At 47.0% G+C, this 131,100-nt stretch overlaps 2 protein-coding genes across 2 annotated transcripts in view; both read right to left on the bottom strand.

Annotated features, from left to right (window-relative positions):
- LOC121272264 (phosphatidylinositol 4,5-bisphosphate 3-kinase catalytic subunit alpha isoform) overlaps positions 1-5,276 on the bottom strand; it is a 134,277-nt gene extending 129,001 nt beyond the window's left edge. The window contains exon 1 of the mRNA XM_041178807.1: positions 4,934-5,276. The gene's annotated coding sequence lies outside the window, so the exon portion shown is untranslated. The remainder of the gene's footprint in view (positions 1-4,933) is intronic.
- A 13,466-nt stretch (positions 5,277-18,742) lies between these two features.
- On the bottom strand, positions 18,743-69,585 carry LOC121272256 (zinc finger CW-type PWWP domain protein 1-like). The gene is made up of 11 exons (XM_041178785.1): positions 69,567-69,585; positions 65,657-65,773; positions 61,447-61,567; positions 58,342-58,417; positions 56,958-57,062; positions 54,615-54,686; positions 49,038-49,128; positions 46,674-46,741; positions 40,340-40,403; positions 38,106-38,249; positions 18,743-21,788 (listed from the first exon to the last, which is right to left on the bottom strand). Exons 1-11 carry the CDS (start codon positions 69,583-69,585, stop codon positions 21,406-21,408), a joined length of 1,260 nt encoding a protein of 419 aa, XP_041034719.1. The 3' UTR covers positions 18,743-21,405.
- Between the last annotated feature and the right edge of the window lie 61,515 nt (positions 69,586-131,100).

Below are 131,100 nucleotides of genomic sequence, written 5' to 3'. Positions count from 1 at the left end.
AGCGAGAGACGCCCACACACAGAGAGCGAGCGAGAGACGCCCACACACAGAGAGCGAGCGAGACGACGCCCACACACAGAGAGCGAGCGAGAGACGCCCACACACAGAGAGCGAGCGAGAGACGCCCACACACAGAGAGCGAGCGAGAGACGCCCACACACAGAGAGCGAGCGAGAGACGCCCACACACAGAGAGCGAGCGAGAGACGCCCACACACAGAGAGCGAGCGAGAGACGCCCACACACAGAGAGCGAGCGAGAGACGCCCACACACAGAGAGCGAGCGAGAGACGCCCACACACAGAGAGCGAGCGAGAGACGCCCACACACAGAGAGCGAGCGAGAGACGCCCACACACAGAGAGCGAGCGAGAGACACCCACACACAGAGAGAGCGAGCGAGAGACACCCACACACAGAGAGAGCGAGCGAGAGACACCCACACACAGAGAGAGCGAGAGACACCCACACACAGAGAGAGTGAGAGACACCCACACAGAGAGCGAGCGACACCCACACAGAGAGCGAGCGACACCCACACAGAGAGAGAGAGCGAGAGACACCCACACAGAGAGAAAGAGCGAGATACACCCACACAGAGAGAAAGAGCGAGATACACCCACACAGAGAGAGGGAGAGACAGAGAGAGGGAGAGACACCCACACAGAGGGAGGGAGAGAGACAGCCAGACAGAGAGAGGGAGAGAGACTCACACTCACACTCACTCACTCACACTCACTGAGTCCACACAAATGGCTGGTGTGATTGACCATCATGCCCCACAGGAAGAGGCCATTCAGTCCACCTGCCAAATTTCCTTTTGAAAGTTATTACTGAATGTTCTTCACCATTCCCCATTCCCCAACCACCCACCCCCACCCCTTTTCAGGCAGCAAATTCCAGATCACAACAAACTCGCCATGTTAACAACAAAAAACTCCTCCTCCCCCAACTCTGGTTTCTTTTCACATCCATGGGATGTGGACGTCACATTTGATGCCCATCCCTCATCACCCTCAAGTAGCTCGCTAGTCAAGAGTCAACCAGATCGCTGTGTGGGTCTGGCAGTCACGTGTAGGCCAGACCGGGTAAGGACGGGCAGATTTCCCTCCCCAAAGGGATGTTAGTGAACCAGATGGGGTTTTTAATGACAATCGATGATAGTTTTGTGGTCCAATGTCACTGAGACTAGCTTTCAATTCCAGATTTGTTAATTGAATTTAAATTCCACCAGCTGCCGTGGTGGGATTTGAACCCATGTCCCCAGAGCTTTACCCTGGGCCCCTGGATTTACTAGTCCAATTTCATTACCACTACGCCAGGGCTCCCCCAGTTATCATTAGTCTGTTGCCAGTTGTCATGAATCTGCGTCCTCCGGTTACTGGCCCTCCTGCCAACCGTTAACAGTTTATCATTATTTTAAATCATAATTTTTTTTTTGAATGCAATCCACCCTTAACCTTCTCTGCTCTGAGGGGCACAAGTCACAGCTTCTCCAAGGCTTTTTCCACATGAAATACGGTCCCTCCTCCCTCGCTCCCATCCTCATAAATCTCTCGGCACCCTCTCCAAGGCACTGACTTTCACCAAAAGATGGCCGGAATGAAAAATCAGGTGGTTCTATAATAGGCGCGCAATACGCTCAGTCACATGAAAATCTACTCCAAAAATGTGTCCAGTGTCCATCTCGATTTACATGACTAAATATAGTGCTAGGGTAAAGGATTAGGTCACTGGGTTCAACCACGCAATGATACCAACCAGCTTAAAATGGCTGCTGGTATATTTTGAGTGCATCGATCATTCAAACTGAATTCAAAATAGAACACAGAACTGGGTGTAAACTTGAATGGGGATGGGGGGGGGCGGTGGGGGTGAGGAGAATTACTATGGAGAAAGTATGAAAAAGGGATATGGAGAAAGAGCAGGGGTTGATTGGGGGGGGGGGGGGGGGGGGGGGGGGGTAGTTGGCTATGTGGATCACGGGCTAGTAATCCAGGGGCCCGGGCTAATGCTCTCGAGTCCCGGGTTCAAATCCCATCACGGCGGCTGGTGAAATTTAAATCCAACGAATAAAATCCGGAATATAGAGCCAGTCTCAGTGGCGGCCGTGAAACCGTCATTCATCGACGTTAAAAGCCATCTGACCTCGACAACCATCGTCGACTGTTGCACAAACCCGTCTGGTTCACCAATGCCCCCTTTGTAGGGAGGGAAATCTGCCCGTCCTTACCCGGTCTGGCCTACACGTGACTCCAGACCCACACAGTGACGTGGTTGACTCTTCACTGCCCCCCCCCCAACCTCTGAAATGGCCGAGCGAGTCCGCTCAGTTCGAGGGGCAATTAGGGACAGGGGCAACAAGTGCTGGCCTTGCCAGTGATGCCCACATCCCATGAAAGAATTTTAAAAATCTTGTTCAGTGAGCCAACACACACACACACACACACACACACACACACACACACACACACACAGAGGATGGGCTAAATGGCCTCCTTCTGTGCTGTCCGACTCTTGAAATTTCTCCGCTGCGATCAAAGAAAGAATTTATTTTCAATGAGGTAAAGGGGCCAAATGACTTCCTTTTGTGCTGAATCTTGTGTGTTCTCTCCCTCTCTCCAGACACAACCTAATTTTGAGGATTTGGGAGGAGTGGGGGGTGGGGGGTGGGGGGGGGTTGGTTAAGATGGAGAGGGGGGAAAACAAACAGGGCAGGTCTGAGATTCTCCAAATTCCAGCAGCCACAAAACAAAACACAGTGGTGCCTCTCCGCTGTCTCACAATTTCAGAAAAACAAACTCTAGCCACAGAAACCACCACACCGTTGAGTACAAAGGTCACAGGCACAACAAACACTGTTCTGGGAATGCGTCCTTCCCAAAAAAACATTAGGAACTCCTGACACCACTGACGCAATTATTTCGCAAAACGTACTGAAACAGAAGTGACGGAATCGCTCTGGAGAGACAGAGCGCAGAGAGGAGATTTACAAGAACATTGCCAGGGCTGGAAAACTGCAGCTACTGAGGAGAGACTGGGCAGGCTGGGGTTGTTTTCCTTAGAACAGAGGAGGCTGAGGTCAGGGCGGGGGGGGGGGTGGGGCGGGGGGGGGCTTAATTGAGGCGAACAAGATTACAAAAGATAGGGTAGGCAGGGCAGACCTGTTCCCCAGAGCCAAAGGGCCAACTGTCAGCTCACCACTACCTTCACAAGGGCAACTAGGGATGGGCAGTAAATGCTGGACCAGCCAGTGAAGCCCTCTTCCCATGAATGAATAAAGACAAAAAAAAAATATCGGGGTGCGTAGATTTAAGGATGAGAGGGGAACATGAGGGAAAACGTTTATCACCCAGAGGGTGGCGGGGGTCTGGAATTCACGGCCTAAGTTGGTGGTTGAGGCTGAAACGCTCAACTCATTCACAAGGTCCCTGGATCGGCACCTGTAGGGCTGTAACCGGCAAGGCTACGGACCAGGTGATGGAAAGTGGGATCAAAATGAGCGGCTGGCTTCTTTTTTCCTCTCTCTTTTTGGCCGGTGCAGACCCGACGGGCTGAACGGCCTCTTCCTGCGCTTTAACTCTTCTACGTTTCTGTCAGCTCACGCGCTTTTCAACAGAGGTACGTCTGCAGCATCAAACGACTAGCCAAGGAACGAGCGGTCAAGGCGGCACCATTGGAAATGGCACCTCAGCGAAATACTCTAATTCAATCATTCCTCCCTATTCTGACCTGCTGCCGCCCTAATCTACACCTCTTCTTCCCACCCCACCCCGCCCCGCCCCACCACCACCCACTATCGAAACTCAGAATCCCTTCTGCACGCAAAAGCCACATTGGTCCAAAACCTACCGTGACAGGAGAGGAGGGAAAAGGGCAGAGTCTGACGAATATTAGCGTGGAGGGATTCCCCGCCTTAATAGAAAGCAGCTACTGCCAAGCAGCCGGAGGCAGAGAGAGTGGCAGAGTGGTTACATCACTAGTGATCCAGCAGTGCCCAGGTTAAGGCTCGGCGGGGGCACAGCTTTAAATCCACCCCACACAGCCCAACAGCCCCAACCGACCCACCACCACGGCAGCTGGTGGGATTTAAATTCAATCGATAAAATCTGGAATATAAAGCCAGTCTCACCCATCTCCTGGAGGAAGGGAAATCCACCGGGTCTGGCCTACGCGTGACTCTCTCAACCAACCCCTCCGAAAGGGCCCTAGCAAGCCGACTCCGGTTCAAGGGGCCAACAAACGCTGGCCGGCCTTGCCAATGACGCCCACATCCTACTAAAGAATTTTTTTTTTCTCTCTCCTTTGAGAGAGAGAGAGAGAGAGAGAGAAATAAGAAACAGGCAACAAATCAAGTAAAAGCCGGATAAATCTCGGGACACAGCGCTTCTCAGCACACAGGGCTGACCAACACATTCACGTTAGATAAAGCTGATCAGTGCCACCCTTGCTTGCACTCTACCATAACAAGCACCCGCCGCCGACTGTGGTAAACATACAACACTTATATACATTTTAAACACGAGGTAGTGGCAGAGGGGAAAAAAAATCAAAATACAGGCGAAGAGATTCGGCACAGCTACAACCCAGGGAAAAAGTTTTTTTTTTTAAAAACGACAAGAGCATTGCAACACCAAACCAGCCTCTCTTCTCTGCTTATAATATGTTGCACGATTTACTGTGGAACAGTCCCAAGGATAAAAGAATTTGGCCTGGCTGCGCTGGGGGTGGAGGGGGGGGAAGAGAACAAATAAAAGGCTGGACCCTTTCAAGCTTTAATTTAAAATTCAGAATGCAGCAATTTGCTTTTTTTTTATATAAAAGGCTTATTTTGCCCCCACCGAGCCAGGCCAAGGGCAGAAAAGTACACAACAGGGCAACAGCAACAACCAAAAGAGAGAGAGAGAGAATATTCTGGCCTGTTTCTCTACTCACTTGACTTGCAGCCTTGAGCTGTCACTTGCAGCTTCTCCAGCAACCAAACAAAAACAGGAATAGTTTGCCTGGGATCTTCCTCTGCAGCAGTCCAAGGTAGGAAGGTAGATAATGGGGGACTGCTTTCTTCCCTCCCCTCCCCTCACCACCCTCAGGGGTGGTTGGAGGAAGGAGACGCACCTTCAGCCTCAGCTGGGGAGGGGTGGAGGGTGGAGTGAGGGGGGGTTAGAGGTGAATTAAAGCAGGAGGGTCAGGGGATGAGCACTGGAGCTTTCATCTGCTTCCTCGGCCGGAGATGCTGCTCCTCCTGCCCCTGGGAGACCCACTCACTCCCTCCCTCACCCTCCCCTCACTCACCCCCCCTCCCCTCACCCTCACGCCCCCACCCTCCCCTTCACTCACCCACACCCCCCTTCACTCACCCCCTCCCCCTCACACCCCCACCCTCCCCCTCACTCACCCCCACCCTCACTCACCCCTCCCCCTCACACCCTCACCCTCACCCCCCTCACTCACCCCCTCACCCTCACCCCCCCTCACTCACCCCCCCTCACCCTCACCCCCCTCACCCTCACCCCCCTCACTCTCAACACCCACCCTCCCCCTCACTCACCCTCCCCCTCACCTCACCCCCTCACCCTCCCTCACTCACTCACCCTCACACCCCCACCCTCCCCCTCACTCACCCACACCCACGCTCCCCTCCCTCTCACCCACCCTCCCCCTCACTCACCCTCCCCCTCACCTCACCCCCTCACCCTCCCTCACTCACTCACTCACTCTCCCCTCAGCCCCTCACTCCCTCAGCCCCTCCCCCTGGGCCGGCTGTCCTGTGTTTTCTCTCCCCCCCCCCCCCACCCCCCCCCACCCCGCCCCGCCCCGCCCCCCGCTCTGACAGTTTAATTTCCCTCCTCCCTCCCGCGATGGTGAAAGGGTTTTTCACACATGGATAAATAAACAGACCGCGGCCCTGAGGCGGCTTCTCCCCCCGGCCCCGGTACCCGGTACCCGGTACCCGCCCCGGCCCCGCACCCCCAGCCCCTCCTCCTCAACCCCCCCCCCCCCCCACACACAGAGACACAGACAGAGAGAGCGAGGGGCACAGCGACTGTATCCGGCGCCCAGGGGTCGGATTTCCGCCGAATTCCAGCCCTGGGAAGCCGGGAATGGCAGCGCAGGGACTCCTTAAAGGGGCAGGCCCGCTCTGCCGATCACCGAGCCCTTTAAAGGGGCAGGCCCGCGCTGTGCTCTTAAAGGGGCAGGGCCGCGCTGTGACGTTAAAGGGGAGGACCCAGACTGTCAATCGCCGAGCCCCCTTAAAGGGGCAGGCCTGTACTGTTCTCTTAAAGGGGCACACCTGTACTGTTCTCTTAAAGGGGCAGACCTGTACTGTTCGCTTAAAGGGGCACACCTGTACTGTTCTCTTAAGGGGGCACACCTGTAATGTTCTCTTAAAGGGGCACACCTGTACTGTTCTCTTAAAGGGGCAGACCTGTACTGTTCGCTTAAAGGGGCAGACCTGTACTGTTCTCTTAAAGGGGCACACCTGTACTGTTCTCTTAAGGGGGCACACCTGTAATGTTCTCTTAAAGGGGCACACCTGTACTGTTCTCTTAAAGGGGCAGACCTGTACTGTTCGCTTAAAGGGGCAGACCTGTACTGTTCGCTTAAAGGAGCAGACCTGCACTGTGCCCTTAAAGGGGCAGGCCCACGCTGCCAATCAGCGAGCTCCTTAAAGGGGCAGATCTGTACTGTTCTCTTAAAGGAGCAGACCTGCACTGTGCCCTTAAAGGGGCAGGCCTGCAATGTGCCCTCAATGGGTCAGGCCTGCACTGTGCCATTAAAGGGGCAGACCTATAATGTCAATCAGAGAGCTCCTTAAAGGGGCAGGCCTGCACTCATACTGCCAGTCACAGAATCCTCTGAAAGAAACAGGCACACACTGTCAGCCACAGAGTCCTTAAAGAGACAGGCACAGCTAACAAGATCTCTTAAAGATGCGGGTGCACCACAGTCAATCAGACCTCATAAAGGTGCAGCTGCACTGCGGTGCTGAAGACTTAAAGGGGCAGGCGCAGCACAACATTCTGATTAAAAGCTGATTATTAAAGCACTAGGCACAGTACAACTGTCAGTCAGTAAGAACACTTAAAGGCATATGCAGAGCCAGCCAGACAGTGAGAGACCTTGAAGGAATATACACAGCATCACAGCCCAGGCAGGCCCCTTAACGGGATAAGCGCAGCACAACAGGCTGTTGTAAACTTTAAAGGGATAGGCACAGCATAACAAACGGAGTCCTTAAAGGGACAGGCACCACACGTCATTCAGTCAGCAGCTCAATAGCACTGCAGTCAGCCAGACAGCCCATATGAACCTTCACAGAGACAAATATGGTACAGCAAGAACCCTTAAAAGGACATGCAACATGAAAATAAGACAAATAGTGAGGACCCTTAAAGGGACAACTAAACAGCAAGCAAGGAACAGGCAGCAGAGCAACAGCAAAGATAATGAACAAGCACTCTTAAAGCTATAGGCACAATTATTAATACTAAATCCGGCTGTAAGTCAGCACCTTTGGGGGAGGAGGAGAGACAATTATAAATTAAATAAAAGATGCTTGAAGACTCCAAGCAGATTGTTAAGCTAGTAAAAAAATTTGAGCTCCCTTTCATATCCTCAGGACCTCTAAAAGCATTATGCAACCAACGAAGTGAAGTTGTTCTTGTCTAGACAGATGACGCAACCAATTTGTGCACAGTAAGGTCTCACAAGTCAATGCACGGTCCAATAGCGGTAGTTTGGCAGTGTTGCTTGAGAGAGGAATGTTGGTCAAGACAGGGAGAAAGTCCATGCATTTCTTTAAAAAAAACGCTGTAGGATTTTCAACGTCTACCTGAGAAAGCCAGATACTGTTCTCTCATCCAGAACCCCGCCGCTCCACCTGTGCAGCATTCCTCATAAGGCCCTTGTTACAGAGTTGATTTTCCAGCCAACTTTTCTTGGTGGAATCATTGAACTTTATTTGCAAGACAGCAGCAGCCACATGGGTGCATCAAACTCTATCACTAAAGAAGAACTCCCTCCTAGAGGTTCCACGCGCTACTAACTCATTGGTTCTGTTGAAGGGTCATGAGGACTCGAAACGTCAACTGTGTTCTTCTCCGCCGATGCTGCCAGACCTGCTGAGTTTTTCCAGGTGTTTCTGTTTCTGTTTTTTGGTTTACACAGACCATGAGATCTTACAACACAAGGTTACTCTTAAAGCTGCAGTCCTACGTTTAACAGAAATATAAGTACTACATTCCTCCCCCTTTAACTTTTCCGGAGATTTTGTATTTACAAGGATATTTATCTCCTGACATTACAATATATTCGCAGGTCATGAAATTACAAGTTCAGTCTTTCAGGTGGTTTCCTGATCCGTGTGGAATGTCGTAGCTCCACGACTTCTGATTCTTTGGCAGGAACCACATTCTCTGCAGCCACGTTAACATCAGGTACCTCATTAGGCACAGGCAGCTCAGTGTCATCCACTCTGACAGAGACATCGGGCATGTCTGTCCTTGGCTGAGCAACTTCAACAGGAACCACAGGTTCGGTAATGGTTACAGGTGGAACATCATTTTGTTGTGTTATCTCCCTTCTTCTTAAATGAACCACATGCTTACTTACGGGTGATCCGGCCGCCCTCCACTTCCACGTGGTACGACAATGGTCCGCTCACAGAGCTTACTTTACCTGGTAACCACTTCGGTGCTCCACCGAAATTCCTTCCATATACTGCTTCTCCGACAGTAAATTGTCGCTCACGACTATGCAAATCATGAGTCGCTTTTTGGTTCCTTTGATTTTTCTCCACCTTCCCCTCCAAATTGGGAAGTATTAGGCTTAGTCTTGTTCGGAGACGGCGCCTTATCAAAAACTCTGCAGGTGTTGCTCCTGTTGTAGTGTGGGGGGGGTGCGGATTAGTGAGCAAATTTAGTTTCCAACGATTCACCTGTTAACTTTTTCAATCCCGCCCTAAACATATGTACTGCTCTCCCCACCAGTCCATTTGATGGTGTGGTGCAGTCTTCATGTGGTTGATATCACTTAGTCCGACAAATCTTTGAAATTCACTGCTTGTAAACATTATCTGAGACTTTTACTTCCGGCAATCCATAGTTAGATAAACTTTGGCCTAGTTTATTTTCTATAATAGCGCTTGATGTTGGTGACTTTACCTCACAAGTTTTAACCACTTGCAATGAGCCTCTATAATAAGTAGAAACGTGGTTCCAAGGAAAGGGCTGATATAATCAATGTGCAATCTCACCCAGGGTCTACCAAGCCACTCCCATGGGTGTAAGGGGGCTGCCACCAGCAACTTTTGTAGCTATTGACATTGCGCAGTGTTTTACCACCTTCTCAATATCACCGTTCATTTCCGGCCACGCTATCGTCTTCATTCCTGGGATTACCGGATGGGCACTGTGTAACTCTACCAACAGTGATTCCCTTCCTTGTGAAGGAACTACTACTTGTGCACCCCATAATAGAATACCATCTTGACTGTTCATTTCATGTCTCCGGTTGAAAAATGGCTTCAATTCATCGGAGACTGGTTCCTGGGACTATCCATGTAACATTCGGTCTCCCACTCGAGACAGGACTGGATCACGATTCATCCAGTTTTTTTTAACTGCCTGGCAAAGACTGGTGAGGAATCCAGGGAATTCATCACTAATAACAGCTGTTGGGGAATTGGGAGATGTTCTTTGTTCTCTTGCAAAGGAAGGCGTCTCAGGGCATCAGCCTTGGCTGTATGAATCCCTCGTCTATGCAAAAAGGTGTATTCATATTCCGCTAAAATTAGGGCCCATCTTTGAATTTGTGCAGAAGCTATGGGAGGGATGGACCTTTCATCACTAAACAGACTCAAAAGTGGTTTGTGGTCTAATACTATCATGAAGTGTTGCCCATGCACGTGCTGGTGGAATTTTTTTACGTAAAATATAATCGACAGACCTTCCTTTTCAATCTGAGAATATCCTTTCTCAGCTGTGGTAAGTGTCCTGGATACATAGCCTATCGGCCTCCCTGTACTGTCTCGTCCATCTTGTGAGATAATACAGCTCCCACTCCATAGGGAGATGCATCGCAGGTTAGCACCAATTCCTTTGTCGGGCCGTAGTGCACTAACAAGTGAAAGAGCTGTTTTACTCCCATGAAGGGCTTTTTCTTGGGGTGAATTCCAAACCCAACATTGGTTTTCCCTTAGCAGTGAATGTAGAGGGGATAAATTTGATGATAAATTTGGTAGAAATTGACCATAATAATTTATCATCCCTAAAAATGATTTTAAGTTCAGACACATTCTTAGGTGCAGGTGCCTCTCTGATTGCTGTAACCTTCTCTTCAACAGGGTGTAACCCTCAGATATCTACCCGGTGGCCCAAATAAATGACTTCATTTGCCTTTCACTTGCATTTTTTCCTTCCTTGGGCGCACTCCTGCTTCTAAACATTGTTTCAGGACTTCCTCTAGATTAGTCAAGTGTTCCATTTCTGTAAATCCAGTTATTAGTACATCGTCCAGGTAGGCCACAACTTGAGGTAGTCCTTGTAGCAAGCTCTCCAGAATCCTCTGAAAAATGGCACAGGCTGAAGAAACACCGAAGGGCAGGCAGGTGTATTGATATAACCCTTTGTGGGTGCTTATGGTCAGAAATTCTCGGGAGGCATCATTCAGTTCCAGTTGCTGATATGTGTGACTCATGTCAAGCTTTGCACACATTGTCCCTCCAGTTAGTTTGGCATATAGGTCTTCAATCTTGGGAATAGGGTACCTGTCCAGTTTGGCTGCTTTGTTGACCATTAGCTTATAGTCCCCACAGATCTGGACAGTCTGATCCGGTTTTAGGACAGGGACTATGGGTGCTGCCATAGTCTGAGAACTATGAGAACTGAACCGCTTTTATGACACCCGGCCTCTCTAGCCAGTTCAGCTCAGCGTCAACCTTCTCTCTCAGGGGGTATGGTACCGTCTTGCTTTCAGGAAGTGAGGAGTTGCATCTGGGTCCGTGTAAATCTTGGCCTGTAGGCCTTTGATCTTTCCCAGTTCAGTGTCGTATTTTTTAGCAGCTCTGGCAGTCCTCCCGCTCGAAACAAGAAGATTTTGGACCAGTTTAATTTAATTTCTTTCAACCAATCACAACCTAGAAGGCTTAGTCCTTCACCCCACCATCACTGGTAGTTGTGCTGATTGGTGTCTATAATAAACAAGTACACTGGTGATAATTTTTACCTGGATTTCTTCACCTGTGTAGGTTTTCAACTGGGCAGATGTCTATTCCTAATTTAATTGTTGATCTCCTTTATTTAAATATTTAAAAGTGTGTTCTCCTATTACATTGGTAGAAACACCTGTGTTTACTTCCATTTTTAAGGGTTTAACCATTGACTTGCCATCTGACAGTAATTGGCTCTGTCTTCCCAACCTTCATGTTGAATAAGGAATAAATGCTAGAATTGGTTGTTTTTGGCTCTTCCCCACTAGATACTTCATTGGACTTTGTTTGCTGCCTGGAAGCCTGATTTAATTTTTGCTTTGCAATATTTCAATATGTGCCCAATTTTGTGACAAAAATAACACTCCATTTCTTTACATCACCAGTCTTTAGAAGTATGATTATTTCCACGTCAATAAAAAGTAGTTTTCGAATTTGCTGCTAAACTGTTCCCTGTAAACTTTCCGGGGTTAGCGGGGGCTGTTTTCTGCTTCACGGTGGAAACCCGGCTTATCACGCCACTTTTGGCTGACTCTTCCTGCTCAGCTAGGAAAATGGCGCCATTTTGCTCACCTTGAATCGCTTGTACATCCCTTACAGCGCTTTTCATCGCAAGCACTATTTCTAACGCTTTCTTAAAATCAGGATCCACTTCAGCCAACAATCTTCGCTGAATAGCACGCCACAGACCAACATGTCATTCAGGGTTTCACCGAAATCAAAATATTCCATTAGTTGTTTTAATTTTGTCATGTAGGTAGCAATGGTCTCCCCCGGGGCTCTATTCCGTGAATTGAATCTGAGCCTCTGCGTTGTGACTGAGGGCTTGGGTTGGGAATGTCGCTTAATGAGGTCTACCAATTCACTGAAGGTCTTTGAATTAGGGACACGGGGGGCTGTCAAGCTTTGAATTAGTCTGTAGGTCTTGCTCCCACAAATACTCAGGAGAATCGCTCTCCTCTTTTCCTCCCCCCGTGATTCTGTTGGCTTGAAAGTAGAACGCAAGACGTTCTATATATTGAGACCAGTCATCCGTGACTGGTTCAAAGAGATCGATTCTGCGAAGCTGTGGCATCTCGAATGAGTATATCTTCTTTTCGTTTTGATTATCTTAGATACTCAAAGCGTTGGGCAAGGTTCAGTGCCAGATCTGATTTATCCTCTTTGTTATAGAATTGATTTTCCAGGCAACTTTTCTTGGTGGAAACATTGAACTTAATTTACAAGACAGCAGCAGCCACATATGTACATCAAACTCTATCACTAAAGTTCCCCATGCTGCTAATTCATTGGTTTACACAGATCTTGTGATCTTACAACACAGGATTATTCTGAAAGCTAAAGTCCTATGCTTATCAAAACTATAATTACTGCAGCACTTGTGTAATTGGCTGTCAGGTGGGATCCTGTGCATCCTAACAACAGAATCACAGCAAGAGGTGCCAGAAGAGGTCAATGTAAGTTGTAAAAAAATTACTTCTGTGAAAATTCTCAACCAGTTCATTCTCCACTGCTCTTCAGTCTCTACACCATTGCACACCAATCCCCTCCAGCCTCTACAGTAACCCCTGATCCCTAATTCCCTCTAGTCTCTACACCATTGCACCCCAATCCCCTCCAGCCTCTACATTAACCCGCGATCCCTAATTCCCTCCCGTCTCTACACCATTGCACCCCCTGATCCCCTCCAGCCTCTACACTAACCCCCGATCCCTAATTCCCTCCAGTCTCCACACCATTGCACCCCAATCCCCTCCAGCCTCTACACTAACCCGCAATCCCTAATTCCCTCCAGTCTCTACACCATTGCACACCCCCGATCCCCTCCAGCCTCTACAACACTAACCCTCGATCCCCAATTCCCTCCAATCATTACATTATTGCCCCCGATGCCCTCCAGCCTTTACAACACTACCCCCCCAATCCCCAATCCCCTCCAGCCTCTACATTATTGCCCACAATCCCCTCCAGCCTTGACAACACTAACCCCCAATCCCCTCTGGCCTCTACATCATTGCCCCCTGATACCCTCCAGCCTCAACAACACTGCCCCCTGATGATCCCTGATACCCTCCAGCCTCAACAACACTGCCCCCTGATGATCCCTGATACCCTCCAGCCTCGACACCACTGCCCTGATCCCCAATCCCCTCCAGCCTCCACAAAACTGTCCCCCACAATCCCCTCAAGCATCTACACCACTGCCCCCATCCCAGATCCCCTTCCAGCCTCTGCACCACTGCCCCTGATCGCCAATCCTCTCCAGTCTTTACACCAATGCCCCCGCTCCCAATCTCCTCCAGCATCTACAACACTGCCCGCGTCCCCATTCGCCTGAAAACACTGCACCCGGCCTTCCCACAAGGTTCTTACACAACATTTCCCCCCCCCGCCACCTCTTCATCTAAACCCCAGCTGCCCCCATGATGGACGCAGACCGCCGACCCCACTGACTAATTGGGGTCCCAGGCATCAAATTCCCATTCGCAATTGCCGGTCGGCAAGTAGATCTGGCCAGTTGATTGGTGGGTCTCCCTGAGCTAAGTTAGCGAAACCCCTGTCGTTAAGATCGGCAAGGCCTTCGTGCCCTTGGGCTCCTGGGGGTTGCCTACCACTCTGAGGCTCGCGCACACCCTTCCTGCCCCTCACCAGGAGGGATCGAGAAGTTCTGCACAAGCGTGCTTCAGCGGATTTTACAATGCATTGCGTTTCGAGGTGCATCACAAAGACGTGCATCGGTTAGGAGTCCAAGGGCGGGATTTTCCGCACCCACCCACCGGCGGAATCTTCCGGTGCTGCCGCAAGTCAATGGGCTTCTGGCTGGGGTGCCACCTCGCCCACAGTAGGTCCCACCCGCCTTGGGACCGGAAAAATCCAGGCCCCAAAACTCTTATCAATCTCAGTCTTGAATATGCTCAGCAACTGAGCATTCACAAGTGGGGAAGAGAATTCCAAATATTCATAACTTTTGGGTGAAAAGTATCCTCATCCGAGTCCTAAATAGCTGACCCCTCACCTTGTGATTATGAATCATAGTTCTAAACATTCTAGCCAGGGGGAAAACAATCTGTCAGCAACTATCCTGTCGAGCCACTGCAGAGTGTTATACATTTCAGTGAGTTCACCTCTCATTCTTCAAAACTCCAGTCAGTATAGGCCCTTTCTACTCAATCCTTCCTCGTAGGAGAACCCTATCTCATCACAGGAATTAATCTTAGTGAACTTAGATTCCAAAACCCAGTTTTCAACACCATTCCTTGAGTTTATATGTTCACCATTTATTCCTCCAGTGTAACACCTCTTCCATTTCCTCTCGTTTTTCTTGGCCCTCTTCGACGTAGTGTTTCTCCTCCATCAGACCTCACTATAACCCACAGCGTGGAGCATCCAGTAGTAATTTAGAATGACTCATCGGCCTCAGTTTTAACCCGTACTCCCCACAATGTCACCGCACCCCCCCAACACCCACCACCCGCCCCCCTGCCCCCCCTCGCCCCACCCCCCCCCTCACCAACCACATGCCGCAGAGAATCAGTGGGGCGGGGTTCAAATATTGGGACTGAGCAACCTCATCATCCATTCAAGTGTTTACAAACCCAAATCAGGACATCACTAATGCTCCCGCAAAAGGCAGGTGACAGGGGGTTGGTGGTTGGGTGGGTGGGGGCCTAACTCGCCTTCAAAACTCGTGCCCCGACAACATAATCAACGTCTCCACTTAAACTTTAGGTCAGGAGGAAGCCTCATCATCAGCTGCTCAATGGCAAATTCATCAATGGTCTATGGTAAATGCTGAGGACCAGCTCCATCTAGCACTTGTTGCAACCCTTCGCCCCACCGCTCCCAGCCCTATTGCCGTTTGCAGCCTTCCCCAACCCCCCAACCCCACCCCCCCCACCCCACCCTTACTGCCCGCCGGTGTCCGTCCCCATGGGTTTCCTTGGCTGTGGCCTCCGGCCGCTCCCGCCGGTGGCCCAGTGGCCAATCCAGTCGGGCAGCAGTACTCAAACAAGACCGGCAGGGCCTCCAAGTCCCCGGCCTTGACGGGGCATTTGTTCTCCACCTGGACTCCTTTAATATTCTTTCTGAATTCCCCCAACACCCTTCAATGCACCCCAGTAATCAGGCCAAGGTTTAGGATTCGCCACGCGGGGAACCCTGCTCAATCGCCCCATGGCACAGAATGTCAAAGGTTCACGAGAAGCAATCCGCTTAACCGCATCATTTCACACAATGAATCTCCAAGAATCAATTCACAACATATCCTAAACAAGAACAGAATCACCTGGAAAAACTCAGCAGGTCTGGCAGCATCGGCGGAGAAGAAAAGAGTTCACCTTTCGAGTCCTCATGACCCTTCGACAGAACTAGGTCTGGCAGCATCGGTGGAGAAGAAAAGAGTTGACGTTTCGAGTCCTCTTGACCCTTCGACAGAACTAGGTCTGGCAGCATCGGCGGAGAAGAAAAGAGTTGACGTTTCGAGTCCTCATGACCCTTCGACAGAACTAGTTCTGCCGAAGGGTCATGAGGACTCGAAACATCAACTCTTTTCTTCTCCGCCGATGCTGCCAGACCTGCTGAGTTTTTCCAGGTAATTCTGTTTTTGTTTTGGACTTCCAGCATCCGCAGTTTTTTTGTTTTTATCACAACATATCCTGTTCATATGCATTTTCAGTAACATCTTCCACAGGACTTTTTGTCCTACTTCACTGAATTATGCATTAATTGAGGTCTTACTGCTGGAGCACTATCTCAAGGGCAATTTGGGATGGGCATTAAACGCTGGCCTTGCCAGCAATACCCCCACCCCATGTACAAATGTAAAAACAAAGCAGTCTCAAGCACCTGGAATGTAAAACCACGAGGGGCACCACAAGTTCCATGCAAACTAAGGGTCCCTCCTGTTCTACCTCAACTGTGTAATCAGAGCAACTCAGAAGAACAGGTTCTGCAACAAGCAGTGCGAACGCCTCCATCTCCTACACCAGCCATCTTGTGACCTCTGTGAAGGGTGAGTGCCAATTTAAAGTTTTGGCCACAGACGAAAGAAACACAAGGACAACTTCCAATATTCTGACCACAAAAATCAATGGCCTTTTAATGTGAATCAATGTTTGAAATTCACTGTTAAGGGCAGTTCAAATACATTTTTTTCTCTCTCTGGCGATATATGAGAGAAATTATTCTTATGGTAACTTCATAAAGAGTTGTGGCCCTGATTTACAGGGAACATGACAAACGTGAATTTAGTCCATATAATCATCAAAAAGAAAAATAGCAACAATTGGCAAATCAAATGCTTTTTTTTCCATCTTAAAAACCAAACACACGCACTTCGATAATAAATTACAAGGACTGAAATGTTACGAACACTTTCGAAATTTCAAATGCTTTCACAATCGTGTGAAAAGAGAAGCCGTTAACATTAAACAGAAAGACTCCACATGGCACAATGGTGCAAGTGGTTCTGATGTTGTTGCAGCTCTCATTGTTAAAAACTACAAGCTGATCTCAAGCCAGAACTTAAAAAAGTTATAACTATCAGTGCATCTGTACATGAGGCCAGGTTCAAGCTAGGCTGGAAAGAAAAATGTTTGTTTCCATTCAACCTACTCCACACATTCCGATGGCTCTAACACAGGTATTTGCTGCTTCTATTCGATTTGTAGCACTGAACTATTTGGGCCTCCATTTTATAGAAAGGACATGGAGGCACAGGAGAAAATGAGAAAGGAAAAATTACCAGAATGATACCAGAACTGAGAAGTTATAACTATCAAAAAGACTGAACAGACTGGGGCACTTTTCTTTAGAAAAGAGAAGGCTGGGGGGGGGGCAGGGGGGGAATCTGCTAGAATTATGAAGGGTTTGACAGAGTAGACGTGGAGAAGATGCTTGCACTTGTGCAGCAAATCCAAAACTAAAGGTCATAAATTTAAGTTATTCACTAATAAATCTAATAGGGGAAATTCAGAGGAAACTTCTTTATCCAGAGAGTTGTGAGAATGTGGAACTTGTTATCAGAGGGAGTGGTTGAGGTGAATGGTATAGATAGATTTAAGGGAAAGCTGAATAAACATGAGGGATAAAGGAATAGGAGGATATGATGATAAGGGTGAGATGAAGAGGGTGGGAGAAGACTTGCGGAGAATAAATGAGGGCGCAAGTCTGTTTGGTCAAATAGCCTGTTTTGGTTCACATGAGTGACTGACAAAATGTGTGTGTGTGTGTGTGTGTGTATATATGTGTGTGTGTGTGCCTTTATCCTGGTGAAGTGGGCTTGACAGTAGATGGCTAAGAATTCTGTGCCCGTGAGTTGGTGGAAAACAGCAATGCATAAATAGGAAAAGTGGTGTATAAAATCTGTTCTTTGTGAGGATCAGGCATACACCTCCCCTGGGCTCAGAAACAGGCTCATATTTCCTAACACTTATTTCTAATACCTTCAATTCTGAGCCTCTCCTCCAACAATGAAAATCAGTATGAAATACTAGGACAGTAAAAAAGTACTGACACCGCCTCCATTATTGATTCCTGCATTTGCAGGGAACTCACCTTTGTTTCCTTTTCAGGCCAGGTGTAACTCCATTAATCATTTTTGTCAGAGGTGATGAAGCTGTGATCAGGAAGTACCATACCCTGACAATCTCTAAAATCAGTGTCTGGCTGAGCACTAAAGCAAAGCCCTCAAAAATAAAACAACATTAACTCTGGAATTATCCACTATTATAATAAATGCCGAACCATCTTGCAAACAAAAATAGTCGTTATCATCTCTATTACCAAATGCTACTGTGAAGGAAGAGCAGATGTTTGAGCCCCCAAGGCTGGTCTGAAGGTAATTATACTGAGAAACCTTCGCTGCAGGTGAAGGTGCGAGTGATTACTGAGAGGGATAAATTGTTTGGCGCTAGCTGTATGTGACATACAACAGCTTGCTGTACTTATACAGCAATGGATCAGCATCATACTGCAAAGCACTTATGCCACTTGCCTGTTTTTGAACCCAGTCGAAGTGTATTCCTGATACCCATACAGAGCAGGTTTTATACACTACCTTTCCTAGTTATACAATTCTGCTTTCCGACTAACAGGCACAGAGCTTCTAGCCATCTACTGTCAAGCCCATTTCACCAAGATAAAAGCGAGCGCACACACACACACACACAAATACATATGCCGGGACACACACACGCACATTCACACACACATAGGGACACACACACGCGCACATTTACACACACATAGGGAAACACACACACACATGCAGGGACACACACACATATGCAGGGACACACATACACACACACACATATTCACACACACACAAATTCACACACACACATATGCAGGGACACACATACACACACACAAATTCACACACACACATATGCAGGGACACACACACACACGCATATTCACACACACACACACACACAGGGACACACACACATGCAGGGACACACACACACACACACATGCAGGGACACACACACGCACATTCACACACACATAGGGACACACACACACACACATACACACACACATTCACACACACACAGGGACACACACACACACACACACACCTACATGCAGGTTCACACACACAAATTCACACACGCGCACACACACATACATATATTTTGTTAGTCAGTCAAGTAGCTTTTTAACCAAACACAAATCTACTGGGAATGTATTATTTTGTCAAACCTATCGTGTAGCCCTGAAGAATTTTAAGATGGAAAGGGAAGAGCAGTTAGTTAGTCGAGCCTGGAAGTCTGCCGAGTCTCATCGCAATGGCATACGGTTGCCATGGCAATGTTAAAATGTTACCGCAGTCTGGCAGCCCAACTGATAGACTTTCAAGTTAATCGGGTGAGTTCTTGGCAGTGAAGCTGTCTATCCCTGGTGGGAGAAGAGACTGTCAGGCACTCAACCCAGCAACAGTGGCAATGGGTGACCTGGAGAAACCCAGAGACCAGACCAGCTCACGAAGAAAACGGAGGGTTCGCCTTTTGAAATCAACTAGATGGTTTTCCCACTTTTCCTGATGATAAGCACGGGGCAAGAGCAACATACAACGGTACAGCACTGGCTGCTTCTCTAGCATTTCCTGCCCTGCACTTCAACTGAACATCCTCCACCCTTAAGTTGTAAACAGGTCATTAGTAACCGTCAAACCAAACTTGTGGTATCAAGAAGCATCTCAGTCCATTAACAGCTCCTGCTATTTAAGGTCAGACATTGGTAAGGAATTATTAAGCTGCTTTTGAAGGTGATGTCAGCCTGACAATTATTCTTGGTGGTTCCTTCCTCTGCTTCGCTCTAACGGAATTAATTAACAATGGCAAACTTTTTAAGAAAAAGTTTAATAGAACGAGCTTTTATAATGTTAAAATTCTGAACTGTTTTTCAATAAAGTAAGTGCCCCTTCTCACCCCATTCCCCCTGCCCTCTGGTAACTCATCCAAGGGGTTATACTTCGAGCAGGAGCCTCAGTAACCGTCCAAATCAATCCCCAGCTGACACTGAACACTCCCCAGCAGTGGTTACAATCATGAAGGGCTCAGATGGGGTCAAGAGAAGTTGTTTACAATGGCCTGAACGGCTGATAAGCAGAGGCTGCAGACTTAAAGCGGTTGGCAAAAGAATCAGAGACTGCATAACAAAAGCCTTCTTTGCAGTGAGTGGTTAGGATCTGCAATTCATTGCCCAATAGGGAGGAGGAAACACAGTTTTCAAAAAAGGAATTGGATAAATTCTCGAAGGAGAAAAGGATTGCAGGGACATGAGGAAACAGCAGGGGGAATGGGATTAACTGGGCTGCTCTCTGAAAGAGCCAGCTGCCACAGACCTGACAGACCAAAGGGCCTCCCTCTGTGTTTGACTGTTCTATAAGTGTCAGGGTCAGGGGCTGGTTTCCCCGCTTCCTAGGCCTGGGACGTTAAAGGGAACTGTAATACTCCAGTTGCTGGCCTTGGATGAGGGTGGATTGGACATGTGGCGAGAGGCTGACAGGCAGCAGACAGGAATTCAGAGCTGGTACTACAGCCCTCAGCATGGCTTGCACCAGACAACGCAGGCTGCTCACCCACTAAACCAGCAGGGGAAGTTGGGGGAAATACCCGCAGTCGAACGGATGAGCTGGATTCAGAATTTTAAACATTTCGACTCTAGATCTCAATAAAGCCGTTGAAATAATATAAAACACTTTAATCTAATCGGGGTTATTATTACAACTAGCTGCTGGCTACAACAATGGAATTGTTACAGAATTGTTACAGCACAGAAGGAGGCCATTTGGCCAGTTGTGTCAGTGCCAGCTCTCTGAATGAGAAATGTTGTGCCACTTCCCTGCCTTCTCCCCATAACCCTGCACATTTTTTCTTTTCAGTTAATAATCCAATTCCCTCTTGAAAGCCTTGATTGAACCTGCCTCCACTACACTGTCAAGCAGTATATTCCTGATCTTAACCATTAATTTGCTGGCAAGACAATCACAAGAAGCAGCCACATTAGCTATTTAGACGAAAGAATAAATTTACTTCAAAATGTAGAGAGCGGGTGACTAGGTCAAAGAGAAGGAACAAATGGAAACAAAAGGAGGAGACACAGAATTGCATCATTAGGAAACAGCATAGGTAAAATGAGCAATATTGCCTCAAGCACCCATTAAAAACCTATCCCGGTACCTAAATCAGGAGAGGTATTTAGCGGGTGGACACACCGATAACATGAATGTTACACTATCGTCTGAAGTCAGGAGAACCTCCACCGTGAGAATGAACCTCGATTCATATGATTACACGACCTGCACTTAAAGCCTTTGGACAAACTGCTGTAACCCTACATCCCACGCATGTACCCTATACCCCTGGATCACAGCCTGAATGTGTGGCAGCCCAATAATAAACCCTAGGATCACCATGCAAACGTGCAGTAGTCCTCCTGAATCACAGCTCGAACATCTGGTAGCCCCCCAATAAACCTCTGGAAACACAGCCCAAAAGGATGCCCTATAACAAACCCATAGTTCACAGAAAACTAATATGGTACTCTCATAACAAACCGTGGTACCGCTGACCACACATGCAATAAGATTTTCGGCATTAGATTATATTTTCTACAGTTGAGAATGAAATTAAGATTCTTGTGAAGTATGATAATAGGATGCAACATTCAACGACAGATACTTCAATTACTCCTCAAACATGAACTCAGCAAACTCTTCTTCCTCTTCTGATTTCTTCAACGTTAAAATTGCCATGTCATCATCTGAGAACGTATCAGCTTCCTGTTTATTTGACATGACTTCCTGAAGCAACTTGGTCACGTTTTCATTGTCTGGGCCATCTCTGCGGGGTGTGGTGGGATCTTTGCGGAGGACTTTCTGCTCCATCGGGGGTTCTCCTTCATTTGGATCAGATGAGATGGCCAACTCCATGTTGCAGAGGTCAGGATTTAGGCAAGAATTTCTCTTAACGTGACCATGCCTTGTGACTTTGTCCTCAGTCAACTTGGCTTTCAGGGGACCCATATCCAGCTCTTTAATCCCATTTGAGACTGCCGATTTCTCAGCAACTGTGAAAGACAGCAGTAACACATCAGTATTAACAGAGGCTAACAGCAGAAATGACAAGTACAAGGGTAAACTTAGTGCTTCCTGCAGGGAGGCATACTCGGAGAGATCGCTGGTTGGAGGATCAATGTTACAGTGTGATAGCTCCATCTCTAACCCATGCACCCTTCAATTGCAGCTACCTGCTGGGAGTGATTTTTTCACTATGGTCCACAAAGACAGCAGTTAACGGGTTATTCCTGTATTCATTGCACTCTGTGTTAGGCATAACTTCCTTTCAATTTTCCGTTTGTTTCTTTGCTTTGAGTACTGGGCCTCCACAGGGACTCACTTCCCCACCTGCCAAACATCATGGTCCGCTCCACATACAAGTGGTAATGCGTGTAGCTGCAGCTCTCGCTCTTGGGCTTATTCAAAACTCTGCTGCCCCGAAACCTAACTCACAGCAAGTCCCGTTCGCCCATCACAACCGCTCTCTGACCTACGTTGGCTTCTGGTCCAGCAGTGCCTCAATTTTAAAATTCTCATCCTTGGTTTTCAAACCCCCCTCAGCCCCCTCCCTCCTCCAACCCCTGCGAGGTCTCTGCTCTTCCAATTTTGGCCTCTTGCCCATCCCTAATTTCCTTCAACCCACCATTGACGGCCGCGCCTTCAGCTGCCTTGATCCTGAACTCTATAGAGTTTCCTCCCTAAACCTTTCCAATTTTCTACCTCCGTCTCCTCCTTTAAGGTGCTCCGTATAACCAAGCTTTTCTGCTCACCGGTCCTAATAGCTCCTAATGTGGCTTGGCATCAAAATTTTGTTTGATAATTGCTCCTGTGAAGTACCTTGGATGTTCTGCTATGTTATATAAATGCAAATTGTTATTGTTGAGGCATAGCAGAACCCCAGCACCTGTAAGGACTTTTGACCTGAACCCCTAATGGCCCGGTGGATGAAGGCTCAATCCAATGTACAACGTATAATGTCCCAAATTCAATCGACAGGACTCTATTTTCTGACCCAACAAAGACCCCTGCTCCAGACGTGTTAACCCGGAGCTGCCCTTGCAAACTGGGGCACATTAGAATATTTCTGATAGAGTTCCAACAGTATTTCAACTGTTGCTGGGTAGTCTGCCATGGATGGAAGGGCAGAAACGGCTGCAGTACCTCCAGCCATGTAGCACGGCCGATGCCTGGGTGCCTTTCCTCAAGAAAATTAACTGTCCTTTCATTCGGCAAAACAACCCTTCAATGACATTCCCTGCCGCCCTCCTCCCAACACTGGGAACATGAAAAATGTCAGCATTCCCGACACCCGGTGTTGCTAGTGCTTAATTATTAGGGAGTATGCTTTTTTTTATTGATTTACGGGGTGTGGGCATCACTGGCTGGGCCCAGCATTTATTGCCCATCCCTAGTAGCCCCTTGAGAAGGTGGTGGTGAGCTGCCTTCTTGAGCCGCTGCAGTCCCTGTGGTGTAGGTACACCCACCGTGCTGTTAGGGAGGGAGTTCCAGGATTTTGACCCAGCGACAGTGAAGGAACGGTCGATATATTCCCAACTCAGGATGGTGAGGGACTGGGAGGGGGGGAACTTCCAGGTGGTGGTGTCCCCATGTGTCTGGTGCCCTTGACCTTCTAGATGGTGGTGGTCGTGGGTCTGTGAGCTGCTGTCTAAAGAGGCTTGGTGAGTTGCTGCAGTGCATCTTGTAGATGGTACACACACTGCTGCTACTGAGTATCGGTGGTGGAGGGAGTGGATGTTTGTGGATGGGATGCCAATCAAGCGGGGCTGCTTTGTCCTGGATAGTGTCAAGCTTCGAGTGTTGTTGGAGCTGCACTCATCCAGGCAAGTGGAGAATATTCCATCACACTCCTGACTTGTGCCTTGTAGATAGTGGATAGACTGGGGAGTCAGGGAGCGAGTTACTCGCAGCAGGATTCCCAGCCTCTGACCTGCTCTTGTAGCCACAGTATTAATGTGGCTAATTCAGTTCAGTTTCTGGTCAATGGTAATCCCCAGGATAAAATATCCTTGCTATTAACGTATCATTTGATTACACATGTCAAAACATGGGCGGGTCTTTGCAATCTCTGGCACTTATAACAGAGCAGTAAGACTAAACCTGGAATGAGATGGTCTCAGTAATGGTGATCATGACGACTATAATCGATTAGCGTTAAAACCCACCTGGTTCACTAATGTCCTTTCAGGGAAGGAAATCTGCCATCCCTACCCGGTCTGACCTACATGTGACTCCAGATCCACGAAATGTGAATGACTCTTAACTGCCCTCTGAATAGACCGAGCCACTCAGTTCAAAATGCTGGCCTCGCCAGAGACACCCACATCCCATGAAAGAATAAAGAAAAAGATCAGAATGTGGCAAAGGACACTTGGCAGCAGTTTCATAAGATCTTAAGAAATAGGAGCGCTTAGCCATTGAGCCTTTTCTGCCATTCGATAAGATCACGGCTGATCTGATTGTGGCCTTAACTTCATTTTCCTGCCTGTCCCCCATAACCCTTGCTTCCTTTGTAGATTAAAAATTTGTCTAACACAGGGTTGAATTTATTCATTAACCCAGCCTCCACTGCTCTCTGGGGAAGAGAATTCCACAGACTAATGGCCCTCTGAAAGAAGAAATTCCTCCTCATCTCCATCTTAAATGGGAGAGGCCTTATTTTTAAAATGTACCACCTAGTTCTGCACCCCCCTCATGATCTACCCTGTCAAGCCCCCTCAGAATCTTATATGTTGCAATAAGATCACCTCACATTTCTCTAAACTCCAATAAGTATAAGCACAACCTGCTTACCCTTTCCTAAGACAACCCTTTCAACCCAGGGATCAGCCCAGTGAAACCTTCTCTGAACTGCCTTTGATGCAAGTAATGCAAATATATCCCCTCCTTAAGTATTGTGACCAAAATGCACACAGCACTCTAGGTGCAATCTCACCAATGTCCTGTATAGCTGTAGCAAGACTTCCCTGCTTCTATATTCCATCTGTTTTGCAACAAAGGCCAACATTCCATTTGCCTTCCTAATTACTTACTGCACCTGCGTGCTATATGATTCATGTGTAAGGATATCCAGATCCCTCTTTACTACCGCAATCTCCAGTCTCTTTCTGTTTGCTGCCCACTCACTTAACCTAGCTACATCCCCTTGCAGGCAACTTGGGTGGATGGAGGAATGAAAATGGTGGGTGGGGCCAGGTTCCAGAATTCCCATCCCCATCCCTGGCACCACCACTTCTCCCCCACCAATTTTTGCTGGGCGGAGAAAGGTACGGGTTTGGCATTCCCAACCTGGTCGGCTCCATTGTGGAGGGAAGGCATCTCCGAGCCGCGCCCCCACAATTTTTGTGCAGTCAGGCCAGATTTGCTACGTACCTCAAGAGTCATGAACCATAGTCTGGCTGTGGAAGTGCTTTGAAAGATAACTTCAAAAGACCTTACCTATGCCACCCCATGTCCCCATCCACCCCAATGGCCCATCATACCTCCATGCTAGCCATTGCCCTCCCTCCCACCACAATGGCCCCTCATATCCTTCATGCCCCCATCACTTCAATGGCTCCTCATACCCTAAATGCTAACCCATGGCCTCACCCACCCCAATAGCCCCTCATACCCTCCATGCCAGCCCATGCACACCACCCACCGAAATGGACCCCCATTCCCTTTATGTTAAACCATGCCCCACCCACCTCTAATAGCCCCTCATAGCCTCTGTGCCAACCCATGCCCTCCACCCACCCAAATGGCCACTCATACCCTCCATACTAACCCATCACTGCACCCACCACCAGTGGCTCCTCATACCCTCATTGCTAATCGATGACCCCCCCCCCACCCATCCCGAATGGCCCCTCTCACACTCTATGCCGACACATGCCCTCCCTACAAACTCCCCAATGGCCTCTCATACCCTCCATGCAAACCCACACCCCCCACCCACCCCCAATGGTTCCTCATTCCCTCCATGCTAACCCACGCCACTCTCCACCCCCTCAACCACCCCCAGAGGCTCCTCATACCTTCCATACTAACCCATGCCTCACCCCACCTACCCGCAATGGCTCCTCATACTATCAAAGCATGCATAATGAGGCTTGGCTGAGAGCCCAGACTTCAATAAAGGTTTTATTTGGTTGAAACAGGTGCAAAGAAGGGAAAATATTGCTTAATTGGTAGCTTTATAAACTTTCTTCTGTGATCTATTTTGTCACTGGCTCAATATTTATTTATACAAAATAAAGAGGTGTCAAGTCTTTATAGATTCTGTATGATAATTTAAAGGTCTGGTTGATTGACGCTTTTGTGCTTGTGCAGTTGTTAGAGAAGCTGTTTTTTCTAAAGAAATTTATGAATGGTTGTTTTGTGAAGCACTTTCACGCTATTTTTATTCATTAACGGGGTGTGGGCATCGCTGGCTGGGCCAGCATTTATTGCCCATCCCGAGTTGTCCTTGAGAAGGTAGTGGTGAGCTGCTTTCTTGAACCGCTGCAGTCCATGTGGTGTAAGTACACCCACCGTGCTGTTAGGGAGGGAGTTCCAGGATTTTGACCCAGCGACAGTGAAGGAACGGCCGCTATATTTCCAAGTCAGGATGGCGAGTGACTTGGAGGGGAACTTCCAAGTGGTGGTGTTCCCATGTGTCTGCTGCCCTTGTCTTTCTAGATGGTAGTGGTCATGGGTTTGGAAGGTGCTTTTGAAGGAGCCTTGGTAAATTCCCGCAGTGCATCTTGTAGAAGGTACACGCTGCTGCTACTGTGTGTTGGTGGTGGATGGAGTGAATGTTTGTGGATGTGGTGTCAATCAAGTGGGCGGTTTTGTCCTGGTGTCGAGCTTCTTGAGTGTTGTGGGAGCATCACTCATCCAGGCAAGTGGGGAGTATTCCATCACACTCCTGACTTGTGCCTTGTAGATGGTGGACAGGCTTTGGGGGGTCAGGGGATGAGTTACTCGTCGCAAGATTCCTAGCCTCTGACCTGCTCTTGTAGCCACAGTATTTATATGGCTGGTCCAGTTCAGTTTCTGGTCAATGGTAATTCCCAGGATGTTGATAGTGGGAGATTCAGTAATGGTAATGCCATTGAATGTCAAGGGATGATGGCTGGATTCTCTCTTATTGGAGATAGTCTTTGCCTGACACTTGTGTGGCATGAATGTTACTTGCCACTTGTCAGCCCAAGCCTGGATATTTTCCAGGTCTTGCTGCATTTGGACATGGACTGCTTCAGTGTCTGAGGAGTCGGGTGTGGTGCTGAACACTGTGCAATTATCAGCGAACATCCCCACTTCTGATCTTATGATGGAATTAAGGTCATTGATAAAGCAGCTGATGATGGTTGGGCCGAGGACACTACCCTGAGGAACTCCTGGCGTTGTTACTAAAGGGTTGATTGGTTCTGTACAGAGTGCATATTAGTGAATGGGCATAGAAGTGCTATGAGTTGGCATGGAGGGCGTGAGGGGCCATTGAGGGTGGGTGGGGGCATGGGTTGGCATGAATGGGGCATGGGGACTGGATGGGAGGGTGAGTGGATATGAGGGGTGAGGGCTAGAAAGCCTGATAATTAACAGAACAACTGGGACGACGTCCCAGTGAACTGAGCCTTTTAAGCAACCAGCTTCGCCACTTGGCAGCACCTGTGGCCGCCTCCGATCTGTGTCTGGATCGGCAGGCCCGATTCCCTCCTGCACCCACCCCCACCACCCCCATTGGATAGAAAATCGCACCGTCCGGGGCACTTTTCCAGAGGGAGGTGCCCCATGCCAGCAAATTTCCCAGCACGAGCTACCTGGCCTGATAGTGAAAATCCAGCCCTTTGTCACAATTTGTTTATCTGCCTATCTTTGTATTATCAGCAAATTTGGCTACGATATAGTTGGTCCGTTCATCCAACTCATGAATATAGGTGTAAGTAGTTGACGTCCCAGCATTGATCCCCGTGGCACGACAGTTTGTCAACCGAAAAATGATCTACTTATCCCGACTCTGTTTCCTGTTAGCTAGTCAATCCTCAATCCATGCTAATAGATCACCACAAACACTGTGGGCAGAATTTTTCGTGCTGCAGGTGGGCGCGTGCCTGACCCGATCAGACATAAAATCGCACGAGATAACAGCTGGCGGACGGGCGAATTGGCCAGGCAGCCTTTACATTTTTCGTCAAACCTCATCCAAGGGCGGGATGAAACCTCCATTATGAAATAAAATAAAAATAAATATCTGTGGACAACATTTTTATGAGGTACATTTTCAGGTGCTCGACTGCGATGCATGGACATTTTTTTTTTGCAGCTTCTTAAACCTTTATTTCATCATTTGAAGGTCTGCAGCTCCCTGAGGCAGCCTTCAGGGAGCTTTCTCGCAGCACCCACCCGCGCGCCAGGCTGGTCCTTTAGGGAAGGAAATCTGCCAATCTTGCCCGGTCTGGCCTGCAGGTGAATCCAGACCCTCTGAAATACCTGACCAAGCCACTCATTTCAAGGGCAATTACGGATGGGCAACAAATGCTGGCCTTGCCAGCAACACCCACATCCCATGAAAGAATAAAGAAAAAAAAAATCTTCTTATGTGGCCCGTGGTCAAATTTTGTTTGATAACACTGCTGGGAAGCACCTTATGAAGTTTTAGGAGCACAGGAACTGGAGAAGACCATTCTTCCCCTCAAGACTGTTCCGCCATTCAATAAGATCATGGCTGATCTGTGTGATCTAATCCCATATACCCATGTTTGACTAATATCGCTTAGTACCTTTAGTTAACAGATTTAAAATTAACAATTGATCTAGCAGCAAACGCCATTAGCAGAAGAGAGTTCCAAGCTTCTACCACCCTTTGCGTGTGGGAGTACTTCCTAACTTCATTCGCTAAAGGCCTGGCTCTAACTTTTATACCTTCCCTACCCCCCCACCCGAGTCTGAGACTTCCTAACCAGAAGAAACTGCTTCTCTCTCTCTTATGTCAAAGGAGCTATATGTGATGCTGCTATTCACAAACGTTTGAGCACTGCGATTTGGGGCAATTGATGACAATAGTGTCAGTTATGCTACTTGCAATGTTAAACGATAGCTAAATGATTGCTTTTGAGCACACTTGATGCCAAATAATGGCTAAATGATCGCTTTTTGAGTACAACTGATGTCAAACGAGTGCAAATGAACGCTGTTGAACGCAAAGGATGCAAACATTTTTGGACAGGAAATGCAAGATGTTGCTGATGTCAGGAAGCAGTCGTCATCCAAAAGGTAGTTGAGATCGGGAAATCTCTCTCAAAAGGCTGTAGTGGCTGGGGGGTCAATTGAACGTTTCAAAACTGAGATAAATGGATTTTGCTTTGTGAGCGTATGAAGGGATATGGAGCAAAGATTGGCACATGGAGCTGAAGTGCGGATCAGCCATGATCTAACTGAAGGGCTTGCGGGGTTGAATACTCTGCTCCTGTATGCTCCCATGTTCCTATCACCTAAAATTGGGCAGCAGCAGCAGGACAGAAACTCCAGCCCTTGGCAGATGCTGAAGCTGATTTCAGTTAGGGTGCCACAACTGTCTTTAACACCCTTGGGCAAGACGGGGGAGAAAAATCTGTAAAATGACATCCACGGCCAATCAATGTTATGTTGTAAACTGCCATTTAACGTTTCATGTTATAAAATGTTACTCCTGTTATAAACTGTGCACCTCCGGAATTTTCCATGCCCGCTAGCATCGGGCATGTTCGGCGGCGTGAGCGGACAATATGACGAGAAGGCCAGAAATCGGTTTCGCGACGTCGTGAAGCCAGTTTGCGATCGTCCGCTCAGTCTGTCGATGATAGTGGGAGGGGCCAGTCAATGTTTCTCTGTTATTTTCCATGCACCAGTGCGTGATATGTAGCGGATAAGGATCTGGCCCCTTCTACGACTCCCTCAATGACCAAATACGCTCTTTGCTCAGGTTCCCACACTTTTGAGTGAGTCACCGGAGCAACCACAGCCTTGCAAAACCATTTCCCAGAAATCATTCAGTTGCTGAGAGGACTGAGCTTGCCTGTGAACAACTTAAATTACACAACCGGTTCTGCCGAAGGGTCAAGACGACTCGAAACGTCAACTCTTTTCTTCTCCGCTGATGCTGCCAGACCTGCTGAGTTTTTCCAGGTAATTCTGTTGTTGTTCTCTGGATAACTAGTCCAGCAACATTACCACAATGCCACCATCTCCTTTAGGCTCTAGTTTAATATAGGTCATAACATGGTGAAAATGAATACATTAGCACCACTATTAAAATAGCAGATGGAGGAATTTGGTGGGAACCAGTTCAATATTTGTACGCTATCTCAAAGCTTAAATTCCCAGAGTTGTATAATTAGGGATGTTGGCTCAGATGGGAACAATGTACTATTTCAGGTAGTGAGGTGAGTTAATAGATGCGTTACACTCCGTTACAAGGGTCACTGGAAGAAGATAGGAGGAGAAACTGTGGCTGTTTCTCCTTTCCTTAGCCTTCAAATACCTCCATATAGCCTCACCTGGAGCAGATAAACTTCCTTGTGCTGGAAAGTGTTACTGAGTGACAGGCAGTCTGGGGGATGAACTCTGGGCTTGCTGCTTTTCAGTGTAGAATTTCTCAATTTACTGGGTGACCTCAAGTTTCAAGATTATCACAGAATCACACAGTGCAGAAGAGGCCCTTCAGCCCATCGAGTCTGCACCAACACGTGAGAAACATCTGACCTACCTAATCCCATTTACCAGCACTTGGCCCATAGCCTTGAATGTTATGACATGCCAAGTGCTCATCCAGGTACTTTTTAAAGGATGTGAGGCAACCTGCCTCCACCACCCTCCCAGGCAGCGCATTCCAGACCGTCACCACCCTCTGGGTAAAAAAGATTTTCCTCACATCCCCCCTAAACCTCCTGCCCCTCACCTTGAACTTATGCCCCCTTGTGACTGATCCTTCAACGAAGGGGAACAGCTGCTCCCTATCCACCCTGTCCATGCCCCTCGTAATCTTGTACACCTCGATCAGATCACCCCTCAGTCTTCTCTGCTCCAACGAAGACAACCCAAGTCTACCCAACCTCTCTTCATAACTTAAATGTTTCATCCCAGACAACATCCTGGTGAATATCCTCTGCACCCCCTCCAGTGCAATCACATCCTTCCTATAATGTGGCAACCAGAACTGCACACAGTACTCCAGCTGTGGCCTCACCAAGGTTCTATACAAATCCAACATGACCTCCCTACTTTTGTAATCTATGCCTCGATTGATAAAGGCAAGTATCCCATATGCCTTTTTCACCACCCCACTAACATGCCCCTCTGCCTTCAGAGATCTAATGGGCACAAATGCCAAGGTCCCTTTGTTCCTCAGAACTTCCTAGTGCCATGCCATTCATTGAATACTTCCTTGTCAAATTACTCCTTCCAAAGTGTAACACCTCACACTTTTCAGGGTTAAATTCCATCTGCCACTTATCTGCCCATTTGACCATCCCATCTATATCTTCCTGTAGCCCAAGACACTCTACCTACTGTTAACCATCCGGCCAATCTTTGTGTCATCCACAAACGTACTAATCCTACCCCCCCGACATAGTCATCTATGTCATTTATATATATAAATGACAAATAATAGGGGACCCAGCACAGATCCCTGTGGTACGCCACTGGACACTGGCTTCCAGTCACTAAAGCATCCTTCTGTCATCACCCTCTGCCTCCTACAACTAAGCCCATTTTGAATCCACCTTATCAAATTACCCTGTATCCCATGTGCCTTTGCCTTCTTTATAAGTCTCTCATGTGGGAACTTGTAAAAGGCTTTGCTGAAATCCAGATAAACTACATCAACTGCACTACCCTCATCTACACACCTGGTCACCTCCTCAAAAAATTCAATCAAATTTGTTAGGCATGACCTCCCTCTGACAAAGCCATACTGACTATCCCTGATCAAACCTTGCCTCTCCCAGTGGAGATAGATACTCTCCTTCAGAAATTTCTCCAATAGTTTCCCTACCACTGACGTGAGACTCACTGATCTGTAGTTCCCTGACTTATCTCTACAACCCTTCTTAAATAGCGGAACCACATTAGCTGTTCTCCAGTCCTCTGGCACCTCCCCCAGAGGTTATTACAGTAAGAAGGTTGAATTTGAGTATTGTCAAAAAAGAGACATGCTGTCTAAGCTTTTTGTCTTGCACTCAACAGGACAGATCGCAAGGTTACCAACAGTAAAGGGAATAACAATTTATATTGCATGAGAAGAGAGTGCTGATTGGTTGGCAAGTGAATTCTGACGGTTAGAGGCATTGCCATGGAGAATGCAGCAGGGAACAGTTAACTGCCAAGCTATTGTTCAAATTCAAACCAGGCAGGTCAACTCTGAATGAATGAACCAGGAAATGACATTCCCCCAAGCTTTTGTTCAGTTGAAAAAGATGAAATGGGTGGACATCCTCTTTTTTCCCTACTCTTGGCTTCTCCAAGTGATTATTCCCAGTCTTACAGTGTGTTTTTGGTGCCGCTGGCTCAGCCAGCATTTAATACCCATTCCTAATCCCCCATGAGGAGGTCGAACCGCTGCAATTCCATGTGGTGTAGGTACACCCACAGTGCTATTAGGTAAGGAGTTCCATGATTTTGATCCCGTGACAGTGAAGCAACGGCGTATAGTTCCAAGTCAGGATTGTGTGTGGCCTGGAGGGAAACTTCCAGGAGCTGGTGTTCCCATGCATCTGAATAGGGGAAAGAGAGCTTTATTGTGGAGCGAGCGCCAGCACAATGGACTAACTGGCCTCATATGCCGAAATGTCTATTGCTCTAACCCCTTTCATTATTGTTAAGTGCCACACACCCATTGGCATTTTTATCAAAAGAACTATCATGGCCCTTCTATGGTCCTTTACTGCTCTTGCCCTTCTCGGTGGTAGTGGTCACAGGTTTGGAAGGTACTGTCGAAGAAGCCTTGATGAGTTGCTGTAATGCAACTTGTAGATGGTACACACTGTTGCCACTGTGCATTGGTGGTGGAGGGAGTGAATGTTGAAGATGGTGGATGGGGCACCAAAGAAACGGCTGCTTTGTGCTGGATGGTGTCGAGCTGCTTAAGTGTTGTTGGCGCACTCAACCCAGGCAACTGGAGAGTATTCCAACACACTCCTGATTTGTACCTAGTAAATGGTCGACAAACTTTGGAAAGTGAGGTGAGTTATTTGCTGCAGAATCCCTAGCCTCTGACCTGATCTTGTAGCCACAGTATTCATTTGGCTGGTTCAGTTCAGTTTCTGGTCAATGGTAATCCCCCAGGATGTTGATAGTGGGGGATTCAGCAATGGTAATGCCATTGAATGTCAAGTGGAGATGGTTAGATTTTCTCCTGCTGGAGATGGCCATTGCCTGGCACTTGTGTGGCATGAATATAATTGCCACTTATCGGCCCAAGCCTGAATATTGTCCAGGCCTTGCTGCCTATGGACAGGGACTGCTTCTTATCTGTGAATGGTGCTGAACATTGTGCAATGATCTCAAAGATCTCCACTTTGGACTTTACGACAGAGGGAAGGTCATTGATGAAACATCTGAAGATGGAATTAAAAGTCTAATGATGACTCCTGCAGCGATGGGTGGAATCATCCCAGATTTGCGCTTAGTGTGGTAGCGGGTAGGAAAAAGGACGTTTTACCCCCTGGCCGCAATGGCAGGTTTTCGCACCAGATTGTCCCAATTCCGCCTCATTAATCACGCATTCCCAGGAAACACACCGTTTCACTGGCGGGTGGCCTCTGACAGAGCAGCTGAAGATGGTTGGGTCTAGGACCCTACCCTGACGAACTCCTGTAGTGATGTCCTGCGACTGGGATGATTGACCTCCAATAACCACAACCATCTTCCTTTGTGCTACATATGACTCCAACCAATGGAGAGTTTTCCCCCTGATTCCCATTGACTTCAGTTTTGCCAGGGCTCCTTGATGCCACACTCGGTCAAATGCTGCCTTGACATCAAGGGCCGTCACTCTCACCTCACCTTGGGAGTTCAGCTCTTTTGTCCATGTTTGGAGCAAGGCTGTAAAGAGGTCAGGAGCTCAGTGGCCCTGGAGAAACCCAAACTAAGTATCAGTGAGCAGGTTATTGCTGTGTAAGAGCCGCTTGATAGCACTGTCGCTGACCCCTTCCATCACTTTGCTGATGATAAAGAGTAGACTGATGGGGCAGTATTTGGCTGGGTTGGATTTGTCCTGCTTTTGTGGACTGGGCATACTTGAACAATTATCCACACAGCCAAATAGCGGGACTGGTCCAACTTCAATAACCATACAGAATACAGAACTATACGGTACAAGAAAGGGGCAATCTGCCCTATCGTGCCTGTGCCAGCTCTCTTATTAAAGGGCTATTCAATTAGTCCCACCACACCTACACCTCACCTCACTTTTTCCCCATGGCCCTGTAAATATTCCATTTTAAGTGGAGATCCAATTCTCTTTCAGAGGTGTTCTCACTGTCCCTTGTGGCAGTGCATTGCAGATCACAACAGCTTACAATATAAAAAGAAGTCTCATATCTACACTGTATTTTTTTGGCAATTATTTTAAATCTATGCCGTCTTGCCAGTGGAAATAGTTTTTCCCTATCTGCTCTAACAAACCACTTTGCTTATACTAATGTATCCCATGGTTTAGTACATTAAAACAATAATTCTAATGCCTCCTTTATATTTCTAGTACAATTAATCTGAGTTTATGCCCTCTTGTTGCCAATTCTGTAGCTTGTGAAAATAATTTTTTTCACTATGTCCCTCTCAAGTCCTTCAAAAGATTCTGAATCTCACTTTCCCCCGTGCTTAGCAAGTCCCTGCTGCTGCAGTAAGGCAGGATGATGCTACAGTGGGCCTGGATTAGGGATGGGTTAACAGTTCCTGCATGGTTCAATCTTCAAGCAGTGATCCTTGTTTATGTGGATGCAGGGCGAGGATAAGAACGGTTTGGCAGTGAAGCCCCATACAGTTGAATAGCCTGTCAAACCCCAGCCATTACCACTGCTGCCGGAGAGGCGGTGGCGTAGTGCTAAGGTCACTAGACTGGTAATCCACAGACCCAGGGTCATGCTCTGGGGGCCTGAGTTTGAATCCCACCATGGCAGATGGTGGTATTTGAATCCAATAAAAATATGGAATTAAAAGTCTAATGATGACCATGAAACGATTGTCGTAAAAACCTATCTGGTTCACTAATGTCCTTTAGGGAAGGAAATCTGCCATCCTTACCTGGTCTGGCTTAGATGTGGCTCCAGATCCATAATAATGTGGCTGACTCTTAAATGCCCTCTGAACAAGGGCAGTGAGGGATGGGCAATAAATGCTGGCCTAGCCAGCGATGTCCACGGCCCATGAACAAATAACAATATTTAAAAAAAGCTAGGCGCACGTGGCAAGAATGGCTGCTTGGGTGGTGTGCTGGAGGGCTATAGCCGTATCTGTTAAGTCGTACTCTTTTGAAGGAGTGGTGGGGAAAAAGGGAAAATTAAAAAGGAAAAGAAATAAACGTGTTTTATTTAAGGGTGAATCTTCTGGTTTTGAAAAAAATCGAGCCTTGAAGAGAGAGAGAGAGAGAGAGAGAAGCAGATCCTTATAAGAGAAACTGCAATAGAAATAGAATGTCCAGCACAGAAACAGGCCAAGCCCCACTGTTACGCCAATGTTTATGCTCCGCATGCGTCCCCTCCCATTCTGTGTCCATCTCACCCGTACCAAGTTACCTTTCTCGTCAATTAAAAAACTGGTCACAAAAACAGAATTCAGCCTCAATAAGCACGACCACCGCTAAACACAGCCGTTGCCACAAGGTGCTAATAAAAAGGGTGATTCTAGGATTCTCAAGTCACACTTACCAACCCATTATATCTATTTCTGATGCAGACCAGGTGAAGCAAAGTGGATTTCACATCATTACAGAAACCCGTACGGAAGTTTTCATTTCAGCAAGCTCACGGAATTTGAAAATCGGATGGATTCTACAATAAGTGGGCGATCTACTCCACCAGATTACTGCCCAGACCACAATACACCATTATGTCACGCTGAAAACAACTTCACCTACATCAATGCTCGACACTAAAATGGGCGCTGCCTCTTTCAAAATGACAGCTCGGCCTGTCAACAATTTTTTTAAAATTCATTCACGGGATGTGGGCTTCACTGGCTGGACCAGCGTTTATTGCCCATCCCTAGTTGCCCCTTGAGAAGGTGGTGGTGAGCCACCTTCTTGAACCGCTGCAGTCCATGTGGTGTAGGTACACCCACAGTGCTGTTAGGGAGGGAGTACCAGGATTTTGACCCAGCGACAGTGAAGGAACGGCCGATATATTTCCAAGTCAGGATGGTGAGTGGCTTGGAGGGGAACCCCCAGGTGGTGGTGTTCCCTTCTATCTACAGCCCTTGTCCTTCTAGATAGTGTGGTCTTGGGTTCGGAAGGTGCTGTCAAAGAAGCCTTGGTGAATTCCTGCAGTGCATCTTGTAGATGGTACACACACTGCTGCCACTGCACATTGGTGGTAGAGGGAACAAATGTTTGTGGGTGTGGTGCCAATCAAGCAGGCTGCTTTGTCCTGGACAGTGTCAAGCTTTTTGAGTGTTGTGCAGGCTGCACTCATCCAGGCAAGTGGAGAGCATTGCATCACACTCCTGACTTGTGTCCTGTAGATGCTGGGCAGGCTTTGGGGAGTCTCGAGGTGAGTTACTCAACGCAGGATCCCTAGCCTCTGACCTGCTCTTGTAGCCACAGATATTTATATAAAAACAAAAAAACTGCGGATGCTGGAAATCCAAAACAAAAACAGAATTACCTGGAAAAATTCAGCAGGTCTGGCAGCATCGGCGCAGAAGAAAAGAGTTGACGTTTTGAGTCCTCATGACCCGTGACGTCAACTCTTTTCTTCTGCGCCGATGCTGCCAGACCTGCTGAGTTTTTCCAGGTAATTCTGCAGATATTTATATGGCTGGTCCAGTTCAGCTTCTGGTCAATGGTAACCGAATTACTGATATAAAAAAAATTGTGTCGCTGTCTGCACGTCCTTTTCTTTTGGAGAACGGAATGCAGTATGGAAACTGATTTGTCATGGACATGAAACCAGTAACAGGGGTAGACCTTAAAGGTAAATAAATGAAAGAGCTGTGCTGTAGATGCCAGGCTGGCACAGGGAATTAAAATGGTTGCTTCTTAATTTACTGACTGCACTGGGGGTTCATGACAATTCAAACCATTTACATTAGATTCTCCTAATTTATAACAGGAAATTACTTATAATGTTCGCCTACTGTTGTTGTAAAGGGAACCGCTGAACCAGTTCTAGAACATTCTCAGATGCGCACGCTGTCTCTTCCTGCCCACACAGCAATAAGTGGAGAAGTGAGGAGGAGAAGGAGGACTTCAGGAGGCCACAAGCAGCGGGTCAGCTCACAGCAGGAGGGACTGGCCCAGACCAGGGGCAGAATTTTACAGCCCTGTTTCACCACTGACTTCATGCGGGAACTTAAAATCCCGCTGCCGTAAAATTCTGCCCCAGGCAATGGGTGGATGACCTCAAGGTGGGGGGGATTAACGCAGGCAGCAGGGATGCTCACCGCCTCCCACCGTGAGGCTGGGAGAGTGCAACAGCCTCTTCCCAGGAGGAGAGGAACTGAGGCTCCTTCACAACAGGAGCCATGGGGAGTAAGGTCACCTCGCTGCAAGGAAAAGGGATTCTATCAACATGCACACTGTGTGATTGTGACACTGACCATTTGATCTCGCTTGGGGAGTTAAGTTTCGGGAGGGAGCAAGATACAGTGGGCAGGTTGTCATCGCCCTAAGACCCATCTGTGAGCTCAAATTCTCTATTTGCATAGTTTTTGACTGCAACGTTTTGTTTCTTCTTACGAACAACATCCTTCAGTCACACTCCCCTTACATCCCCTGATCAGCATTGTATTTTTTTTTTTGCACACGCTGTCCCATTATTTTGACCCACCTGTCCATCAAGATGCTGCAAAGGTTGAAACTCATACCTTAACGCAGCTTGGGCCAATTACAGGGGAGGCCAGTGATACCTGCCTAAAGAGCTTGATGATTACAGAACAAGGCCAAATGGTAGTATTATTTTACGCTCGCGGATTATTTTTAAGGGTTGGGCCTATTTTAATGGGGGGCACAGGGATGTCTCCGGAAGAGCCTCTGCAAATTTGCCAAAAGTATTCAGCACGTTTATATTCGCCTTCTTTGCGTTATTACATCCCAGTCAGTGTTGCGCCTAAGCCGCAGCCCAGTGACGGATAACTTCTATTCGGCTGACCTTTCCGACTGTCCCCAGCGCTGTCCCTTTTCACCGTGGGATCTCTAAACCGCTTGGGCTGATTCGGAAATGCCTTCCTCACGAGCTGTAGTGGAGATTCCTGTTTCCTCTGTCTCTTTGGGCCAGCGCTGATGCCATGGCCGCCTATGTTGTAAAATTATAGGTTGTTAGTCAGCGCACTTGCAGTTGCAATAACGGGTAATTATGAGGATTTCCCAACACCACCTCCCCCACCCCCCACTGCCCCCGCCACCCCCCACCCCACCCCACCCTAAAGATAGTGGGGTGAAGTTAGGCGAGATACAAAATGGGCAGTGATTGAGGCTTTTGGAACGGCTGGTATTCAGTGCTTCATTGGGACTGGAAATCAAGTGGGATGTTTAACTGGTGGCGGATGTGCTTTGCAGCTCGCCCAAGCTGGATTTCACCCCAATGTGTCCTTCTGGGGTTTGGCTCCACAAGGATGTCCAGCCTTCTGGTAACCCACCTCAGCGACCTTTCTTCACGGCTGAGCCTAGAGAGTTACGGGCAAAGGAGTTTTACTTTTCAGTGATCGCCTGGGGAGCACTCCCACGCCCTGTTGTTTCAGCTCTCCACCTTTATCCAAAGTTGTCCCAACGTGATTAATTCCCGTGAGGCCTTCAGGGGTTTAATTCATTTGCACAATTCTCACTTGAGTCAGGCCTGCAGGTATCTGCGTCAGGAAAACTAATATTTATTCTTGGCTCAAACATTGCTAGTTCAGACTGAAGCCTCCGCACAATTACTGTGCAAATGAATGGAGCTGCTCCTAACCTACTCTGTCACCACTCCATACGTAGTTGCTGCGATGGCAACCATAGTCTTGTGTCACCTGGGGCAGGATCATCAGCAGAAAAGCAAAAAGGACAGAAAGAGGGGAAGAAATTACAGGGCCTTTCACGGCCATCCCAAAGTGCTTTACAGATAAATAAACATTTTTGAAGTCTGGTCACCATTGTAATGTAGAAAACGCAGCAGCCAATTGGCACACAGCAAACTCCCACAAACAGTAACGTGATATTGGTTAAGAGCGAAACATTGGCCAGGATACTGGGGAGGAACCCTTTGCTGTCTGAATTCTACTGTGGATGTCTACCTGAGAGAGCAGACAGGGTCTCGGGTTTACATCCACCTGAGAGAGCAGACAGGGTCTCGGGTTTACATCCATCTGAGAGAGCAGACAGGGTCTCGGGTTTACATCCACCTGAGAGAGCACACAGGGTCTCGGGTTTACATCCACCTGAGAGAGCAGACAGGGTCTCGGGTTTACATCCACCTGAGAGAGCAGACAGGGTCTCGGGCTTACATCCACCTGAGAGAGCACATAGGGTCTGGGGTTTACATCCATCTGAGAGAGCAGACAGGGTCTCGGGTTTACATCCACCTGAGAGAGCACACAGGGTCTCCTGTTTACATCCACCTGAGAGAGCAGACAGGGTCTCGGGTTTACATCCACCTGAGAGCGCAGACAGGGTCTCGGGTTTACATCCACCTGAGAGAGCAGACAGGGTCTCGGGTTTACATCCACCTGAGAGCGCAGACAGGGTCTCGGGTTTACATTCACCTGAGAGAGCACATAGGGTCTCGGGTTTACATCTACCTGAAAGCGCAGACAGGGTCTTGGCTTAATGTCTCATCAGAAAGACCTCCAAAAATGCAGTGTCCCCCTCAGAATTGCACAGGAGTATCAGCCTAGGTTTTGTGCTCAAGTGGATAGGGATAATAGGCACTGCTAAGTGCAACAGGATTATTCTGGGTTCCCAGGCTGTTTTTGGAGCTGTTGACGACCTCACCTCCCCGCCGCCAGCCTCACCCACTGTCTCATTATTATAAGGCTCTTCTACACTGGATAAATCGGGGTCATATAAGCCCAGCACCCATACACCAGCAATGCCTTTTGTTTATGCTGCTAAATCAGTCATCGTTTCTGGCCACATTAAGGTAGCTGTATTTAGGAGGGTAAATGGTGCGGCTGGATGGGATGGCGGAGGAAGCTCCCTTATGGATGACAGTCTCTTATAATCAAAACTCTAAGAGTCATCTGTGCAAGGATGATTCAACAACTCTCTTGACTTCCCCTGAATCAGGACTTCCCGATTTATCTTGTCTTCTACTCTCTTCGACCCCGGTTGTGTCCCCCACCAACGATATTGGCCCTTCACCTAGGTTTCTCAACATACCATAAACATTTATTAAAAAAAAACCGCACTTCCCTTTTTCCTTTCTGGCTGTCAGCTGATGGGTTTCGGCCACAGTAGGCTCCTTCTCTGCACAGTCCTGGAAGCAAAAGTACATTGTGTTTTGTAAATAAACAGGAGTTGAAATGACCAAGCATGAAATGGCATGCATTTGTTAAGCATTAATGTGTGACGTTCCTTGTTATAGCTGGCCTTAATTATATCTCAAGGAGAGAGTACAGCAGTGTTAGGCCCAACTGGGAATCATCAGATGAATTCCCACAGGTTCCCATAATTAAGAATCCCCACATGCTACTCTGGATAAGTTACTTACTGGCTTATCCCTTGGGTAGCTAAGCTATTCAGAACAGCAATATCCCAGGGTCAATCTGAGTTCCGTATTGAGTTAGTTGGCAGTGAGAGAGGGAGCAAATATAGATGGGGAATATCAATCAGGATTCCCTATTTCTGATCACATTCCAGGTGAAACAGCGTGCATATAGCTGAGGGAGGAGGCGCACATTATTCTAGCCAACTAAATATTAAAGGAACACTTTTTGAAAGAACGATCAGAAACTGGAAGTCAGTTAGCTTTGTTGGCTGGATGGATAAATGTGAATCAGATTAAAGCCAACAGGATGGCATTCAATTCCCCCTTCCGGCTGAGGTAGGTAGACTCAGGGCCTGCCTCCTTGCCCTGCCCATTGTAAAAAATATCATGGCACTTTGCTGTGGCTTGTTGAATAATCAAGAAGGATCTGCCTTTGGGCAGAGAATTAAGGAAGGAGCAGAAATTAATTTTCACATGCGAATGCAAAATTTGATGCTGGTGACAGATTTTTATTTTGCGTAATACTTATGTTTTTCTCCCTGTCTAGTTTTATGTCACCTTGTTGTAAAAGTGCTGACTTATGCTGGAACGCAGTTCCACAGGCACCCTCCAATACCTCGCCCAAATGCACAACCTCTGTGTGTAAACTAAAACAGCCTGTGTGAGCACACTGCAGATCGAGCCTAATCCTGTCTTCACCCTGCTTGCAGCAGAGGTTGCTGCCTAGCCATCGGGAGTGGGAACTCGACCCAATTTTACTCCTACACTCCCAGCCAGAGCCACTGATGTAACTGCCCTGGCTGAGACCACTTAGCTCAGCCAAGACCAAGGATTAAACATGGGACTTTAAAGAAGTGTGAACAGCTCAGGACTGCACCAGATCCATTAGGTCACTGAAGGGGATAGAAGAACAGTCACTGCGCTCCAAAAGTACTTCACTGTCTGAAAGCCTTTGAGACACTTCAACAATGTGGGAGTGTGTATAAATATGAAGAATTTTTTAATAAACTTGAGGTATCAACGTGCATCGTCACATTTCAGCTATGTGCACTAACCTTGCAATCCGTGTCCATGCTGACAACTGAAGGGCAGATTATACCTCCCAGATGGGATGGCGACAGGACATGTGGGCTGCCCATTAATGCAAGGGCCGCAGCAAGGTCCTCCTGTTTACTTGAAACAGGCTTCCAGAGGCAGGCCTGGAAATCCCCTGTCAGATGAGTCTTGAGAGAGCGCGAGAAGCTTGGGGAGGGTTTTGTGGGTTGGGAAGGGACGAGCACCCAGGGCCCAAACGTCCTTTGTGACGGCCTGGAGAGGCAGGCTGTTAAAATTACACTGGAACCCTGTCTGTGATCCCTGATTTGCATGATATTCATGCGGCTTCCACATGAGTCCTGAACTGCCCGGAAAGCCACAATGCGAAAAATAGCAACGGGGCAGAAAGTGAGCGATCTTAACTCCCCTTCCACCTACGCAGTCAGAGGGAGCTAAAATCCATCCCCCCTTTCAGTACAAAAGACAGGACCTCTGCCTAAAAAGTACATGAAAAGTAAAATACTAGGGATTTATTACAAGAACTGTTTATGGATTACACAAGCTTAAACCCTTGATTAGATTGCGATCTGTAACTGATTTCTGGGTATTAATTACTTTGCATATAAGCCATCTGAATCCCACCAGGTGTCCAACTATTTTGTATGTAATCTATCCTAATTCTGTGATTAAATTACAGTACGCTGCTCATTTCCAGGTATCCAATATTATTCAATATACAATCCATTTGAACTCTGCGTTAAATGAAACTTTACCGCCAGTCACTCCCCAGTCATCAGTTTCCCGCTCCTGAAGCCCCATCAAAGCAAGTCCTTGTGTTCGCTACCTCCCACACTGCCTCCATTTCGCTGGCCCTTATGCCTGGAAACAGCTTCATGTTTGGCTATACATGTTCATGCATGAACGCATACTTGCCAAAATCTTATAAAACCTAATGCCCTTCCCCCTGTGTCCTGAGGTGCTGACTCTTGTTACGGTACAGCTTAACAAATGCCACTAGCCCATCAGTGCTCCATCAAAATAGCTTTTCATTCATTTTCAAGCTTAGGCAGTAACTGTTGCTGCTGTTGTTAGCCCTACGCTAAACTAATCAATTGCTGTCCTGGCTTGCTTCCCACCTACCACCCTCCATAAACATGAAGCTGCCCCGCAACTTATCTCGCACCGCGTCCCGTTCACTTGTCATGCCCGCGCTTGCTCACTTGCATTGATCCTCGGTCTGGAAATGCCTCGGTTTTTAAAATTCTCATCTGTCAGTTCAAATCCACCCCCCCCCCGGCATGGTCTCGCCTCCCTCTCTATCTCCGTAGTCTTCTCCAGCCCCGTCGAGCTCCAAGCTTTCCGCAGATCTTCCATTTCTACCCTCTTGGCATCCCCTGTTTCCTTCACTCCACCATTGGCTGTCTAGGTCCTAAGTTCTGGAATTCCCTCCCTAAACCTCTCTGCCTCTCTCTCTCCTCCTTTAAGACACTCCTTCAAGCTATAGGTCACTTATCCTAATATCTCTTTATGTGGTTTGGTGTCAAGGTTTAACTGATAAAGCTCTTGCGGAGCGCTAGGGGACATTTTACAATGTTAGAGGAGATAAACAGTTGCTTGGTAGTACAGAACTTGAGTACTGCTGAAAAAAGACATTTTGTCGAAGCTTTTCATCTTGCACTCATCAGGACAATCACAAGAATACCAATGTCAGGGGAAGCAACAACTTTATATTTTATGAGAGAAGAGTGCTGATTGGTTGGCAAGTGGACACTGATTGGTAGAGGCATTGCCATGGAGAATGCACCAGTTAATGGTGACTGACAGTTAATTGCCAAACACTGTTTGAAAATTTAAACCAGGCAGCTTGACTCTGATTAGTCAAGGCATTGCCCTGAGGAATGAACCAGTGATTGGCCATCAAGTGGGTGATCCATCTCAGCCTCCTCTGGAGGTCCCCAGCATCACAGGTGCCAGTCTTCAGCCAATTCGATTCACTCCACGTGATATCAAGAAACGGTTGAAGACACTGGATACTGCAAAGGCTACGGGCCCTGACAACATTCCGGCAATAGTACTGAAGACTTGTGCTCCAGAACTTGCCGCGCCCCTAGCCAAGCTGTTCCAGTACAGCTACAACACTGGCATCTATCCGGCTATGTGGAAAATTGCCCAGGTTTGTCCTGTACACAAAAAGCAGGTCAAATCCAACCCGGTTAATATCACCCCATCAATTTACTCTCAATCATCAATGTAGTAATCGAAGGGGTCATCAACAATACTTTTAAGTAGCACTTGCTTAGCAATAACCTGCTCACTGATGCCCAGTTTGGGTTCCGCCAGGGCCACTCAGCTCCTGACCTCATTACAGGCTTGGTTCAAACATGGACAAAAGAGCTGAACTCTTGAGGTGAGGGGAGAGTGACGGTCTTTGACATCAAGGCAGCATTTGACCGAGTGTGGCATCAAGGAGCCCTAGCAAAACTGGAGTCAATGGGGATCAGGGGGAAAACTCCGCTGGTAGGATTCATACCTAGCACAAAGGAAGATGGTTGTGGTTGTTGGAGGTCAGTCATCTTAGCTCCAGGACATCACCGTAGGAGTTCCTCAGGGTCGTGTCCTCGGGCCAACCATCTTCAGCTGCTTCACCAATGACTTTCCTTCCATCATAAGGACAGAAGTGGGGATGTTCGCTGATGATTGCACAATGTTCAGCACCATTTGCGACTCCTCAGATTCTGAAGCTGTCCATGTCCAAATGCAGCATGATCTAGAAAATATCCAGGCTTAGGCTGACAAGTGGCAAGTAACATTCGCGCCACACAAGTGTCAGGCAATGACCATCTCCAACAAGAGAGAATCTAACCATCGTTGATGTTCAATGGCATTACCATCACTGAATCCCCCGCTATCAACATCCTGGGAGTTACCATTGACTAGAAAATGACCTGGACTAGCCATATAAATACTGTGGGTACAAGAGCAGGTTAGAGGCTAGGAATACTGTGGCAAGTAACTCACCTCCTGACTCCCCGAAGCCTGTCCACCATCTACAAGGCACAAGTAAGGAGTGTGATGGAACACTCCCCACTTGCCTGGATGAGTGCAGCTCCCACAACACTCAGGAAGCTCGACACCATCCAGGACAAAGCAGCCTGCTTGATTGGCACCACATCCACAAACATTCACTCCCTCCATCACCGACACACAGTAGCAGCAGTGTGTGTACCATCTACAAGATGCACTGCAAGAATTCACCAAGGCTCCTTCGACGGAACCTTCCAAACCCACAACCACTACCATCTAGAAGGACAAGGGCAGCAGATAGATGGGAATGCCTGGAAGTTCCCCTCACCATCCTGACTTGGAAGTATATCGTCATTCCTTCACTGTCGCTGGGGTCAAAATTCTGGAGCTCCCTTCCTAACAGCACTGTGGATGTACCTACACCACATGGACTGCAGCGGTTCAAGAAGGCAGCTCACCACCACCTTCTCAAGGGCAACTAAGGATGGGCAGTAAACGCTGGCCCAGCCACATCCCATGAATGAATTTTTAAAAATTGTTTAGCTGAAACAGGCACAATGTATATACATTTTCTTTCTGTCTGCAAAGGACAGGGCCCTGTGTACTAATACAAATGTAGCTTCCAGTACACGCAAATGCACCACACTGCGAGCCCAGCTGACAAACTTAAATTGATCGTCAGCATATTTTTTTAGCACACAGAGGATTATTTAGCAAATGTTGTCCAATCACAGAATCACATCTAATGTTGGACTGTGTTTTGAGTTATGCAAACACAGGCTGGTTGGGTAACCTTGCCCATTACAAACAGCAGAAGGGGCACGCTACTTGATATGATCCGCCAGTCTTTGGGACGTCCGGCCTAGCATCACACTGACACTTTCTTTGGATCTTATCCGTGTATGCCGTTATATTGCTTCAATAGATGACTGCACCATAAACAGTACCTGTTTGAAACACGCCCGCACCATAAACTCACTTAAGTATTTGCGGTTTGGCAACGCAATTAACAATGCCACTAAACACCAAACCAATCTCTCTGACCGTGTACTCTCAGGAAGTGAGGAGTCTGTTCTTGCGCATGGTTTCGATTTTGGTGCGCCTTCATCCCAAATCAAACGGGAAGCGGTATTTTCTGAGTTCGAACGCCTCTACTTGCAACTATCACACCACAAACCAGCATCCATTGAGGATGCTGAGTCTTTGAAAGCGTGCCAGCTGATCTTGCGTATGCATATTGCAGGATTCTGAACCACCTGTCTGATTTTCGCATTCAACGCGCACGCGCTGTGAGGCCTTAAGACCAACCCGGACATTTAAGATTGTCATTTGGGCTCCGCAGTGCGGCACATTTGTGTGTACTGGAAGCTACATATATTAATACACAGGGCCATGTACTTTGCAGACAGAAACATACATTGAGTCTGTTTCAGCTAAACAAAATAAGTGATAACCATTCGCTGGTTCATCTTCAGGGCAATGCCTTGACCAATCAGAGTCGAGCTACCTGGTTTAAAATTTCAAACAATGCTTGGCAATTAACTGTCAGTCACCCATTAACTGGTGCATTCTCCATGGCAACGTCTCTACCATTCAGTGCCCACCTGCCAGCACTCTCTTCTCATGCAATATAAAGTTGTTGCTTCCCCTGACAATGGTATTCTTGCGAATGTCCCAATGAGTGCAAGACAAAAAACTTTGACAAAATGTCTTTTTCCAGCAACACGTAAAGGTGATACATAAATGCAATTAATTGTATTCAGCCAAGTAGGGGCATCACAACCATATTCAAAGTGTGCACTTTCCAGCAAGGATCAATGAAGTGTGACCAAGAATGAAAATTATTGTTTTTTTCCTTCCCTTTCTAGCCCAGGGATGGCAAGGTCCAACTGTACTGTTCTGACAGTAGCCTCGCTTTAGATCAAGTAACTTGGCACAGATTAGTGCCCTTCTTGGTCTGGACATTTTACTGAGACCTACCTCATTCCAGATATCCTCTTTCTTCCCGAGCTTAGGTCTTTTTGCGTCCTTGATATTGCAGGGAATCTCTGAAACAAATGCAATGATTTCAACACTGATACTTTTGCACATGCAACTGTATAGAACAGATAGTCACATTCAAATGGTGTGCATGATCAGTTTGCCTTCCGACTGGCAGATCTCAACTCCTATGTCGCTAACCACTCATGGAAGGGCTGCTGTGGTTGGGAAATAGGAGCACTGTGTCCATTTCTGGTCACCATGACACAGGAGGACATCCAAGCCTTGGCTGCCAGCACAGAGAAGAGACGAGGTTGGTTCCCAGTGTCAGGTGCCAGAGTTACGAGGAAAGGGCCAGAAAGATTTGGGCTATTCAGCCTTGAAAAGAGGCACCTGAGAGGTGATCTCATAATAAGATAGTTAAAGAAATGTGATGATTAAATCCTGAATAATACTGATTTGATTTTTCACAGTAGGACAATGGGACACAGGTTCAAACTGGTGTGAATTCTTCACACAGGAAGTAATCGTAGAACCACAGAATTGTTACAGCACAGAAGGAGGCAATTCAGCCTGTCATGTCTGCACTGGCTCTCTGAATGAGCATGCAACTAGTGCCATTGCCCTGTCTGCTCCCTGTAACACTGTATGTTCTTCATTTTCTAATAATCCAATTCCGTCTTGAATGCCTCAACTGAACCTGCCTCTACCACGCTCTCAGGCAGTGCAATTCAAATCCTAATCAATCACTGCATGAAAAAATTTCTCCTTATGTCACTGCCGCTTGTTTTGCCACTTAGCTTAAATCTGTGCCCTCTCATTCCCGATCCTTCCACCAGTGGGGACGGTTTCTCCCTATTCTATTTTGTCTAGAACGCGCATGATTTTGAATACCTCTATCAAACCTCCTCGCAATCCTCTATTCTCCAAGAAAAACAGTTGCAACTTCTCCAAGGTCAACTGATGGAATTGACTTTGGAGTATGTAGTGGAAGTAAAAACCCTGGACTAATTTAAGAACTAACTGGATTCAGCACTGGCAGGACTTCAAGGGAAATCTTAGACAGATGAACCAAGCTGGGCTTACTGGCCTTTCTCATCTGTAGCTATCTTGTAGTCCCATGAATTCTGCTTATAAGTGAGTCTGGCTGAGCATTGTCTCCCTTATACTCAGCCACAACAAGTGTTCTGTAAATGGGCTTATTTTTCACATGTAATTTACAGTAACATAAAAATGCCAGTGACATTTGGGGTAAATATTCTGATCTGAATGTTATCTGTACCTGCATTTTAAACATAGACAGTGAACGGAAACACCAGTCTACAGTAGCACTGTGGTAGAAAGTGGACTTCCTTCTATGATTTACATTCCTAAAATGGGTGCAATGAGCTCCAATTTCGAGGACCAACACCCAAGGGTGCCTGAAATACATCTGACCTGAATTTGGATGGGATGATTACTCAGGTGTCTCTGGCCCGGCCCCCTTGAACCTATTTACATATGTAAATGCGGGGCCGAACGGCCATCTTAGACCCTCTTTGGAAACTGGTAACCTGAGCAGTAGAGCAGGAGCCTGAGCGGCTCTGGTCAACTTGGGCGTGAAGAGGGCGAGGGCAGGCGGTGAATGATTTCAAAAGGAAACCGGAAGGTCACTCCAGAGAAATAAATCTGCAGGATTACGGGGATAGACAGGGGGAAATTGGACTGAATGGATTGCTCCACAGAGAGCTAAAATGGATTCGATGGGCCGAATGGCCTCCACACACCCGCCACCAAGAAGATGAAGCTCGCCATCTGCTTCTTAAAGTCCTGTGGCTCTCCAGCACTCCTGCCGGACCCGATTGCAACACCCCCCCCTACCCGACCACCTTCCACTACCGCTTCCATCCGCCCCCACCGTCCCTCCTCCCTACCAACTATCCTCCCTCCTCCCTTCCCGGCCCTCACCTGAGGCCACCGCCAATGAGTCAGGCAGCCTGACAACGTTTCACGCCAGAGGCCATGATGCTGCTGAGGTTGCCACAGGTGCTGGTATCACAGCAGGATTACACAGAAAAAGCCTGAGGACCAATTTCAGGCCTGCCTCAGGCTTCCTGGCTCTGGGTGCATAGCCACCACTGTGCCCCAAACCAGGCACCGACAGATTCAGCGCCAGTGTCCCTGCTCTAAGGTGCGTTTGTCTGTGCTTTATATAACATTCTGATGCTGTGTTAATGTAACAACGATTGACTTCAAAATGGTGCATTTTTAAATAGAATCTATTTGTAAAGAAAGCATTTGTCAAAGAAAATAGTATCTTCAAGTTGTCCCAATTGTGTTGGAGAAATTGTGAATTAGTCAAATATAACATTAAAAAAAAATTACCCAGTGATTCCTGACTGGAATTGTCTTCAGAAAGTTCAGTATCTCCATCTCTCTTGTATCTGACAGCAAAACCAAAGTGGGATATTCGGTCCTGCAAAATAAAATAATCATGAAAAGCGAAATGCTTTCGTAGCTGCTGGGTGCCGAGGTGGGCTGTTTAAAAGGTCTGCCTTGGTGCAGTGTGACTTTGTCCCAATGGAATGAAAAACACACACGCCCTCTGTCCATCACCCCTCAGACATCCTTCACCCTCCAAACACTCCCCATCCAATCCACCTCGTGTCTCCCAGCCACCCCCATGCCAAGCTTTACCATTCCATCCACCCCCTATGTCCCCATGCCAAGCTCTGGCCTTCTACCCACCCCCTCAGGCTCCTCATGCCCTCTATGTCAAGCTTTGCCCTTCCACCCAACCCCTCAGGCCCCCATGCCAAGCCCTGGCACTTCCGTGCAGAGATCAGAGAGCCTGAGCTATCAATCAAACAATGCTTGGGGAGCAGCTGATCTCGTAATTAATAGCTGACTAGGCCCTCAAGATAGTCTCTCTGATCTCAGAGGTCAATTTCACAATGTTTGTGACATAACCTAAGTGGTTTCAAGTATGTTGTGATTTTTGAAATTTCGAAGAGACTGGATGATTGACACTTTTATTACCTTGCCATTCAAACTTCTTTTCATAGGAGAAATTTTTCAATGGGGCACATTTTCTCAAATATATTTTTTTTACCAGATCCCACTATACACTATGGTGTTCCTTGGTTCTAGAAAGTCTTTGGCCATGAGCTTGGCAGGGGGGCATGAAGGGGCAATTGGAAGGGCAGAGCCTAGCATAGGGGGCATGAGGGGTTGGTGGAAGGGCAGAACCTGGCATAGGAGGCATGAGGGGTTGGTGGAAGGGCAGAGCCTAGCATAGGGGGCATGAGGGGACATAGAGTGTAGGTGGGGAGGTAACTTGGCAGAGGAAGCATCAGAAAGACCTTTTGAACTTACCATTTAGAAGGGCCACTCACGCACACTAGGGTTTACGACTCCTCTAAGGGGCCGTGAGCCGCGGCTCTTTAAAAAACCTGGCCCGACTCCATGAAAATTGCGGAGGAGTAGGAGATTCCTATCCCTGCAACGGGGCTGGCCAGGTTGGGAACGCTCGGTGCGGGCTTCTGACAGGAAGCAGCCTGCACCCTTTAAACCACTCCCAAAAATCGCACGGCCCAGGAGGGGCGGGTCGAGAATTGTGGAATCAGAACCCAGTCGCCATTTTTAAAGGGCTCCCCAGTCTATCTGACTCGGTGAAAACCCAGGCCATAATCTCACAACAAACACACTCGTGGCACAAGATGCACGCCCGCACTGCAAACTCATTCCCACACCGCAGATGCAGCCCTGAGATGTGAACAAATTTACACACCACCCACTATTACACTGCACAACACTCGCACCACAAGCACATTGTGACACCACACACATTTCCACATGTTCAACACCAAAGATGGGCTCTCAAAGCCAAATGCATGCATGACCCAAACAGATGTCTGGGGCCAGATTTTCATGTCCCAAAAAAAGTGGGGAATGGGTGCGGGGATCAGCAAAACTGAGGCTGTGGAACAGGAAATTTTTTTATTTCCCCCTCAAAAAGAGTCCCTTGCAAACTCCCCATAGGCGGGAGGAGGTTCGGGTTAGGTTCAAGGTTGCGACCCCGCATGCACAGCCTGTGTCGCCATTGACAGGCCTAAGGGAAATTTTTACTTCATGTCCCACAGTATTTTCATCAGGTGCAGGGGTTTATGAAGCCTTTGGAAAACCCGCTGCGTAAGAAAATTCAGGAACCTTGGGGGAAGCCTGCTGAGGAGCATTCTGACAGGTAAATGTTAAATATTTTGGCAGCTTCAAGTGTCATTATTAGATGCTGTCTTATAAGTTAGATGGATTTTCACTGCAGCGATTGACTCTAGGGCTCTGTCCTGAAAGGTAAGTTGACCATTACATTGACCAGCATTGGATGAGTGTTGAGATGCATTGGAGTACTTTTCCCATTGAAAGAAGTCACTTGGCAGTACAGAACTTGAATATTGCTGAAGAGAGACATGCTACCAAAGGTTTTTGTCTTGCACTCATCAGAACAAATACAAGAATGTCAAATTTAAAACAATCAGAACAATTTATACTACAGGAGAAAAGGATGCTGATTAGTTGGCAAAAATCAGCCAAATCTTTTTGGCTGAGACATTGCTATGGAGAAAGCAACTGGGAACTAGAGACTCCTCCAATGCAGGGTGATTCAAAAAGTGCCAGTGCAATGCCAGGTATGTAGGCCATAGTCCCAATGATTGACTGATTGAATCAAAAAGAATGTTCCTTTGTTTGTTTGTAATAGGCAGAGTACAGACCGTAATCAACACTCCTCTGCTTGCTTAGCCCAAAGGAAAACATCTACTGTTAAATGTGATAATGTGATTGGGCAGCACTAATCAGTTAGTGCGCTAATAGTTACACGAACAACCAATTTATAATAATCAGTTAAGCACATAACATGGCTGATTTACATTTGCTAGAAGCAAATAGATTCATACACAGGGACCCATTCCCTGCAAACAAAAGGAATATGTTCAAGCCTTGCAACTTTTGTGAATTACCCGGGAGCTTGGGGGTCTATAATTCCCCGCTGCTTTCTCCATGACCACACCTTGACCAATCATAGTCAACTTGCCAATCAATCAGCTTTTTCAACTGTAGTATAAATTGTTATGATTGCTTGAGATTTGGCATTCTTGTGTTGTCCTGATGAGTGCAAGACAAAAAGTTTCATCAGCATGGGGTTTTGGGAGGGCATGAAGGGGGCATGGTGGGTAGGTGAGGGGAGTGAGGGCGAGGAACATAAAGACGATGTGGAGGGCTGGGCCAATGCCCCAGTGAACAGAGGCAAACCTTCTAACCAGCCCGCCTCAGCAAAGCACTGCTCTAACACTGTCTAGGGGGCAGCAGACCTGAACCTTGTCCACTATCAGGAAGATTAATAATTGTCATAATGTTATTGGAATTTATTGTTAAGTAGAGTAATAGTGGGGTCTGTGTCTATGCCTATGTGTGTGATTTAATTGAATTAAAGGCAGCTGGTCTGAAGGCTTTGATGTATTAGAAGATAAGCTAGGTTTGAAATGTTAAGTAGATAAACATAGGGGTAGACTAGATTGATTTCAAAGGGGGGGTGAAATGTGTCACCTAGCCAGGTTAATTTCAGAATCAGTGGGCAGAATTTTTCACTCAGTGGGCAGGCGCGCACCTGACCCACTCAAGTGTGAAATAACGCGCGTTGACGTCAGCCAAGCGTGCCAATGTCAACACGCACCCTCGTGATAATTCACTCGGCGGGCGCATGAGGGAGACAGAGACATGCCCGCCATTAATTAAGAGGCCAGTTAAGGCCCTTGGTACACCAACTGTCTCCAAATTTACATAGCCCATGCAACGGGTAGGCCATAATTCGCAAAAGCTCATCCACAGCAGGGATAAGATGGGTCAGCAGCATTGTCAATGTGAGTAGTGAGGAGTTTTGGAGATCGTGTGCTGCTGGTTGCTTATGTGAACGGGACAGCTTCATCTCGGTTCAGAGCTGCATTTTCATCATTTCTAGCCTTTATTTCAGGATCATTGTTGTCTTCCAGGCCTCCAGAGGATTCTGACTATCTGGGCCCTTCCAGGTATCAGACAGCCTTCGCTTATCCTGGTAATGGGGCTGTGGTCTCTGCTGGAGGCACCTTCTCTGAGGAGGAACAGAGGGGCGGAAGGGAGAGGAGACCAGGTGTCCCAGTGCAGCTTCCAGGGGAGCGGCCTGTGGGAGGAGAGGTGCAGGTACAAGGGGAACAGGGCCAGCTGGCAGTTCAAGGCGGAAGGGGCCACAGAAGATGGTACTATCCCGCTGCCAGGATTTACAGGTGGAGATGTAGCTACCTCATTATTTCTGAAGTGCAATGTCAAAGGAGGCTCCATCTCTCAAGGGAGACAGTGACCTCCATTTGTCAGAGGATCGGGCCTGAGGTCAGGTCCGACTGTGTGGGCGGACACCCAATCCCAGTGGCTCTGAAGGTCATAGTGGCCCTCAACTTCTATGCCTCTGGCTCTTTCCAGGGCTCAGTGGGAGATCTGTGTGGAGTCTCCCAATCAGCTGTCCACATTTGCGTCAAACTGCTGACAGAAGCTCTGTTCAGGCATGCATTGACTTTCACAGGCTGAGTGAGACAGAGACTTTGCAGCGACTGATGGGTTGCCCCACATCCAGGCTGCTATTGACTGCACACATGTGGCCATTAAGGCGCCAGCGGGTGAGACGGGTGCCTTCGTCAGCAGGAAGGGGTCACAAGATGCAGATCCAGCAAGTCTGCGCAATGTACCCTGGCAACTCCCATGATGCTTACATCCTGATACACTCCCAGGTGCCGAGGCTCTTCAGTGCTCCAGCCCGACTGGATGGATGGTTGCTGGGTGACAGGGGCCCTGAAAAGGTGGCTCATGACCCCTCTCCACCACCTAAGAACAGAGGCCGAGCAGCGGTACAACAGGATCCATGTCTCCACAAGGGCAGTGATAGAGGGGACCATTGCCCTCCTGAAGATGCGCTTCCGATGCCTGGACCATTAAGGGGGCGCACTGCAATACACCCCAGAACAGGTGTCACTGATAATGGTTGCTTGCTGCACGCTGCACAATCTGGCACTGCTGGAGGAGGGGGGGGTGGGGGTGTGTGTGTGTGTGTGTGTGTGTGTGTGTTGGGGGGGGGGCTGCAGTGGACGAAGAGGGTGTTGACACAGCTGCACAGGCAACAGATGATGAGTCCAGTAGTGAGTCTGAGGACAGGCACAGTGAGGAGAACACTGAGGGCAAGGACACTGACCTGGGTAACCTCCAGGGAGACAGGGACACCCAGGACGCTTTGAACCAACGCTCCTTCAGCTAGCCCACCAAATAAGAACCACCATCACATTCCAGGGCATCAAAAATAAAGAATTCACACACGCCAAAAACCTGTCCCCTCACGTGACTCTGTCAGACCAGCAGGGACAGGTTATAAATGACATTTCAAAATTTTTATTTTATTTTTAATTCCTGTTGGAAGCCTCATCCTGGCCGTGGACGAGGGGGTTTCGTAAAAAAAAATCCAAAGGTCGCGCTTGGCCTTTTCGCCTGCCCGCCAACCGTCAGGCTGGACGGGCAGCGAAGAAAATTGCACTCCAATTACTATTTTAATGGCCTCAACGGGCCTGTTAATTTTTGGCAGGCATGCGGCTGCCGACCGAAATGTCGCACAAGCGTGTGCTGATGTTGGGACGTCCAACGTCTCTGCTTCCCGCCCCCACGGATGCCGCCAGAGTTTTTTTTACAGCACCTTCTGTTTTCAATTATGGATTTCCAGCCGTATTTTGCTTTGATTGTCTGATTTAGTTAGCTAAGCTCTTTGTTTTCTTCCTAGTTTATGAGACGAAGTTTAAATGCAACGCCCCCTTTAAATATCTCTAAAAAGGGGCAAGAGGAGGCAGCCAAACTGCTTTTAACGCACGGAATCGAAAAAGAGAAAAGGTACGAAACCTGTATTTTCACTTCCTGAGCCTCTTCAGCCATCTTCTTTCCAGCATTGATCCTCTTGGTGAAATCACGTTTCTAGGTAAAAGAGAAACGGAAACAGAACAATGCCGAATTCTTCCCACAATAGTCCAACAAAACGAAACGAGTGTTTGTCCAGCAGTCTATCACATCACCGAGATGTCTCAAAGCATTCTGAGGTCTGTAGGGCCTGCTGTGCAGGAAAACTGTGCAGCCATTCTGCAGGGGCAATGCACCACAAACCGCAACAAGGTGAATGAGCCGCTAGCCTGTGCCTTTTTTTTTGTTTCGGTGAAGCCGGCTGGGAGAGCGATGTTGGCCCGGACGCCTGCACCCTTGCTCCCCTTCGATGGCGCCACAGGATCTTTAAGCTGCATTTTAAAAAAAACCGAAACATGGGAAACAAAGGGGATCCGGATAAAACGTGACGGGGGGGGGTGGTGGGCCGGGATTTTCCGGCCCTGTTGCCAGCGGGACCCACCGCGGGACGGGGTGGGGCGGGGCGAGGTGGTGTCCCAGCCTGGAGTCTGTCAACTTGCTGCAGGACTGGAAGATCGCGGCGGTGGGCGGGTGCGGGAAACTCCCACCTGAGGAGACAAAAAAACTTGCAGGGTTATGGGGAAAGGGCCAGGGGCAGGTCTGGGTTGGGACTAATCAGATTGATCTTTGAAAGGGACGGCGCAGACTTAATGGATCGAATGGCCTCCTTCTGGGTTGTACTTTACTATGGCTCTATTAATGCTTGCTTTATCACCTTACTGGAAGGGCAGCACCTGCACCAAGGCAGCAATCCCTCAATCTGCACTCCAACGAGACTTGAACCTGTAGCGTCCACGACCCAGATGCCAGATTATTAAGAACCAAACAAAACACAACATGGAGACAATTTGTTCTTTGCTTACAAATCAGGGCTTAAGCATTCAGATCTTTCAAAGAGAAAGACAAGGCCTACTCAGTGACGGCCTGACTTGATCCTTGAAGGTGTCTGAAAATGAGGGGTTCAGCGCTCCTGTCCAAAGGAGGTGGAAGCCTTATTTCAATACGGTATTTAATTCAGAGTCCCACACCCACAGTGGAACACCGGTGCAATTATTTGTGTCGCTACATTCGCCACACGCACTGGTATCTGGCATGAAGTGGCCTATGGAGTAGCTCTTAAAGGGACCACTTTAGGCTATCACAAAGGCAAGCCAAAATTTACTTTGCAATGTGCGAGTCCTCCCCTTGGCCCTTCAGAAAGATTGCAGCCTGCTGATCTTATCGGTCCAGCCTTGTTTGTATGCCACTTGCAACGTCATTCGCATCAGGAAGCAGATACCTCGCTGTTAAAACCAGTTGGCAGGAGGCCGTCGCCAGGGACCCAGGGATATGGTTTTGGAACAAAGGGTGAATGGTCTGGATGGGTAATTCCAGTTGGGGTATGTGGGGGGGGTGGGGGGAAGCCCTAGGAGTCTGTAGTGTTCAATTGTTCTGTGCTTGATTATGTGAGTCTTGTAACTGATCTATGTAACTTGTGCTGCTTGATTGGTTAAGCCTAGGTGTTGACTCAGAGAAAACGTAAACAGCACACAGAAGCTGCCGGAAGGGTGGTGTAGACATTTTAAAGCATTGTATAAAACTCTGTAAATAAAGTTCCTGCACACTTAGAAACTTGAGACACCTCTGCATTGCTCTGAGATATATAAAATATACATCAGGTTCCTTATAGAGTTCAGGGAAGCACACCCTGGCCCACAAGCAGACTAAAAATATTCTTAGCAGTTTCTTCTCTGCGCCCCTTTCAGTCCTGGTTCCTCTCCCTGAGCAGATTCTGCCTGGCAGGTAAAGGATCACTGCTCCCCTGCTGAAGCCTCAAGTTAAAATGGCAGGCTGGGCCCTCGGTGAAAGAAAAGACATGCATTTCTGTAGCACCTTTCGGGTCATCCCAAAGCGCTTTACAGCCAATGAAGCAGGAATTGAAATGTAGTCACCATTGTGATGTAGCAAAAGTGGCAGCCAATTTGCGCATAGCATGATGCCACAAGTGGCAACGTGATAAGGATGAGACAACCTGGCTTTAGAGGAACAGGACACCGATCAGAAGCATCATTTAAGCCCAATCTGTATATTTAAAGAGCACCCCACTGACCAGGGGAAAGCCACCTGTAACTTGAAATAACAGGAGGCCAGATCAGGGGACAGAAAAGGTGTAGTTAACCACCCCCCCCAACATTTTTAACTCTACTCAACTTCACAGAAAGCAGGCGGGTGCAGTTAAGATTCACACGGGAGAGACGTTAGCAAAGAACAGCATGTGTACTAGAGATTCTGCTAATGAAGTTTACTTACTGCCACGTTTTTCTCTTGAGGAATTTCCTGGAAACTCTTTATCAGTGGTACAGAGATCCATGCATGGCTTACCGTCGTGTCGAAAAATGTAACATGATATTTTGACTGGAAAAGCAGCAGAGGTGGACAAGGAGGTCACAGTCAGCAAATTCGCCTTACATCATTCAACAATGACACTTCGAAACAGCTACACATGGCTCCCCTCCCCTGCCTCGCCTCCAATGGAGTATGGGGTAATACAGTCCGCAAAGGCACTGAATCACAGACAATGCCAGGTTAGCTGATCTCAGCTGGCGGAGGGAGACTATCATTGACCTCGGTGTTGACTGAGTGCTAATAAAGAACTCGAACAAATTTGTCAAACACCTTTCTTTGGTGGCTGCGGCTTTTATTGCTATGTTAGACACAAGAACACAAGAAGTAGGAGCAGGAGTAGACCGAGTGGCCTGTCGAGCCTGCTCCGCCATTCAATACGATCATGGCTGATCTTGGGCTTCCACTCCACTTCCCTGCCCTTTCCCCATATCCTTTGGTTCCTGGAGGGACAGTAGGATTGGACTTGAGTTCAGTTCTCCGAACCAAAGGCAGGTCTGACCCGCCAGAGGCAGGGCAAGGAGGGCAGGTTCCAAATCCACCCCAACAGGAACAGGGATGGAAATGCTCTTGGCACCAATCTGGACAACACCAGCAACTCCCGCACCCACCCCCCCACCTCCCCCCCCCCCCCCAGCTAACTGATGCCACCCCCTTCCCCCCAAGTACTTTTTACATGCAGATTGTAACCTAGAGCTGTGAGTAGTGATGGTAGAGGATACAATTTCCTTTCCAGCACATGGCTGACAGGAATCTCTCCAGGTCTTACTGCTTGATACTGGCATTAGTTGGAAAGGATTTGCCCGCATTATGAACATGAACAAATGAATAAGGAGCAGACATAGGCCAATCAACCCCTCGAGCCTGCTCCGCCATTTAATATGATCATGGCTGATCTGATGGTAGCCTCAACCAGGCAACCTCTCACCCCCGGGCTTACCAAGAATCGATCCACCTTTGCCTTAAAAATATTCAAAGACTCTGCTTCCACCACCTTTTCAGGGAGAGAGCTCCAAAGACTCACAACCCTCTGAGAGAAAAAAATCTCACCTCATCTCTGTCTTAAATGGGCGACCCCTTATTTTTAAACAGTGACCCCCTAGTTCTAGATTCTCCCAAGTGGAAACTTCCTCTCCGTATCCACCCTGTCAGGACTCCTCAGGATTAGAATGCACCCTCCTGGGCCACCAAGTCCTGGAGTTCCCAGAGCTTCTGGTTCAGGGACATGGACACTACCCACTGCACCGTAAGACTTCCTCAAAATGGCACGAGACATGAGAATTATACTGACCGGAAACTGATCTGAGTCGTTTGTGAACATAAAGTATTTCCCAGTCTGAGGATCATGTTCCACCATCCCAGGCCACCTAAATAATTGAATATTTGTCGTTATGCACCCAACTAGACATAGATCAGATACTATTTATAATAAATAAATAACAGAACAGCTGAACTCAGTCTTTAAGAACAGAATCGGAATGCAGAAACAGGGGCTGAGACTTTATGGCCACGTCTCTCCCTCCCAAACCTGGAAGCAGACTGAGAGGTAAGGGTGTAAAATTGGGAGGGGGGGTGGGGGAGGATGGTGGTGGTTGCCGTGCCTGTTGCCTTCCTGCTTCCTCTGGCATTTTACCAGCGGTGGGATAGATGGCAGGCGATCCAGCCGCCCTTAGGCCAATCGAGGCCCTTAAGTGATCATTAGGTGCCATGCCCATCACCCTCTCACCACCGCTGGTATTTTACTAGTGACGGTTCAACACCTCACCACTTGGGGAGACCCCCCAGTAAAACCCGGCGGCCTTCCTGCAGCCTCGGAGGGGGAGGGGGTCCATCCTGATCAGCAATCCGTGGCCCGCGGGAGGATCCCCTGAAGGGCCATGGGCCCCGTTTGGAAGACACCCCCCTTCACCCTGAACACACCCCCATTGGCAGGAGTCTGCCTGACTGGCTCCAACAATTCCCGACTCCACTTACCTTCATTCCAGGTCTCCTCAATGGCTGCTGCTCTGGGGCGTGTTGCAATGGCCACCACTCCCGGTGGTGCTGCTGGGTTCTCTGATTACTAACAGATCTTGAAGGCGAGACATGGGTGTGGAAGACACGACTGCAGGCAACTAATTGCCTGAGGACCATTTGTCTAATCATGGCTTCCAGGGCCAGGGAAGGTGGGGTTGCCATTGACATACCAGCTAGCGAGCGGGGTGACTGCCTCCACATAAAATCCCAGCCAAGATTTGAGCAGTGTCACTGCAGCCAAACCACTGGCTGCTAGGCAATTTCTGTTGGACAACACTGGTCTAACCTGACACTTAGGGGAGCCATGGATGACAGGTCCCACTGCTGGCCATACTGCTATTCAAATGTGGCCTTAAGTCTACCTGTTCAGGTATGAACGACCAGGTGGGGAAAAAAGAGAATGGTGTTTAATTTTTTTTTTAAATGACAGAAGTTGCTGAAAATGTGCAGTAAGTCGTTCAGGATCCAAGAGTGGAAGAAAGGTGAACAATTCAGGTGCAACTTTCCATCGGAACACCCTGCCATGAATCCCTAACATCATTCGCGGGGTCTAGTGAGCAAGTCTGATGCCTCTCTTCTCAGGCCAGTAAGCAGGTTTGTAAAGAAAGGGCGGGCCGATATGTTTGTATACAGCTAATCATATCTCTTAGAAATGCCAAAGCAACTCATAAGTAATGGATTTGTTGGATATGTGGTGTGTCATTATGTGGGCAAATATGTCAACCATTTTGCATGCAGGGTCCTGTTGAGGGTAGGAAGGAATTGGAATTGAAGGATGGAATCTTTAGCGCTCACCTGAACGTGTGAAGGCCTCAGTTTAATGTCTTATCATGCACAATGAATGGAGAACTCCATCAGTACCGAGTGACAACAACTTGTATTTTATATAGTGCCTCACAGACACCAAACCAAATAAGGAGATATTAGGGCAGATGATCCAAAGCTTGGTCAAAGAGGTAGGTTTTAAAGAAAATCTTAAAAGAGGAAAGCAAGGCAGAATGATGGAGAAGTGTAGGGAGGGAATTCCAGAGCTTGGGGCCTGGGCAGCTGAAGGCACGGCTTTCAATGGTGGAGCGATTAAAATTGATAATGCTCAAGGGAGCAGAATTGGAGGAGCGCAGATACGTTGGAGAGTTTTGGGACTAGCAATAGGAAGGGGGGCGAGGCCACGGAGGGATTTGAAAACAACGCTGAGAATTTTGAAATCGAGGCGTTGCTTAACCAGTGATATATAACCAGTAACCTTAATATAGGTCAGCGAGCACAGGGGTGATTGGTAAATGGGACTCAGTGCGAGTAAGGACGCCAAGCAGCTGAGTTTTGGATGACCTTAAGTTCATGGAGGGAAGAATGTGGGAGGCCAGTCAGGAGAGTGTTGGATAGTCAAGTCTAGAAGTAACAAAGGCATGCATGAGGGTTCCAACAACAGATGAGTTAATGCAGGGACGGAGTTAGGCGATGTTATGGAGGTAGGAATAGGCAACCTTTGGCAGCCTAATTATGGGCTCAAGTCCCGGTGTGGGTCTTGAGCTTATAACCCTCTAACTAATAAAGCTACCAACTAACTAAGCTGGCATCTAAAGAATAGGGAAAATGAAAACATGAAGGGTTTTGACAAAGGAAAATAAGAAGCAACTGTTATCCATTGGCAGGTGGGTCAGTAGGCAGAAAACACAGGTTTAAGGTGAATGAGAAGATAAGAAAAACATATTTTATGCAACATTGTTATGATTAGGAATGCACTGCCTGAAAAGGTCATGGAAGCAGATTGAGTAGTGAACCACAAAAGGAAATTAGATAAATACTTGAAGAAGAGAAAATTGCAGGGCTCCGGAGAAAGAGCAGGGCAGTTGGACTAATTGGATAATCTTTCAAAAAGCTGGCAGAGCCAGGATGGTTCAAATAACCTCCTTCTGTGCTGTACGATTTGATCGTTCTCCGCACCTTAAAAATGGGCGGGAAGGGGAGGAAATGAATGGCAACAATTAATAAGAAACAGGTCATAGTCCTTTAGCAGGAGGTGGTGGCATATTGGTATTGTCAGTGACGAGTATTCCAGGAGCCCAGGGTCATGCTCTGGGGACTTGGGTTCGAATCCCACCACCGCTGATGGTGAAAATATAATTCAATAAAAATATCTGGAATTAAAAGTCTGATGATCGTGAAAACATTGTCGTAAAAACCCATCTGATTCAGTGATGTCCTTTAAGGAAGGAAATCTGCTGTCCTGCATGTGACAGCAATGTGGTTGACTCTTAACTGCTCTCTGGACAAGGGCAGTTAGGGATGGACAATACATGCTGGCCTAGCCAGTGACACCCACATCCCCTGAACGAATAAACAAAGAAAAAGTCGGTGTGAACTGTTTTGATGAGCCCACCATGGATATCCAAGCTGCTTTGCCCACACTATGGAACCAGGAACCAGCTCAGCATAAATAACGTCATTCTCTCTTCCATCCCAAACCTCCTCTGGTAGGTCGCACATATTGTACAGAGGATCTGCAACACACAGTTTAACAACATTATTCAATTTAACAAGCATCTACGTCTGTACAACTAGGGTGTCAAAACTTTCCCTCCATTACAGGAAAAGACCCACATTTATAAAGCACCTTCCACAACCTCAGAATTTCCCAAAGCGCTTTCCAGCCAATTAAGCACTTTCTGAAGTGTGGTCACTGTTGTAGCACAGGAAACACGGTTGCAAATTTGCACACAGAAAGCTCCCGTAAACATCAATATGTCGATGACCAGATCATCTGTTTCTTTTACTGATGTTAGTTGAGATATTGGACAAGGCAAGCTCCCCTGCTCTTCTTCCAATAATGCCATGGGATCTTTGATGTCCACTTGAGGGAGCAAAATGGCTTCTTACGATAAGACATTGTAAGGGGGCTAATTGGTCAATCTTAAATCATTGATCCAAGGCTTAAAAAAAACCTTGCACCTCATCTAGAATATTGTGTCCAGTTCTGGATAGTGCAGTTCTGGAGGGATGTCAAGGCCTTAGAGAGGGTGCAGAGGAGGTTTACTAGAATGGTTCCAGGGATGAGGGATTTCAGATATGCAAAGAGGCTGAAGAAGCTGGGATTGTTCTCCTTCGAGCTAAGAAGTTTAGGGGGAAATTTAATAACAGTGTTCAAGATTATAAAGAGCTTTTGATTGAGTAAATAAGGAGAAACTGTTTCCTACTGATAGGAAGGTCAGTAACCAGAGGACCAGACTTAAGATGATTGGCAAAAAAAAGCCAGAGGGGAAATGAGGAGCATGTTTTAATGCTGCAGGTTCTTATGATCTGGAACACGGTGCATGAGAGAGGAGTGGAAGCAGATTCAGCGGTAACTTTCAAAAGGAAACATTGGCGGAGTCTTAGTGAAAGCGCAGTGGGCAGTGGATAGCTCTTTCCGAGAACCAGTACAGGCACCAGAGGCCAGGTGACCTCCTTCTGCGTTGTATTATTTGATGATTCGATGATTTATCCCACCGCGCCATCTAACGCAACCTTGAATGAACCTAAGGATTTTTATCTTCAGTATCACACCCAGGTCAAATCATTTTCAGAATGCTTTTTACAAATATTACTTCTTGTGGTCAATTTAAAATTTTTCTCTCTAGCCTCTGACATTCACCCAGCCCAACAACAGCCCGCATTGATGTGTCATCTTTAAGGAGGAAATGTTCCCTCAGCACTTAGGTTACTTTACTTCTGACAATAATAATTAAAAATAGATAAAAACAAAAAAACTGCGGATGCCAGAAATCCAAAACAAAAACAGAATTACCTGGAAAAACTCAGCAGGTCTGGCAGCATCGGCGGAGAAGAAAAGAGTTGACGTTTCGAGTCCTCATGACCCTTCGACCGAACTGAGTGAATCCAAGAAAGGGGTGAAATATAAGCTGGTTGAAGGTGTGTGGGGGTGGGGGGCGGGTTTGGGTGGGGGGAGAGAAGTGGAGGGGGTTGGTGTGGTTGTAGGGACAAACAAGCAGTGATAGAAGCAGATCATCAAAAGATGTCACAGACAACAGAACAAAAGAACAAAACATAAACAAAAACAAAATTACCTGGAAAAACTCAGCAGGTCTGGCAGCATCAGCGGAGAAGAAAAGAGTTGACGTTTCGAGTCCTCATGACCCTTCGACAGAACTTGAGTTCAAGTCCAAGAAAGAGTTGAAATATAAGCTGGTTTAAGGTGTGTATGTGGGGGGCGGAGAGAGAGAGAGAGAGAGGTGGAGTGGGGGTGTGGTTGTAGGGACAAACAAGCAGTGATAGAAGCAGATCATCAAAAGATGTCAACAACAATAATACAAAAGAACACATAGGTGTTAAAGTTAAAGTTGGTGATATTATCTAAATGAATGTGCTAATTAAGAATGGATGGTAGGGCACTCAAGGTATAGCTCTAGTGGGGGTGGGGAGAGCATAAAAGATGTAAATAAATAAATAAATAAATAATTTTTTTTCTCCCTTTATAATGGAAATAGGAAAAGGAAAATCTATATAATTTATTGGAAAAAAAAGAGAAAAGGAAGGGGGAAACAGAAAGGGGGTGGGGATGGGGGAGGGAGCTCACGACCTAAAGTTGTTGAATTCAATATTCAGTCCGGATGGCTGTAAAGTGCATAGTCGGAAGATGAGGTGTTGTTCCTCCAGTTTGCGTTGGGCTTCACTGGAACAATGCAGCAAGCCAAGGACAGACATGTGGGCAAGAGAGCAGGGTGGAGTGTTAAAATGGCAAGCGACAGGGAGGTTTGGGTCATTCTTGCGGACAGACCACAAGTGTTCTGCAAAGCGGTCGCCCAGTTTACGTTTGGTCTCTCCAATGTAGAGGAGACCACATTGGGAGCAACGAATGCAGTAGACTAAGTTGGGGGAAATGCAAGTGAAATGCTGCTTCACTTGAAAGGAGTGTTTGGGTCCTTGGACGGTGAGGAGAGAGGAAGTGAAGGGGCAGGTATTGCATCTTTTGCGTGGGCATGGGGTGGTGCCATAGGAGGGGGTTGAGGAGTGGGGGGTGATGGAGGAGTGGACCAGGGTGTCCCGGAGGGAGCGATCCCTACGGAATGCCGATAGGGGCGGTGAAGGGAAGATGTATTTGGTGGTGGCATCATGCTGGAGTTGGCGGAAATGGCGGAGGATGATCCTTTGAATGCGGAGGCTGGTGGGGTGATAAGTGAGGACAAGGGCGACCCTATCATGTTTCTGGGAGGGAGGAGAAGGCGTGAGGGCGGATGCGCGGGAGATGGGCTGGACATGGTTGAGGGCCCTGTCAACAACCGTGGGTGGAAAACCTCGGTTAAGGAAGAAGGAGGACATGTCAGAGGAACTGTTTTTGAAGGTAGCATCATCGGAACAGATGCGACGCAGGCGAAGGAACTGAGAGAATGGAATGGAGTCCTTACAGGAAGTGGGGTGTGAGGAGCTGTAGTCAAGATAGCTGTGGGAGTCGGTGGGTTTGTAATGGATATTGGTGGACAGTCTATCACCAGAGATTGAGACAGAGAGGTCAAGGAAGGGAAGGGAGGTGTCAGAGATGGACCACGTGAAAATGATGGAGGGTTGGAGATTGGAAGCAAAATTAATAAATTTTTCCAAGTCCCGACGAGAGCATGAAGCGGCACCGAAGTAATCATCGATGTACCGGAGAAAGAGTTGTGGAAGGGGGCCGGAGTAGGACTGGAACAAGGAATGTTCCACATACCCCATAAGGAGACAGGCATAGCTGGGGCCCATGCAGGTACCCATAGCCACATCTTTTATTTGGAGGAAGTGAGAGGAGTTGAAGGAGAAATTGTTCAGCGTGAGAACAAGTTCAGCCAGACGGAGGAGAGTAGTAGTGGATGGGGATTGTTCGGGCCTCTGTTCGAGGGAGAAGCTAAGGGCCCTCAGACCATCCTGGTGGGGGATGGAGGTGTAGAGGGATTGGACGTCCATGGTGAAGAGGAAGCGGTTGGGGCCAGGGAACTGGAAATTGTTGATGTGACGTAAGGTGTCAGAGGAATCACGGATGTAGGTGGGAAGGGACTGGACAAGGGGAGAGAGAAGGGAGTCAAAATAACGAGAAATGAGTTCTGTGGGGCAGGAGCAAGCTGTGACGATCGGTCTACCGGGGCAGTTCTGTTTGTGGATTTTGGGTAGGAGATAGAAGCGGGCCGTCCGAGGTTGGGCGACTATCAGGTTGGAAGCTGTGGGAGGGAGAACAAAAGAACACATAAGTGTTAAAGTTGGTGATATTATCTAAACGAATGTGCTAATTAAGAATGGATGGTAGGGCACTCAAGGTATAGCTCTAGTGGGGGTGGGGGGAGCATAAAAGATTTAAAAATATTTAAAAATAATGGAAATAGGTGGGAAAAGAAAAATCTATATAATTTATTGAAAAAAACAAAAGGGGGAAGAAACAGAAAGAGGGTGGGGGTGGAGGAGGGAGCTCAAGACCTAAAGTTGTTGAATTCAATATTCAGTAAAATCCAATATTCAATTAAAAATAGTTTGAGCAATGCTTTTCAACAGACCGTGCCTCCTGTGAAAGACAGGCCAGTAGGAGAAAATAACATCATTGTGTTTATTATGGAAGGATTACTCAGTACCTGGATTCTGACTGCATATCCAGTCCTCTGGCAGAGTTGCTGGATCCACATTGTCTTCCAGCCGTCTCCACTTCCCACATATTTTCTTGCTGCACTGAACCCAGGCGACATAATTATCTGAAAGGAAATAAAGGACATTGAATCAGCAGCAGAGGCCACCTTCAGTAAACAATCGGTTACCCAGGAGTGTAAGAGACTGAATGCAGCAAACTCAAGTGTTCAGGCCTCTTTTTTTTTAAATCCAAGGCCAGGGATTTTACAGCCCCACCGCGGCATCTCTCCCCCCGCCGGCTGATGCGGCGAGCTGTTTAAATCTCCATTCAGTTTGGCCGGGGCCGTAATACCCAGTCGGGCGGGAGAGGCTGTAAAATCCTGGCCCAAGTATTTTTAGGTCTCCCGCGATTGCAGTTAAAAGCGGCTACAGCCACGCTAAGCTGCGTGGTAAACCAGAGGAACTTCACAAAGCCCGAACAACACTTCGGCAATCCAGCTGATGCTCCATCGTAAGAATGCAAGGCTCAGAGGGAAATAGCCGGGGATATCAGAAGGCGAAGCTACCCGTGACCCGCTCAGCTGGCTCCTGGTGTTTCTAAAGGCCTGAAAAGAGGTCACCCACCTGTCAGCTCTCTTAGATGAAGGACTGCTGCACAAGGAGCCCCAAAGCAGAGGCAGCACTTAAAGAAATAAGGGGCAACGAGGTAGCACATTTAACGTAGCAAAACTTCCCAAGACGCTTCTCAGGAACAATTATCAAACAAATTTTAACACCAAGCTGCATAAAGCGCTATGAACGCAGTTGACCAAAAAAGCTTGATCAAAGGAGTAGGTTTGCAGAAGCTGTCTTAAAGGAGAAGATGGAAGTAGAGATGTGGAGAGATTTAGGGAGAAAATTCCAGAGCTGAGGGCCTGAAGGCACAGCCGCCAATCTGCAGCAATGAAACAAGTATCTCGAGACCCGAAGAAATCTCATTTTGAAACATAAGGCTGATCATTGCTGTGTTGTAACAAGAATGCATACCAGCATTGCATGCAGATTTCCCCTATTTCAACACTGTGGATCCCCTCCCTCCCTTTCCCCATTTTCCATGACATGCTCACATTGCAGTGTGTCACACAGGAGCAGGTAAGGTAATCAGCCATAGCCCGCAAAGGACTCTAGACATCTCTCTCTCCGGTACAGAGAGACAACTGGTTATACAGCTTGAGGGGCGGCACTCTAAGCATGGGGTAAGTTAAGGGGACAGGTCTCCATGAGCTACAACAGCTGGTACAGGTCTTGAACCCATGGCGTTGGCATTATTCTGCACCACACTCTAGACATCTCGCCAACTGTGCTAACCAACCCACACAGACAGAGTCTGTATTAATCCATCACTAGTTTTCAGATGGCAACCTCAACACCCACAAAACACTTCATGAAAAGAATTATGCATAAGGCATGTAATTTATTTTTAAGTATAAAGCGTTTTAATTTATTTTTAAAGTTGCAAGTTAAACCAATGTCTAAGAATCCATTTGTTTTGTGTTTCTTTTTTAAACGGGGAAGGAAACTAGTCTCCGGATTTATAATGCCTGGCTATTTCCTTCCTGATGCCCCAGCAAAATTTCAGTGTGTCGACACAAAAGCAGGTCTCAAGTGGTCTGCCTATCGATGAATCGTACAGAGTAAGCAGTACCTTGAAAGAACTGCAAGACATCCCAGCCTGAATTTCAGTAATTCACAGGATGACAGAATTTTTGCAGCACAGAAGGGGGCCATTCAGCCCATCGTGTCTGCACCAGCTCTCCAAATGAGCAACTTACTTGGTGCCGTTCTCCCACCGTTTCCTCTTAACCCAGCACATTGTTACTTTTCAGCTAGCAGTCTAATTCCCTTTTGAATGCCACGACTGAACCTGCCTCCCCCGCACTCTTGGGCAGTGCTTAGCAGACATTAACTGCTCGCTGCAAGAAAAAGTATTTTCTCACATCATTTTTGCTTCTTTCGCAATTTACCTTAAATCTGTGACCCCTTGTTCTCCATCCTTTCACGAGTGGGGACAGTTTCTCCCAAATCTACTCTGTCCAGAGCCCTCGCGATCTTGAACACCTCTATCAAATCTCCTCTCAAACTTCTTCAAGGGAAAGTCCCAACTTCTCCAATCTATCTTCATAAAAGAAGTTCCTCATTCCTGGAACCATTCTCATTGAAAACTAAAAATAGATGCTGGTCTTTCCTTGTGTTGTAAGTCCAGTTAAAAACATTTAAAAGAAACAAGTGAATTTCCCCCTTCCTTTTAAGGGTTTTTTATTTGGCCAGTTTAATTTGGCTGGAGGAGTACCACACTCCTACCAGCAGATGGCTATGCTTCTGTCTGAGATTAATAGTTCATTTTTTTGCACCGTCTGCTTGGTTCCCACCCCTGCTTAAAAGCGAGGATAACACCGGTTCATTTACAATTGTGACTTCAAGGCATTGTCCAGAATCTGCCTGAGGTTCAATCCCTGAGATCGTTAGTAAAACAATTAACATAAAGGTTACAGAGCAACATAAGTTTGACATTAAAATTGGATATCTGCAATTCAGCATTTTAAATATCATTTTGATCAGGAGACTGCAATTCGTTCAAATGTTTAAGTTGGCTATCTTTAATTTAGAATGCTGGCTTTAGTGTTATACATTTTATAAAGTTACTGCATGTTTGACACAAGTCCCACAGTACCGAAAAGATTTTTTTTTACTCTTTCATGGGATGTGGGCAGCACTGGCAAGGTCAGCATTTGTTGCCCCTCTCTAATTGCCCTTAAACTGGGTGGTTTGGGAGACCATTTCAGAGGGCAGTTAAGAGTCAACCACGCTGCTGTGCTTCTGGAGTTACATACAGGCCAGGCTGGATAAGGATGGCTGATTTCCTTCACTAAAGGACACAAGTGAACCAGATGGGTTTTTACAATAATAACTGATAGTTTCATGGTCGCCATTACTGGGATTAGCTTTATACTCCAGATTTATTAACTGGATTCAAATTCCACCAGCTGCTGAGGTGGGATTTCAACCCATGGCCCCAGAGCATTCACATGGGCCCTCTGGATTACGAGTCCAACGAGATTACCACTGCGCCACTGTCTCCCCGTGTCTATGCAAAGATGGGTTCAGTGGGTAACGGTGAATCAGAAGTTTGTGCATTTAAATTCCACACTGGGATTTTAGCACATAATCTATTGCTGATAGCCCCCTTACCCTCACACCGGAGTGTGGCCTTTCAGGTGAGATGTTAAACAAAGGTCCATCTGCCCATTCAGGTGTGATCCCATGACACTGGTACGGATTATAATGACTTAAAAATTTCACTATGGTTTGTGGGTGTGCACAGATTGGCTGCGGAGTTGACCACACGCAACAGAGACCACATTTCAAAACAAATTTAATGGCTCTGAAATGTTCCGCAGCGTCCTGAGGATGTGAAAAGTGCTATGCAAATGTCAGTTCGAACTCATCGGTAAAAGTGGAGGCTAGTCCAGCCTCATCAGAAGGAAAAACCAGTAATACTTGGAAGTGACTGGCACTGGTCTGAACTGTAGTTCCATTTTAAGGTATACAAGACCAGTTCAGACCAGTACCAATCATTTTCCGTGTTTTACTGGTTTTTCCTCTGGGGAGTGGAAGGGAATGCAGCCTTGGCAACAACAGTGATGTTAGTCCAGCCTCGTCAGTAAGACCTGCCTAGCCTTGGCAGTAACAGAAGGTGAGTCTTCCCTTGCTAGTAGCTGTGAAGGTCAATTTAGCCTTTTCAGTAACAGAAGGGGTGGGGGTGGGGGGGGGGGTGTGTGTGTGTGTGTGTGTGGGGGTGATGTTTAGCTTCATCTCAAGCGGTGCAAGTAGGGTGTTGGGTGCAGTCTCAGCATTGTGTCAGCTTGGCTCTCTGGTTACCTGAGTCAGAAAGCTGCATTATCTAGGATGGCATGTCTGCACCAGTTCTTTGAACAAGCTATCCAATTAGTCCCACTGCTCCAACCTTTACCCGTAAGCTCTGCAATTGTTTCCCTTTTTTATTAAGTATTTATCCAATTCCCCTTTGAAAGTTACTATCAAATCTGCTTCCGCTGCCCTCCCATTCAGCGTACTGCAGATCACAACAACTCACTTAAACTTCTCTGCTCCACTGGCCGGTGTTTTCCCTGCTCGCCGGCGTGATCGGTTTCACGATGGCGTGAAGCCAGTTTGCAATCGTCCACTGACGGCGGGCCGCGTTTCCTGTCACCGGACGGCGGGAACATCATTGTAATACATCTGCATATCGTTATTAGGCCAGGCCGGCAGAATCCCTCCCCCCCCACCCCCCCCAACCCCCCGGCCCCCCGCTGGATCATCCGGTCAGGTCAGCAGAAAAACACACCCGACATGTTTCACAACAGCGCGTAAGCGACGTGCACCTGGTGGGCTGCACTTCCCTCGGGACTTCGAGGTTTGTTTGCCCACCTTGCTTCGGGCAGCACTTGTAGTCATCAGCACCAGGCTTAGATCATAAGACGTAGGAGCAGAAATTAAGCCATTCGGCCCATCGAGTCTGCTCTGCCATTCAATCATGGCTGATAAGTTTCTCAACCCCATTCTCCCGCCTTCTCCCCGTAACCTTTGATCCCTTTACCCATCAAGAACCTATCTATCTCGGTCTTAAACACACTCAGTGACCTGGCCTCCACTGCCTTCTGTGGCAATGAATTCCATAGATTCACCACTCTCTGGCTAAACAAGTTCTTCCTCATCTCTGTTCTAAAAGGTCTTCCCTTTACTCTGAGGCTGTGCCCCTCGGGTCCTAGTCTCTCCTACTAATGGAAAAATCTTCCCCACGTCCACTCTATCCAGGCCTTTCAGTATTCTCTAAGTTTCAATCAGATCCCCCCCCTCATCCTTCTAAACTCCATTGAATATAGACCCAGAGTCCTCAAACGTTCCTCATATGTTAAGCCTTTCACTCCTGGGATCGTTCTCATGAACCTCCTCTGGGCCCTCTCCAGGAGATACAGGATCCAAAATTGCTCACAATATTCTAATCTAAATGTGGTCTTACCAGAGCCTTATAAAGCCTCAGCAGCACATCCCTGCTTTTACAGACAGCACCACATCACTTTTAGGGGGAGCTCACGGGCAGGTCTCTACCTACCACATCAGCCACATGTGGGTGGCTTTTCAATGTCTGCAGGGCTAGGGATTGCTTGGCGAAGTGGGAGAAATGACCTCAGGTATGGGATGAAACTGCCTGTCGAGGGCTGCACTGGGGAGGGGTTTGGGGGTGGGGGGGTATCCCAGTGTGTATGTGGGGGGCACATGTTGAGCTGTGCAAATGGCCTCAAGATGGTGAGGGCTGAGGAGGCTGTCTCCAGGGGAGATGAGGCCAGGTGGACATGTGGGGGGGTGTGTGTGTGTGTGTGAGAATGGGTGGCGATGTCCTTTGAGCTGGCAGTGAGTGAGATGCCAGTGAATGTGTGATGGGCTTGTGAGTGTGTGAGTTTAGAGTGATCGCCATACCCTGGCTGCATGGTTGCGATCATTCACCCTCGACCAGCACTGGATGGCCAACCACTTCTGTGCGGCATTGGCACTGATCACCGCTACCACCGCCTCCCAAGCCTGGCTGATCACCCTGCTGCCCATCTTGCAGCCAGAACGGGGATAGAGGACATCGCAGCAGGCGTCCGTGGAGTCCAAAAGGCGTTCCAGTGATGCGTCACTAAACCAGGGGGCTGCAGCCTTTTTGCATTTCGTGAACATCTTCCCTGCAGTAGTCCTGGCCTGAGATGTGTGCGCGGATCTAGACTTTAAATATGGCGCCCAGCGTGATGAAGCGCTGGGGTGATGGCATGGCGGGTGAACGAGAGCCCGCCTGCCATCAAAATGGCATCTTTCCCGGGAATGCATAACTAATAAGGTGAGTTCGGGACGATACGGAGTGAAAACCTGCCATTGCGTCCAGCAGGTAAAGCGTCGTTCTACCCGCCCGCTACCGCACTTAGTGCAAATCTGGGACAATTCCGCCCACTGAGTGCTTTGCAAGGCTTTTCCAATTCTCTCATCTTACCATATCCTCTCATCCCAGGGGTCATCCCGGTGAATCTATTTTGCCATGATATCCGTGACTGCACACAGCATCCCAACTGTGCCCTAATCAGTCCCTTGTGTAGATTCATCTTCAGTTCTTTGTTTCTGTATTTGATGCCTTCTTATGTAAAACATAGAATCCTACCTGCCCTTTAATATAGCTTTTCTCATTTACCTTTTAAGCTCTGTGTATTGGTACCCATTGAGAACTTTACCATTTAGGGTATATTACTATTACTATCCAGAAGATGCACTGCAGGAGCTATCCACGGCTTCTTCAACAGAATTTCCCAAACCTGATGACCTCCACCACCTACAAGGAGCAGGGCAGTAAAAAGACTTGCATTTGTATAGCATTGTTCACAACGACCAGACATCCCAAAAATGCTTTTACAGCCAATAAAGTACTTTTGAAGTGTAGTCACTGTTGTAATGTAAAAAACACATCAGCCGATTTGCACACAGCAAGCTCCCACAAATGGCAATGGGATAATAATCAGATAATCTGTTTTTGTGGTGTTGATTGAGGGAAAAATATTGGCCAGGGCAATAGGGATAACTCCTTCTTCGAAACAGTACCATGGGATCTTACACATACATCTGAGAAGGCAGATCAGGTTTCGATTTAACATCTCACCCTAAAGCTGTCTTGTCAGTGCTGCACTGGAGTGCCAGCCTTGGTTTTTGTGTTCAGGTGCCAGAGTAGGGCCTAAATCCACACCCCAGAGGTGAGAGTGCCAACCGACTCACAGCTGATGGATTGCGCAAATAACTAAACCCCAAGTTAACTGTTCCCGTGGTTCAGGTAAGTATTAAAGGAACCACTGAAACTACTTGATGAGGGGTGAGGAGTTCTCCTGAGTCCTGGTTAAGACAGCTCCCTCAGTCAGCATCACCACAAAAAAGCCAATGGATAAACTGGCTATTTGTAGAATATCATTGTGTGAAAATTAGCTGCTGCATCTGTCTACTTAATCGTTATTGCACTTCATAAGTAACTCAGTGGGGTGAAGTGGTCTGGCATATTTCTGAGAGGTGCGATACAACACAATATAAACACAAATCTGTCTTTCTTTCAAGAGCAGCGAAGACGTGTTGAGTTTTGCCTTAGGCTGTTGAATGTTTCCTTCTGTATTAACAGATCCTTTCAGGCTTTTCTAGGTGACATCATAGGGCAGCCCACAATGTCGAACTGCATAAAACGGGTAACAGCTGTACTGACAAAGCAGTCACCACGCACTGTACCTGTTTTTTTTTCAATGCACAGCATTATCAAGAGCAACACAAAGGATTTGTTCACCACTGCCCTCCCCAGGGTCCTGATTTCTGTCAACTGCACACATGTTGAATCACGTGTCTCTCTACAACAAACCTTTTAGTCTGTAATCAGAATGAGGAGTGTGCGTGGGTATGCAAACAGTCTTGAGTGCTCAACATTTCCCATTTGTTTGCTCCATAGGATTTCAATCTTTTATGATTCAGGCAGTCTGCAGGCATGGACGAACATGTAGTATAATGAAAGCTAACTCAACTCTCATGTTAAGCCTTCCTCTACGGATGATAGGCAGCACAGTCCAAAACACTAGTTTCTTACTCCACTGATCCATTTCACTTCAGCAAAAGATTTGAGTTACTGTTCCAGAGTTATGTACTGACCTTGAATTCAAAGCAAATGTTCCAGCTAACTCAAGAAAAGTTCTGTTTTTTAGTTGTATGCAGTCTGAAATAAGTGGTATATTTGCATTTTTATCGAATGCTTATTTTTGTGCAACACCTTTAAGTGACTTTCTTTCCCCTTTTAACACAACCCGCCCTCAAAATACGCACTACTGCAGAGTTAATCGAATTTGTGTTCTGTAATCATAGGGCAGTGCTTCAAAATGTGGCCCCCAGACCACTGAGGGTCCTCCAGGTCCAAAAGGGGTGGACTATCTTATGGAGCTTGCATCGGAGATGGGTTGGTACTCGCCGAGGTAAGTTAGGCTCCACGTACGTACCAAGTATCCTGCACTCCGAGCTGTCATTCCCAACAAAGTACAACTGGGAGGTCAGGTTTTCAACACCTGCAGGGCTGAATGTGGAGCCCGACCTAAGACTGAAGCTCTTCACCTTGGAACCAGACATCACCTCACGGGTGTTTCATCAAAAGCCACGCCACTCTTCCCATTTATTCTGCTGAGCTTTTTTGCAACAGCAAGCAAAGGCGGTTGGGACCGGTAGGTGGTCTACAGGATCTTTTGCTCTGCCTAGGTGGTCCGTGGAAGAAAAAGTTTGACAGCCACTATTGTAAGGAGATGAATGAGAGTTAACCCTCCCTACTGAGAATTTCTTCACTTACAATCGTACAGTGCTTGTATTCTAAATCCATCAGGGTGAACTACCTATTTCTGTTGCATGTCCATAAAGGTTAGTCACTGTACATAAGCCACTTTCTAAGTTTGCAGATGATACAAAGATAGGTGGAGGGACAGGTAGTATTGAGGAGGCCGGGAGGCTGCAGAAGGATTTGGACAGGTTAGGAGAATGGGCAAAGAAGTGGCAGATGGAATACAAAGTGGGCAAGTGTGAGGTCATGCACTTTGGTAGGAAGAATAGAGGCATAAACTATTTTCTAAATGGGGAGAGAATTCAGAAATCTGGAGTGCAAAGGGACTTGGGAGTCCTAGTCCAGGATTCTCTTCAGGTTAACTTGCAGGTTGAGTCGGTAGTTAGGAAGGCAAATGCAATGTTGGCATTTATTTCGAGAGGACTAGAATATAAAAGCAGGGATGTGCTGCTGAGGCTTTATAAGGCTCTGGTCAGACCACATTTAGAATATTGTGAGCAATTTTAGATCCCGTATCTCAGGAAGGATGTGCTGGCCCTGGAGAGGGTCCAGAGGAGGTTCATGAGAATGATCCCAGGAATGAAAGGCTTAACATATGAGGAACATTTGAGGACTCTGGGTCTATACTCGATGGAATTTATAAGGATGAGGGGGGGATCTGACTGAAACTTACAGAATACTGAAAGGCCTGGATAGATTGGACGTGGGGAAGATGTTTCCATTCGTAGGAGAGACTAGGACCCGAGGGCGCAGCCTCAGAGTAAAGGGAAGACCTTTTAGAACAGAGATGAGGAGAAACTTCTTTAGCCAGAGAGTGGTGAATCTATGGAATTCATTGCCACAGAAGGCTGTGGAGGCCAGGTCATTGAGTGTAGTTAAGACCGAGATAGATAGGTTCTTGATTGGTAACGGATCAAAGGTTACGGGGCGAAGGCGGGAGAATGGGGTTGAGAAACTTATCAGCCATGATTAAATGGCGGAGCAGACTCGATGGGCCGAATGGCCTAATTTCTGCTCCTATGTCTTATGGTCTAATGCGTGAACCTTTAAATTTTCTTTGGGAGGAGCATGCGCATTATTTATTGCAGAACTAGGCCTGCGCTGTACCATTCCGGGCTGCTGCCTGATGGCACACCTATGCAATTTAGCAGGAAACACTGGCCTAAAGGCTCAAGGTGATCTCAGCTTTACAACACAAATGGCTTGAATTTCAGGGCTAGTGGCAAACCATGGCCACTCATCACTGACCTCGAAGAAAGCTGTCCAGAAAGATTCAGCAATCTCTGTGGCCTGGTTTTCCCCTTCCCCAGCAGCAATTTAACCCTGGCACTAAGTCAAGAGGCTCTCCAGGCAGCAGTGATGTCTGTAGGCAGGTAGGCAGTCCGTTGAAGTATTCACGCACAGCAAACCAGGAAGTTAAGATCTCCTAAAATCCTTCACTTTTAATTTAAATTTTCAAATAGAAAATAAAATATTATAAGTGGATTAAGATATAAACTAACATAAAGACAAGCAAACTATAAAAAAAATGAAAAGTGTATATTTTTTAAAAATAGGTGGAATTCTTTATCATTATGGAGAAATTTGACATTCCACAATTATGGAATTGGCCTTTCAAGGCCAGTGAGGGTGTTCAACAGCAATTATGAAGTTAGTGTGCAGTTAAGAGCCCAATTACACCTCATTCAAAAAGGTGTAGCCTTTCCAAGGGTTTTTTACAGCGAGACTAACAGTGTGTGAGTGGGGGTTCTTATCAATTCCATTGATTTCCACGGTTACAGTCCTGGCGTGCCTCGACTGCACATCTATTGGTGAAACGTAGCATCACTGACAGCAACTTCTAGGTTTTCACATTATCCTGCGCACGTGCGGGACTCCAGAAGGTGCTGTCAGTTTCGTCGGGGTAATGACGGCCAACGCTGAGGGTTTTGCCGTCGTAGCTAAATCCAGGCTGAATCAAGCCAGGCCCCTGTTGGTCACATCAAGGACTTTAAGGCCAATGGGATTTTCTATTGAAATGCTTGTTTAGTCCTGCTGTTCCCCAAGGAAGCTTAGACATGCGTTGTGTGTAGTGTAACGAGAAAAATAACACCAAACTAAGGAGTTGCATTGGCAGGACTATTTATTGTTTCACAGGTGGAAACACAAAAGTTGGTACCTTTTGCTCTTCATTTTAAGCCCCCCCACTATTTACTCCCCTCTCTAGTCCCTCCACTCTGCACCAGCTCTGTACACCAGTCACCAACTGAGAAGATATGCAAATGGCTTGTTTCATGGCTTCTGCCGGGGAATCAGTCTTCAGAATTACATGAGTGCGGTCTGGGATGATCTAGCCTCTTGTTTGTTCTCCCTACAGAGATAATTCCCATTCAGCATTTCTCGCTGTTAGACTGGGCAACATCAGGAACTCACCAAACACATGCTGTGTGGATGGCTAAACTCACCCCACCTCTGGTGTAGGTGATGCATTAGAACGATGATGCACTATAGCCTTGGGCTTCCCTTTTAAGTATTTTCCAAGTTCACAGTTTCCACACCACTGCCACCCTTTCCCCAATGAAAAAGGAATTTCAAATGGCACCTAACGGGAAACAGAAACTAAGAACGTTTTAAAACAGAAGTAAACACACGCTGCGGAATTTTACATCATTCATCCCAAGGGAATCCGTTCCCTCACACGCTTCTGCAAACTAACAAATGGCTGAGAAGCCAAGTGGCGGGAGGGGTGGGCATCAAATTGCACCCTTCACGTCCACCATTCTCAACCACAGAACAAAATGTCAACACGCGACCGCCTCCACGATCAAACCAGCTCGCCAAACAGAACAGCTCCTCTTTTCCAAAATTATAAAATTATCAGCTTAGCTGAAACTACAGCTAAAATAACAGGATATCGTACAAAATCCATTAACCATCCAGACTCCAAACTGCACCCCAGCCATTCGTCTGTTCTTATATACCTGCTCTGTCTACTTTTGAGGGTGTTTCAACGCTCCTTATTGTCGTAGATGACCGACGTTTCCTGAGGGTGGTGGACAGCAAATGAGTGGCAGGCACCCTGCTGTTTATGGCCTCTGGCTGTGTGCTGGAGGTCAGGGGAGATATCATCTCAGAAGGGTCTTGAACCTCCTTATTGGCGGTTTGACAGGCTACTGAGGTCTGCACAAAGCGACTGGACACAAGGGCAGTACTGACATTATGCAGGAGTTCCATCAAAACTGACATCTGGTTGGACAGCCTGACTAGCCTCTTGCCTAATTTGCGCGAAAAACTATTCATTCCTTCTCCCAATGTTTCTTGCAGCTGCATCAGATCTCTGTGCAGCATTTGGAAACCTTCCTGTTGTAACTCTAAGAATTTTGAGGCAAGAACCTCCTCCACCTCTCCCTCTGGCTGCTGGCACCCCAACCCAGCATTTCTGTATTGGCCAACCTCCCTGGCGCCCCTAGAAAGACTCGTGGAAGCACTTTGGACGGGGCCATCCTGGACACTCTCCTCCTCCTCCTCCTTTGGCAGGTAGTCTCTCACAGCCGCTGGAGTGGCCCAAGGATCGGAGTTGCCAGCTGGCATATTGTGGCTACTATCCCCACGAGAAGGCTCCATGGACCCGCTCCCTCTGGTGGTGTCTGACCTGGATGTGACGATGAAGGGGGGGCTGGGCCGGTTGCTGAACTCTGAGGATGAGAACCATTGAGATATTACATATCAAATATGAATCTTTGACCCCCCCCCCTTCTCTCACCCCCACCCCTGTTGCCCTACACATTAAACCAACTACCTTCTTGGCTCAGGAATGAGAGTGAAAGAGGACGGGCTGTGTATTAATTCATCTAAATTCGTTTTGCTGCCCCGATGAATTTTGCAAATTATCCAGGTGAATAATGTTTGTATTTTCATAAAATATTTATCATCAATATATCCCTGCCAGTCCTATTAACCCAACACCCTCTTCAACAGGCTCCCATAATTAAGTGGGTGATTTTACCATGCACCATAACCAAATCAGAAGTGAGTCACGGCCTGTCTATTAATTTATTGCAGAAAGTTCTGCTTAATTTCCTTTCTTACTCCCAGCTTCCTAATTTTTTAACTTGTCTGCCCTGTTGTTCGAATCCTTTGCCACCATGAACAGTTTGCCCGTTCAGTACATCTGCTTAAAATGTCTTTTTTTTCCCAAACAGGAGAAGCCCACCTTTCTGAACAATTCCCTACGGGACATGAGGAGCAGCCTGCGGGACTAAGTCACCCGTCCAACCCTCCCGAATTGAGAACAATATGCAATCGTACCACAACTCGAGAATTTTTTTTAAAAGCTAAATACAGAGAGGAAAAGGTAAATAAATCTTCTCTCTGATTAAAAGTCTAACATCAAGGGCAATTAGAGATGGACAATAAATGCTGGCCTAGCCAGTCCTGTGAACAAACAAATAATGAAAAAAAACCATGTGTGTCTGTCACACCTCAAAGTACTACTCCTCAAAATTATCCCTTCTTTTCATACATGCAAAGTATGTGTTAAAGTGGACCTGTTTAGCTCAAATTAAGCCACAACAAATCACAATTGAGCAATATTTTCTTTTTAAAAGGAGAGAAAGAAAGCCCGTAATTTTCTGCCAATTCCTTCAGTCCTTAATAACCTAGCCTTTCCCTAAGCGGGGGACTTGTGATTTGCAAGAAGCTCCTCGTTTGAGAAACAGTTACCTGTTTGATTGAACTCAGAATTCCCCCATTTAGAGCGCTTCCCCATAGAAACAAGCTGAACGGAAGCTAAACATTCTCAATAGTACTCAAGGCTCCCAGGCTACTTATGAGCAACATCACAGGTGATTGACTACTTTTTAAAAATAAGTATACACAAGTTGTCCTGTAAATGACAATGGTTTCAAATTAAATCCGCCTGTGCAAGTGCTTTATGTACGGTGGAATAGCACTGTCTCATCCACAATTTCTAATCCATGCAATTGGCTTCAACTTCCAGCCCCAGCCGTCTGTGGAAACGGGCTTGGAAGGTTTGGTTCATTTGTGGGAGGGGGGCAGCTGGTTATGCACATTTCCCCCTCCCCCAGCTGCCTACATTAGCCTTGACAGCCTTGTCGACAACACCCACATCAAAATGATATAAAAGGCACAAGAAGGTCCCAGGTTTGATTGTGAACCTGAGCGTGCTGAGTTAAGGGATCTCAGCCGAGACAGCATTTGGTGTGCCGCGATTGCCCATGGGTGAAAGGGGCAAAAATCCTACTGGGCGCCTGCCTCTGATCACTATCCGGTGACTCTTGCTGAAAACGTCTATGTGTGGATTGCCAGTGAGAGAGAATCAGGGTCAGCTATGCTCTCGCAGTTCGACAGCGTGCTCGCTATCAAAGCTGCACACATGAGTAATGGCCATTTAGGTGCAGTAGGGCATGGTGCCTGGTACTCCTGGAGCTACAACCCAGCAAATCTGAAACCCTCTCTCCCCCAAGCTGCTTTTCTGGCTAGATCAATTGAAACTGTCAAAACTCCGATTAATGAAACTTCTGTTAGGTCAAGGCATTAAGGGATGCAGACCAAGATCAACCAAAATCTAATTGAATAGTGCCAGTAGTTCGGTGAGCTGAATGGCCAACTCCTATTCCCAGGAGCCAATAACTTCAATAAGAATGGCGGCAGCTTGTGGGGGGGGCGGTGGGGAAGGGTGCGGAGAGACAGGTACACGACATAAATGCATTAGACATCCGAGTGCTGTTCAGATAGGAAATCAATTGTTTGCACATCAAAACCGCCTCCACCTCCGAACGCCGAACACTGTTTGACCATGCACACAATGCCAAGCCAATCCTCACCAAACATTTACACACGCGCAGCTACCAACACTATTCACGCCGAACAACATCCAAGAAGGCCAGCAGCCCACATATTTACATTTCTCAAGTGGACTTGCCTAAAGCGGTTTCCTCATCATCGTCGATAAATTTGGTGTAGTCCTGGACAATTTTCTTTGGCTGGCCTTTTCGTTTGTGCTTACGTCCTTCCCTGTTAACTTCATTTATCTCATCTGATGATAAAAGAGTTACAAAAAAAATTACCGCCCAGAATTCCCTGATAAATAATACTGACAACACAAGTCACCCATATGTTTGCACATGTTAATCTACTGCATAGAATAAGGCAAGAGTTTGGCTTTTTAAGATAAATATATTTGTTTTTATTTTTTACGAGTGCTAGGTTTCATAAGGCACATCAACGTTCCAAGTATTTGATGCAGAATATGTTCTTACAGTGAATGTCCTTTAAGGAAGGAACCAGTCGTACTTGCCAGGTCTGAATTATATGTAACTCATCATACTCCGTGAGGCTGACTCTATACTACCATTGTAAGGTGGCCAAGCAAGCCTCACATTTTTACAAAAGACACACAGCAGTTTGAGAAGGAGGATCCAGCATCTTCTTCTCAAGGGGATGGGCAATTAACATTGGCCTTACCAACGATGCCCATGTCCTGAGAATAGATTTTTTAAAATCGTTTTAGATAGTGAAATTCTATTGCCTTTTATTAGAACATGGACAAGGGAGTATTCAATGAATGGCATGGCACTAGGAAGTTCTGAGGAACAAAGAGACCTTGGTGTGTGTGTGTCCATTGGTCTCTGAAGACGGAGGGGCATGTCAGTGGGGTGGTGAAAAAGGCATATGGGACACTTGCCTTTATAAATCAAGGCATAGATTACAAAAGTAGGGAGATCATGTTGGAGTTGTATAGAACCTTGGTGAGGCCACAGCTGGAGTACTGTGTGCAGTTCTGGTCGCCACATTATAGGAAGGATGTGATTGCACTGGAGGAGGGTGCAGAGGAGATTCACCAGGATGTTGCCTGGGATGAAACATTTAAGTTATGAAGAGAGGTTGGATAGACTTGGGTTGTTTTTGCTGGAGCAGAGAAGACTGAGGGGTGACCTGATCGAGGTGTACAAGATTGAGGGGCATGGACAGGGTGGATAGGGAGCAGCTGTTCCCCATAGTTGAAGGGTCAGTCACGAGGGGACATAAGTTCAAGGTGAGGGGCAGGAGGTTTAGGGGGGATGTGAGGAAAAACTTTTTTACCCAGAGGGTGGTGACAGTCTGGAATGCGCTGCCTGGGAGGGTGGTGGAGGCGGGTTGCCTCACATCCTTTATAAAGTACCTGGATGAGCACTTGGCACGTCATAACATTCAAGGCTATGGGCCAAGTGCTAGTAAATGGGATTAGATAAGTAGGTCAGATGTTTCTCACGTGTCGGTGCAGACTCGATGGGCCGAAGGGCCTCTTCTGCACTGTCATTCTGTAAAATATATTTGATATTAAATCCTGTGGGTCTTATTTTGACCACCTCAAATCCCACTGCCTCAACGCATCACCCTTCAAATTTTATTGCAAGGGGAATGGAACATAAAAGTATGAGAGTGTTGTTACAGCTACACAAGGCATTAGTGAGATTGCATCTGTGTACTTCAGGGTACTGTGTACAGTTCTGGTCCCCTTATTGAAGAAAGGATAAAATTTGGGGAACAGCTGACCTCGCACAATCTCATTAAATGTGCATCCGATTCTCACATGATCACAGAATCACACAGTGTGATTATCAGTTTAAAATTGTCACTGAAGAGTGAGAAGGGAGAATAGGAAATGTTTTGTTTTTTTGTATAGAGCATGATGTCCTCATCTCCTTTGGGGAGATGGCGGCTTAGTGGTAATGTCAGCTAGACCAGAGGTTCAGGCTGATAGCTTGGGGACATATGTTCATATCCCACCACAGCACCTGGTGAAATTTAAATCCAATTAATAAATTTGAAATATAGAGCTTGTCTCAGTAATGGCGACCATGATAACTTGCATTGATTGTTAAAAACACCCATCTGGTTCACTAATGTCCTTTAGGGAAGGAATTCTGCCGTCCTTGCCTGGTCAGGTCTACATGTGACTCCAGACACACAACAAAGTGATGTTTCTTCATTGCCCCCTGAAATGGTCTAACAAGCCACTCAATTTAAGGATAACTAGGGATCGTCAACAAATGCTGGCCTTGCCTGTGACGTCCATATCCCATGAAAGAATTTTTTAAAATGTAGCTAGAAAACTGGATTAAGATTTAGAGTAGAAGATGATGCAGGATTCTGCAGGGAACGCACAGCACTGGCATAAATTTTGGATTCCACTAACCAAAAAGCTAGTGGGGACATAATGGTCTCCTTTGGTGATACAAATTTTCAAAATTCTCCATTTGTAACAAAAACTGAAAATGCAGGAGAAACTCAGCAGGTCCAACAGCGTCTGTGGAGAGAAAGACAGAGTTAACGTTTCGAGTCTGTAAGACTCTGAAGAAGAGTCATACGGACTCCAAGTTAACTCTGTCTTTCACTCCGCAGATGCTGTTAGACCTGCTGAGTTTTTCCTGCATTTTCTGTTTTTGTTTCAGATTTCCAGCATCCGCAGTATTTTGCTTTTTTTTTCTCCATTTGTAACCTGCTAAAAAAGACTCATGGCATGCAGAACTATGGACTCAACCACTTCTTTGAAAACATCAATATATCAAACCATTTGTTCGTATGTTAGTAGCATAATCCAGTGCGTTCCTTGTGCCGCAGCCTGTCTCTACACCCCAGACCAATTACTTGCTCAATCTGTACAGGCTTTTAATCGTTGCTTACTTGTACTGGTGAGAATTTTATTTTTCCGAGACAGTTTGTTAACTTTCTTCTCCTTTGATTTACTCTTTGTTTTCCTTACGCCCTGTGCCTCCAAATTCTCGCTACCTTTGGCCAAGGAAGGGTCTGATGGCACTGTGTTCTCACTGTGTGGGTAGAAACATTTCACTTGAGCATAGATGAAATGAAGCGCGTCATCACCAGCTCTTTGGTAAGATAAAGGGTGCATCATTAATCTGGCAAAAGTTCGGAAATCTTGACGGGAAACAATCTGTCACGAGAGTAATTAATACTTGGCATGGTGTTACAGGTAGAGTGATGAATTACTCAAGGAATTTGTAACTGGGCACTAACCTGACAAGCAGCAGTTCATTGTTCTCCTGTAAGTCTTTCACCTTGTGTACCAACTTCCTACTGTTTTCTGTGGCGAAAGAAATAAAATCCATTTCATTATTCTAAGATTTTTAATTTCAAAAAGGGGAACAAACCGGAATTTAAATGGCAGGCAACTGAATTTATCCATTCATAATCTCATTGAATTTTTACTGTAACTATTTTTGAAAACCAAAGCATTCTTCTCGCCAATTTTCTCCTTCTGTCTCTTTTGTTGAAGGATTTGGCTCCTTGCTGGGGTTTGACTGCCAAGCCCCCTCCAAAGAGGGCAGGAGCTGCTACCAAGCTAGTGGGCATGAGCAAGATTTAGGGCAGTGGGAGGCTATCACCAGGGTCCTAAAGGAACAGTCCCCAGCATGAGTTAAGAGTTCAAAATGGTCATCCTGAGGCAACTGAGTTCCAGGGTGGGAAGCCCAAGGCAGCAGGGCCCCAATGTTTCCCCGGGAGGCCTGCAGGGACACGCCTGCTCCTCCTGCTCCACAAAGAAATCCTCAAAAACACAAAACAAAACTTATCCGGATCCCTTTTGGCTACAATGGTCAAACATGGGCAAGGAAACTGCCTGGTGATTACCACGTACTGCCCCCATCAGCTGATGAATCAGTACTCCTCCATGTTGAACACATCTTGGAGGAAGCACTGAGGGTGGCAAGGGCACAGAATGTAGTCTGGTTGGTGGGGGGGGGGGTTTCAAAATCCAACACCATGTGTGGTTCCGCAGCACCACTACAGATCAAGCTGACCGAGTCTTAAAGGATGTAGCTGCTAAAATGGGTCTGCAGCAGGTGGTGAGGGAACCAGCAAGAGGGAAAAAATCTACTTGACCTCATCCTCACCAACCTGCCTGCTACCGATGCAACTGTCCATGGCAGTGTTGAAAGGAGTGACCACTGCACATTCCTTGTGGAGACCAAGTCCCGCCTTCACATTGAGGATACCCTCCATCATGTTGTGTGGTACTACCACCGTGCTAAGTGAGATAGATTTCGAACAGAATCAGCAATCCAAGACTTGGCAACCATGAGGCACTGTGAACCATCAGCAGCAGCAGATTTGTACTCAACCACAATCTGTAACCTCATGGCCCGGCATATGTCCCACTCTACCTTTACCATCAAGCCAGATGATCAATTCTGGTACAGTGAAAAGTGCAGGAGGACATGCCAGGAGCAGCAGTAGGCATACATAAAAATGAGGTGTCAACCTGGTGAAGCTACAACACAGGACAACTTGTGTGCCAAACAGCATAAGCAGCAAGTGATAGACAGAGTTAAATGACTCGACAACCAACAGATCAGATCTAAGCTCTGCAGTGCAACCACATCCAGTGGTGAATGATAGTGAACAATTAACCAACTCACTAGGGGAAGAGGCTCCACAAATATCCCCATCATTAATGACGGGGGAGCACAGCACATCAGTAAAATTGATAAGGCTGAAGCATCTGCAGCAATTGGAACAGCACCACCTGGAAGTTCCCCTCCAAGCCACTCACCATCCTGATTGGAAATATATCGCCGTTCCTTCACTGTCGTTGGGTCAAAATCAGGGAACTCCCTCCCTAACAGCACTGTGGGTGTACCTACACCACATGGACTGCAGCAGTTTAAGAAGGCAGCTCACCACCACCTTCTCAAGGGCAATTAAGGATGGGCAATAAATGCTGGCCTAGCTGGCAGTGCCCACATCCTGTATATGAATAAAAGAAACAATCTTTAGCCAGAAGTGCCAAGCGAATGATCCATCTTGGCCTCCTCTGGAGGTCCCCAGCGTCACAGATGCCAGTCTTCAGCTAATTCGATTCACTCAATGTGATATCAAGAAATGGCAGAAGGCACTAGATACTGCAAAGGGTGTGGGCCCTGATGATAATACAGCAATTGTACTGAAGACTTGTACCCCAGAACTTATCGCGCCCCTAGCTAAACTGTTCCAGTACAGCTACAACACTGGCATCTACCCGGTTATGTGGAAAATTGCCCAGGTATGTCCTGTTCACAAAAAGCAGGACAAATCCAACCCGGCCAATTAGTGCCCTATCAGTCTACTCTTGATCATCAGTAAAGCGATGGAAGGGGTCATCAACAGTGCTATCACGAGGCACTTGCTTAGCAATAACCTGCCCACTGACGCTCAGTTTGGATTCCACCAAAGCCACTCAGCTTCTGACCCCATTACAGCCTTGGTTCCAACATGGACAAAAAAGCTGAACTCCCGAGCTGAGGAAAAAGTGACTGCCCTCGATATCAAGGCATCATTTGACCAAGTGTGGCATCAAGGAGCCCTAGCAAAACTGGAGTCAATGGGAATCAGGGGGAAAACTCTCCACTGATTGGAGTCATAACTAGCACAAAGAAAGATGGCTGTGGTTGTTGGAGGTCAGTCATCTCAGTTCCAGGACATCACTGCAGGAGTTCCTCAGGGTAGTGTCCTCAGCCCAACCATCTTCAGCTGCTTCATCAATGAATTTCCTTCCATCATGAGGCCAGAAGTGGGGTTTTCGCAAATGATTACACAATGTTCAGCACCATTTGCGACTCCTCAGATAATGAAGCACTCCATGTCCAAATGCAGCAAGACTGAGACAATATCCAGGCCTGGGCTGACAACTGACAAATAACATTCATGTCACACAAGTGCCAGGCAATGACCATCTCCAACAAGACAGAATCTAACCATTGCCCCTTGATATCACTACCATCACTGAATCCCACACTATCAACATCCCAAGGGTTACTATTGACCAGAAACTGAACTGGACCAGCCATATAAATACTGTGGCCACGAGGGCAGGTTAGAGACTATGAAGCCTGCAGTGAATAACTCACCACCTGACCCCCCAAAACCTGTCCACCATCTACAAGACACAAGTCAGGAGTGTGACAGAATATTCTCCACTTGCTTGGGTGAGTGCAGTTCCAACAACACTCAAGAAGCTTGACACCATCCAGCCCATTTGATTAGCACCCCTTCCACAAACATTCACACTCTCCACCACTGACAAACAGTGGCAGCAGTGTGTACCATGTACAAGATGCACTGCAGGAACTCACCAAGGTTCCTTAGACAGCACCTTCCAAACCCACTGCCATCTAGAAGGTCAAAGGCAGCAGACACATGGGAACATCACCACCTGGAAGATCCCCTCTAAGTCATTCACCATCCTGACTTGGAAATATATTGCTGCCCTTTCACTGTCACTGGGTCAAAATCCTGGAACTCCCTCCCTAAAAGCACTGTGGGTATACCTACACCACAATGGTTCAAGAAGGCAGCTCACCACCATCTTCTCAAGGGCAATTAGGGATGGGTAATAAATGCTGGCCTAGTCTGCATTGCCCACATACCAAGAATGAATAAAAAAAACACGCCTGCCTGTTATTAGGTTTCACTGATGGACCAGGCACTGAGTGTCACTGCCTTGATGCCCACCCAGACAAGGTCACCTGTATAGGAGGGAGCTTAGTGAGGAAAGGAAGGGCTTCCAGTTCGTGTCCCAGGCCTGTAGATCTGCCTATCCAAATACAGCATGACAGCCTTCTAGAAACATAGGAATAGGAGGAGGCCATTCAGACCTTCAAGCCTGTTCTGCCGTTCAATAAAATCATGGCTGATCTGCAGCCTAACTCTATATACCTTCCTTTGTCCCTTAATATCCTTGGCTAACAAAATCTGACAGTTTCAGATTTTTAAGTTAACAATTGCTGTTTGTGGAAGAGAATTCCTAACCTCTACCAGCCTTTGTGGAAGTGCTTCCTTATTTCACTCCTGAAAGGTCTGGCTCTAATTATTAGACAATGTCCCCTAGCACTAGACTCAACAACTAGCAGAAATAATTTGTCTCTATCTACCCTATCTGTTCCCCTTAATACCTTGAAAATTTTGATCAAATCACACCGTAACCTTCTAAACTCCAGGGATGAGAACCCTAGTTTGCACTCGAAACTTAACCCTGTAAGTCTAGGTATCATTCTAGTAAATGCATGCACACTGCCTCAGCACATCCTTCCTAAAATGTGGTGCACAGAACAGAAGATACAAGATGGGCCTAGCTGGTCCGGCCATGTCACGGACCCTTGAAGATTTCAAAAATTTCTGATTTATCTTTTTATATCACCATGCTAAAGGGATTCAATGGGTAAATTACGGAACGTTTCCAGGAGCTGAAGGGGCAGGGTAAGAGCCTGGCAGCACTTCCCCTACAGTACAGGCAGCCGATGCCAGGAAGCCTGGCTTCATCACTGATATTTTAATGAGGAATGCAGCAGTTCCCTGCAACAACCCCCCCCCACACCCACCCCCCACCACCCACCCCAAACCCACTCTGCCGTAGTCTCATAATCTCTGACTGGTTAAGTGCTGGAGGTTCCCAGTTGACATATCCCACTGATCTGCTGCCCTAGAGCCGCTGCCCTAGAGATTTTCAGGGCCCTTTCGCTTAACTCTACACTAAGCTTGCTTGCTTGTGTTTGTTTTGAGTCCACGAGCATCCTCTACTGGCCTGGTGCCTTACTGCACTCACTCAGATTCCATCGTTTCCGACACAGGATTTTATTCCGGGCAGGCCTTATGACCCACTGCAGCTCACTGAAAGAGCTAGCCACATGGTCCAATTCCTCTGCTTTCAGCCCATCGCTAATGGTTCTGACATCTTTCTTTGTCCAGTCAGATGTGCACACAAAACCGCACCTCCCCCCTCTGACCCAACGTGTTTAAGAGTCTCCACAGCATACTACTAACAGTTCCAGAGCTAGTTTCTAACAACCCAATTTGAACCCACTGTTTTCCCATACAGGCACACCCTACTTACATATATCCTGATAGCTTAACTGCACACCGGCAAAAGCCAAGCTAAATGTAATATGCACCGAGTGCTGCTTGACTAACTAAAACTAAGCAGCCTACAAGCACAGAGGAATTCTGAGCTTCAAATGCATGCGTAACCAGAGCCTTTCGACAGTTCTTTAATAAAAGCAAAATACTGCGGGATGCTGGAGATCTGAAGTAAAAACAGAAAGTGCAGGAAAAACTCAGCAGGTCAGTCAGCATCTGTGGAGGCAGAAACAGAGTTAACGTTTCTTCGTAACGTTCCACAAGTGGTGGGTAAATGAGCCACTTAAGCTCATTGAAGGCCAATTATCGCAGGCCAAGTGGTATTTGGAGCAGGAATGTCAGCAGCAGGCCGGCTGCCTGGAGGTCTCCGCCTCCACAATGGTTGCTCGGCAGGTGTAGCCATTTTTAACTGTAAAAGTTCTTTAAGTTGCTGAGATGGTGTCTCCTGGAGGCACCCTCTCTCTCTCTCCTTTATCTGCCTTGGTAGGTTGCACCTTGGTAGGTTGCAGCCCCATCCGTGCTGGAAGGCATTCTGTTACCCACCCCACAACATCCTTGAGAGCCCACCCGCCATTCTTAAGTGGATAGCAAGCGTGTCCTCTGGCCACTGCGGGGTGTCTGATCCCAACCCAGCATGGGTTCAGGACCCCCATTTGACCCCGACATCAGGGTCTCAACCCACTCAATCCTTCCCAGGGTCCGACCAAATCTTTGTACCACTGAAGCATAACTTCCTAACTTTTCAATTCCAACCCCCTTAAGATGAAGGTCATTGGCCTCCATGATTAGCGTTTTGTACCTGTCCAGCCTTCAGTGACTTGTGTACGTGGACACTTAAATCCCTTTGCAACCATAATCTCTCACCATTAGGAAAATACTACATTTGTCTTTCTCAGATCTAAAGTGGATGACCTTTCCGACGCTGAAATCCCTCTGCCATTGTTTTGCCACTCACTTATTCCATCCATTTGTAACTTCCTGCTTTATTTACTCTGCCTAGTTTAGTGTTGCCTGCAAACTCCAATGCACAACCCTCTATTCCTTCATCCAAGCCATGAATGCTTCTGGTGAAAAGCTGAGGCACACGTCACGTTTCACCCCGTTCAGCTTATCAAATCCTCAAGGCTGCTTCAAAACCAAAATACCGCGGGTGCTGGAGATCTGAGATAAAAACAGGAAATGCTGGAAATGCTCAGCAGGTCTGGTGGCATCCGTGGAAAGAGAAACACTGAGTTAACGTTTCAGGTCTGTGACCTTTCATCAGAGCCTTTTCACTGCCAACAAAGAAATGCATACACTGAAGTTACAACACAAAACAGGCCATTTCGCCCAACCGGTCGTCTGTGTCAGTGTTTACTCCGTCTGGGCAAATTGACCTCTCCAGTCTAATTATTAATACTGTACAGTTTTCTGCCACAACCACTAACCCTGCAAGTGAATTCCACAAATCTCTGCGTAAAGCTTCTTTTGCTTTCTGTTCTGAATCTCTTCTATCAAACATCAAATTCCTTGCATCTTGTCCTCAACCACTCAACTACAGGAAACAGTGTGCTTTTATTTATAAGGTCCTAGTCTTTCATAGCTTTAAATATTTCTGTGCTACTTTAAGAAAAAGATTTTGAACTCTTGGGGGCCCGGATTGTTGCCTTCGGGTCACGTTTGCTGACTCAGATCTCCAGCTTGGTGAACACGACCTTTAAAAAAATCCTCCCGTGGGTAGGATTTCTGGGGGGGGGGGGACCCCCAGGACGAATGCCAAGTACAGAGCCGGGGTGGGCGCAAGACGCTCCAGCAAATAAATGAATAAATAATAAAACAAAGAACATCCCTCCAGTTCCCCCCACATATTGTCTATTGCCTCTGCCCTATCCATGCCAACAAATGCCAACCCATGCCCTCCACCCAACACGACTCCCCCCCCCCCCCCCCCCCCCAGGGCTCCATATCCCTCATGCTAACTGAGTGTCACCTCATTCCAACACATGCCCCCCCACCCCGCCCCCCCCACACAACCCACCACCACTTGCCCTTACCCCCTCCATGCCAACTCACCTAGTATCCTTGGATAGTTCCTTGACAGCTTTGACTCTTCCTGGATAGCTTCAACAGCTTTAACACTTGCTGGACAGCTTTGACAACTGGACAGTTTCTTGAAGTTGGGCAGTTCTTTGACAGCTGGACAGTTCCAATGGTCTTGTGCATAATCATGTTCACTTTTAACAATCCCAAAGGGCACCTTACCCATCCCAAAGGTGTCCCGGGACTCTCTCCAAAGGGGTACCTTACCTCTCCGAGGGGGTATCCTGGGGCATCCAAACAAATCCACCAAGTTCAGACCTCCTCTCAGCTATTCTAATCTGCACACTCCAGGTTTCACCTTCCTGGCCTCCCAAAATCCCACTTCAGTGGAGGCAGCTGGTGATTTAAACGTCCAGCTGCCTCTGCGAATCGAGCATTTGTGAACCCCAGCCCGACTCTAGTCCTGCCCCTGCAAAGATGGGAAATGCCAAGTTCAGGGGTAGGACTTAAGAGTTTTCAGCCATGTCCGGGATGCCTCTCCGTCATGGCGAAAATCCGGGCCTTGGTTTGTATTCTCACACCAGACAACATCCTAGTCAATTTGCATTGCACCCTCTTCAATATCCTTCATGTATTGTGGAGCACAGTACTCTAGCTGAGATCTGATTAAGGATTTATATAAGCTCAATTTTACCACTTAGCTTTTGTACTCTACACTTCTTGTGATAAAACCTAGCTTTGTACATCTACATGCTGCTGCTTCTAATGTTCTGTAAAGCCTCTATACTTCTATTCAGAGTATAATTGCTGCTGGACAGTTCGTTTACCAAAGTGTATTGCCTCACCCTTTCTGATACTGACTTCAATTTGCCAATATTTAGGCCCAATAAGCGTCATCTGGTCTTGGGAACATTGGACTAAGGAGCAGGAGTAGGCCATTCAGTCCTTCGAGCCTGCTCAGTCATTCAATAAGATCATGGCTGATTTGGTTGTGCTCTCAATCCACCTTTCCATCTGCACTTTTCTGATCCCTTATCGATCAAAAATCTATCCAACTCAGGCTTGAATAAACTCAATGGTTCAGCATCCACTGTATCTTGGGAAAGAGAATTCCACAGACTAATGAACCTTTGAGAGAAAAAATTTCTCCCCTCCTCCCTCTTAAACGGTAGATCTCCTATTCTTAAACGGTGTCCCTTGGTTCTAGTCACTCCCACCAACATTCTCCCGAAATCTACCCTATCAAAACCCCTCAGGATCTTATATATTTCAATAAGATCACCTCTCATTCTTCTGAACTCCAGTGGGTATAGGCCCAACCTGTTCAAGCTTTTCTCATAAGATAAGCCCCTCTTCCCAGGAATGAGTCAAGTGAATCTTCTCTGAACTGCTTCTAATGCAATTATATCTTTTTTCAAATAAGGAGACCAAACCTGTACACAGATTCCAGATGTGGTTTCACCAAGGCCCTGTACAGCTGCAGTAAAACATCCCATACTTTTCTGCATACTAACTTTTTGCAATTCATATACCAGGACACCCAGAGCCCTCTGCACCACCGAGTTCTGTAATCTCTCTCCACTTAATTAGTATACTGCTTTTCTTCCTGCCAAAGTGGAAAATTAAACAAAGTGGTCTTCGAAAGAATTAACTATACCTTCTGTTTTGGTTCTATCTGTAGATTCTAATACCACACCCTCTATGCCTTCATTCAAATCATTGGCCAGAAATGGCCTCAGAACCACAACCTGTGGCACTCTTGCTTTCAACGATTCAGGAAAAACTGCCCGTTTCCTCCCTAACTCCGCATTGCTTAATCTTCTCTACTACCTGGCTCTCACCTTCTCAAAGGATTCCATGAAGAAAGATTTGCATTTCTATAGCATCTTTCACTGCGTTAGGCTTTTTACAGACAGTGAAGTACCTTTTTGAAGTTCAGTTACTGTAGTAATGTAATTTGTGCACAGCAAGTTTCCACATACAGCTTTTTTTTAGTGGCATTGGCGACGGATAAGTATTGGCCCAAGTCACTGGTGAGGAACTCCCCTGCTCTTCTTCAAAATAGTGCCACGGAACCTTTTTACATCCACCTAAGATTGCAGACCGGGCCTTGGTTTGAGGTGTCATTCAACAGTGCAACATTCCCCAGTTCTGTACTGGAGTGTTACCTTAGGTTTTGTGATGATATCCCTTAGAATGGAACTTAATCCCACAACCTTCTGATTCAGAAGCAATGATCTACAACTGAGCCACAGCTGACAACAGGGATAAGATTTGTCAAGATGACTGTCCCTTTTAAAATCCATGGTTCTTTTTCATTCATTCATGGGAGAGACCAGCATTTATTACCCATCTCTAATTGCCCTTGAGAAGGTGGTGGTGAGCTGCCTTCTTGGGCCGCAGCAGTCCAGGTGGTGTGGGTACAGCCACAGTGCTGTTGGGAAGGGAGTTCCAGAATTTTGACCCAACGACAATGAAGGAACAGTGATACACTTCCAAGTCGGGATGGTGCGTGACTAGAGGGGAACTTGCCTTTGGTGGCGTTCCCATGCATTTGCTGCCCTTGTCCTTCAACATGGTAAAGGTAAAGGGTTTGGAAGGTGCTGTTGAAGGACACTTGATGAGTTACTGTAGTGCATCTTGTTGATGGTACACATTGCTGCCACTGTGCAGCGCAAGTGGAGAGAGTGAATATTTAAATTGATGGATGGGGTGCCAATCTACTATCAAGATATAATCTACATAAATTGTAATTTTATCCTTAGCTAAAAGATTCTAAAGTATTCCCTATCGCAGATGAGAAACAAATAATCCGCTTTTAAGTAGAGCCTTTCACAACCTCATTATGTCCCAAAGCAGCTCACAGATAATTAATTAATTTTAACATGTAATCACAAGATACAGGAGCCAGTTGACTCACAGCAAGGTCCCAGAAACAGCAATAAAGATAAATAATCCGGATTTTCTTTAGTAGTGTTAAGGGATAAATATTGACCAGGGTAGTACCACTATTCTTCACATAGTACCAGTGGATCCTTTAGGTCCATCTGACAGAGCAGACAGTGCCTCGGAGTAAAGCCTCATTCAACTCCTTCAGCATTGCACTGAACTGTCAGTCCGGATTATCTGCTCAAGTCTCTGGAGTGAAACATGAACCCCTGCAACCTTCTAACTTAGAAGCAAGAACACTACCAACTGAGCTCAGACAGACAGATGTTAAACTGGGAACTAAAATTACACAGAGTACACAGCTCGATCTGTCTCCCTTTTTAAAAATCAGTATTACATTGTTCTTCCTTCAGTTCTTAGGCAAACATCCACATTCAATAAATCTCTGAAATATAATTTTTCTATTTGACAATTTCCTCTGAGCATGTAGTGAATTGGGCGCTTATTCTTTATCTTCCTTTACTCAAATGAAGTATCGAAAGTGTTTCCTTTATCTTTCATTACATCACACATCTCACTCTGAACCACTTCAGAGTTCACCTTGGGGAGAATTCTTCCTATGGCGGGCGGGCTGGGCAAGAGCAGGCGGGGGTGGGCGCGGAGCCGATTGTCACCTGCAGTCAGTTGCACACCGCCATTTTACTCGGGCGGGCCAACGAAGGCCCGCCCAGCGTCACACACGGCCGGTAGTGCTCGGTGCTGCCTGTGCGGGCAGGGGGCAGGGAGGGATTGTCGGGGCCTGAGCTCTTTCACACGGCTCTCTCGTGCATGCGTTGAAAGAGCGCAACACCCTCAGGGAGATTAAGTAGTTAATAAAACATTTTAATAAATAAAGTAAAAAAATACTATTTAAACATGTCCCCGCTCATGTGACAGTGGCACAAAGTTGGACGGGCTGCGGTTCTTAACAAGGCTAATTGCTTTTTAAATGGCCTTAATAAGCCGTTGACAGTGCGGTGGGCGTGCAGCCGCCTCCAGCGCATATCCGCCGAACGAAATATCGAAATGATGCGCGATGATGTAGGTACGCACGCCCAATGTCATCACAGGTCATTTTATGCGTCGGCCTGTCAGGCCCACCCCCGCAGGCCAACAGCAGTATTCTGCCCTTGTTTCTGATATCCCTTTCTATCATATCGTTGTGCTACCTCAGCCCCTTGTTTACTTTGAGGCCTGCTGTGCGTTGCTAGTAATATAATGCTCTTATTTTGCAAGGTACGGGTGCAGTATATAGTCACTGAGTGAGCAGTGTGCGTTAAAATGGAGGACTCTGTACAAAATGGAGAATACAGTAACCAAGAACACAATGAAGGGCTGGATGAGAAATGATCTTATTGGCTCAGTGAGTCCAGTTCTCCCAAACACTGTTTATATTCTGCACTGACAGATTCTCCCCTGTGGATCTGGAGCTTAGAATTCCTGTTTTCCTCCATAATTAACCTGCTAACAAAATCACTGGATTATGCAATTTTGTCATGTTTGATTTTGGGAATGCATCACTAATTATCAAGATATGCTGGCCTTCTCCAATTTTTTCAACAAGAGAGGAATGTCATCCCTTGAAGGAAGTGATCCCCAAAGATAAATGGGATAGTAACTCTGGGATATCAATCCAATATTGCATTAGAATGAGAGACACATAACCCTCTGGTAATAGACCGGTAATAATAATAGTTCTGTTGAAGAATCACACGGACTCGAAACGTTAACTGTGTTCCTCTCCGCAGATGCTGTCAGACCTGCTGAGTTTTTCCAGGTATTTTTGTTTTTGTTTTGGATTTCTAGCATCCGTAGTTTTTTGCTTTTACCTCTGGTAATAGATGTGGATTCAACTGTAGCTGGAGAGGAGTTCACACTTAGACAGGCACACTTGTGAACTGTGAAGCAATTGCTCTACTCGGAGCTCAGTCGTGGCAGGAGACTCCCAGGAGGACAGGAGAAACGCTTTAGGGATGTCCTCAAGGTATCCCTGAAGAGATCAAACATACTTATGGGAGACCCTGGTTTGTGACCAACCCAAATGGAGAAGGCTTGTTTGCACATTGAGAGACTTCATCAGGAACATGCAGAGGCAAAGGCGAGGTGTCAACCCTTCAAGCACCACCTGCCCCAGTCTGCAGAGAGTGCACTGGATTTATCAGCCATTTCAGTGCCCATCAAACCAGAATCGAAGCAAGTCATCCTCGAAATCGAGGGGCTGCCTAAGGGGGGAGAATGAACTGTGAGTGCATTGTTACTTTTTAACCCATTAAGTACTGTAAAGAAGAATAAAACAACGGAAGCACTGAGTGATGCAAAGCTAGAAGGGCCCTGGATTTAGTCCCTTGCCTTGTGTTGATTTAGTGGATAGGGCTGTAATACAGGTGCTACAATTAGCCTCTATATCACAGGGGTAGGGAACAGTCTTGATTCCCAGTCTGGATCACTATTAGGACTGTAGCTACTAGGAATTTGCACTCGGATGAACTACCCCTCACAGTTGAACAAACCCTGCCAAATTTAACCCTGAAATGTGTGAGGTGATGCATTTTGGGAGGGCTAACAAGGCAAGGGGGAATAGTAGGACCCTAGGAAGTACGTAGGAAGAGGTTCAGAGGGACCTTGGTGTGAATGTCCATAGATCCTTGACGGCAGCAGGACAGGTAGATAAGGTGGTTAAGAAAGCATATGGGATACCTGCCTTTATTAGTGGAAGCATTGAATACAAGAGCAGGGACATTATGATGGAGCTGTATAAAATGTTAGTTAGGCCACATCTAGAGTACTGTGTGCAATTCTGGTCTTCACACTATAGGAAGGACGTGATTGCACTAGAGAGGGTGCAGAGGGGATTCACCGGAATGTTGCCTGGGCTGGAGCGTTTCAGCTTTGAAGGGAGATTGGATAGGCTGGGGTTGCTTTCCTTAGAGCAGAGAAGGCTGAGCGGCGGGGGGGGCGCCTGATTGAGGTGTACAAAATTATGAGGGGCATAGATAGGGTAGGTAGAGGGAAACTTTTCCCTTTAGTGAAGGGGTCAATAACCAGGGGGCATAGATTTAAGGTAAGGGCAGGAGGTTTAGAGGGGATTTGAGGAAAATTTTTTTCACCCAGAGAGTGGGGGGGTATCTGCACTCATTGCCTGAAAGGGTTGTAGAGGCAGGAACCCTCACAACATTTAAGAAGTATTTAGGTGGACATTTGAAATGCCATAGTCTACAGGGCTTATGGGCCAAGTGCTGGGAAATGGGATTAGGGTAGATAGGGCTTGATGACTGGTGTGGACACGATGGGTCAAAGGACCTCCTTCCGTGCTGCAAACTCCATGACACTATTCATTTTCTGGGCTCAGGCAAGAAGAATGGTTACTTGGATGTGGTGCTGGAGGACTGCTGTACCTTTGAAACCAAACCAGCACACTTAGGAAGGGAGAGTTTTTTTTTAAAGTACGTTCTTTTAAAAAAAAGGCATGAAATAAGAAAATGCCCATCAGGCATCCTCATCAGGAAGAAAGGAAGGCCTGGGGAGGGGCTGGATGAGGGAGGCTCACCAGAATGATCCCAGAGAAAAGGGGCTAAATTAAGAGGGCAGCCTGCTCAGACGAGGCTTGTGTTCTCTTGATTGATTGATGAAAGGTTAAGGGGTGATTTAACTGAGCTAGTTTAAGACAATTAAATGATCTGAATGGGTAGATAGAAATAAACTATTTCCTCTGGTGAGGGGAGTCCAGCACAAGGGGCCAGAACCCTAAAATTCAGAGCCAGGGTATTCAGAGGTGATGTCAGAAAGCACCTCTCTCCCTGTCAAAAGCTATTGATATTGAGGAGGGGGGGGGGGGTCAAATGGAAATTTCAAAACAAACATTGATAGAGGCCTCAATATTATGCTCCCCCATCGGCAGGTTTGTAGGCGGGAAGTGAGCGTAAAATTCCTCGGAAAGGCTTCCCGCTGGGTTCCTGTCCGCCACAGCCTCTCTGCAATTTTACACTGGGGTGGGCGCAGCCTCGAGTGGGCTGCCCGCTTTTGCTCCAATTGAGGCCCTTAAATGGCCGAGTATTAACCACTTAAGGGCAGTTTCCCACCCAGCCTCAATTTTTAGGCTGGTGGAAGGAGTTCCCGCCTTCATCAGAAGACCCCTTTTAACTGCGGGCGGGAACTGCAGGACTTCCCTCCCCGCCCGGCCTCTCCCCCGTCACCCCAATCCCCCACCGTCAATCCCACAGGCCTCCCCCACCTTCCCCGCCCCATGGCCCCCAAAACTTACCTGGTACTGGACCCCGGGGCCTCAGGCTCCGGGGAGGGGGCTGCCTGCAGTGCCAGTCCTATCCACTGTAGCTTCTGGCACTGCAGGGACCAGAGAGCTGCCGGTCAATCAGAATGGCCAGCAGCTCTCTAAGGTGGGGCTTCCTCCCTGAGTAAGGGGCGGAAGTCCCGCCTGCAGCCAATTAACGCTCGTTGGAGTGTGATTATGGCTAAGGGGCAGACAGATACATTCCCCGCCAACTCTTCGTATGGTGGGAAAAGAAATCCATCCTAAAAATCCTGGCCAGAGTTTGTTAGGCGAAAGGTTTTAAGGGAAAAACAGTTCGGACCAGAACTCTTATTTAGCAGATTTTACTCTTTTTTCGTTCTGGGAGGGTTACGAAACCAAGGCAGTTCAGGCTGGATGGGCCGAACAGCCTCCTCCTGATCCAATATTAGGGACATAAGACTCAGGAACAGGAGTAAGCCATTCAGCCACTGGCTCAAAATCCTGGCACTCCCTCCCTAGACAGCATGGTGGGTGTGTACCTACACCACATGGACTGCAGAAGTTCAAGAAGGCAGCTCACCAGCACCTTCTCAAGGGCAATTAGGGATGGGCAATAAATGCTGGCCTAGTCAGCGGCACCCACATCCCGTGAATTAATTTTTTTTTAAAAGCCCTTCGAGCCTGCTCCTCTGTCGATTGGATCATGGCTGATCTGACAGTGGTCTCAATTCCACTTTCCTCTCTGCCTCCTCACCCGCACCCCCCCCCAATAAATCTTCGCTCCCTCTTAGATCAAAAATCTATCTAATTCAGCCTTGATTAGATTCAGTGCTCCAGTGATTTCTGGGGGAGCAAGTTCCCCCTGATGGAAAATAAAATTCTCCATCTCTGTCGTAAAAGGGGAGACCTCTTATTCTTAAACTGTGTCCCCTAGTTCTAGCCTCCCCTATTTTACTCTACAATTCTCCATTGTGCCGCAACTCTGTTCTTCCCCCCATTTAATCTCCTGAGACGAAGTTCTGAATCTCAATCTCTAAGGACAACATTCTCCCCCCTCCTTCTGGGAAGTGTGGGAGCGGTCAGGCGGGCTTTTGATCGGCACCCCCAGTCAGAGGCGCACCGCCATTTTACCTGGGCGAGACAATTAAGGCCCGTCCAGCACGATGTCCGCCAGGAAGCACTATGCGCTCCCTGTGCGGGCGGGGGGAGGGGGTGGATTCCGTCAGCTGGGAGTGCACTATTTCGCACATGCGCGGGGAAGAGCGCACAGATTTCCCTGAGGCAACGTGCTGCCTCAGGGAGATCGGCTCACATTTTAAACTTTAAATAAAGTTTAAAAAAAAAATTCCCTGCCACGTCCCCTCACGTGGCACTGTCACATGAGTCGGGGCATGTCCATAACTTTTATTTTAAATCATTGTGAGATTTTTAAATTCATAGTGAGGCCAACCCTCGAAACAAGGATGAGGGTTCCTTGCCAGTGGGCGAGGTTTCACGCTTTTTCAGAAGCCCACCAGGGCTCCCGGCCTGCCCGTCAACCTTAAGGTTGGACGGGCGGGTCCATTAATGACTTCAACTACTTTGTTAATGACCCTAATAAGCCGTTGACAGGTTGGTGGGCATGCAGCCAACTCGGGTGCTTGCCCGCTGAACTGAGAAAGTTTGAATGACGCGCCATGACATCGGGATGCACACCCAATGTCACCCCGCGTCAATTTATGTGTCAGCGAGCGGGGCCCACCCCTGCTCACCAGCCAGAAGATACAGGCCTAAAGATAAATGGAGCAGATAAACGCTTTATAATATCTGTCCTCACATAGATACTACCCGACCGTGCCCCAAGAGAGCGAGGAGAAAGGGTAGGAGGAATTCCTTCAGCAAAAGGTTGTCAGTGCACAGCATGCTTTGTGACATAGCATGGGAGACAGAGACTAATGCATCTTTTATGAGGAAAAATTTTGAATATTTGAATCAAAGGAAGTACAGGGCCATGGGGAGAGTGCAGAGTAGCAGTTAGTTTTAGATTGCTCAAGAGCTGGCACAAGGTCAGCCTCCAAAGCTCTTACTGGGAGCTGGTTCCATATATGGTCTGTTAAAGATTACAGGTGCAAGTTACACAAAAATAAAATCTTATCCCTATACGATAACAAAAATCGATAATGCATTGCCGGTCCAGTGATCTAAATGCAGCCGTACCAACGATTTCTACTTGGGTACAATAAATTGTTTTGAATTACTGTCAAATGCTTGCGAAATGTATCCTCAGGTAGGCTCATGTGGAGGCAACAGAGGTCTCAACCACAGGCTAGAGAGAGCAAGCGGGACCTCTTTTCAGGAGGGTCTGCCGCATCTTGTGGCACCATGGCACCTGGCAAGCCAGCAACGACCTTCCCCTGGGATCAGGGACCTCTGGAGGGTGGCGGGGGGTGGGGGTGGTGCAGAAGTCCCACCTGCGAATCAAAGCTTGGCAGCTCTTCTGTACTCAGCAGGGCCACTGGAGAGGCGGTGGCTGCTGCTAGCACTACACCCATCTGAGGCCTCAATTCGAGGAGCGGCCCAGGCAAAGGTTGAGTGATGGCAGGAGGGGGGGTCAATGGGGGGGGGGGGGGGGGGGGGGGGGAGGGGGGGGGGGGGGGGTCATGGGGCAGGGGCTCTCAGTGGGCAAGCCTCCCGCCCCAAGTTTCCAGCACCAGGTTCCTCGTCTGATTGACAGCCTTTGAACAAGGGGATGTCTCCCTGGAAGCCCACAAGCAAACACAATAGGGTTTGCTTTTTGTGCTCCCTGCATAGAGAGACCCCCCCATCCGCTTCTGGAATAAAACCAGTGGCAGCAGTTGAGGCCCTTAAGTGGGCATTAATTGCCTAATTAAAGGCCTCAATTGGTAGCAAGGCCATCCACTGGGTGAACTATGGAAGGTAGCGGGGTCTCCACCCGCCACCCTCCCACCTGATTAAATGACCCCCCCAGCACCAAGCAAGCCATGGGGGAGGGCACAAGATTTCGCCCCCTAGTACTTCATCAACAACTTCAAATTCACATGGAACCCACAGGAAGTTATCAATAATTAACCCAAAGGTCTTTTCATCTTTATTAATGGACATCCATTTATCATGTGAACATTCATTTATCTTATTTAATCTCCATTAAAATCTATCTGTTATAGCTAAACCCACCTGAAGATTGCTTTGAATGGTGTTCATCTCATCCAAATTAAAAATTCATTTCAAATATAAACCTTACCAACCCATCAACTTTGCTGCCAATGGCCCAAACGCCCGCCAGCCTTCTGACACACCATGGGAGGCTTTGGAACAAAAACTCTGCCCACCCAAAGCAAGGAAGCCTGCGTCAGTGTCTGCAGCCAAGAGCGAGAGTCCTGAAGGCTGAGTTGCCTGCCCCCAGTGCTAGGGTGAAGGACATCGCCTCAGGGCTGGAGATGAACTTGGAGTGAGAGGGGAAAGGTCCAGGTGTCATGGTCCACATGGGTACCTTAAGGACATAGGTAGGACTAAGAAGGAGGTTTGACTAGGGACAAAATTAAAAAGCAAAACCATAATCTCTGGATTACTACCTAAGCCACGAACAAATTGGCATAGGGTAAATAAGATTAGAGAGTTGAATGCATAGCTCACAGACTGGTGTGGGAGAAATGGGTTTCAATTCATGGGGCAATGGCACCAGTACTGGGAAAGAAGGAGCTATACCATTGCGTTAGGACCTATGACTGGCAAATTGTATAATTAGGGCTATAGAAACGGCTTTAAGCTAAATAATGTAAATAATGGGGGGGGGGGGGTTGGTGGTGGTTGGGAGCGTTCACATGAGGGGACATTTGGAAAGTTAAAGAGAAAAGACAAGGCAATAGTGCAGGGTAGCGAAGCGGGTAATGATAATCAGGGTGTGACAGGAAGGGACAGAGCGTACAAACATAAGAGTGCACCAGCAAACAGGATCAGAGTAGGGGAAAAAATGTAAGAAGATAGAATTAAAGGCTCTTTACCTGAATGCATGCAGCATTCGTTTCAAGATGGACGAACTGGTAGCACAAATAGAAATGAGTGAGCATGATTTGACAGACATTACAGAGACCTGGTTGCAAAGTGACCACATCTGGCGCCTGAATATTCAAGGATATTTGACATTTTGGAAGGAGAGGAAGAAAGGAAAAGGAGATGGGGTGGTTCTGTTCATTAAGGATTAAATCTTATCAAATGGCAGACAGGTCGAGAGGCACAAAAAGCCTATTCCTGCTCCTATTTCATATGCTTGTATGTATTTCCGTAGGTAGATCAGTACAGCAGTCAGAAACGATCTTGGTTCAGAGGATGAAAATGTAGACTCAGTTTGGGTAGGAGGTAAGAAATAGCAGAGGAAAAAAGTCACTGTGGTTTATATGCCCCTGACAGTAGCTGCACTTTGGATAGAGTATAAATCAAGAAGTAATGGGGCTTGTAGGAAAGATACTGCAATAATTGTGAGAGATGTAAATTTTCATATGTTGGACAACCAAATTGGCAAAAGTGGCCTAGAGGATGAGTTCATAGAGCGTATCTGGGACAATTTCTTAGAACAATATGTTCTGGAACCAACCTGGGAACAGGCTTTTTTAGACCTGGTAATGTGTAATGAGACAGGATTAATTAATGACCGAATAGTAAAGGATCCTCTAGGTAAGAGTGATCAAAACATGATAGAATTTCAATTCAGTTTGAGTATGAGAAATTTGGATCTGAAACTAGTGTCTTAAACTTAAATAAATACAATATTAAAGTGTATGAAGACAGAGTTGGCTAAAGCGGAACAGGAAAATAGCTTAAAACATAAGGCAGTAGAGAAGCAGTGGCAGACATTTAAGGAGATACAAGTACCGGACCCCATATCCAGGAAGCTTAGGACCGAACTTGTACCAGTTACAGGGATTTTCTGGATTTTGGGTCCTGAGGAGGGTTGGGGGGAGGGGGGTGGGGGGGAGGAGTAGGAAAGCTTAAAGCTGAGCTGGTTTCTTCGCTGAGCTGGACTCAGCCGGGAGGGGGAAACGAGGGGATGAAGGGCAGACCTGGCCAGCTTCCACCCTTAATCCCGGACCCAAAGAGCAGAGGATCAACGCACTGCAACCTGGATATGATGGACAGCAATGTCAAATGGAGATTTTAGCTTCCAGGGCGGGACCTGGTTTTTCGGGTCCTTGCAGGTTTTGGGACGCCGGATAGGGGGTCCGGTACCTGTATTTCATAATTCTCAATAAAGATATATTACACTGAGAAAGAAAGATGCTGCAAGAAGGATGCACCGTCCATGGCTAACTAGGGAAGTTAAGGATAGTATCAAATTGAAAGAAAAGATTTACAATGCTGCAAAGATTAGTGGTGACCTAGAAAATTTTCAAAATTAGTAAAGGATGACTAAAAAAATAATAATGAGGAACTGGAGAATGAGAGATAACTAGCAAGAAATATAAAAACAAAGCTTCTATACTTAGCTGAAAAGGAAGAGAGTAGATAAAGTAAGCACTGGTCCCTTAAACGGCGAGACGGTGGAATTATAAAGGGAAACAGGAAATGGCAGATTTTGAACAAGTATTTTGTCTTCACAGTAGAAGGCACAGAAAGCATCCCAAGAACAGTAAAAAAAATCAAGAGGCAAAAGGGAGGGAGGAACTTAAAACAATCACAATCACTGGAGAAAAAAGTGAAAAAGTATTAGGAAGACTAATGGGACTAAAGGCTGACAAGTTCTCTGGACTTTATGGCCTGCATCCTAAGGTCTTAAAGATAGAGATAGTGGGTGCATTAGTTGTAATCTTCCAAAATCCCCTAGACTCTGGAAAGGTAGCAGCGAGTTGGATAAATATAACACCATTATTCAAGAAAGGAGGGAGATGGAAAATAGGAAACTAAAGGCCAGTTAGTCTAACATCTGTCATTGGGAAAACACTAGACTCCATTATCAAAGAGGTAGTAGAAGGATATTTTAAAAAAATACAATCAGGCAGAGTCAATATGGTTTTGTGAAAGAGAAATCATGCTGACAAAATTATTAGAGTTCTTTAAGGATGTAACAAGAAGGGTGGATAAAGGGGAACCAGTAGATGCAGTGTATTTGGATTTACAAAAGGCATCAGTAAGATGTCGCATAAAAGACAAGGGATCATGGTGTTGGAGGTGATATATTAACAAGGAGACAGGATTAGCTAACTAACAGGAAACAGACAGTTGGGATAAATGGGTTAGAGGATGGCAAACCGTAACTAGTGGAGTGCCACAGGGATCAGTGCTGGGACCTCAAGTATTTATAATCTAGATTAATGACTTAGATCAAAGGACAGACCGCAATGTAGCCAAATTTGCTGATGATACAAAGATACGTAGGAAAGCAGGTTGTGAGGAGGGTACGAAGTGTCTGCAAAGTGATAAAAATAGGTTAAGCTAGCAGCCAAGAATTCTGCAGATGGAGTATAATGTAGGAAAATGTGAGGTTGTCCATTTTGACAGGAAGAATAGAAAAGCAGAATATTATTTAAATGGAGAGAGAACTCAGAATGCTGCAGTACAGAGGGATCTGAGTGTCTTTGCGCATGAATCACAAAAGGTTAGCATGTAGGTACAACAAGTAATGAGGAAGGCAATTGGAATGTCAGCCTCTATTGCAAGGGGGATGGAGTATAAAAGTAGGGAAGTCTTGCTACAACCGTACAAAGCATTGGTGAGACTGCACCTGGAGTATTGTGAACAATTTTGGTCTTCTTCCTTTAAGAGGGATATACTTGCATTGGAAGCTGTTCAGAAAAGGTTCACTTGGCTGATTCCTGGGAATGAAGGGATTGTCTTATGAGGAAAGGTTGAGCAGGTTGGGCCTATACTCACTGGAGTTTAGAAGAACGAAAGGTGATCTTAGTAAAACAAAAGATTCTGAGGGGGCTTGACAGGGTAGATGCTGAGAGGATGTTTTCTCTCGTGGGGGAATATGGAACTAGGGGTGACAGTGACGTAGATGAAGAGAAATTTCTTCTCTCAGCGGGTCGTTTGTATTTGGAATTCTCTTCCGCAGAGAGTAGTGGAGGCTGGGTCATTGAATATATTCTAGGCTGAGTTAGACAGATTTTTGATCGACAAAGGTGTTAAGGGTTGTGGGGAAGGCAGGAAAGTGGAGCAAAGGCCACAATCAGATCAGCCATGATCTTATTGAATGGCGGAGCAGGCTCGATGGAACATATAGCCAACTGCTGCTCCTATTTCTTATGTTCTTATGGGTATAGCCAGAAGAGTGGACTCCCAGACCTGGAGTTTCCTCAGCCCTGGCTGGTATGTCAATTGACACCTACGTATGGGTTCAGATCTCGGACCTGAAGAGGATCCCCAAATACCTCTATTATTATAAAGAGGGCCAGTGGAGGTTCCAGTTGCCCTCTCCTCATAGAATTAGCCAGTGCTGCATTCCGCCCACCGCTCCCTCCTAGCAAGCACTTAAGGTGAGTGCAAAACGATGTGGACGCTGACTCTTGAAGGAATCTTTCAACCCCAGATAGTTCAGCAAGGTTAAGCAACGGAAGCTTGGAGTGGACATGCCCTGGCACCTATGCTAAGATTTTGGACACACAGATATTTGTCTGCAACATACTTGAGCGATGCTCAGTGGTCACAAAATATAACATGTCAACTGTATAAATTAAGGTTAAGTATATACAGGTGGAGGGCATTGATTGGATGATGACTTGAGCACATATGAAGAGACACTAGCCCCAATCTCCTGATTTTTGGTCACCCGGTGCGGAGGGGTGTGGGAGGGAAGTAGGACCTCCTCGTAAACCTGCTCCTGGGCCTGGCCAAGGTGGCCATCAACAGGTCCAGGCAGCGGGCAGTAGAGGGGGTCCTCTGAACTGAATGTCTGCCCCTCTACCATGGCTATGTTCGCGGCCCTGGAGAGGGAGCACGCGGTGTCCATCCCGCCTTCCGCGGGCCAATGGTCGCCACAGGGGCTGTGGTGCATCATCAACTCTGGGAATGATATTTTGGTTTAGTTAGTTAAGTTTCCTTTGACGTTTTGATTTTTGTTACATTGCCCCACCCGGGGCTGTAACCCCTCTCATTTATTGATTTTTGTTTAATTTATTGATTTTTGTTTTACCAAGAGTATAAAGGGACACTTAGTCAGCGGGCCGTGGAGGGGGTCGTCAGAACCAACTGTCTGCCCCTCTTCCCCGGCTACCTTGGCACCCAGGTGTCCCTGGAAAGGGAGCGTGCGGTGTCCGCCTTCTGCAACTGGATGGGCACCACAGGGACTGGAGTGCATCGTCAGCCCCAGGAACACCATTTTAAGTTTCCTTTGAAGGTTTTCTTTTTGTTACAGTGCCCCTTTAAGAGGCTGTCACCCCTGACAATTGTTAGTTAGGTTTTTTTTTGGTTTATGAGTTTTCAAAAGAGCATTTAAGAGACACTTATTGACACTGATGTGGGGAGGGTAGAGTTAGGAAATATACCCTTGTAATCTTTCAGTCTGTGAATAAATCGAAAACTGAGTAAAGATTGACTTTACTGGTCTCCTATTTCACCAACTGGCTGCCAAGAGTTTAACAAAACGTACCTCTGTCATTAATTAAGTGAACAGTGGGGGCATCTTTCAAGTCCATGCTGCAGGTGGAGTGCCTCATACACTGGAAGGACAAATTAGGATTCTAGGTGCATATTGCCCATAATTTACCTGCTGCCGTCTATGTACCTGTGAGAGCTGACTAACAATTACAACACTGTTTGGCAAAGACCCAACAAAACCCTAATCATATGTCTAGGTACCGTACCTAAGCATTCCTCTAGAGACTTGTCTATGACAGACTGGAAGAGCTTTTCATACTGACTGTCACTGAGTGTTGGGATTGCCTGAAAAGACAAGGAAAGGCAACACTTTAAAAAAAAAAGTCAAAAGGAAATACTCCACAAGTTTACAAGTAATTATTACTGAGCTGCTATGCAAGAAATGTTGACAGTAAAATTATTTTGTGGATTATGAGTGAATAAATGTTTAATACATAAATATGAAATTACGTCTGCATTTATAACAGAGATATTAACTACCTACGGGAGGCAGGCTGTCCCGTGATGAAACCTCCGGGAATATGTCCAACCAGGCTGTTAAAACGGAAGGTAAAGGAATTTGGTAATGTGTTTGTACACCTTTGCTGCACTGCGCAGTCTCAAAACGTATGTTTTTTCCAGTGTGAGACTGTAAGCCACTGAGCTCTTTCTTCTCGTACTTTGACGAACTCCACCCTGCCTCTGCTCATATACCATTCACTATCTCCTTTTCTTCCCTTTGACACTGAACTCAACCAACCTCACATCAAACTCACACTTTCTCCCTCACACCAAACTCCCACCTTTTCTTCTTGGCATCGAACATAAGTCTTCCTTAAAAATATTCGATCAAGCGAGACTTGCCAAACCTCCGAGAGTGTCTCGCCGTCACCAGGAATCAAGCAATCTCCCAGAGATCTTTGGAAACAACCCAAAAGAGAAAAATCATAGGGGTGTTAAAAAGAAAAGTCAGAGGTGAGGAAAGGGTCTGTTTGACTGACGGTCAAGAATCATCCAACTAAGTATCAAACAGTCTAGCTGGGGTTTTCCGGCCTCACCCACAGCTGGGATTTTCCAATGCGCCAAAATTAGGTCGAGGGACTTTTGGCCGGCTCTCCAAATTTTCCACTCCTGCCCATGATGGGTCCCGCCCAGAAAGTCCCGGCCTCTGTTTGCTTTCCTACTGGTGTGGGAAAGCAGGTTTGTCGCAAGGATGCCATGTCAGGTGAGCAACAGGAGGAGCAGGGAGTGATTGGAGGCAGGCTGTCCCGTGATGAAACCTCCGGGAATATGTCCAACCAGAGTTGGCAGCCGTAACCCAGGTTGGTCTCTAAGTCACTACGTCTGTCTCCTGAAATGGAGTCATGCACGATTAGTGACAGTCATTTGGTTTTAAATTTAGTTCAAACAGGTTCCTATCTCTATTAAGAGAGCAGGCAGGGGAGTTGAAAGTGAACTCATTAAACTTTCACATGCGAGTACAAGTGCTGCAGTGTGATTTCAAGGTCTTCTCACTTCCCACACCCACTCACCCCGGGAGTAGGCTTCATACCCTTTTCCATTTTTACCATCAGAGATTTTTGGCATTTCCTCTAGCTAACCGTTCCACAAATATGATTATATGTCAATTTTCTAATTCGAACCTGACATACGTGATCCAGAGCATGTTAAGGAAGTACGTGCAGGTGGCTTATTTCAGAACCACACCTTATTTGTTTCAGTTATGCCTTCGATGCACTTGGTTTTGCGTTTAACCTTCTCTTCGTCGCTGATTTTTCCTGGTTTCGTTACGCAGCTCTCATCGAGATATGCCTTGCTTTGTCTCTTTTCTAACACGGCTTTCTTTTTCTTCAGTGTATAGCTTTTCTGCCCTCTCTTTTCCATATCTGGGTGTGTGCCTTCTGTGCTATCCCCATTCTGACCCTCGATTATGGCAGAGGAGTTCTCACAAAGCACCTCTTTCCTCTTCTTCGGTTTCAGGATCTTGTCCTTCCCACCAGCAGCTACAAAGCTCGTGCCTCTCTTCATGTTCCTCTCGATACCTGAACATTAAAAGATCTTTTTGGTGACAAGGCAGATTTTACTTCCCCGAGCTCTTTCTTTAACAGTTCTGCACACAGCGTGACAGAAAAACGTGTTGTGCTCTCGAGTCCCAAAGTACCGCTCCATGGATTAACAGCACCCAGACTCCCCGCCACATGCTGTGCTCCTGATCTGTACCACACCATCTGGGATGGCACAACGCAGAAAGCAAGCATTTCCATGTAACAAGGGGAGGAAAATTGGAAGGTAAGGAATTAAAATGGGTGGTTTCACATGGGATGTTTAACATGCGGCCCGACCATTACTCAGCTCCGCTGACCTCAACAGAACTAAGAATGTTGGATGGTGGGGGCGGTTGGGGGGGGGGGGGGAGGGGGGGAGGTAGGGGGGGGTATAGCACGTGGCCAATGTAATAACACCCCATCTTGTACCACCAGCCAAGACAAACTCCTGTCCCTATTTATGTTCGTTTATAAACTAATTTTATCTAATATTATATATGAAGTAGCACATAAAAAGCGGATGAACTAACACTAATCTTACATCAAGTAACAGAGTAATTGATTTGACGTTGTAAGCATCAGTTTAACAAGAACTCTTCTGGAAAAACATTGAACTGTAATAAAGAAAACGTAATTAATATTGTACTTAATTTTAAATGAGTACGTTTTGTTTCTTTGTTGGTTTAAGGTTAATGGCAAAAGAAGCAATGGCGACATGAGGAAAAACCTTTTCACACAGCGAATGGTTAGGATCTGAAATGAACTCCCTGAGAGTCTGGTGGAGGCAGATTCAACTGTGACTTTCAAAAGGAAATTGGATAATGATCCGAAGAGGTAAATTTTGCAGGGTTTTGAAGAAAAGACGGGGGAGCGGGACTAGCTGATTTGCTCTTGCAGTGAGCCAGCAGGGATAAAATGGGCCAAATGTCCTCCTTCTGTGCTGTAACTATCCCATGATTTTTAACACAGGAGACCAGCATCCAAATGGCCTAGTGGCTAGGTGTCTCTCCTGAGGAGGTACTTACTGAAGATACAAGCCAAAAGGTTCCGAGTTTGATTTGTGGTATGTGGCAAGTTAGCTGACCATAGCCACAGTTGCAGTTTGGGGCTACTGTTCATTAGTCTTAATTGTTCCAGGATAGGGACAGGGAATAAAATTAACTCAGATTCTGACTGTTAGTTGAAATCCAATGTTTCATGCAGGTGGTGAGGAATGGATACTGGAGCCAGCTACTGGGGGGCTGGCAATGGCAAAGTCAGAACCTTCAGGAAAAAGGGATGGGAAATTGCAAGGCATGAAACTAAACAGAAGTGCTCAGGGATGAGGATGCCTGAACTAACATCGGAGTAGATGGTTATTAATCTGGGGCATACTTCAGCAATTTTGTCATTCCAACTAGGCCCAGCAGTAAAGCTATAATTACAAAAAAAAGAAGGCAAGTTGTGTCTGAGGTTAAATGCAAATAATCTGGGAAATAATCCTATACCTCAAGCCTCAAACCCAACCACTTCTGGGTTTGAAGGAAGCAGGACGAGGTAGGGAGGAGGTGGGGGGGGGGGGGGGGGGGGGGGGAAGTAAATTGGTTATTTAAATATGATAATAAGGCTGCATGCCTCATAGTAATTGTTTTTAGCCACAGCACCTTGGGAAACCCAGCAGCAGTAAAGTTTCAAAAAGGTACAAATAAAAAGACTTGCTCTGTAAATCTACACACCTGGTTTTAAACAAAGATAATACCTTGTTCAGCACAATACCATCCTTTATACCTCCTTTGCAAAATAACTGTTTCTCCTCTTTAATTTGTAATATTCGAGAGTTTGATGTGGGGCAATTTAGCAAAGTAGGACTGCATATCATTTAGAGGGCGTTTGATTTTTATTTGAAAGTATTTGTGCATTTAGCTACATAAAACACTTTGGGTGGCATTTTCCGTGCCCACTGGTGTCAGGTGGGTGTGACCAGACAATATGGCGGGAAGGCCAAAAATCGGTTTCATGCCGTCCTGAAACCAGTTTGCAATTGTCCGCGGGCTACGTTTCCCACTGCCACACATTGGGAGCTTGATTGTTTTAAACATCCGCATATCATTATAGACTCAGCTCACCAGAACCATTCCCCCCAGATTTACCACCCACATCAGTGGGAAAACACGCCGGTGCAGAACATGTCTTGACAAGTGTGACATACGGAAGTCGGGACTTACTGTCAGGGCCTTGCTCGCATAGCAAACAGCCAAGGAGCAGAAGATGCTGCTGGGGCCCGACGGCAACAGGACCCTGGAGGAACATGTACGTCGCATGCTGGGTGGATTCTCATGGACATGGCTCCGCCGTGAAGCAGCTCACGGAAGGGTGAAGGTCACCACTGAGGGTCTCCTTTGGGACTTCGGTGTCTTGGCCATGGTGTGCAATGAACTATCGCCAAGGGGGTGGGAGAGGAAGGTGTAGATTTTACTGGAAGAGGAAGGTGTACTAGTGGGTGGGGGGGTGGGTGGGTGGGGGGGTGGGGGGGGGGGGGGGGGGAGGGGGGGGGAAGAGATGGGGGGAGGTCTCGGTTTGACTGGGAGAGGAAAATGTGTCAGGCGGGGCTGAGGTTGGGAATGGGGGAGTGAGGAAAGTGTAACGGGGCAGAATATGGCAGCTGGGGAGGTAGGTGTAAGGGGATAGGAAGGTGCAAGGAAGGAGCTTGGAGGGGGGAAGGAGTTCAGAAGCGGGAAGGAGTCGGGGGTGAGGGTAGGGTGGTGGGTGTGAAAGGAATCCAGAGGGAGGAAGGAATCCGGTGGGGAGGAAGGAGTCAGGGATGGGGGGAAGGAGTCCAGTGGGGGGGAATGATTCCGGTGAGGAGGAAGGATTCCGGTGGGGAGGAAGGATTCCTCTGGGGAGGAAGGAGTCAGGGATGGGGGGGAAGGATTCCGGTGGGGAGGAAGGAGTCAGGGATGGTGGGGGGGGGAAGGAGTCCGGTGGGGAGGAAGGAGTCAGGGATAGGGAGCAAGGAGTCTGGTGGGGAGGAAGGAGTCAGGGCTGGGGGGACGGAATCCGGTGGGGAGGAAGGATTCTAGTGGGGAGGAAGGAATCCGGTGGGGAGCAAGGAGTCCGGTGGGGAGGAAGGATTCTGGTGGGGAGGAAGGATTCCGGTGGGGAGGAAGGAGTCTGGGATGGGGCGGGGGGAAGGAGTCCAGAAGGAGAAAGGAGTCCGGGGGAGGAAGGAGTCAGGGATCGGGGGAAGGGGTCCGGAGGGAGAAAGGAGTCCGGGGGCGGCAGGAGTAAGGGGAGGTAGGAATATCCAGGTGAACGTGCAAGAGAGGAGCCTGTGAAGTCGATGATTGCCCACTTAGGAGCAAAATGATGGTGGGTGTGGTCAGAGCGAATGGTGAGAATGAGAGAGGGCAGAGTGAGCCAGTACGGTGGGAGGGTGGGGGTGTGATGGTATCGGTAGAAGGTACAGTGAGGGTGGTTGGTTGGTTGGTGGGTCTCAGATGCAGACACAGACCCTAGAGGTGGGAAGGAGGTCAGAGAGGTCAATGTGAGTGGGGGTGGGATTTTAGGGAAGGTAGAGAACGTGCACTTTCACCTGGACATCCCTGAAAAAAAAGGGTACTGGCTGGTAGGTGACAGTGGGGAGGTGGAAAGTGGTGCCGAGGGGTCGACAATGATGTGGGAAATGACATGGGTGACTGGGGGAGGGGAAAGAACAGGGCAGCTAAAGACAAATCTTACACGCACCATGCTTCTAAAACCGAAAGGAAACTCGCATTGGACAGGAACAGGTGCTGCATGGGTGTGTGATCAGTGGGTGGGTGGAGATGCAGGTCGGCTCAGATGGACAACTGAATGAGAACCCCAGCAGGCAGCATTGAAAATGCTCAGGACATTGAGTGTGGTTCGGGAAGGATCCACATGCATGGGAGTGTGCTTGCGTGAAGCTCCGAAAGGCGCTGCCAAACACACACACACACACATACCCCACACACGCAATCCAGAGTCACTCATGGTCCAGCTGCATGCACTGCACTGTTAATGTGGGGGGTATGCAGTAGGAGGACTCGCGAAGCCTGTCAATGAAGCTGAAAGACACCATTACTCATTATTCAGTGAAAGAGAATATATTTTCAGATTATAAAATGACAAAATCTGTTCACCCGTGCAACCACTTGTGATCAATATTTCTTAACTTTTCCAGGCCTAACATCTCTGGGCGCTGCCCTGACATCCACAGCAGGGGTGGAGATAGTCTGTACAATGGCTGGCCCTGTTGCCTCTGATGACTTCAGCTTGGGTCCTCTGGAAAGCCAAGGCCTCAGGTGCAAAGCCAGTTTGGCTTTGGCTGTCCTCCTGTGGGCCAGCTGCTCCCTCCGTGGTGACAGAGGATGAGGTTGAGTGGGGGGTCACAGGCAAAGGGGGCTTGGAGGGAGAGGACAGTCTCTGAGATCCCTGAGTGGATGACCCAGGGCTGTCCAGCTGCCTGACTCCTTGAGGGGAAGGAGCACCTGGAGGGACGTTGAGGTGCCCCGTTTCCCTCTCACATTGCCGTGAAGGAAATCACCCATGATTACCGCAATGGAGTGCAGCTCTCCGTGCATCTCCGCGTTCTACTGGACCAGGGTCTCCATGGCGTCCCCCATCCTTCCCATAGAGACCACCATACGTGTGGGCACCACTTCATCAGAGCAGGCGGATGCACTCCTCCAACTCGCATGCCATTCTGTTGAGGACTTGCAACTGCTCTGCGTGATGTTCCCCTGCCTCTGCTGACTCTCCACAATGAGTTGGAAGGCCGAATCCAGAGGTTCGTCATCTGACGCGGACCTCACAGATGCCTCTTTCCCAGCATTCCTCTGAGTGTCAGGGAGTTCGGCTGAACCTGTCTCCTCCTGCTGCGGACACGTGCCCATGCGGTGACCACCAGACTGTGAACCCGAGCCTGCTCTAGATCTAGGTCCCACCAAGGTGTGGCCTGCGCTGGTGGAGGGTGGAGGTAAGTACTGTGACAGGTCTTCCAGGCTGCTTATTTCAACTCTTCAAAGGAGGTGTCCTCTTCGCTGGAGGCGAGGACCTGGATGGAGCTGAGGGACTGGCTGGCTGAGGGTGTCGATCGCTTGGCAGAGCTCCCTGTCAACCAAAGTAGAGATAATTAGTGCATGGCAGCAGAGTCAAAAGCAGGACAGAGAGGCACTCACATTTGTGTTGAGAGAGGGATGGTGTGGTGCAGGATCCTCACATATGTGTTCGTCACTGACCTCAGCGTTACCGCAGGCAGGGTCCACGTCCTCATCAGTCAGTACGATGGCAGGCTCCTCAAAGTGAGTGAGGGGCCTAATGTGAGCCACTCCACTCTCGGTCTGGGATCTCTCCCTGCTGTTGTCAGCCAGCTTCTCCTGCATGAAAACAGATGGAGAGAGTGTATGCAGGACACATGGCACTGCGTGGAATGTCTGTGTGGTGAGCAGAGCCATGGACGGGTTGAGGATGCAAGCTCAAGAGGATGTGAGCCTGATGGAGACTTGAGGGTGTGTGTGAGAGTTAGTGGTATTGTCCCTTGAGGTGTGAGATCCCTGTGGATGTGTGATGGGTTCGAGAGTGTGTGAGCCGAGAGTGATGAGAAGAGTGACTTACCCTGGCGGAACAGAGGAAATCCTTCATCCTCTTTTGCAGGGCGATGGCGCTGAACACGATTGCCACCACCTCCCATGCTGGATTTGTCACCTTGCTTGATGGCCTTCGCCCAGAGTGGGGGTAGAGGACCTCACAGTGGGCTTCCACTGAACCCAAAAGGAATTCCAGGGACGCGTCACTGAATCGGGGGGTGCGGTTGTGTGTGTGTGTGGTGGGGGGGGGGGCTGCAGTCTCCTTGCTTTTCAGGGCCATGTCTCCTGTGCAGCAGTCCTGGGCTGGAAGCAGTGAGAGGTGTGCACACAGCTGCACTTTAAATACGGCACGCGGCATGAGGAAGCGGCGAGGTGACTGCGTGGCGGGCAAATCGGAGGCCACCCGCCAGCAGGACGGTGTGTCTGCCGGGAATGCATGATTAATGAGGCCGGGTTGGGACGATACAGCGTGAAAAGCCGCCACTGCGGCCGGTGGGTAAAACGTCCTTTATCCCTGTCTACCTACTGCCCTTTGGAATGCTGTACATTTATTTATGGGTCATTTAGTGATCGAGACAGTGCCGACTCAGACGAGATTTTGCTGTATCTCCCATGTCTCTCATGCGTGTTGTCTGAAATAAAGTGCTTCTCCACCACCCCCCCCCCCCCACCCACCACTTCCTGCAGACACTGATTCTCACTGCAGTACCGTTAAAGAGGCGATTAGCAGCTGGCATTCCTTCCCCGTGGGTGAACGGGTATAAACGCTGGAGGCAGGATTTTCATGGGCTGATGGGGGTGGGAACGGAGGCAGGTGGGCAAGTAATTCCATGCAGCTGGACTCCTTAAAGGCACCACCCCCACGCCCCAAGCATTTTGGGGAAGGTGAAATTGGGGTGAAAAAGCTACCCGCCCACACATGGTGTGTAGCTAGTTAAGGTAATTAACCGGCCGATAAGGCCAATAATCAGACCGTGGGCCCCAAAAGCATCGGGAACATGGCAGCTGCTTGGAGGCAGCCTCCTGGCAGTAGACTGGACATCCAGAGCTCCAGGATATCTGCCAGGCCGTCAGTGGCACTTTCCAACAAGGACAGAGGAACCACAGACTGGATGTGCAGTCATCCCCAGACCAGAAATGCGCAATTCCTGGCAGCCACCCCAGCAGCGGCAGAGATGTGACAGCAGGCCACCAGGCCGCCGGGAGGGGAGTGTCACGCCGCCCAGGGCTGAGGGAACCAAAAGCAGGAAAGGAAAACACATTTAAATAAAGTGAAAACAACGTCCTTGGAATTGTGCTTTTCTTTGCAATTCCTCAGCTTATGATTGCAAATGGAGCATTAACCAAGCCGTTAACACTCCATTAAACGCCAGCAAAAGGAATTTAATGCAATTGTGGAAATCGTCGCGGTGTTAATTTCAAAGGCTATACCTTAAAGCTGTTACACAACCAAGATTTATTCAGGCATAATTCTTGTGAAAATGTCAAACAAAGGCCCCCTTTTTCTCAACAATTATAGGAGTGTTTGGCACCTCTCTGTGTATAGGGAGGTACCCATGTACAACATACCATTGCTCGCTGTAGTCACTTCAAATGCACCACGACTGTCAGCGCAGCACAATTTCCTCAGCTCTAGAAAAAAGTTAAAGTACACAAAATGAAAACCAATTAATGGGCGCGGCCACAGCTCCCTTGTGGGAGCACCAGCTTGATTCAAGACGATTGCCAATGATTGCAAGATAGGCTACGTTAATCAGTTTTTACACTGCTACTGGTGTTCCCTCTACCCCATCAAAATGAGATTTACAAATCAACCCAATTAATGCTGAAGTTACACACATCCAAGAAAACTTTAAAATCCTTCCACACATTTTATTTGCTTACATGAAGTACTATTTACTTTCTGTATGAGTGCCGCTGGGAAGAAGTGTTTTGATGGTTTCTGCAGAGTGACAACTTTTTGGACGTGTTTTAAGGTTTTGTTGGAAATATACACGAGGAAATCTTTACAAATACACAGCAGCCAGAGCAGCTGTGCGTCAATCAAAAGGACGTACGTGAACTCTCTTAAATATTGTACATATTTAGTGCCAGGTTTTAGACAATATTATTGCAGTTAATTCTACAAGTGATGATGTCTGAGACCCCAGGGATAAATATTTCACACTTACTTATTCTTGTATCTGCAGCAATAATAGGCATATTTATACAGTTGATATGTCAGGAGCCACCCTTTACAGTTCCCACAAAGTCTCCGCCTCAAAGCTATAATTCTAACCACAGGCTGATTCCCCAGCTACGCTGTCAATCCTCTTACAGGAGCAATTAGGTCTGTTCCTTTCCATCCCTTTTTCTATTGACATGACCTGTTCGGCCTGCAGCCCTCCCCTGTCAGAGAAGGCAAAAATCAGACTGGTGTGCCCTGCAGCACTCTTTGCAAAACTCCTGACACCCTCTTCGAGGATGCCTTTTGTTGAAAGGGTGAGTATTTGGCTTATTTTTCTGCAACAGATCAGACATATTCATTGGCCTGTGTGTTGGTGCAGGAACACCACTGCATGGAAATTCCCCTCCAAGCCACACACCATCCTGACTTGGAAATATATCGGCCGTCCCTTCAGTGTCGCTGGGTCAAAATCCTGGAACTCCTTCCCTAACAGCATTCTGGGTGTACCTACACCACATGGACTGCAGCGGCTCAAGAAGGCAGCTCATCACCACCTTCTCAAGGGGCAACGAGGGATGAACAACAAATGCTGGTCCAGCCAGCGATGCCCACATCATGCGAATGAATAAGAAAAAAACTCCTACACAGCTGCCATTTTCTTCGTGACCTGACTTAATACCAAATGGCCTGATTAATTGAGAACAGGTGAGTGGTATGACCTCAAAAGTTTTCTTTATTTTATGGGCGTGGTACTGAGCTGCCATCTTGAACCGCTGCAGTCCATGTGGTGTAGGTATGCCCACAGTGCTGTTTGAGAGGGAGTCCCAGGATTTTGACCCAGCGACCATGAAGGAGCGGCGATATAGCTCCAAGTCACCACCGATGGGACAGCCTGGTTCGCTCTGCTTCCACACTTGGGAAAAATGGGACCCTTGTATATTATCGGGGATTCTCCAGAGAAACAGTCAATTGGTAATCAGCACAGAAAATAATGTGGTTTGTGGTGCAGTCAGCCATAGAGCTCAAGCTGATAATGTGGGGTCAGTCTTTGCGATTTGCAAGCGACTTGAAGGTATCAAGTGTATCGCCCGCAGGTTAAAGCTAGATGCGCTGCTTAGCATTTTTTGAGAATTCTTGTCCTAACTCTGGTGATGGAAGTTGTAAGCCAGGTCTGGGCTTGACGCTTTTGTTGATACTGTTAATGAAAATTGATTTGCTGTTTCTTTACTTTTCAATACTCTAGTCACTTTGTACAGCCCTCGGGAAACTGTTCATTTTTAAATCATTTTTGTTTCTCATGCACGTGTCCCATCCTATGAGCATGTACGCCCTATATTTTTGACTCCACCTTCTCCCCTTGCAAATCCCACCCTTCCATGGTGTCCAAGACGGTAAGGTGGACCACCTGGGGGCAGATCTCCAGCAGTCCCGATTTCGGCTCGCCACCTTGGTCATGCAGTGAAGGGTTAGAGTTAGGATCAGGGACAGTTATTATTTTCTTCAACAGGGGATCATCTCCCACGGCAACACGCCTGAGATAAGGAACTCATGGGAGAGAGAGCGTGAACCTGAATTATTCCACTCCATCATCCCGTGACCTCAATTTTTCATTCAAATCTTCATTAAACTTTCAGTTTTATTCACTGAGTCACCAGCAAGCTTTCAATGCACAAAATCAAAAGTTATTAGCGCAACTGCACCTTCAAAGTCTTTCATGGTCCTCTCTCTCTAAACCTCAGCTCCCTGAGCAGTTTAGCTTGGCTCGTGTGAAGTTTGCAATTATCTGATAAACAAGTGTCTCCTTCTTTCACACACTTGTCCCTGCGGATGAAGAGGGACAAAAGTCAAAATTAATGTCCTTCATTTTGGATGATTTTCTGACATAATTTTCAAAATTATTTTGACAATTCCACACTCGTGCTAAAATGACAATGATGTTCTTTTGACCTTTTTGTTCCTACTGTTTTCTCTTTCCAACACTATTGGATAGTTTAGTCTCACATCTTCCTTTCTCATTTGGCTGTTTCACAACAGTCAACTTGTGCGTATATAATCCCTGCAATGTAGTCCAACATATTAACACTTCACAGGAGTGGTATCAAGCAAAATTTGACACCAAGCCACACATTAGGACAGGTGAGGCAGGTTTTAAAGAGCGTCTTAAAGGAGGTGAGAGAGGTGGAGAAGTTTAGGAAGTGAATTTCAGAGCTTGGAACCCAGGCGGCTGAAGGCAAGTACATCAATGGTGCAGCGATTAAAATTGGGGATGCTGAAGAGGATGCAGAAATACAGTGTGGAGATCTCGGGATGGGCTGTAGTGCTGGGGGAGGTTATGGAGACATTGAGCAGAGTTTTTAATGGTCTGACCAGTAGGGAGCGGGTTGGTCTAAAAGTCGCGGGGAACAAAATTGTGATTCCCCAAACGTTGTGGAGCTTTAACTCCACAGATTGTTGCCGATTGGTTCTCCACCTGGAGGCCAGCCTGACTGACAAGTTGGGCTTCCATTCAGGAGCCAGTCAGTGACAGCCGCAACATCAGCTAGGTCCACCGTGGACAGGGGGTTGGGGACTGGGGGGGTGGGGGGTAGGGGTGGGGAGGCAGTGGACCATGGCAGCTGATGGGCGATGAGGGGGAAGAGAGTGAAGGAGGGAGTGGGTTTATCTGAGTTGGCTGGCCAGGGGCCTGAAGTGATGGAGACATTGGAGGCCTCATGGTGGGATGGGGAAGGGGTCAGAATCTGAGGCCTTAGGTGGAGGAGAGGTGAGGTTCAGTGGTCTCAGGGGTGGGAGGTTTGGGAGTTTCATGATTGGGGGTCGGGTAAGAGGATGGGGGCCTCGTGATGGGATCAAAGGTATCGGGGTGAAGATCAAGTCCAATTGTGGAGGCTCCACAGCCAAGCTCCTGGATCCAGGAGGTACTTACCTCCTGAATCTACCAACTCCTCGCCTCGAGGAAGCTGCCAGATTACCCCATACCGAGGAAATATGGCCAACAGCAGTTAAAGTTGAAAACCTGCATGCCAATGAGGCTCGCCGCATCGTTATCCCATTTAAAGTTGTGTAACCTGCACCCCTCGGATCAACTTCCAGCTTCAATTATAACTGGAAACAGGCGAGTTGGGGGCAGGTTTGGGCCGGGAAACAGATCTTTGAGACGTTATCCACCCCTCCATACGGCTCAAACCTGCCATATTTTTTCAAAGTTAATATACAGCCCATTTCTTCTGCACATCCTCTCTGACCAAATTTAGGATTATCCAGCATACAACTGGCCTGTTCTAATCCTAAATAAAGATTACATTATAGTATATATGATCAGATTTTCCACGGTATTGCTGAAAGGGAGGTTAGATAACTAGCGTTTATGCAACATAGAAGAAAACCTCAGCATCATTGATTTATAGTGACTGAATAATTCAAATGCAATTTGCGTTGAATGATATGCTAGATTTCTTGCCAGCGTTTTACAGTTCTACATCTATGACTGTCTCCATTAATCTGTGAAAACCCATAAATGAGTGACCTTTATTTTATACAGAGATTCCTTCACTAGATTTTATCCCTTAGCAGTTTGAAGCTGGGCAAATATAGCAAGATGGTATGCAAGAGGTACCCCAGTTAAGAGTTGAGATATCCACACCCCGTAATTCACATTTTGGGCTCTGTTCTGCTGTCGCAGGTGTGGCAGATCTGAAACCACAACCCGCCCCACCCTAGCCCCAGGCTGGAAAACACACCCCTTAAGAAGCAGGGTGGTACACAGCTTGGGTCACTCAAGGCCCTACAGGACGAAAGAAGAGGGTGCCGTTGTGTCTTGTTCTCACTGCACGTACTCAGACTGCAGGATGTGCCTTTAGCTGCCAGACCCTGGCCATAAATATCAGGTCCAAGCTTAGGCTTCTGGGAGAGGCTGAACCCTTCGAGGAAGATTTTTCCTGTTACAAATGCTGAAATGTTCCTATGGGGCTTTTCCATTATAAATATTGACTTTGAATTTGTGAATTGGATATGCACACTAACGTAATATAGGGTTTCTCAATTATTAATTTATTATACTGCAATGTTCCTGAATAAATCTGACTAGATAACACAAAATTATTTTCCAAGTATTACATTAAGTGACTGCTGGTGAGACATTTACAAAAGTATTAACCTTTCATTAAGAGGGCACAATGTACTGAAGCAGCAAAGGGTAACTGTAGAATAAAAATTTTCTCTTTCCAATTTTCTCATTCCTCTCTCTCCTCAAAATGTTGACAGTTCTGTAGGTGCCAGTCAACCTCTAACACATAGCCCAGTGGCTATAATACATGGATGAGTGCCGCTCCAACACTCAAAGGGGAAGGTGGTGGAGGGGTGATAATGTCACTAGACTAGTAATTCAGAGGCCCAGACTATTGCTCTGGGAGACATGGGTTCAAATCCCATGATGAAATTAAAATTCAATTAATAAATCTGGAATTAAAAAAGCTTGTCTCAGTAACGGTAACCATGAAACTATCATCAATCGTTGCAGAAACCCATCTGAGTCACTAATGTCCTTCCTTTAGAGAAGGAAATCTGCCATCCTTACCTGGTCTGGCCTTTAATGTGACTCCAGATCCACAGCAATGTGGTTGACTCTGAGGCCTAGCAAGCCTACAGTTGTACCAAACTGCTACGAAGCCTAAAAGGAATGAAACCAGACGGATCACCAGGCATCAAACAAGGCAACCAGAAACGACAAGAGCAAACCCAGCCCTGTCGGCCCTGCAAAGTCCTCCTCACTGACACCTGGAGGTTTGGGCCAAAATTGGGAGAGCTGTCCGAAAGACTAGTCAAGCAACAGTGTGACATAGCCATATTCATGGAATCATACCTTATAGACAATGTCCCAAACACCACCATCACCATCCCTGGGTATGTCCTGTTCCACTGGAAGTGGCGGCGTAGTGGTATACAGTCAGGAAGAAGTAGCCCTGGGAATCCCCAACATCGACTCTGGACCCCACCAAGTCTCATGATATCAGGCCAAATGTGGGCAAGGAAACCTCCTGCTAGTTACCAAACTACATCCCTCAACTAATGAGTCAGTGCTCCTCCATGTTGAACACCACTTAAAGGAAGCATTAAGGGTTGCGAGGGCACAGAATATACTCTGGGTAGGGGACTTCAATGTCCATCACCAAGAATGGCTCAGTAACATCACTACTGACTGAGCTGGCTGAGTCCTAAAGGACAAAGCTACTAGGCTGGGTCTTCGGCAGGTGGTGAGGGAACCAACAGAAGGGAGGCTACTTCACCTCATCCTCGCCATTCTACCTGTCGCAAATGCATCTGTCCATGACAATGTATGGTAGGAGTGACTACTGCACAGTCCTTGTGGAGACGAAGTCCCATCTTCACATTGAGGATACACTCCATCATTGCGTCTGGCAATACCATGACGCTAAATGGGATAGATTTTGAACAGATCTAGTAATTCAAAACTGGGCATTCATGAGGCGCTGTGACCAATCAGCAGCAGTGGAATTATATACAATCACAATCTGCAACCTCATGACCCAGCATATTCCCTACTCTACCATTACAATCTACCCAGAAATGTGGAAAATAGCCCAGGTATGTCCTGTCCACAAAAAGCAGCCTGGTCAATTTACACCCCATCAGTCTACTCTTGATCACACAAAAGTAATGGAAGGTGTCATCGACAGTGCTATCAAGTGGCACTCACTCAGCAATAACCTGCTCATTGACATTCAGTTTGGGTTCCGCCAGGGACACTCAGCTCCTGACCTCAGTACAGCCTTGGTCCAAACATGGACAAAAGAACTGAACTCAAGAAGTCGGAGTGACTGACCCTGACATCAAGGCCATATTTGACCGAGTGTGGCATCTAGGAGCCCTAGCAAAACTAGACTCAATGGGAATTGGGGGAAAACTCCCCAGTGGTTGGAGTCATACCTAGCACAAAGGAAGATGTTAAGGTTGTTGGAGGTCAATCATGTCAGTCCCGGGACATCACTCAGGAATTTCTCAGGACAGTGTCCTAGGCTGAAATATCTTCAGCAATGACCTTTCTTCCATCACATGGTTAGAAGCAGGTATGTTCGCTGATGATTGCACAATGTTCAGCACCATTCATGGCTTCTCAGATACTGAAGTAGTCCATGTCCAAATGCAGCAAGACTGGGACAATATCCAGGCTTGGGCTGACAGTGGCAAGTAACATTCACACCACACAAGTGCCAGGCAATGACCATCTTCAACAAGAGAGAATCTAACCATCGGCCCATGACATTCAATGGCATTAACATCGCTGAATCCTCTGCTATCAACATACTGGCAGTTACCACTGACCAAAAACTGAACTGGACTAGCCACATAAACACTTTGGCTACAAGAGCAGGTCAGGGGCTGGGAATCATGTGGTGAGTAACTCACTTCTGACTTCCCAAAGCCTGTCCACCACCTGCAAGGCACAAGTCAGGAGTGTGATGGAATACTCTCCACTTCCCCACGAGTGCAACTCCAACAACACACAAGAAGCCTGACACCATCCGGGACAAAGCAGCCTACTTAATTGGCACCCCATCCACCACCTTCCACATTTCCTCTTTCCACCACCAACACACAGCAGCAGCAGTGTGTACCATCTACAAGGCGCACTGCAGCAACTCACCAAGGTTCCTTCAACCTTCCAAACCCGTGACCTCTACTACCTAGAAGGACAAGAGCATCAGATGCAGGGAACACCACCAACTGCAAGTTCCTTCCAAGTCACACACCATCCTGACTTGGAAATATATCACTGCTTCTTCAGTGCCACTGGGTCAAAATCCTGGAACTCCCTCCCTAACAGTACCGTGGATGTGCCTACATCACATGGACTACAGTAGTTCAAGGAGGCAGCACGCCAACTCCTTCTCAAGGGCAATTAGGCCAATAAATACTGGCCTAGGCAGCGAGGCCCACATCCGAAGAATGAATTTTTAAAAATTTGCACCCTCCAAGACAAAGCAGCCCATTTGATTGACACCTCCCTCCAACAATGACGCACAGTGGTAGCACTGGGTACCATCTACAAGGTGCACTGCAGCAACTTGGCAAGGCTCCTTCAATGGAACCTTCCAAACCCGTGACTGCTACCACCTAGAAGGATAAAGGCAGCAGATGCATGGAAACACCATCACCTGTAAATTCCCCTCCAAGCCTCATACCATCCTGACTTGGAAATATATCGCCGTTCCTTCACTGTCGCTGGGTCAAAATCCTGGAACTCCCTCCCTAACAGCACTATGGATGTGCCTACACCACATGGACTGCAGCGGTTTAAGAAGGCAACTGACCACCACTTCTCAAGGCTAATTAGGGGTGGGCAACAAATACTGGCCTTGCCCACATCCTATAAACAAAGAAAAATAAATCCACCTGAGTCTTGAAATGTCAGTAGTCTATTAGTTCATGGCGAACATCATAGCAGACCCTGATTCTGTCATACTCTAATATCCACCACACCTGTACACTCAAAAGGGATCAACAGTGGTATACCTGATCAATTTTCCTCCCTAAGGTGAGGGACCCATAGCCAATTGTTAATGCCCACCCTACTGCCAGTCCAGCTGAGATAGGTACTCAACAACAAATTTCACTTATCGCTTGCAAAATGACCTGAGGCGCTTTACTGGAGCGTAGGTTTAAGGAGACACATAGACAAGCAGCCAAAAGCTTGGTCAAAGGTGTGGGTTTAAAGGAGCATCTTGAAGGAGGAGGGAATTCCAAAGCTCATGGCAGACAGCTGAAGGCGCTCCCACCAATCGGTTTGGCAAGGGAAGTGAAACCCGAGGAACCTTACAGTCTGTGTCACTCTACTACTCACTGAGCCATTGGGAAATTAAGCAGAATGCAGCACCGATGATCTACCCAACTGAGTTCCTGATCTCAGCTACACTGTACGTACACAGGTGCCAGGATTTAATTCAACATTGGCAATTGGAGAAAATGGGCTCCTTTTAACCTCGGGCCTTGGACAAAGCATTTCTTCGTAAAAGTGGAGAGAGGAAATTGGAAGAAGAGGTTTTTAGTAAGCTGTCGTCTCTCAATAACCCAGAGAAACACTGGTGGAAGCAAAATGGCACAGACGCCATAGTAACTGGGAGAAAATTGAAGGATTCGAACTCTCATAAAATTAGAATGAATAAAATTATATAGTTGTCCTATTTACTGAGCACTCAATGACTATTACTGAGACTCTCATTACACTGACTATCCTGAATGTTCATTACAATTTTAAATGTTATAATTTTTCAAACCTGTATCTGTTACACGTTATTAAGTGGAGCCATGATCAAGGAGGTACCTGAGGTAGATCGTGTGGAAAAGTGTGTGGCAAAATTGAACACTTATTTGAGCAGGTTGGTGCTGGAGTTCAAGGATCAGCCAAATGGACTGCTGAGTCTTCTCTACAATAATAATCAACCATAATACAACTGCTATAATGATTTCAGTTGGTTAGGGCACTACACAGTGCCCTAATGCTCTAGCTGAGGTATTTATCAATCTATGCACTATAATGTAGTGACAAATGTTCATCTCATTAACCCACCCAAATACTATAGTTCAAGTAATTCTACACTAAGCTCTACTAAGGTCTATAGCTGAAGTATTTTTCAGACTAAGCAAAGTTTTCTTTTACACTGCGTGCTATAACGGCATAGTATTTTTCACAAAGCATTATAAGTTGAGGGTATTTGTTTCTCTAGCCACTGAAATTACCACACCAAGGGGGAAAATTAGTTCAGGCTTGTCAGCAAGTGCGATTAACCCCTGTCGGTAATTCTCATTTCCCATGATTGTGGCATGCGGTCTAGTGCTAAACACACTGCTGAGCAGCTGCACCTAAGCAGCTGCACCCTCAGCAGGGGGACCAAGTTCGTGCAAGGCAAGCACCAATTTAAAACTAGCCTGCGCTTCTTAAAGCCAGCCTGCCTGCACCTCTTGGAGAGGAGGTGTATTCTGGCTGCAGCCAATGTTGGAAGTGACACAGAGAGACATTCTGAGCAGGGAGAACGATAGAGCATTGGGGCAACAGGTCAGAGAGAGGGCTCCTAGGTTGCCGGATGCAGCGCTGGAGGTAGGTAGGGCGCCTGATCAGCGTTAAGATGCCCACTGACATCACCATCTGCCCATTCTGCCTGCATCTGACACATACAGGGGATGCCTGCATTATGGCCCTCCTCAGTGTGGCACACATTGAGAGTAGCAACAGAAATCAGCAGGAGTGTACACAAGTGCCAGGGACCTTCACAACCGCACCCCGCCCCACCATTTTATACCCTCACCCAGTTGCTGCAGTGGTGCTGAATTTTGAAAATGTTATCACACTTTTAGCGCTATATTGCTAGGGAGATAAGCAGCTTTCCACAGTGGACACACAATAGTTTCTGTTTTCAAGCTATTTCCTACATCACATATGTACTTTCAGATGGCATTTCATCAGCTGCTATATTATTTAGTTCTTTAGTTTTCGAGACATTCATCACATCTCACCCAAGGTATTTTGAAATGAAAGATATGTATCCCAGTTTTGAAGTATTTATCCCATTGTTTTTTGAGATCCATAACAAATAAGTACAGGTATTTATGTCCTTGTCTTTAAGATATTGATCCTATTCTTTTAGAATTCACAGCTCCATTCTCCGTCATTAAGAGATACCTCCAAATACCTTTTGAAGTATTCATCCTAGATTTACCATTATTTATCCAACCAATTTCAAGGTATTCAACCTCTTATTGTGCAAGTATTTATTGCTGATTTGAAATGTTTATCCCTGTTGAGACATTTATCTTCAGTTTTACAATTATTTTCTCCGACCATTTTTAAGTACCTACCCCGCTGGTTTTGAACTAGGTATTTCCGTTTTAAAATATTTATCCCATTTTTCCAGAACTGTTTTGTTGCTGCTGACCATATATCCTAGATTTATTAATTATCCAGATTTTTTTGAGGTAATCATCTTGTTGTTTTATGGGATTTGCCCTTTATTTTTAAATGTTAAACCCCGTTCTGAGGCATTTATCCAACTACTAGCATGCTAGCTATCTCTGTTTTGAGGTATTTCCCAATTATTTTGGTGCAATTTCCCCAGTTTCGAGGCATTTAGCTCCATTTTTGAACAGCTCTACAGCTATTTATCCTAAAATGAGATTAAATTCTGTTGTTCTATGAAATATTTACCACACGGCTCAAGTCTTTATGAACACTTATCCCACTATTTTCGAATGTTTATCCAAGTATTTTTGGAACATTTATTCCAGTTTTCAAACGTTTATCCCAGTATTTGTGAAACACTTATTCCACGTCTTGAACATTTAGCCCACTATTTTTGAATGTTTATCCCAGTGTTTGTGGAACATTTATTCCGCTGCTTTCGAATATTTATCCCACTATTTTTGAACGTTTATCCCAGTATTTTTGTAACATTTATCCTGCTGCTTTCAAAAATTTATCCCACTATTTTTGAAATTTTATCCCAGTATTTTTGGAACATTTACCCCGCTGTTTTTGAACATTTATCCCGGTATTTTTGGAACATTTACCCCGCTGTTTTTGAACGTTTACCCCGGTATTTTTGGGACATTTACCCCGCTGTTTTTGAACATTTACCCCGGTATTTTTGATACATTTACCCCGCTGCTTTTGAATGTTTACCCTGGTATTTTTGGGACATTTACCCCGCTGTTTTTGAACGTTTACCCCAGGATTTTTGGAACGTTTATGCCGCTGTTTTTCCAACGCCGGTTCCACTGCTTTTGGGGACGTTTGCCCCTCTGTTTCTGGGACCCTTGTTCCACTGTTTCTGAACATTGAAGAACGCTTGTTCGGGAGGATCCCATGGGTCGCCCCCCCCCACCCCCCCGAACGTTACGTCCCACGTGTTTTTTGGAAATCCGCCGTTTTGTGAAGCATTTCCACCCCCTTCCCCCCAACCCCGCCTTCCACGTTTCATTTTGGCAGTGACCTGTTTGTGATGGGTGGCCAGTATTTTACCCCACGGTTGATGGAGAGAATTTATCAAGGTTATTTTTGGGGGGTGGTTTTTTGACTATTCATCCCCACAGGATGATGCCAGTTTCCATACAGCAAGCACCACAGTTTCTGAAGCGTTTATGGCAGTGCTTTGACCCACTTTTCCTTGGAAATGTTTATCTCACTGATTTTTTTTTAAAACATAAATTAAATTTATAAAGAATTTCCTGAGGGGATTTGACTCGCACCTGGTGGGGGGGGGGGGGGGGGGTTGGGGGGAGGAGAAGGGGAATTTATCGCCGATTTCTTTTAACTGCCCTGGTTTCGTTCGGTTGCTGCTGTTCTTTTTCTCCCCCACACCCCCCACGCCCGGGCCTCTGACGGATTTTCGGCGTCGATCCGGGTTTTCCGGCGTCGATCCAGCGTTTCCCGCTCCGCCGCCACCGCCGCCGCTTGGCGCCGATTTGCCGCCCGCCGGCCTCAGCCAATCAGCGGCCGAGCACCTGACCACGCCCCCTTTTCCTCCCCATCCCCATCCCCTCCCCCCTCCCCTCCCCATCTCCCGCTGCGCACGCGCACCGCTCTCTACGGCGAGCGCCCGGCGGCTGCGGAAGGCAAATCGAAAGCGCTTTTCCATCCTCCTAGAAGCTGGGTCACCTGAACTTCCCCCCCTCAACCTGAGGAACTTCTAAAAATTTGCCAACTGTTGCATGGTTCAATCATAAATATAACTTTTTAAGTCATTCATGGGATGTGGGCATCACTGGCTAAGCCAACATTTGTTGCCCATCCCTAATTGCCCTTGTTCAGAGGGCATTTAAGAGCCAATCACATTTGCTGTGGGTCTGGAGTCACATGGAGGCCAGACCGGGTAAAGATGGCAGATTTCCCTCCCTAAAGGGGCATGAGTGAACCAGATGGGTTTTTTTATGACTATGGTTTCATGCTCATTATCAGACTTATAATTCCAGATTTTTATTGAATTCAAATTTCACCATCTGCCGTGGTGGGATACGAACCTGGGTCCCCAGAGCTTTACCCAGGGTCTACTGACAATACCACTACATCACTGCCTCCCCATTAATTATATATATTACATATATAACATAATATATTATAAAGTATATATTGTTCGTCTACCTATATATTACATAAATAATTGGCAAAGGTATAAGATACATTTTATTAAATATATTATATCACTATTAAATATTATAAAATTTTCTCTCTGCAATACTCAAGAAAATTTGTTCAAGAATTTGCAACAAAATTAAAAAGACAAAGCCCCTCAGAAACCCTCACTAAACCCACCTACCCAACTGCCCCTCTACCCACCCATCACCTCATCCACCTGCCACGTCACACACCTACCACTCTATCAACCTACTACCTCACCCACCCCACCCATCTACCCACCCTCTCCAGTACCTCAATATCCTTTATATAATATAGTGACCAGAACTGCATGCAGTATTGTCTAGCCAAGGTTCGATACAAGTTCATACAAGTTTAGCATTGAATCTCTAATTTTCAATTCTATTTTCCTAGAAGTAAAGTCTAGTGTTTGGTTTGCTTTCTTTAAGACTTTTCTAACCTGTGGTACAACTTTTAATGATTGGTATATTTGTACTCTGAGATCCCTTTGTTGCTCTACCCCACCTAGACCCATACCTTCCAAGTAATAAGTGACTTCCCAGTTCTGTTGAAGGGTCATGAGGACTCGACACGTCAACCCTTTTCTTCTCCACCAATGCTGCCAGACCTGCTGAGTTTTTCCAGGTAATTCTGTTTTTGTTTTCCCTCACATTTACCTGTGTTGAACTTTATTTGCCAATTATTTGCCTATTGGCTATGGGCATGGGCCCTAGTTAGGCCTATCTTTTTTAGGGTATATAGAACATTCCTTCAACTCCATTCAATTCTCCCAGTTCCTCCACCTCCGTCGCATCTGTTCTGATGATGCTACCTCCCAAAATGGCACTTCTGACATGTCTTCCTTTTTCCTGAACCAAGGGCTCCCCACTATTGTGGTTGACAGGGCCCTCAACCATGTCCAAACCATCTCCTGCACCTCTACCCTCACTGCTTCCCCTCCCTCCCAGAACCATGATAGGGTCCCCCTTGTCCTCACTTTTTACTCCACCAGCCTCTGCATTCAAAGGATCATCCTCTACCATTTCTGCCAACTCCAGCATGATGCCTCCACCAAACACATCTTCCCTTCGCCTCCCGCTGTCGGCATCCCCTGGGACCATTCCCTCCGGGACACCCTGGTCCACTCCTCCATCTCCCCAGCTCCTCATTCCCTTCCCACAGCACTTGCCATGCAATCGTAGAAGATGCAACACCTGCCCCTTTACCTTCTCCCTCCTCACCGTCCAAGGCCCCAAACACTCCTTTCAGGTGAAGAAGTGCTTCATTTGCACCTCATCCACTTTGGTCTACTGTATTCACTGCTCCCAGTGCAGTTTCCTCTACATTAGGGAGACTAAACATAGACTGGGTGACTGCTTTGCAGAACATCGTCACTCAGTCCGCAAGCATGACCCCAACCTTTCTGTGGCTTGCCATTTCAATTCACCATCTTGCTCTCATGCGCACATTTGTGTCCTTGGCCTGCTGCATTGTTCCAGTGAAGCCCAACATAAACTGGAGGAACAGCACCTCATCTTCTGATTAAGCACTTCATAGCCTTCTGGACTTAACATTGAGTTCAACAACTCCAGACATGAACTCTGTCCTACATTTTGAATTTTTTTCCCCAAGTGTCGGTCTGTATCTTGTTTTTGTAAAGAAACTATCTTTTTTTCCAATATTACTGTGGGATACTGTGAAGCAGGCTTGTGGGGTCTGTGTGTATGTTGTGTATGTGTGTGTGGGGCCATGTGAGATCTTGAATAGTGCACTGTGAAATAGGAACTGTTGTCTGTAGAAGGTGTTTTATTTGTGAGTCTAGCTAAGAAGAAATCTTTTGGGGAAACGTTAAAAGACTACATTTAACTGTGTAACTGTAATTTTGTGTGCTTAAGTTTTCCTTTCTTTTGTTAATAAATGTTTTAATTTAATATTTAAAATCTCCAAAATTTGTAGCAGAATCTTTACTTTTGACTTAAATGCACATACATTCTCGTAATAAAATACAAATTGCAAATCGTTGTGATAGCTTGGCCAAGTTTCCCTTCAGGATTTGGTCAGACCGGCAATTACCACCTGCCATATCACAACATTCTCATGTTTTTGCTTTCAGACAACGCCAACTCTTTCTCTGCTATTAACATATTCTGCTTTTTTGCTTTCAGACAGTGCTGACCTTTATTCTACTATTAACACCTGCTCTGGACCAAAGCTTTAGATTTTAATACTATCATTACCACCCATCTCTGTCATTTAATCTCTCCCACCCTCTAGCCTATCCCTGATCTTCTATTTTTCTCCTCGTGACCCTCCCCACTTTATCAATTGCATAGAAACCATCACATTTCTACCTCTCCAACCCCAAAGATGAGTCATATTAGACTCAAAACGTTAACTGTTTCCCTCCCTACAGACGATGCCAGGCCCATTGTGTTTTTCCAGCATATTCTATTTTGATTTCAGATTTCCAGTATCCGCAGTATTTTACTGTTATTTTTGTCATCCAGAAACCCAGGCTAATGCTCTGAGGCACATGGGCTCAAATTCCATCATGGCAGCTGGTGGAATTTAAATTCGGTTTCTTAATTTAAATAGAAACCTGGAATTGAAAGCTAGTCTCAGCAATAGTGACCATGAAACTATCATTGATTGTTGTAAAAACCCATCTGGTGCACTAATGCCCTTTAGGGAAGGAAATCTGCCATCCTTACCCAGTCTGGCCTACATGTGACTCCAGACTACAGCAAATGTGGTTGGCTCTTAAATGCCCTCTGAACAAGGGCACTTAGGCATGGACAATAAATTCTGGATTAGCAATGGATGAAATGGATTAGCAATTAGGGAAGGACAATAAATTCTGGCCTTGACAGTGATGCCCACATCTTGTGAATAGACAAGAAAATAAATTGCAGATCGTGCTCCCAACATCTGGATCATGAATAGAAACAGTAAAAAGCAATGGTCCCAACACCGATTCCTGTGGGACACTGCTGGTGACCGGTTTCATAACAGACCCAAATATATTTATCGTTTATTTTGTATATGGCATGCCATCCAGTTCTCAATCCAGCTCAATATTATCATCACCAATCCTAAAGGCTTCGACCTTGTAGAGAAACCTCTTGTGCAGTTTCTTATCAACAGCTCTTTGGAAGTCAAATGAACAATGTCTACTGGGCTTCCCTCATCCACCATCTTGGTGACTCGTTCAAAAAAATATCGCTGCGTTTGTAAGACATGACCTTTTTATTGCAGCTACATTCAATGTCCCTAATCTGATCCTCTCTGTAACAGACCACAGGAGGTCATTAATACACTTGCAGAAGGGGCAAATAATTGGCAAATGAAGTTCAACGCAGTTAAATGTGAGGTTGTCCATTTTGGCCGGAAGATTAGAGAGGTCACTTATTACTTGGAAGGTCTACGTGGGAGTAGAGGAACAAAGG

Source organism: Carcharodon carcharias, chromosome 33, assembly GCF_017639515.1.
Source record: "Carcharodon carcharias isolate sCarCar2 chromosome 33, sCarCar2.pri, whole genome shotgun sequence".
NCBI lineage: Eukaryota > Metazoa > Chordata > Chondrichthyes > Lamniformes > Lamnidae > Carcharodon > Carcharodon carcharias.
The sequence above is the reverse complement of the archived record's forward strand: the minus strand, read 5'-3'. Positions and strand labels throughout refer to the sequence as shown.

Excerpts from the sequence above, each read along its gene's own strand:
- LOC121272256 (XM_041178785.1), bottom strand. Across the intron at positions 46,742-49,037 it reads TTCCAGTCAGGAATCACTGG|AGATTCCCTGCAATATCAAG; the intron begins GTAATTTTTTTT and ends CATTTGTTTCAG. Across the intron at positions 38,250-40,339 it reads GACAGCCAGAAAGGAAAAAG|GCGGCCATGGCATCAGCGCT; the intron begins GGAAGTGCGGTT and ends TTTACAACATAG.